At 38.5% G+C, this 144,179-nt stretch overlaps 2 protein-coding genes and 1 long non-coding RNA gene across 4 annotated transcripts; 2 read left to right on the top strand and 1 right to left on the bottom strand.

Annotated features, from left to right (window-relative positions):
* The first annotated feature begins 62,262 nt into the window (after positions 1-62,262).
* Positions 62,263-71,070, top strand: LOC149848485 (heat stress transcription factor A-2-like). Of its 2 annotated transcripts, XM_090011688.1 has the most exons (5): positions 62,263-62,641; positions 64,232-64,701; positions 66,231-66,315; positions 70,577-70,708; positions 70,819-71,070. In XM_090011688.1, exons 1-3 carry the CDS (start codon positions 62,339-62,341, stop codon positions 66,250-66,252), a joined length of 795 nt encoding a protein of 264 aa, XP_089867814.1. In that variant the 5' UTR covers positions 62,263-62,338; the 3' UTR covers positions 66,253-66,315; positions 70,577-70,708; positions 70,819-71,070. The 2 variants fall into 2 exon arrangements, with proteins under 2 accessions (XP_089867814.1, XP_089867805.1); XM_090011679.1 differs by having other exon boundaries at positions 70,577-71,070.
* Positions 71,071-73,775: 2,705 nt separating this feature from the next.
* Positions 73,776-121,303, top strand: LOC149848484 (uncharacterized). The gene is made up of 7 exons (XM_090004429.1): positions 73,776-74,554; positions 90,343-90,444; positions 90,884-91,141; positions 92,157-92,255; positions 92,919-93,542; positions 96,538-98,586; positions 120,791-121,303. Exons 1-7 carry the CDS (start codon positions 74,168-74,170, stop codon positions 120,806-120,808), a joined length of 3,537 nt encoding a protein of 1,178 aa, XP_089860555.1. The 5' UTR covers positions 73,776-74,167; the 3' UTR covers positions 120,809-121,303.
* Positions 121,304-125,610: 4,307 nt separating this feature from the next.
* On the bottom strand, positions 125,611-126,612 carry LOC149848483 (uncharacterized). The gene is made up of 3 exons (XR_016432816.1): positions 126,448-126,612; positions 126,262-126,335; positions 125,611-125,809 (listed from the first exon to the last, which is right to left on the bottom strand). It is a non-coding gene; the product is annotated as an uncharacterized LOC149848483 (long non-coding RNA).
* Between the last annotated feature and the right edge of the window lie 17,567 nt (positions 126,613-144,179).

Here is a 144,179-nt window from a genome sequence, read left to right as displayed (position 1 = left end):
CACGAAATAATTGGAGTCCCTGGGTCCTTAAGCTTTGGTGGGGTTTGGTGCTGCAACACCGCACTCACCTGCTCAGTCAAGTATATCTTCTTCGTCACTTGTGACTTCAACTTTCTTTTCTGCGTACAAAGCTCCTTTAGAAACTTTGCGTATGCAGGGACTTGCTGAATGGCATCAAGCAAGGAGAGGTTTATCTAAACGTGCTTGAATATCTCAAGCATCTCCTGCATATTCACTCCATGTTTGCCTAATGACTGCGGCCTCTCTAACGCCTCAGAAAAGGGGGCTTTGGGAATATAGGACTTTGAAGGCTCAGATGGTAGAGCCCTCTCGCTTTCCTGAGGTGGGACGGTAGGGACAGGCTGCTTCTCACTCGTTCTCTCTCTTTCTTCTGCAGCCTCCCTCGCTTGGTATTGCTTCCCATTCCTAAGGGTGATTACCGCTTGAGCCTGCTCTTGATGGGCAAGTGTCATATGCAGGCCATGCATCGGCTCCTTACCCCTAGGGTTCACCACCGGTTGGCTAGGTAAAGCTCCCTCACTCCGCCTGCTAAGCGCCTTGGCGAGTTGTCCCATTTGCGTCTCAAGCTTCGCAATAGAATGTGTATGGAAGCTCAGATTGGCCTTGATATCCGAGAAGGCTTGCAACATCTTGTCCTCAAAAGACTGGCTGGACGAAGGCTCCTGGGACTGAGGCTGACTATAAGTAGGCTGAGCTGAAGGGTAGCTGGTTCTCTGAAATCCAGGCGCATAACCGCCTTGCTTGGGTTGGCTTTGGGACGGGTTGGGAGGTTGGGCTTGTGGATTTCTCCATGAAAAATTGGGATGGTTCCGCCAGCCCGGGTTATATGTACTGGAATATGGATTGGGTGCGGGCCTAGCGAAACTCTGCGCCATCTGAGCTTGCTCCTGGACAAACTCAGGGTACTGTGGTGCAACGGGGCAATCAGCAACATGGTGTGCAGGGCTAGCACACAACGCACACACCTGTAGGACTGGAGAGGGACCCGACAACAACTGATCCAATTTCTGGGACAGTTGGTCGACCTTGTTTTGCAACTCAAGGTGCATCCCTATCTCGAATATACCAGCCTTCTTCGTGCCATCTTGCACATGTGTGGCCCTCTCAGATCGTGAAGCAGAAGCATGGTGCATGGAGTTCTCGCTCAAGGTCTCAAAAAGAGACCATGCTTCATCTTCACTTTTAAGCATAAAAGTGCCCCCACAGGCAGCGTCAACCATTTGACGGTTCTTCTCAGTGAGACCATCATAAAAATATTGCACCAGCTGCTAGCGGGGCATCTGGTGGTGGGGACACTTGCGGAGAAGATCTTTCATCATCTCCCACGTTTCATGAAACATTTCTCCCTTGATCTGTGAAAAGCTGGTGATGGCTTTTCGATACTGGTTCGTCTTACCAATTGGGAAGTATTTCTTTAAAAACTCCCTTTGCATATGTTCCCAAGTGGTAATTTGAACTGTATCGAGGGCCTTCAGCCAATGCTTGGCTTTATCCTTAAGGGAGAAGGGGAATAACGTCAACCTTAACGCGTCATGTCCAAAATTGTTGATCCGCACCGTAGAGCAGATCTCAAGAAATTCGTCGAGATGACGGTATGGGTCTTCGTTGCTAAGGCCATAAAAGGAGGGTAACATCTGGATGACACTGGCATTGATTTCAAAATGGTTCGCTCCCACATCAGGTCTTGTGATGCAGGAGGCAGGAGTGTATGTGTTGGGCATGAAGTACTCCCTAAGAGGATGGATCAACTGCTGATCTTCAGCCATGGGGCTGGATTGATGGGCTCTCCTAAAGAAAGATTCGGGATCCTCAACAAATTCGGCAAGCTCAGGTTCAAGCGAACGTTGCCTGTGCATGCACCAAAGGGTAGACCGGTGCAGCAACCGTCCTAAATTGGGTTTTTCTACCTAACTAACGTGCTAGCGGCCAAACCACACAAACCACAAAGCGAGTAACAAACACAATTACTGAAAACAAGAAATAAACAAGCACCACGCAGTTGCACTTAGTAGAGAATTTACAAAAATGAAATCTATGTGCACGGTACCAATTGTACACAATCACTTCTAAGGGGATCCTAATGGGTGAGCTGTGCAGAAAAGTAAGCTTGTCTCTACGGTATGCACACACGTGGTTATAAGCCTAAATGCGAAAAGCAAACTAAACAATCCTAATTAAAGAACTGAATTAAACTAACAACCTATAAATACGAGAACAAACACAAGGCAATAAAGTGAATACTAGTATTTCGCCGTTCCCCGGCAACGGCGCCAAAATTTGGTGTGAGTTTTAGGAAAACCCTTTTTCAAAACAATATTTTTAATGAAAATCTAGTGAAAGCCAGACACCAAAAATTTAAAAACCGGCTCGCACGAGTGGTGGAGTCCGGCTCGATCTCAGGGAACAGGAGATACTTGTATTCAACACACACAACTACGCTACTCTTTATTGCCCCAAAAAAATAATTAATTAAATAAATGTGTAACTAAAGAGTGTTTCCCTACACCGAGGGCTTAAATGAATAAAAGAATAAAATGGCCTTATTACAACCCAATGAATTGAATAAATAAAATCCCAGTCAAAAGAAAAAGGGAAAAATAGTCTTCAGTGTTGAGGTCTTCTTATCTCCTTTTGACACTTTGCTTTTCTTATTTGCATATCACTTTGTGGTCTATTGAGGGACCTTTCTGAGGGCCCCTTCTAAGGGTCCCTTGAGGGAACCTTTAAGAGACCTCAGAGAGCTCTACCGCACGTCTACCCGCTTCCCTGCAAAACAGAAGAACAAGACACACAACAGAAACAGAAAATCTACGAGAAAATGAAAGAAAAAATATGATGAAAAATCACCGAAATGCACATAAAGACAAACTGACAATCACCCATTAGTATGAAACGTAACAAAGAACCAAACAATTCAACTACGTAGACATGAACTCATGAAATAATTAATTAAGATACTCGCTAATGTACTCAACTAATGCAACTAATGTAACCGCTACTATATCAAATAACTAACATAATCAACATGTATTGCAGCCACTCATTTAGTTAACTAAACTAATATTGCAAAGGTTGACTCACAGGTTATATTAATCTATCCATCACACACTATAATACTAAATCAAACACTCAATCAATAGAACATTAAACATGCTAACACGGTAAAACAAAATACTATGAATTAAACATATGCAAGACCCTGACTCCTTGACGCCTATTGTGAATTAAACTATGAACAGTCAGCGTCAATCATGCTGGCTGTTGGATAGATGTTGAATGATATTAAATAAAAAATATAGGATCAGAACTATACCCAACACCAAGAAAACGGTGATGCTCAGGCCAGCACTCACGCTAATGCAAAACACTAACCTACTAATGATGAATGACTGTATTTAATGGTGAAAATGAATACTAACAGAACTAATCTTGCGGTTTTGAATCTACAGCAACAAAAAAAATTAGACTATGCAAATCAATCGAACACACGGGCTTATACACGTTAAGACTAACTAACATAAACACCACAAAACAAAAACAGAATGCAGATCAATCAAACACAGGCTAAAAACAACATCAAGACTAAACACGTTAAAGAAAAACAAAAACACAACTCATTGACAAACTATGACATGCTGAGATCGGGATGTAATGAAAACAATATCAAAACCGAATGGTGAAGGCAACCCAAACGACAGACCCACTTATCACAAAAACACATTAACCCTAGGATTAACAACAATTCTTAAGGAAGAACTCGACATATATGTGTATTTTTTTCATAAAGAAGACATGAAACTATGGGCAGTACGTTGAAACATGTAAAAAAAATGGGAAGAAGAAGATCACTCACTAAGCGCTTCCGACGGACTGGTTGGGAAGAGATACGGCTTTTCCACTTGTGTGACGCCTCCCGATGAAGAAGAAAGAAGGACCAACGATGGTAAAGGCAAGAATAAGAAAATAAAAAGGAAAAGAGAAACAAGAAAAAGAAGAGGAACCGATGTAGAAAGAGGGAGAGGAAAGGAAGAGGAGAGGGCAAGAATAGGGGGGTAGAGAGAGAGAGGCGTGAACTCCAACCAGGGAAAAACGCCGCCTCTTGAGCTTTAGTATCTTATTTATAATATAATATTATGTTAAAGCAAATTTTTCAACACAAGTCCAATATTTTCAATAATTTTCAAAAAGACCCACTTTAGTAAAACTTGTTTTATTGTCTAAACATTAAACTTCCTAAACTAATTAAAAATTATAAACTAGCTAATACAAACATAAGCTAACTAATCTACCATTAAGAAAATCTATATCTAATAAAAATACTAAAATCGTAGGGAACGCTTTGAAAACTTGATTTTCTGATAAGATTTAATTCAATGCGATTTCTCAGAACTAACAATAAAAATTGGTTTTTAGAGCGATTTTAACACAAATCATGCATAAATAATGATTAATAAAATGCAAATATTATGCATGATCAGTTGCGATTAACGTTTAGCGAGCATGGTTGTCAGACCTATCGATTAATTATTATGTATTTTTGTCATGATAGATGACTTGGAAGACCAGATGCAACAATATTATGGGCACTGTGAGCAACCTTGCAGAGGTTGTGCAACAACAAGTGGTTGCAATGCAACAGATGGGTGCGAACCTTCAACACGTAGCCCAAGGTGGGCAGAACATAAGTACGGTTACCTATAAGTGTTTCATGGAATTGGATCCTTCTACTTTTGAGGGTAAGACGGACCCTGAAGCTGCGGAGTCATGGATACGTGAGATAGAACATATTTTTCGTGTTTTGGATGTCCCAGAGGAACTTAAAGTGAATTTTGGTACTTATTGTTTGAAAGACCACGCTGAGAAGTGGTGGGACACGATCTCATCGGTTAAATTCAAAGACACGAATGTTACGTGGGATGAATTTGTCGAGGTTTTTAACTTAGCGTATTTTCCTAAGCATGAATGAAGTAAGAAAATGCAAGAATTCCTAGATTTGCAATAGGGGACGGCGACACTGTCCGACAATATCACTAAGTTTCATGGTTTGGAGCGATATTATCCAAATGTTTACGTTGTGGAAAATGATCGAGCAATGAAGTTCGCTCGTGGTTTGAGGCCTACTCTGAGAACCAAAGTGTTCACTAGCGGGCCAAAATCGCTCGAAGAGGCTATTGAGGTAGCTACTCTATTGGATGAAGACCAAGCCGAGCAGCAAACAAAGGTTTTTGCGATTACTAGTGAGAAGAATCTTAGTAAGAAGAAGTTCTCACCACCTGCTAGAGAGCGGAAGCGTCAGAAAGTGTATCAGAACCGTTAGAAAAGGCAATCCCAGCGATCGAATGTCCAGCGAAAGTGTCGACGATGCAACGAAGATCATGTTTTTGGAGCTTGTCCTCTCTATGATGGCAAGTGTTTTAAGTGTAAACAACTGGGGCATATTGCCAAGTTCTGTCCAAGGAAGTCTACTAGAGACTTAGTTGTTGCCGATTAGGCATTGTTAGATGTGATCTGACCATCTTGGTCGTTGTTTGATGTTTTGTGGTTTCGCGGACGAAATCCTTTTTAAGGAGGGTAGGATGTAAGACCCACGATTTTTTCTGAAGAATTCATTGTTTGCATAGAGTTGAAGGGTATACTTTTGTGTATTTATGATTGTAGCACGTAATTCGATATAATTTGATTATGCTTTGTATTTCAGCTCATTATGCGCGAGACCCGAAATCGCGTAAGTACAATATATGAGTTGGAAGAGCCCAATTCTGGATGAATTAACTTCTAAAAATTTAAGGGTAAGTTCATAATATATGCATTTAGTTTGTCCCCGAATTTGGGACCTATACGACGAAAAAAACTCATCAGTGCATGTGAATTATGAGAATCGCTTAACGATACTACGTGAGTCGTAACAAGTGCATTTCTCGCAAACGAAGGGAAATTTCTCTAAGGAGCTTTGAGCATTTTATGCCAATCAAGAATTTGAAAATGAATAAACGATGTGTTGAAGTCAATTTTTATTTTAAAAGCATTAAATGAGCATATGTTTTTATAATAATTAATTAGCGTTTTTGAATCTAGAGATGACCCAGACCCATGGGACGACCCAGACCCATTGGGCGACCTCCCATGTGGACATCTATGGCCATGAGGACCAGCTGGTCAAGGGTTGATCAGTTGGGCGGTGGCAGAGGTGTAATAACCCTAACTTTCTTTTGAATCCTACTCGTGGGTTGGCCAAGGGGGCGGCAGCCCATGGCATTTTCGTAAAGTCTTTAGTGCAGCCAAAAGGCTGCACATGCACTGGTTTTAGGGGGCGGCAACCCTAGGACAACCCCTGTAATTTAGCCAAAACATTAATGGCACTTTAAAACTGTAAGAAATGGTGTTTTTGAAAGAATTTTCAAAGATTTCAAAAAGAGGATTTTGTATGGAAGAGTGGGTGGCTATGGGGGGGGGGTGTGTGGAGCACCCCAACCCTCCATATTCTCTCAAATCATCCTAGCCACCCATTTGTTTTAACCTAGGTATTTAAAATATTGAAAAAAGAGAGAGAAAGCCCTAAGGGGCGATTTTCCCTCTCTCTCCTCTCTTGCTCTTCTCTCTCTCTCCTCTCTTCTCTCTCTAATCTCCCAACCGTGAGAGGCGTGGGTGCTAGGCACCATTCTTGTGGAGGCTCCTCTTCAATATTGAAAGCCTCGGATGTGAAGTTACAACCATCTCCCGTTTCACATATCTCTTTGTTTCCCTTTAAAAAGATGTGTATGCTTGTTCTTTCCACTTTGATAGCATGAAACCGAATTCCTAGTATGCATTGTTATGCATATAGGTTTTTCTTTTCGATGGATTAGATATATATTAACTCGTGTTGCATGTTTGGGTTACAATTTTGGAATGCTCCTCCTTTTCCCTTTCATCGTTTTGGAGTTTAGATTCTTCGTTTTCTTCATTTAACGTTTTGGGGTCTGGGTATGGTATGCTGAGTTGTAACCACCACTCTAGGTGAAAGGGCTGGCAGTGACCCTGCCCCTTTTCCTTTTTGTGAGTTCAAGTGATGGTTTGGGCTCGCACATAGCCGAAACCCGTCGTTCTCTCTCTCAGTATGTCTCAGTCTGAACCAAGTCCGTTCAGACTGGACATTGGCGCCCCAGGTCTGAGCACGAGCTCAGACTAGCTGGGGTGGCTTTCGGTGTGCCCAGGTCACGCCGAGTGCTGGAAGAGCTTTCGGGCGGTCTGGTGGCGCTGGCGCCTATGTGCCATGCGTTGGCGCTCATGCGCCACGCGCTGGCGCCCTTGTGGCACTTGCTGCAGCGCCCTGCCCCCTCTCGGTGGGTGCAACCAACACCCTTGCTGGTCTGGACACCTCTGTCTGGACCAGTGCTCAGGGCCCGAGCAAAGGCTCCGATCTGTACCAGACTTGGGCCAAGAGTTCCAGCACATGAACCAAGCCCGGTTCATGTGGCACATTGCGTGCATTAGTTACAGGCAAGTCTAGACCGAATGTCCAGACTTGCTGTCGGCTTTTTGAGGACCACCTGGTCGATTGGCTTGGGTTTGGACCTTTGTCCAGACCAGTGGGCTGTGTGACCTGCAGGGCAACAATACCCAGTGTGGATAGTGTATGGTGACTACAGTTGGATTGTGCGAATGTCGATTCGGGAGGTCTGGACCGAATGTCCAGACATGCCACCAAGTTTTTCGGGACCCCATGGTCCAGCTGCATGGGTCTGAACCTTTGTCCAGACCAGTGGGCCGCTAAGGTTTGCGTGGCTGCAACACTTTTTCGGAGCTTTTGGGAGCCCTCGCTCCCGAGTTGCACCTAGAGGTGCGGCTGCAGCTCTTTGACTGCAAATTGGGTTAGTGTGTGTTGCGGTTTTGGGGCCAAGGCGTGGCCTTAGTTGCAACTAGTATATGGGTTGTGGCAGCGAATAGGGGCAGCATGTTGTCGGACCCCATTCTCGCAATTTTATGAATTTTCACGTATCGTGGCCTAAATGACCGTTTTGATAGTAGCACGGCTCTAATGCACGACAATGGTTGTCTTATCACCCCTTAGCAAAAGATTCTCCTTGATGCCGCTATGTTAGCAAAAATATATCGTTATATGTGTGCTTTTCGATACGTATGATGGCATTTCACTTATGTCATTACGTGCATCATAGTTAGCACTTTACGCAAACATGTGGTTGGCAAAATATGTAAAGCAAATTAACATTTATAAAATGATATAACTCAATGAAAAACAAGGAACCACATGCTTAATTGCTCTTGCACCTTATCGGATTTATGTTGTATACATTGGTTCGATGGTTCGAACACTATGTCTCCCATTAAGTGTTCACGACACTTGTCACTTGCATATTTCTCGTCACGCATGGCTCTTGTTACGTAGTTATGGTAATTCTTGATGTGTGAGATAACTTGGGGATATCACATGTATGGATATCTAAGTCTTTTGAGACTTATGTGATAGTTGGAACTCCTTGGCAAGTTTTGGTGTGGGTGATGGCCCGACCTCGTGAGACGAGCTCATTTATGTTATTGATACATAGTTTTATATGTTTTTACACATCTCGTGTTTTGTTTCTAGAGACGCCTCACCGTGGCTATATGTTTCTAACAGTCTCATCATGATGTACCTTGCTTCGTAATGTTACTTTGCTTGTTCGCGTACTTGTCGCAGAATGCACACGTATGTTCACACACACTTGTGATTTACTTGAATAACTCATTTATTCGTATTGAATTATGAAGCATGTTATCACTCGATTGTTATCCATTATTGTTTCGTACGCACTCCTTACTGCCTTTTTCTTGCTTATAGTTATGATTGTTCAATTATTGTAAATGAATGATAATGCTATAATTGGCAAATGGATTGTTGTAGTTGATTTCTCACCAGCTCGCAAGAGTACTGACCCCGTTATATGGGGATATAGGTGTTTGCTTCTAAGTGTGCGATGGAACTCGATGTGCGGCAGAAGACATGAACCCACACTTCTAGGACCTTGAGATCTTGGCAGTGTTTTTGTAAAGGGAATGGTTGTACTATTTGTAAAATGTGATAAATAAAAGATGTTTCGTAATTGTTGTTGCTTCACCTTGTGATCCGTCCAGAGCTTTCCACTTGTTTTCCCTTTTTGGTACTTCTGCATTTGCACAATGTTTTCGAAAAAAAAAGTTTATCTTAAAATCTAAAGGATTTTCCGAGTCGAAAATTCTGCGGCGTCACACGCACCCGCTACCTTTTTGACCTTAATGAATAAGATCTTCTACTCAGACTTTGACAAGTTTGTCATCGTGTACCTGGACGACATAGTGGTGTACAACGACTCGATGGAGCAACATGTTTAGCACCTTCAAATTGTGTTTCAAACTCTGAAGGACCATGAGTTGTATGTCAAGTGGGAAAAGTGCCTATTTGGCCAGAAGGAAGTCCATTTTCTTGGGCATATTGTGGGAGGAGGCACTCTCAAAATGGACCATAAGAAGATTGAGGTTATTCAAGCATGAGAGCCGCCCTCTAAGGTTTCTGGATTGCGCTCCTTTTTGGGGCTTGCAAATTATTATCGACGCTTCATTAAGTGATACTCTCAGATTGCTATTACGCTCATATATCTGTTGAAGAAAGACAGACCATGACTATAGCCTGATACCTGTGAGAAGGCTTTTGATGGGCTGAAGCATGCCCTCACAGAGGAACCAGTGCTGAAGTTGCCTGACTGTCAGGAACCGTTTGAAGTGTAGACCAACGTGTCTGACTTTGCTATTAGAAGGGTGTTGCTCCAAGAAAGACATCCTATCGCATTTGAAAGCAGGAAGTTAAACGATGTTGAGCGTCGATATATTGTGCATGAGCGCGAGATGTTGGCGGTCGTGCATTGTCTCCCACTACAAGAAAAATGCTAATTAGCGCCGGAAATTTGTGACGGATTTTTCCGTCGCAAATTTGCGACGGATCAGCGAGCGAAAACTATTTGTCGCTAACATTTGAAATTTTTGCAAAATTAGCGACGGAAATATATCCGTTGCTAAATCCGTCGCTAATTAGCGAAGGATTAGCGACAATGTTTTTTTGTCTCCAAAACACTCCAAAACACAAGAAAAATGCTAATTTTCGATTTAAACCCGTCTCGCCTGAGGCGCAGAATTTTCCCTCCCCCCCCCCCCCCCCCCCCGTTCAAAAAATTTCTTCCCTCTGTTTTTCCCTCCTCCCGTTCGATTTAAACCATCCCCACCTTCCTCTGACGATGCACAACAACCTCTCACACCACGGAGGTCGTCCTTCTCAGGCACCTCTCGCACCACGCGCAGCTTCTGTAGCCGCTCTGCAGCGACCTTCCCTGTCTCATCGTCCAGCCCGATGGCACCTCTCGCACCACGCGCAACTTCTGCAGGCGCTCTACAGCGATCCCTTTGTCGCCGTCTCGTCGTCCAGCCCAACAGTACCTCCATCCTCCATTCTCAGGCACCTCTCGGTGGAGACTGCTCGGGCACCAATGGCACCTCCATCCTCCGCGTCGTCGTCCAGCCCGACGTCTCTTGCAAGTTCTCCCCCGTGAACCCTGGCTACGCCGCCTGCCTTGACCGCTCCTCCCGACGGTGCCCCTCGGCAGTCTCCACCGCCTGTTCTGCCTCTCTCTCGCCGGATCCCATCTCCACTACGACCCTCGCCGGATCCCGTCTCCAGCCGTGATTGGCTCACTGCGGAAGAGTGTTCCGACGCTGGTTCTATATAAAAAAAATTGCTGTCTGCCGGAGAATGCGCCGGCAGCGAGCAATTTTTTTTTTATTTTAAAATTTAACGACGGATTAGCGACGGATATTATCCATCGCTAATTTAAAATAGCGAAGGACTAGCAATGGATCATATCTGTCGCTAATCCGTCGCAAATTAGCGACGGAATTAGCGGCGGATAAGTTGTGGCACTACTTAGCGTCGAAAAATTCGCGATGAAAGTTATCCGTCGCTAATCCGACGTTAATCCGTCGCTAAACAGTTTAGCGACGGATTAGCGACGGAGTTAGGTTGTCGCTAATCCACAGGTTTCTTGTAGTGTCCGCACATGGAGACATTATCTTTTGGGGTCACAATTCGTTGTGTGCACTGACAACGTTGCGACAAACTACTTTCAAACTCAGAAGAAGATGAGTCTAAGGCAAGCACATTGGCAGGATTTCTTGGCAGAATTTGATATGGTCCTCTAGTATAAGCCAGGCAGGACCAATATTGCGGTTGATGCCTTGAGTCGAAAGGCGAAACCTGCAGCTTTGCTCACTTGGGACGGCAGTGTGAGCCAACCGACGAGCGATCATCTTGAACAAGTGTGAGAAGCTTCAAAAAGTGACTCAATGGCTCAACAATTGATCGCATTGGTGAAGGAATGAAAGACGCAGAGATTCCGGCTGGAGGACGATTTGCTCCATGCTGCGGGCGACCGTCTATATATTCCGCGACAGAATACCTTGAGGAGGTGCTTGATGCACGAGTGCCACAATACTACATGGGCGGGTCACCCAGGGCAATAGAGGACCTTGGCATTATTAGAACGAGCGTTCTACTGGCCGCTGATGCGTGATGATGTAAATGCTTATGTGCGGACGTGCTTGATTTGCCAACAAGACAAGCCCATCAATCAGAGACCCGATGGACTATTGGAGCCTCTACCTGTGCCAAGCCGTCCATGAGAGTGCATAACCATGGATTTCATCGTGAGCTTGCCGAAAGCACAAGGCTGCAGTTCGATTTATGTGGTTGTGGATAGGTTTTCAAAGTATGTTGTCTTCGTGCTTGCCCTTGCCACCTGCTCAACTGCAGATACTGCAAAGTTGTTCATACGTAACGTAATCAAGCATCAGAGAATTTTAGAGAGCATCGTCAGCGATCGTGATGCACTCTTCACTGGCAAGTTTTGGCGAGAAGTGTTTCACTTAATGGGGACAAACTTGTATTTCAGCACAAGTTTTCACCCCTAACCCGATGGACAAACAGAGTGAATAAATGGTATGCTGGATGAATACCTACGACACTTTGTCAGTGCCAACCAAAAGAATTGAGTTGATTTACTTGATGCAGCTCAATTCTGCTACAACCTTCAAAAGAGCGAGTCATCCAGTCACAGTCCATTCGAAGTCGCAACCGAACAACAGCCGCAGACTCCGCGCTCCCTTGTTGCGCGAGGACGTGGCAAAGCACCTTATGCATACCAGTTCGTCAGGAACTGGCAAGATCAGACAACGTTGACGAAGGCATATCTAAACAAAGCGACCAAGCGCATGAAAAAATGGGCAGATGAAAAGCGTCGTCTAACAAAATTTTGTGTTGAAGACAAAGTTTTGGCTAAGCTCTTTTCCGACCGCAAAGCTATCTTTCGGGGGCCACCACCGAAGCCTTATCCACAAGTATGATGGCCTCTTCACCATTATCAAACGCGTAGAAAACTTGGCATACCAGTTGGACTTGCCAGCAAACTTTCAAGTGCATCGGGTATTCCACATATGTAACCTGAAGTCGTTCCTTGAAGATGAAGAAGACCCTCAACGGAGCATGCTTCAACGTGCTTTGATCCCACAACGAGCACCCTCAATGGTCAGTGTACCAGGCAGAGAACCAGAAGTCATCATCAACTGTTCCAACAACTATTTAGGAAAAGTCAAAAAGTACTTAGTGCAGTGGAAGGGATTGCCAGAATGTGAAGCCACCTGATAGAAGGCCAGCAACATGTTTCAACATCGATAGCTTGTAGAAGACTATCATGAACAATTGGCATCAAGGATGACGCCAACTTAGGTAGGAGCGCGTGTTTCAGACTGCCATGCTTTTTACCTTTTTGCTTTGATGTATATACCTCTTTGGCACTTTTGAGTGCCCCACAAGGCCTTATGGCTTAAGAACCCCGTGTATTCGGACCCTCTCATCCTCTTTTGATGTACTTTGCTTTCAAGTATCTATAAAGAAGTTTTTTGCATCCTTATCTTTTTGCTCTCTTTGTGTTTGTGCATACACTTATTCTTGTTTTCGCTCGTGCGTATGTGTTGTGCGTTGCTTGTGCACTTAAAAGACTTGCCTTCGGTGTTTGTGATTGCCCGAAGCTATGTCGCGGGGGTCTCCGCTTCTAAACCCGTGACAACTGCTATTGTACACTTATTAAGTTATTTTACCTGTTCCCATGTGCTTAAGGTCCGAATTTCATACTACCCTGTGTGCGTGTGAGAGCGAGGAGTGAAAAGGGGCCTTTTCTTTTTTTTTTTTGAAGGCAAGCTGGGGTTAGGCAGACCCTACCAGTTATACAACTAACTATGCCATTCGGTTTTGAACCTGCAACGTTCCAACACAAGGTGACGTGCACTAGCTGCTCCTACCAGACAAGCGGAGCCCAGTTGATATGGGGCTTCTTTTTATGAAGGGTTCGCATGGTAGACTCTAGCCTCTAAGGGTATAGAAGAAACGTTGAAGAGACATGAGTCAGTCACACTTTCTTGTTTAAGGGTGCAGTAGGTTTTCCCGATGCGGAGTGACACACTATCCGGAAGAGAAGGAGGGCGGACTAGGCGGCTGTAATTTTTTTTTTCTTGAAGGGTGGCCAAAAGAGACCTTTACTCCTTGCATGCCAGTTTATTTCGGACCTGACCAGTCTGGTCCATATCCTAGCAGGATTCTGGGTCAAACTCATTACAATGGTCTGCAGATGTCCAGGTCAAGTCTCTGTCTGATTAGGACAGCGGGGTGAGGTAGCATAATGGCCTTCGGGTACTTTGCCGGGGCTCAGGTTGGTGGTTCAGAGGTTCGGACTTGGGTCTGGTCCAATTCTTTGCCCGAAAACTTAGCCAGGCCTGGGTCTGCCATTTTTTCTTTCCAATCTGCACAGAATACACCCGACCCAAACGGGTCTGCTGAAAGGACACCGTTTGTTCCGGTGTCCCATTCAAACCCGTACCCTTTACCTGTGCCCTTTTTCTTGTTTTTAGACTCACGTTAGTCATCTAGATGAAGTCGGTCAATTCCTATGTTTTTATTTATTTATTATTATTTTTTTTTATGACGAGGGAGCGAAGAAAAACCCCAGTTGGGGCCCCACGGCCACCCACCCGACGCTTCTGTCGTTGTTCTTATCTTTTGTAATTTCCGCCTTATTATGAGACGACGCTTTGTCTTCGCTTGAACCGTGTTCAACATCAAGGGGGTGCCACCGTCGTTATTGGCAAAGCTAGAGGGGGGGGGGGGGGAATCACACGATAAATCTAAAAAAAAATTGTTTTTTTTTATGAAAATAATGGCTTATGTTAAATCTGAAAAATACAATAATATTTTTCTGATGGGCACCAGTATAAAAATATATAAGAATAAGAATCATAAAAAGTAAAAAAAAAAAAGTTGAAAACTCTTGATATCATGAAAATATTGCATTAAAATAAGGATTTTTACGTTTACAAAAAACTTTGGCATAAAATGCAGCGCGGCTGCATCATGCATCGCCCACACAGCCACCCATCTAGGCATTTCTCGAGATGGGCGTGGTCTCCATCTCGAGAAGTGTTGAGATGGGTGGCAGTCGGTGGATGTCAGCACCGCTGCATAAAAAAATTTATATTTTTCAAAATATCGCTAATGTTTGTTATGGAACTTCAGCTTTAATTAGGTGTGTTAATGGGTCCAGACCTGGGTTTAATCAGACCCACCCTAAGATACCCAGATCTTATAAGGATTACATGAATTAGACCCAGTAAAATAAAAAAAATTATGCTTTTTATATGAGAAAATTAAAGACCTTAGGCAAAACCTGGGTCGAGTATGAAGTTTTATGCTGCCAGGACGGTGACTATAATAAGTATGGCAGGCAGAGCCAGCGCTGCTATGTCTCTGTTTCTCTGTATAAATATAAAAAAAAAGCATGATATTTTTATTTCATGATGCCTTATCATAATAGCGTTCCAAGACTTTCGACCTCTAGTTTGTCCCACATACAAAGCCTATCCTCATTAGGAGAGCTTTTTTGCTAGGGTTAGAGAACGAGATGAACCACTCGGTGGTTCCACTTGTACTCAGCTTGTAAAGTGCTCTGCTCGGCTCATATAGGAGGGAGGATCAGGTGCAATATTATTGCACACTTTTAATGTGCTACCATAACTGAGCACCCTTCATCATTGCTTGAGCCCCGCAACTGATTGGTTGTATCCCAAATATGCAGAGTATCTTGAGCAACAGGCTAACAGCACACTAATAAAAGTGTGCAATCACATTGTACCTGATCTTCATTGCTCCTGTAGGCTCGTTTAGCATAAAATAAACAATTGAAGTGCTAGATTGCAAGCAATATTAAGTTTTAGAGTTCAATCATATATATTGCTTTCAGCTTTAAAACAGTGTATTGGAACTTATAAACTCAGCAAGCTGAACATGAACAAGAGGTGTTTGGCTCTCTTGGCTCATATAGGCTTGTTTAGTAATCAAAACCTACCCAATGAAAACCCTTTCAAACCTACCCACCACACGTTTTATTGGACTTTTGGTGTTTTTTTCAAAATTTTGACCGTACAGATATGATCTATATGCTTGTTTTTATAGGAATGATCAGTTCTTGGAGCATTTGATTCCGATGCATGGATAGGTTTTTATAAGTTTCAAACATCAATGGTGCACAATTTTCATAAATTTTTGAAGCTCCAAATACCATTTTTTATCCAAAATTCATGATCCAAGTGTCAATTTTTAGTAAATCAATCATACTGAACACATCTGTATGGTCAGAATTTAAAAAAAAATGTCATTTTTTTTCCATTGATAGGTTTGGGACAGTTTTCATTGGGTAATAGTTTTCATTCCTCGTAACAAATATATTTTATGCAACATAAAATAAACAATTGAAGCGCCAGATTGCAAGCAATATTAAGTGTTTGCGTTCAATTTCTTTTATTTTCAGTTTTAAAACAATGTATTTCTTTTAGTAAATAAGCCAGCTCAAGCTTGCCTCATTTAGTTCGAACTCAGCTGACTCATCACAAAAACGAGCTGAGTTTGAACACCTCAATTTTTGTCCATTTGGCTTGTTTACCAGTGCTAGCCGGCCCATGTTCACCCATCAACAACATTGAGGGCCTGTTTGGAATCTGTAGTTGGGATGGGCGTTTATAAAGTTTATGCATTTGAAGAAGTGGCAGCTGCCAAATCCATGATTTAGTAGTGTAAATACAAAGCAGAAAGAGCCTCACTTCCCATCCCAAATGCATAAACACGCTCTCAGCGCCGAGATTCCAAACAGGACCACCAAGGTAGTTTGACCAAGATTTTACCTCAGGACCACCAAATGCATAAACGCCCATCCGCTTGCGGACCAGATTCCAAACAGGACCTGAAGGTGGTTGCAAAGTCATATGCATCCCACCTTTGGGAAGAAGGGAGATGGAGATAACTGAAAATTGAGGGAATTGGGAAAAGAATCCCTAGGCAGGTCCCTTCCAATGAGACCATTCTTGAGGCTATACTTGGTCCAATTGGCAACCATTTGGGGAAGAGAGTGCACATAAGATTGGAAACTTTCATGGGCATTCACATAAGTTTCTCATATGAAGCTTGAATATAATGAATACTGACAAACCATCAATACTGTTACTTGTTGGTCGAACGGATAGGGATCCAATAATAGATATCACCGTACATGGTTTAACAGTTTGAGATAGTTTGGTGGCTCTAATAATTGTTCTTACTCATGCTTGGGCTGGCCCACAGTAGGTCCACATTTCAAAGTGTACCAATCAAATAAAATTTTCCAGTTTAAAGGATCACATGATAAATTCATGACAATCGAATATAATAATATTTTGAAACTCCTCCAAAATCCAAGAATATGAACGTCATGTAATGGTATCTTGGAGAGTGATCAATATGGTGTTTGCAAAATGGCATGTCAAGGGCATCTTGAGCAAAGCAGACCCAGTGTTCAAGTCAGGACACCTTATATCCCCTATAAAAAAGAGGTGCCCCATACTAAAAAAAAAGGGGACCCAATGTATTGGCCTCCTGTATAAAACGGGCACCCCAAACATAGAACCACGCCTTCATCTTGAGCATCGGAAGCTCGTGGTCGTCAGATGCATAACTAAATCATGAACTTAGCCTTTTTGGTATGGACAAAATCTTCTTCAATCCCACACATGCCAAGATATATATTCGTAAGTGTTGTAAAAATTAATTTCAAAATAATTTTATAAAATGGTCTTGCTTTTACTTGAATCGAGATTCGATAATTTGTAAATTGTTTTTTAAATGTTGATTTGAAGTTATATATAATTTTTAAAAACTATTTGAAAAAACTTTTGTAGACACAAATGATATACCAACGTTAGGATCATTAAAATTTAGAAAAATACATCAAATCAATGAAATAAATATTAACATCGAACTTAGATAGCTCTTTCTATTGATGAGAGCACAGGCAACACTTGGGTTAGGCACGGGTATCACCGACAATATTTATCATCAGTTTTAATTAATATTGTCCACAATATTTATCATTGTATTTAATTAATATTGTTGATGATATTTATCATCATATTTAATTAATATTATCAATGGTATTTATCATCAGTTTTAATTAATATTACCGATGATATTTATCATCGTATTTAATTTATATTAAAGATGATATTTATCATCACTTTAAGGATGATATTACCGACGACCATTTTATAGCTATGATAATTATCATTGGGATTAAAGACAATGACATATAATTAGGGATGGCAGTGGACCGGGGGAAAGCGGGGCCCCGCCCCGCCTCGCCCCGTTTGGACCGGGGATGAAGGGTATGAAACGGGGATGGAGGCGGGGGTGGAGGATAAAATCCATCCCCGCCGCGGAGGCGGGGCGGGGGTGGAGGATAAAATTTTGAGGCGGGGCGGGAGTGGAAACCTTGTCCCCCGCCCCGCCCCGCCCCACTGCCATCCCTACATATAATTATCATCAAAAGTTGTCGACTATAAATTAGCTATTGCCAATAATAATTATTGTCTACAATGACCTGTTTTTTTGTAGTGGTCGGAGTTGCATCTTTTCCTAATCCTATCCAATTTTTGCATCAATTTATGTATGAACTCATTTAAAACCCTGTTTGGTTACACAAATTCTTTTCTTGTGAAGAACACCATCATGTCCTTTCTGTGATGGAAAATGCCTCCCTGATATTTCCTGCTAAACCAGTGCCTAACCGTAATAAAAACATTTTTTTTGCCATGTGTCTGTGCAATTCCAAATATTCTAGCATGTGATCTTCAAAACACTTAAATGTTTGGGCGACTCATCAACGACGACACAAAAAGTCACCGTTATTGATGGAGTTGAATTGCTGCAATAGCATTGATTTTATATATCACCATTATATGGATATATCTATAACCATGTTAAAGATGTCACTAATGACGATTAATAAATATCGTTGTTATAGGTGTCGCAATTATAGTTATCGTTGTTAATAGGTTTACTGTATAATATGTCACCGTTATATAGTTACACTTTAACGATAACAAAAAAAAGTCGCTGTTAAAAATCATGAAATAACGGTGACTTTTTTATCGCCATTACAGGTGTTGCCATTAATAAGTTTACTATATAACGGCGACATTGTATGTTGTTGTTATATGGTTACTCTTTAAAGGCGACAAAAAAAGTAGGTGTTGCTGTAAATAGGTTTACTATATATAACGTTATGTAGTAAACCTATAACGGTGACATTCAAAGTCATCGTTATAGAGCCCTTTTCATATTTCTCATAAATCAGCGACATGAGGTATATAACCAAAATTATTGCAGAAGACCAGGGGTAAGTTTGTAATTTCCCATTCAAAAGAATATAAAACTGAAAAAAATATGATTTTTTTTTTATTTTCTCTTGTTTGCATTCGGCTCTGCTGCTACTCCACCTCCTCTCTGCGCCTCCGACGTCCGCAAGACCGGCGGATCAGTGAAAGACCTTCTAGGTTTGAAAACAAACATCAAAGCCCCGTGAGAGAGAGAGAGAGTGGGAGGGCTCTCCAGTTTTCTTCCTCCTTTTTCTCTGTTTCTATGCATGTAGTCCCCTCTAGTTAGATTTTAGTCCATCTTGGGGTTTTTCTGCGAGGGAAATGGCAGAGGAGGAGGAGAAGATGGTGACGCTGAAGAGCTCCGACAAGGAGGTGTTCGAGGTGGAGGAGGTGGTGGAGAAGGAGTCACCAACAAGATCCTTGTTTGATGTGTTGTCCAATGTTTGGGTGGTTGTCCTTTTGATCTTCTCGTCAATTGTTGTGGAATAGGCGGCATACAATTTGCTTGTTGTCCAGCAATATTGACTTGTATCGCCCATTCTTTACTTTGTATAGGATATGGTGGGATCCTTGCCCAATCCGTGTCGAGTATGTAAAGAAACCGTATCCGATCTATGTCCTGGTCAAGTACTTGGCCGATTTTATCTGTTGGCTTTGGTATGAATTTTTATTTTTTTTATTTCATGTTCCAACTGTGAATTTTTCTTTGGTGTTTTTTTGCACGTCCTTGGGGTTGCATTGCATTTTCTTCTTTCTTATGATCTTAATAATGTTGGTCATTTGATTTCAGCTATTTGTCTATTAGCCATTTACAACAACAAAACAAGGTCTAAACATTGTTTTGCAAGAAATATGTTACTGGGGTTTATTTATTAGACATTTTAGGGAATTGTGTGCAAATCTTTGGCAGTTCATATGAAGCAACACATTTTATTGAATAATTTGTATTGTGATATGATAGGGCGATAAAATGTTATATATATATATATATTGCCACTACAACATATAGCGGCGACAAAAATGTCGGCACTATAGGCCAATAACGGTGACTTAAATTCGCCGCTATAAGCCAGTAACAATGAGTTAATTCTCACTATTATAAAATATAACAAAATTTAATTCTCACTGTTATCTTCTATAATGATAACTTAATTGTCACCATTATAAGCTAGTCGCTGTTATAGGAACCTCGTCATTATAGGGTAGGTCTTTGCTATTGAGGCATACCCTTTAACGGCGACCAGAAAATATCGTCGTCATTTATCAACAATGGCTAAAACTAGTTGGACACTTTTTGTCGTCATTGACTTGTATTCTTGTAGTGAGACAATGTTTAAGCATCTTAATTTTTTTAGCAATTTTAAGGTTCATCAAGTGTTACATTGGCATATCAATTTAGGCTTGGAAAGGTTATGCAAGCTGACTGGAATTGCAATGGTGGTGGTTGGCTCATTGTATCTCTAAGGTAAATGTCTAATCTCCTTGCACTCTCTGGAGGATGAAAAGTACCATAAAGAAAGTGATTGATGCAATACGTCTCATGCCAGTCTCACTATTGACAATTGAATCACCATAATTTCACCATTTTATACCTAAATTTATAAAAAGTTTAAGGTTGTTTTTGGATATGGCTACTGCTACCTTCTCAAAGCACATCTTTGACATCAACTTCTTGACCACAAAAAGCTCTTATTTAGATTGATGAATTTAAAGATTTCATACGTATTGAAGATTCATGCCCGATAGTGGTTTCCATTCCAACACTTCCTAATAAATTATGAAAAAATAAAAAAACTTAACTTTGATTATTTTTTAGTATGGGGTTGTCTTGAGAAAGTTTAAGGCTTAAGTTGAGACCCAAGTCTATTACAGGTGAATTCTTAGTACATGCTTTTGATAGCAATATATATTGACTTCTTAATTTTGAGACAAACACAATTTTTGAAACTTAAGATTTTTTTTTTAGAATATCATGCATTTTAAAACTAAAATAAATAATATACCAAGACTATGATATTTTTGTTTCACATAATACAAATATAGCTCATGAAGAATATGTCTAACCTAAAAAAAAGTAAGACAGCAACAAGATATTAATGATGAAATATAATCTATTGTGCAGAATAATAAATAAAAATTAATTGATTTACTTCTTCATATTAAACCTAAATAGATTTTTAAGAAGAAAATGAAATAGGACGGAACTATCTTGACCAAGTGAAAAAAAGAATGCCCCCTTCCCACGTTTTCAACCTGATTTATGGGGGAGGGGGGTTTCTAAACCCCAAGGCTACAAAATGTCTCCCTTGCCTCCACTTCCCTACCTACCCAGCCTGAGTTCGGACATCAACCGGAAAGTGGTCGAAATGATATCGTCCGACCATTTTCTGGCAGGTCACCGTATGGAAATGGCCAGAATGTATCTCCTTTTTTGTTTTTGAATACCATGGTTATCTGGCCATTTCGTGGCGGGGAAATGGCCGGGATGGTGTCACCCAGAGTTGGCGACACCATCCCGGCCATTTCCTGGCCGATAGTTGGCCGAAGCAAAATGTTTTTGTGTTTTTTTCAGTTTGTGTCATTTGGCCATTTTTTGGCCGGTCGGTGGCCGAAAAATGGCCAGACTTATTTTCTTTTTTTTTCAACATTCTGACTGGTGGTTGGCTGAAGCCATTTTTTTGTTTTTTTTTTAAGTTTGGGTGATTTGGCCATTTTTAGGCCACCCACTGGTCGGGAAGGTGTCACCAATGTCCGGCGACACCATCGCGGCCATTTTCCGGCTGGTGGGTGGCCGAAAATGGCCAGACTTATTTTCTTTTCTTTTTTAAAATTTGTAACATTCTGGCCATTTTCCGGCAGCCACCAGCCCAGAAATTGCCGGGATGGTGCTGCCCTTGCTGAGTGACACCATCCGATCATTTCTCGGCCAGTGGCTGGCCGAAAAATGGCCAGTCTGATTTTTGTTTTTTAAGTTTTTAATGTCCAAAACCAGGTTGGTCACCCAAAAACAGGGCTGGTTTTTGTCCAGCCTGGTTTGCCAATAACCTGATTTGAGGCAAAACCTGGCTTGCCAAACACCAGGTTTTGGCCCCTGTCATCCAAACAGCCCCTAAATGGGTCAGCTTACGGCATTCAAGTTGAAAGTGTCCAGAGTCCAATACCCGGGCTATATGTACCTTGCTGCAAGGATGAAGCGATAGGGAGGGGCACGGGGTGGGCAGGGGTTGCAAATGGGTCGGATCCAGAAAGAGGAATTTGCAAAATTTTGTTGTCCCGGATCCGAACCTACCCCTCAACAATGTATTTTGAGAGATCCAAAACCTGACCCGTTTGCATCCCAGGGGTCTCCTGATGGTTTTACACCCACCAGGAGTGACACAAAGGGACGGCTGAGGCCGTGAATCTTTTCCCAACCACCGTGAATCTCGAGTATTACTGCAAAAAAAGGTGGTGTCCAAATATCTGTAATCCACTTCCAGCCATTTTCTAGTATAGATCCAGAAATTCTTAGATGTACAGGAGGAGATCTGGTTGTGCTGTAGAAGACAACGTATCAAACATGAGTCTTCTCATTGGTGATAACGCAATAGATGACATTAGTTCAGAAGGCAACTTCATATTCAAAGAAAAGGTACCTATACAAAATAACAAATAATTCTACTTACGTCGTTATCTTTCATTTCTAACTTTAACTTTAGCTATGAAGCATTGAGATAAGTTCTAGTTTTCATGAGCAATTCATATCCTTAATTTACATCGACAACATAACAAAGTTACTACCATAATTAACAATAAAAGCAAGAATTATGGTAAGGTACGGTGAACGGAGAAAACTAAGCTCAATAATTGAGAAATTGAATCCCTTGCACCAATTCCAGGCACCTGCTCGATACTGTTTAACTCCTTAAAGTGCTTACACACCTATATGTGACCGATTCATTAATGTACTCTACTAGATCCGTAACAGTTCTGTTAGAAAGTTTACTAGTAGTTATTCTTGCTTCATGATTTCAGAAATCATGCTCACTAACTTTGGGCAACTACCATTGGGGGGGTAGATCTTGTTCGTGCTTGGTGCTTGATATGGAGGTTTGCATTGACAAATTTTGGTTCTTGCTTCTCCCACTCCCACCATTTCATATATGTTCTTGTTTAATATTTCATCTTCTTAACATTTTATTAGACTTACCCTGAGGATCTGTTTGTGGAAAGAAGTCGAGAAAAGATCCTATATTTTCAATGTATGCGTGAGCTCCTACTGCTTGTTTGGTAAATTCAAGTGGCTACTCTGTCAGGATATATCCTGTTCTATTTGGTCAAGCAAAATCAAGTGGCTACTCTATCAGGATATAGACAAAGTAGAACAGGTAAATTCGGTACACGTAAATTAGACTTTCAGTAACATCTACTTAATTTAGACATTACCATGACTTATGAAAAGGAGATTCGAAAGTACTAACCTTAAAACATGGAGGCACGAAGGCTACACTGTCCCCCTCACTATCATAACTTGGAGGCCTTGTCCTATTGCTTTCAGCAATAACACCAAATAAATCTGTCTTTTACAGTAAAATGGCATCACCAAAATCATCTATTCACGCAAGATTGATTATTTAAAGGGGTGGATGGGGCCAAACATCTGATGCTTGTTCTTATCTTATAGAGATACGTGCTGCATTATGTGGATGAAAAACAAAACTGACAGATATCTTGCTTGTTCCTGAGACCATGTTTGGCCCCCTGTTGCTACTTCTTCATAGAAAAGCTAAATTCAATGGCCCTAAGGGGGATTGGCATATATAGTGGGGTGGGGACTTGGCTGCTAGACGGACAGTAAAAGTTTGATTCTCATGGGCGTCACCCTTTGCGCAAGCCAATGCCTAGCATAGGCCCCGGGGGCAGGGATCCTAGCCTCGGAGTTTTACGCAGTATGGCAGGCTCAGCCAGCATGACCAGGTCTTTGTGCCGAGTGTGGTTTCTTTGGGTTATAAATTCAAAAAAAAAAAGTCACTCACCGATAAAATAAAAAAACTACGGTTCCTTTATGGCATTGCCATCGTCATTCTTCACTTATTGATGAGCCCCTGACTGTGAGTCATCAAGGGGTGCAAACGGATTGGATATGGGATTCGGATCTGAATCTGAAAGGCGAGCAGAAGACCCTAATTCAAGTCGGCATAAGTGCATACAAATCAGATTCGATGAGGTAGGGTTTAATCTAAGATTCAAAATACATGTGGTAATACTAGATCCAAAAAAGAAAAGAAAAAAAAAACTCTTTACATGTAACTGTCCACTCATCTAGTAAGACTAACTTGCCAATGTGACCAAGCTGATGGGACATCATGAATTCAAACCCATAAATCTGAGTTTGGACACCAAAAATGGTCCGATTTAACACATTCAAATATGACCCCAATGTACATTTTGATCTTATCACTACAAAAAAAACTCTAATTAGCGACGATAATTTACGACAGAAATAATCTGTCATAAATTAACGACGGATTAGCGAGAGAAAGATATTTGTCGCTAACCTTTACAAAATTAGCGACGAAAACTAATCTGTCGTTAATTCGTCGCTCATTAGCGATGGATAATCGATAGAATGCTTTCCATCGCAATATTCGTCGCAACTTAGCGACGGATCAGCGGCAGAACCTTTCTGTCGCTAGGTCATTGCCAAATAAGCGACGACCTAGCGACGATATTTGACCATCGCTAATCCATCGCTAATTTTCTCGTAAATCCCTAATCAAAACCCTTTTTTTCTCTTACCTGTTTCGTCTCTCCCGCCCGACGCAATTCTTCTTCGCCGCCCGACGCTCCTCGGTCTGCCGCCCGTCGACCATCGCCCCCGGTCCACCGCCCGTCGCCCTCTCGACCGCCGACCCACGACTGTCGCCCGATGCTCCCCCTTTGACGACCTCAGTCGCCCTTCTTAGCAAGCATCACCGACAGAATCCTACGAGTAGAGCCACCGCCGCTGTCGTTGACACACTGACGACGTCTCGGTCACGGTCTCCCGTGCCATCCCTGTCGCCGCTGTCTTTCCCGGCGTCTCTCAGGTAAACCCTGCGACCCCCTATCGTCTTTTCCCCCTTTCTTTCGGGATCGCCTGCAGGAGGGTGGCCCCCTACGTTGTTTGATTTCTCCGGCAAGGGGTGGCACCCACTGCCTCATTTTGTTTTCAGGCAGGGGGTGGCCCCCTGCCTTATTGTTTGTCCGGCAGGGGGTGGCACTCCCCTGCCTGGCTTGTTTTCTGGCAGAGGGGCACCCCCTACCTTACTTGTTTTCCGGCAGGGGGTGGCACCCCCTGCCTTGCTTCTTCTTTGGCAGGGGGTCGCCCCCCGTGCCTCATTTTGTTTTCAGGCAGGGGGTGCCCTCCCTGCCTTACTATTTCTCTGGCAGGGGGTGCTCCCCCTGCGTTGCTTGATTTCTCCGGCAGGGGGTGGCACTCCCCTGCCTGGCATGTTTTTTGGCAGGGGGGTGGCCCCCTGCCTTACTTGTTTTCCGGCAGAGGGTGGCACCCCCTGCCTTGCTTCTTCTTTGGCAGGGGGTCGCCCCCCCTGCCTTGATTGATTTCTGGCAGAGGGTGGCCCCCCTGCCTTGTGTTTTTCGATAGAGGTACTCCCCCTGCCTTATTGACTGATTATTTTTTTTCGGCAGTGGGTGCCCCCCTGCCTTACTGTTTCTCCGGCAGGGGGGTGACCCCCTGCCTTGCTTGATTTCTTCTGCAGAGGGTGGCACCCCTCTGCCTAGCTTGTTTTCTAGCAGATGGTGGCCCCCCTGCCTTGTGTTTTTCGACATGGGGTAGCGGGTGCCTTGTTGACTAATTTTTTTTCTTTTAGGCAAAGGGTGACTTCATTTTAACACAGTGTCTCTTGCAAATTTATCAACAAATCCCGCTTGTGCCCCGCCACCCATGGTAATAAGTGACAAAAATAATGCAAATCAGGTAAATACCCGTGGTGAGTAAGTGATGCAAGCGCATCACATGTTATTTAATTTATTGGATGCAACACTTTACTGTTCACACACTCACTTAGTTGTTGATATCTAGGACTGCTTTGATGAAGTTTGGAGATCATGTTGACCATGATTTTAATGTATAAGAATAGAAGTGTTCTTATTTTTGGAGTACGGATTTCATGCTAGGCATGGTAGTAGTTAGCGAGATATTGGAGTGTGTTTGTTGCAGGTACATGTTTGATATTGTTTTGATATGAATGATTTGAATGTATTGCAATGTTTGATGTGTCTATATCCATGCTTGCATGGAGTTATTTTCCATTTGATTATGCCTTCCATGTGAAATTGTATCATGATTTTTTTGTTCAAATGAATGTATCATTCTATGTAATTTGATTTCAAATTTGTAAATATCCTCGTGATGTGTATAAATATGATGTGATGGTGTATTGCACATGAAAGTTTAAACAAAAAATTACTCACAAACAATCACCAAATAAGAATCAATAGATAAATTAGATATTTGTTTCATCATAGCATTATTAAGATTTTATTTTAACTGGTGATGATAATATATGTAATATTATAGGATAAAATGACTGCAAACCATGAATGAATGTATCGTAGGATAGTTGATAATGAGGTGTCACATGAATATATGGATGGTGTAGACAGTTTTATTGAATTCGCAATGGCAGGTGTCAGTACAGTGGATCCCACTGGTCGGATCAGATGCCCCTGCACGATGTGTAAGAACAATCGATTTGTAGAACCTCATGGCGTTAGACATCACCTATACAGGAAGAGTTTTGTTAGTGGTTATCAAAATTGGATGCTTCATAGTGAAGAATTTTAGAATAATTATTACGCAAGGGTGGATGTGGTGCACGATAATCTATATGTGGACCTGATATTTGATGCCGCAGGACCGAAAATGGGTTCTGCTGTGGGACATAGTGATGAACCAACTAGGGTAGAAGAAGAAGCAACAAACGATGCAACTAGTATATTCTATGACTTAGAGATACTGATGAACCACTGTGAAATGGTTGCGAGAGTCACACTATCCTGTCTGCAGTTCTTCAACTATTGAATTTGAAGTGCAAGTTTAATTTGAGTCAATCATGTTTTGACCGTTTGAGCTCTACTGTGAAGAGTATGTTGCCCAAAGATGAGAAATTGCCATAAAATCTCTACCGTGTGAATGTTATGGTCAATGCTCTAGGTATGGAGTATCAAAAGATAGATGTTTGTACCAATCACTGCATGTTGTATTTTAAAGATCAAGAAAAAAGCAGATCATGTTCATCATGTGAACATCCTCGGTTCAAGCCAAAGACAAAAGGAAATGGTAGCACAAGGTCAAAAGAAGTATCATATAAGTCACTCTGCTACTTCTCTCTCACCTCTAAATTGCAACATTTTTATATGTCTTCGAGGACAGCTAAACAAATGATATGGCATGCAAATAAAGTTTGACATGATGAAGACAAGATCACACATTCTGTTGACACAGAAGCTTGGAGGCACTTTGATCGTACTCATCAGAAATTTGCTTTGGAAGTGAGAAATGTTAGGCTAGGTTTATGTACAGATGGATTTAATCCATTTTGGGGTAGATCAACTTCATACTCGTGTTGGCCGGTATTTGTCACCCCATACAACATTCCTCAAAGCTTGTGTATGAAGTGTCAAAATCTTTTCTTGTCTCTATTGATCCCTGGTCCGACGTCTCCCGGCCAAAATCTGGATGTCTATTTGAGACCATTGATTGATGAACTGAAAATATTGTGGGATGACGGTGTTCTCACGTACGATGCCCACAAAAAACAAAACTTCAATATGAAGGTTGTTGTTCTATGGACAATCGGTGACTTCCCTGCATATGGTATGTTATCTGGTTGGAGCACACATAGGAGGTTAGCATGTCCATACTGCATGGAGGATACAAAATCGTTTAGATTGACGTATAGAAGGAAGTCGTGCTGATTTGATTGTTACTGTCGATTTCTACCCAGCGATCATCCGTTTCGACAACAAAAGAATGTGTTTCGAGCAGTACAACTGAAATGGAAGGTCCACCAACAAGGTTGTCTGGCATAGAGATTTTAAGAAGATTGCATTACTTTCCATGTGGACTGATAGATGTTCGTAGGGAAATGCCCTTTATTGGATTTGGGAAGGATCATAATTGGACAAAAAATACTATATTTTGGGAACTACCATATTGGTCAACCTTATTGATACGACATAATTTGGATGTCATGCATGTGGAGAAAAATGTGTTCGATAATGTGTTCAATACAGTAATGAACGTGAAAGGAAAAATGAAGGATAATCTGAAGGCACGTATGAATTTAAAAGTGGTATATAAAAGACCAGAATTAGAACTCAAATAGTACAATGGAAAAGTACTGAAACCAAAGGCAAGGTATGTGCTTGGTCCAGATCAAGTAAAGCTGGTATGTCAATGGTTGAGACAGTTGAGATTTCCAGACGGCTACGTTTCTAACATTGCTCAGGCTGTGAAGATAGACGAGGAACAGTTATATGGGTTGAAGAGCCATGATTGTCATGTCATTATGCAATGGTTGATACCCCTAGCATTCCATGATATGTTAGGCAAACCTATATGGGGGGTATTGTCTGAGTTGAGTAGATTTTTTAGAATATTGTGCGCAACAGAAGTTGTAGTATCTGAGGTAAAGAATCTCGAGGAATCTGTTGTAACTATTATTTGTCAGTTAGAGAAGATATTTTCACCAGCATTTTTTGATGTTATTGAACATGTGATCATACATTTGCCATATGAACTTAGAGTTGGTGGACCTGTACAATATCGGTGGATGTACCCATTTGAAAGGTATATGTTTATTTAAATTTTTCTTTTCAATACTATTGAGAAATTTATTGTAATCCGAGATGTATATTGTTGACAGATGCATGTTTGATCTCAAAAAAAGGTTCGGAATAAAGCAAGAGTAGATGGCTCTATTTGTGAGGCGTACACCTTGGAAGAGATTTTAAATTTCTCATCTATGTACTTTGAACCTCACATTCCAACACGTTACACATGCCCACCTCGTAATGATAATGGAGAACAATTAACTGTAACTGACAAATTGTCTATATTTCAACCACTTGGACATGCATTTGGTAGTTGCCGGTCAAGACTCTTGAAAGATCGAGAGCAAGACGCAGCACAAATATATATCATTTTCAATTGCTCAGCAATCAACCCATACATTGAGTAAGTATACTTAATACGTAACATTAAGTTCTATACGTGTATACATGGTTCGGTAAAATAAGTTTATGTTAAGTGTAGACGATTTGATCTGGAGTTATAAAGAAAACTTCAACAACTCACTGATGCAGAAGTACAGAAAGAACGTGAAAATAAATTTGTGGCATGGTTGAAAGAGTTGGTAAGGATGATTGTATACATTCTTTCCCTTTATACAACAATAAGATACTTAATTTGTCGTGATCATAGTCCTTGATTGTGCTTATAGGTCTGCCATGGTGATGTTAAAGATCAAGGATTATGTGATTTATAAAATGGTTTGTCTAAAGTTGTGCAGTGTTACAACGGGTACATCATAAATGGTTATCGATTCCATACAAAAGACTACGGTGTCAACAAGTCAATGATGAATAGTGGCGTGTGCGCCAAGGGTAGCATCTATGGTGAAAATGAACATGACTACTACGATGTTATAGAAGAAATAATGGAGTTTACTTACTTAGGCACAAATAATAGCTTAACTTTATTCAAGTGTCAATGGTTTGATCTCACAACAACAAAAGTCGACAAAGTCTCAGGCATTGTGGAGGTGAATGGTAAGTCAAGGTTTGGAACATATGAACCATTCATATTTGCCTCGCAAGCTCAACAAGTGTACTATACTTCATATCCGAGTACAAGAAAGTCAGATAGAAATGAATGGTGAGCAGTTTGTAAGGTGAAGTCTAAACTATACCCCGAGTATGATCAGTTACAGGAAGACAAGATTGCTGAAGAGGGTGAATACTATCAATCAGATGATATGTATGACTTCTCTTATGGTCACGATGTCGCACATGGTATGCATGTCATATCTCCATTGGTTGATGACACATGCATGGAAGAATGTGATCCAAATAATATATAAAGTGAATGGGCGCTAAATGAAGAAGAAGAAGATGATGACGAAGAGGAGGAAGAAGAAGAGTATGAAAGTCAGACAAGTGATGATGAATCATTCACGAACTAGTACAATACAACTGGCAATGATTGTATTGTATTGATTTGAATATATTGAAATGTATTGTTGATGGGATGACTACTGACCATCGACACAAAAGACTCTTAAAATCAAGTCATGAATGCCCAGAGGGAGGGGTCTTAGTATCAGAGTTCTACGCTGCCGGCACAACAACCGTAGTCGTAGGTATCGCAGGCTGAGCCAGCATGATCAGGTCTTGGTGCCGTATGCGGTTTCTTCATGTTATAAATCCAAAAAAATAAAAGACTTAAGATCGCAAAATTGATATATGTTAAAATGATATGACGACTACAAAGCAGTTTGCAGAAATGTCAAGTTCCTTTAAAAAAAATGCTATCCAACTACCACTGGATTTCTAAGTTGTGCTTGATCAGTGATTAATTAAGATATCGAATTAGAGAGGAATAAAGTTGGTGGCAACTTTGGCATGAAGATTCTGATAACACAATTATACATGAACAAACCTTTTTAACCCCACAAGGCCCCTCATGTCCTCTAAATCTTCTCCTTCTTGCGTGGCAGTGAGAGGGCCAGGAAACACACAACTATTGCACAGAATAAAGAAAAGACCATCCAATAGGTTGCAAGAAGGCAACCATGAAAACAAGTCATATTTAACGAAAAATCTGTAGAGAAAGAGAGAGCTCTTAACTGTTTTTAGATTCTAAATCATGAGTCGGAATGAATTAGAATTCTAAAAGAATCAATGAACATGCATTTAGGCTCCCAAAAGGTCGTCCTCATGATCTCGAGTTGATGGATAGGAAGGTCTCCACATACTCCGAGTTCAAGTCCTCGTGTGGGCCTCTCTTCTGAAGGTGAAGGAGGAGACTCCCTGAGGGGCAATGGCACTGAGTTTTGCACTGCTGAGATGGTGATACATCATGCTAAGACCAACATGGCCGGAGATCTACGATCTCAGGTAAAGTTTTTTTGTCAAATAAATGGGAAACCAAAAGCAGAAATTGACCGTACTATATCGCAAAAATGACACGTTTTTCATAATACCTTACAAATTTTAAAATCTGCCTTATGTCTAAAATCACAAATGTTTGTCTTCTTTAAGACCTTTTTACCCTTCACATGAGCAATCCTCATGAAGTTCTCACGATATATCGGTATGCTCTCTGGTATCACAAACTCTCACTAAAAGCTAGATTTATACTTTTTTTTGTTGACCTCATGAAGTTTACATCATCAAATTCGTGAACTTTCTGTAACTGAAACATGTTATAACATCGTAAATATTTCACTAAATTCGCATATATAGTACAATGTTCGCATAACTAAATTTTCAAACTTTCTGTAACTGAAAATTGTCATAACATCACAAATATTTCACTAAATTTGCATATATAATTCAAAGTTTGCAGGACCAAATTCATGAACTTTTTGTAATTGCAACTTGTCATAATATTACAAATATTTTTCTAAATTCACATATATAATATGAATTTTGTATAACTAAATTCGTGAACTTGTAACTGAAACCTATCATAATATCATAAATGTTTTACTAAATTATCATATATATAATACAAAGTTAGCATAACTAAATTCACAAACTTTCTGTATTTGAAGCCTGATGTAACATTGCAAATATTTCATTAAATTCACATATATAGTATAAAGTTTGCATAACTAAATTTGTGAACTTTCTGTAAATGAATCTTGTCGTAACATTGCAAATATTTCACTGAATTTACACATATAATATGAAGTTCATATGACCAAATTCGAGAACTTTTTGTAACTGAAACTTGTCGTAACATCGCAAATATTTTTCTAAATTTGCATATATATTATGAAGTTCGCATAACTAAATTTATGAACTTTCTGTAACTGAAATCGCAACATCACAAATATTTTATTAAATTCGCATATTTAGTACAAAGTTTGTATAACCAAATTTGTGAACTTTTTGTAACTAAAATCGTAATATCTCAAACATTCTTCTAAATTTGAATATATTGTATGAGTTTCATGTTTGGATTGCGATTGTGCTCTCTATATGCAGAATTGCTTCCTAATTTGCGAACTTTGCAGAATTTCACAAATGTTAGGAGTAAGGACATTGCGTAATTCCTTTTCATATGCAAAATTTTGTGCAAGCATTAAATGTGATGCTTTTCATTTTTCCATCAACTAAGGTTTTGTTGTGCTTCTCAACATTCTTCCCCTCGGGAAAATTTGTAGCGACTATTTTCAGTGACTATTTTCAATGAATCATCGATGTTATTTTATCGACGACGATGAGTTTTTGAGAATCATCAATGAAGAAGTTTTTTGGTAAGCACATCTTTAATGACTAAATCAGTTATTTTTTAAAACACCATCATGAATCACCTGAGAAATATCAGGCTCAATTGAGGTGGCAGTAGCTCAAAATTACGAAATCATTCTAGTGACTCCCTCAATTTCTGTTGTTTTATTGCCATTGGAATTTTGGCGACTTCAAACGCCAATTCTGTAGCTGAGACGAGCTAGGTGATGTGCCTATAGCTGTTAAAAAACTTGGAGTGTACTCTAGCATGAGATTTTAGAAAGTAGTGGTGAATTCCTTCATTTTCTAGAGCAATCGGAGGTTTTCTGGCATTCTATTGAGCCTACTATTCCATTTTTGTCAATTGCAATACTTTTCAGACTTTGCATGCATATAATACATATGATTTAAGCGTGCATCCGATGAACATGTGTCTGGTGATAATGGGGGTGGTGTTGCAATTGATTTGACATTTTAGAGGCGCAAGTGGCGGGACCTGCCCAGGAGCACGTGGAATATACAAAGGCTCGTGTGTGCTTTGGTCCAAGCATACCAATGTGGAGCAGTAATCAAGCGATATGCCTGATTGGTCAAGTGTAGCCACAACCCGAGTTTGTGTTTGGGACCTCAGTGAACGTCTGCTAGTGGGTCCAGCCTCACAAAGCACGTCAAAACAAGGATACAAGGCCAGCAATGGGGGTGCAGCTAGCTCTAAAGCTAGGTTATATGGCTATATCAGAAAGTTTAGGCCTGAAAACCCTACTTATAGAAACTAGATCAAGCGTAAATTTGGACACATTTAAATACAGTGTTAGAAGCACATGTAGATCAAATTTTATCCCAAACGCACGCGTAGATTTTCCTGTAGAGCTCATGCAAGCTGATTTGTCAAATCTAGACGCATACAGGTTATGCGCCTATGCAGTGGCACGCCTGGTGTGTGTGTGTGTGTGCATGCGTATGACTGCACAACAAAGCTACTCCTCTAACTCCATTGCACACTCTCAGATGGTAAAGTGCACAACATTCCTTAACAAGGATCTCACAGCCTCCTCGAATAGATCTACTTCCAAAAGGTCTTCAGGCTAAGTGGAATTACTCACTCCACTGAACGCTTTGTGAAGATATTCAATCCAAGGTGTGTACAATAGGGCACACTCAACACTGTAGGGAATGGTGCATCCAAAGCCACTGCCGCGAGTGGCCACAACTTGGTTCAAACGCACACAGAAAGAGGACAGTGTGTTATGCTGTGTTCAATCTTAATATAGTTATTGCATATAAAAGTCCACAGTTTTCCAAAGGAGGTACCAATTGCAGATCGAGTTTGGAGGGGTGCCTAGTACCAGTCCATATGAAAGGTGCGGTTTGCTAGCAGAAATGGTCGCCGTGCTGGCAGACTCGCTAGAGGTTCTCCGAAACATGGCAACAAAGTCCCAAAAACGCTAACTGGGTGGCACGGGCCTGTGCAGTAACAGAACGTGCGTGTGTGCTTAGTACACGTTTTTCAAGTACGGTACAAACACATTCTCCATATGTGATTTGCTCACGAAGAACTTTAAATTGTTGGAAACACACTTGTAGATCGTTGGGAAACGACGATCAAAGATTCGACAATGCTTGGCCAGAATCTAGTGAGTGCTGAACTTCAAATGACAATTCCAACCTCAATTCTTCACCGTTTTGAGCACCCAGATAGTCAATTTTAGAGCTCTTGAATTGTAGAACACAGATCTGGGGTCAGATTCTATAATTGAATGGTGGATCATTCCAGATCTGACCTTCAATACTCGGATCTACAACCAGCTACCTTAGATCTTCCGGCAAACGGCTAGATCGAGTTATAAACACCTCAATTTCATAATTACATTGCTTAATTCACTCCAGATCATCAATTATACAATCATACATCATTTTTAAAGCATTGAGCACTCTAATTGAGGAGATCTACTCACCAATTACTCAAATCACCAAGAGAGATTGAAAGATGAACTTCACGCGATCTTCCTACATGGATTGAGTGATCAATCCGTTGTTCAGTCGTGGAGAGGTGTTGAGAGGCTGGGAGTCGCTCAATTCTTTCCGAAAATAGCTAAAACTTGCCAAATGTGCGCATACTGCCGATCTGTTGATGATCAAGCACCGAACCGAGCCAATGCAAGTCCGCGTACTACTCTTCAAATGCGATCAATTTGATCTTAATTGGCCTATGTGGGCTACTCACCCTCTACTCTAAGAAGAGCAGCCTAAGAGAACGAATTCCTCAAAGAAAGGAACTTCAATCTTTTCAAGATTCAAAAGACTCTTTACAATGACACCAAATGATGCCTTTTATAGACTTTTACAAAACTAAAACAACTAAAACCTGAGGCGGTAAGTGGTTTACCACAACAAATTGACCCAAGTGGGCCTTAGTGGAGATCCAAGTTGGCACTGATGTGGCTTAGCCTAACTGAATGTGCCAAGTCACGGTGCACATGTGCACTGAGCGCTTGAGCGGCGGCTGTGTGTGGCGCTCATGTGCGTGTGCTCATAGCTGCACTTATGGGGCTACGTGCATGTAAGCAAGTGTTTAGCATGCATAGGTTCTATCAATCCACCACGCTCCCTTGTCCTTGCCCTCAAGAATGTTAAGCTGCCCACTATTCATATATTCTTCATGTACCCTTAATAGTGCATCCACTACAAGAAAAATGCTAATTAGTGACGGAAATTTGTGACGGATTTTTTTCGTCTCAAATTTGCGACGGATTAACAAGAGAAAACTATTCGTCGCTAAAATGCGAAATATTTGTGAAATTAGCGACGGAAAATATTTTGTCGTGGATCCATTGCTAATTAGCGACGGATCCGCGACGGAATTGTTTCGTCGCTAACTCTGTCGCTACTTAGCGACGGATTATCGACAAAATTTTTTCGTCGCTATTTTTTGATAAAAACTACCCAACTAGGGCGTGAAATTCTTCATCACTGTCTTTTTCTCTCTCGGATTACCCCCAAATGACGCTTCCTCCCCTCCCCCATCCACAACCGACCGAAGTCGTGACGCCTCGCTGTAACCACCACCGACTCACAGGTGGTCGTCGCCCTCACCGAGCACCTCCGCACCGCCAAAATGTCCAACGTCCACCAGCTCTCCGCCATCCTTCTATGCAAGAAGATCACTGGCACTGGGCCAAGCTCTCCCCGCAGCTCAGGGACTCCGTCAAGTCCGCCCTGATCGCCAGCATCACCACCGAGCATAGGTCCTCCCCTCCTCTTTCTCCTACCGGCTCCGATTTGCTTTTTTCTTTCTTTCTTCTTCTTTACCTTTTTCCCTGTTGTTTCCTTCTCTTCCACGTATGCCTCTGTCTGCCACTCTTTCGTTGTCGAGGATTAGCGGACGTCGGGAGCAATGCCACGATGAAGGAGGACACACTACAAGAAAATTGCCAATTAGCGACGGATATTTGCGACAAATTTTTTTCGTCGCAACGTTGCAACAGATTAACGAGAGAAAATAATCTGTCGCTAAGATTTGTAATATTTACGAAACTAGCGACAGAAAAACTTCCGTCGCTAGTTAGCGACGACAGGTTTTTGTCACAACACACGCGACGATTAGAGACGGATTTGGCGACGAAAGTTTTTCCGTCGCTATGTAGCGACGACGTTAGCGACAGAAATATTATGTCGCTAACTGATCATCTAAATTTATGATGGAATTGCGATGAAATTAGGCCATCACCAAATCTGTCGCTAATTTTCCCGTAAATCCCTAATAAGAGCCCTTTTTTCTCTTTCCTGTTTCGTCTCTCTCGCCCGCTCGACGTACTCCTCCGTCGCCCGACGCACTCCTCCGCCGCCCGACACACTCCCCGGTCCGCCGCCCGTCGCTCCCCGGTCCGTCGCCCGACCCGTCGCCTCCCAGTCCGCCGCCGCCTGGCGTCTCCCAGGTAAATCCCTCTTTATTTTTTTTCGGCAGGGGGGGTGCCTGCCCCTTTTATTTTTTTTGGCAGGGGGTCGCCCCCCCTACCTCGTTTGTTTTTTTTGGCAGGGGGGCGACCCCCTGCCACGTTTAGTTTTTTCCGGCAGGGGGGCGACCCCCCTGCCTCATTGTTTTATTCAAACAGGGGGTCGCCCCTCTGCCTCGTTTGTTTTTTTCGGTAGGGGGGCGACCCCTCTGCCTCATTGTTTTATTTGAACAGGGGGTTGCCCCCTTGCTTTTCCGGCAGGGGGTCGCCCCCTGCCTCGTTGTTTTATTCGGGCAGGGGGTCGATCCCCTGCCACTTTTTTTTTCGGCAGGGGGGGGGCGACCCCCTGCCTCATTTTTTTTTCGACAGGGGGTCGCCCCCCTTCCTCATTTTTTTATTCGGGCAGGGGGTCGCCCCCGTGCCTCTTTTTTTTTTCCGGCAGGGGGGGCGACCCCTGCCTCGTTTGTTTTTTCCAGCAGGGGGTCGCCCCCCTGCCTCATTTTTTTATTCAGGCAGGGGGTCGCCACCCCTGCTTTTCCAACAGGAGGGGAGGAGGGCGACCCTGCCTCTCTTTTTTCGGCAGAGGGTCGCCCCTCCTGCCTCATTTTTTTTTTCGGCAGGGGGGCGACATGACGGGTGGTGTCCGACGATCGTCGGGTTCCTGAACCATGGCATCACCCCGTGCCTGCCGCTTTGGGGGACGATCACTGACTCCAGAGACCTCGTGTTGCTGTTGTACATCGTTGGCCTACTGACTGGCTGACCAAACTCGAGGGCGGTCGGGCCGAACGTAGAGGTGGTCGACGCCCAAGAGGTGTTTCGCCTCACCTAAATCCCGTCCGACTTTGATATTGCAATACTTGATTTGAATTATTTGAATGTATTGAAATGTATTGTATTGATGTGAATGATTTGAAACAATTTGAATGTATTGCATGCCATTTTTTATTTGTTAGAATATGGTTCGTGGAGCTTACAGTGGTCGTTCATCCAATAGTAGTTAGGCTCAGCCTTCATCTTCACGGGATCCTTTGATAGGTATATCATTTAACTAATTGAATGCTTGATTAGTTAAAATGCGCATTCTGAGAATTTCTAACATATTTTTTTACAAATGATGTTTCGCCTGTACATGACCCACCTATACCAGTTGATCATACAAGTCAGGAGCCAACACAGGATGCAAAGTCTTCTCAGTCTTGCACAAGAAGACTCATTCGAATAGTGTATATCGATAATCGATCGTAAGTATTTCGTTTTCACTTATTGCATATCTTATAAATATTGTATATTAATATTTAATGTGTACCAATTTATGTGCAGCACGAGGTTTGAGCCACAAGAAGTAGTACGTGATATTAGAAATTCACTACTTCAACATCTACCAGGACCGGTCGCTCAATGAAAAGAGTATCCAAAAGAGGTGATAGACAGATTGTGGTTCTCATTCACGGTATATAGTTGTTTGTCATAGTTAATGTGTTTCATATTTAATTTTTTTTTATAGTCATGTCTACTAACTTTCTGAAAATATATATAGGCTTCAAATCGCTTCGTGACTACGATGAAAGAACATGATGCAAGGAAGGTGTGGCAGAAGGTGGTTGTCAATCGATTTGCAGACATACTGCACAATATGAAAACTGCAGCAAAAAAAGCATTTGGCGAAATTGATGATCCACTACAGTTGAAGGGCCATGGCTCTATTACTATCAGGAGAGATTATTGGGAGAGAATGTGCGACAAGTGGGCGGTGAATGCATTTCAAAACCGCTCAACAAAGGTTGCACAAAATCGAGTGAAAATGCCCGAAGTCCATCTACACACAGGTGGATCTAGGACTTTTGGGATTCACCTGAAGAAAATGGTAACTCATCAATATATATTGTCAATTTTATAAGTATTGTTGCAAACCTGTTAACTAAATCTTTTATCATTTCACTTCGCAGAAAGCAGGAAAAGGAGGCATTGTGTCATACAAGGATGTGTTTGTTGAAACACATAAACGTAAGACCACGGGAGAGTTCGTATCAGAGAAGGCAAGAACGACAACGGTATATATTTATTATATTAATAATTATTGTAATATACAAGTTATCATAAATATTGTAATTCTTAATTATTAATGCATACTGTAAACATTATTTTGTAGGAGGCATATGAGCAACAGATGGTAGAGCGATATGGCAATGACTCTACTCAGCATCCATCATTTGATCCTGCAACATGAGTGACTGCAGCAGGTGAACCAAAAAAGGGTCATGTGTTCGGGTTTGAGAGTAATATGAACACCTCACCAGTCATTGCTTCCTCCAGTCACGGCTCACAGATTTCTCCCGTCAACATCAGCTTTAAGCATCCTATTTTTTTCGGTGATGATGTACGCCAAATCGTTAAGAACACAATGCGTGACTACATCCATGAAACAATTATCGACATTCTCCGAGATGAGTTCAACAGTTTTTTGCAGAACAGATGAACTTCGATTGCAGCTGCCTCCCAGGTATGAAAGTTTCATGTGATATATTGCATGTCATTAGATTTCATATAACTTTGATTGCCTTAACTTAGGTGCATTGGATATAATTTATTTCAGTATATTTTGTTTATCAATACTGACCTTTTATATAATATTTCAGTATAATATTTTTACTGCCTTTGAACACATATGAGCACGATAGAATCACATATATCATTTTTTTACTCCCATAGAACATATATGAGCATGATAGAATCACACATACAGTTTTTTTACTGCCTTTAAATACATATGAGCACAATAGAATCACATATACAGTTTTTTTACTGCCTTAGAACACATATGAGTATGATAGAATCACATATACAGTTTTTTGACTGCCTTAGAGCACATATGAGCATGGTAGAATCACATATACAGTTTTTTGACTGCCTTAGAGCACATATGAGCACGATAAAATCACATATACAGTGTTTTTCCTGTCTTAGAACACATATGAGCATGGTAGAATCACATATACAACTTTTTGATTGCCTTAGAGCATATATGAGCATGGTAGAATCACATATACAGTTTTTTGACTGTCTTAGAGCACATATGAGCATGATAGAATCACATATACAGTTTTTTGATTGCCTTAGAACACATATGAGCATGATAGAATCACAAAAACAGTTTTTTTACTGTTTTTAGAATACATATGAGCATGATTGAATCACATATAAAGTTTTTTAACAGCCTTAGAACACATATGAGCATGGTAGAATCACATATACATTTTTTTGACTACTTTAGAGCACATATGAGCATGGTAAAATCACATATACATTTTTTTGACTGCCTTAGGGCACATATGAGCAAGATAAAATCACATATATAGTTTTTTTACTGCCTTAGAACACATATGAGTATGATAGAATCACATATAATTTTTTTTTTACTACTATAGAGCACATATGAGCATGATATAATCACATGTACAGTTTTTTGCCTGCCTTGGAACACATATGAGCATGATAGAATCACATATACAGTTGTTTTACTGCCTTTGAACATATATGAGCACGATAGAATCACATATATAATTTTTTTACTGCCTTAGAACACATATGAGCATGGTAGAATCACATATACAGTTTTTTGATTGCCTTAGAGCATATATGAGCACGATAAAATCACATATACAGTTTTTTGCCTGCCTTAGAACATGTATGAGCATGGTAGAATTACATATACAGCTTTTTGACTGCCTTAGAGCACATATGAGCATGGTAGAATCACATACAATTTTTTTATTGCCTTAGAGCACATATGAGCTTGATAGAATCACATATAAAGTTTTTTTACTACCTTAGAGCACATATGAGCATGATAGAATCACAAAAACAGTTTTTTTACTGCCTTTAGAATACATATGAGCGTGATATAATCACATGTATAGTTTTTTGCCTGCCTTAGAACACATATGAGCATGATAGAATCACATATAAAGTTTTTTGACTGCCTTAGAGCATATATGAGCATGATAGAATCACATATAAAGTTTTTTTTACTGCCTTAGAACACATATGAGCACAATAGAATCACATATATATTTTTTTGACTGCCTTAGAGCACATATGAGCATGGTAGAATCACATATAGAGTTTTTTTTACTGCCTTAGAATACATATGAGCATGATATAATCACATATATAGTTTTTTATCTGCCTTAGAGCACATATGAGCATGATAGAATCACATATAAAGTTTTTTGACTGCCTTAGAGCATATATGAGCATGATAGAATCACATATACAACTTTTTTTACTGCCTTACAACACATATGAGCATGATACAATCACATATACAGTTTTTTGCCTGCCTTAGAACACATATGAGCATGATAGAATCACATATAAAGTTTTTTACTGCCTTAGAACACATATGAGCATGGTAGAATCACATTATAGAGTGTTTTTGACTGCCTTAGAATACATATGAGCATAATATAATCACATATATAGTTTTTTGTCTGCCTTAGAACACATATGAGCATGATAGAATCACATATAAAGTTTTTTGACCGCCTTAGAGCACATATGAGCATGATAGAATCACATATACAAATTTTTTTACTGCCTTAGAGCACATATGAGCATGATTGAAGCACATATATGTTTTTTTTACTGCCTTAAGAACACATGATCAAGATAGAATCACATATACAGTTTTTTTACTGCCTTAGAACACATATGAGCATGATTGAATCACATATAAAGTTTTTTTACTGCTTTAGAACACATATGAGCATGGTAGAATCACATATACATTTTTTTGACTGCCTTAGAGCACATATGAGCATGATTGAATCACATATAAGTTTTTTTACTGCTTTAAGAACATATATGAGCATGATAGAATCACATATACAGTTTTTTTACTGCCTTAGAACACATATGAGCATGATAGAATCACATATACAGTTTTTTTACTGCCTTAGAACACATATGAGCATGATAGAATCACATATATAATTTTTTTACTGCCTTAGAACACATATGAGCATGATAGAATCACATATAGAGTATAATTTATTTTAATATATTTTGTTTATCAATTCTGACCTTTCTTTTCTTGTGTAGGTTGCTGACGATAATCAGCGTAGTGGAGCTGAAGGGACAGATCAAAACAATGAACAAGAGGACTCACAAAATCTTGGCGATGATTAGATTCATGTGTTGAATTTGTTCTACCTTCTTTTTGTTTCAAAAATGTAAATGTTGAATTGTAAATAATTAGAACTTGCGAATTTTACAGTGGGTCGATTAATTGTTTTAGTTTCCTTTTATATGTATTTTGATGTGTACTTTGTTTTTTATTCACTGGAAATATAAATTGTACAGGAAATATAAATTGTATCACGAGAAATTTTTTCTCGATATTTAATTTTCAAATATTTTTTTTAAATTTTTTTCCTTGTTTGCGATGGATATATCTGTCGCTAATTACTATTAGCGTTGAATGTAGCGACGGATATATCCATCGCTAATTACTATTAGCGTTGAATGTAGCGACGGATATATCCATCGCTAATTACTATTAGCGTTGAATGTAGCAACAAATTAGCGACGACTATAAATCTGTCGCAAAACCAAAGTCGCCGTATAGTAACGACGACCTTGCGACGGATGTTGGCATTCGTTATTCCGTCGCAACTTAGCGGCAAAACTGGCGACAGATACATTCCGTCGCTACTTAGCGACAGAATGGGCGACAAATATATTCCGTCGTGAATTAACGTCGAAAAAATCGCGATGAAAGTTATCCGTCTCTAATCTGACACCAATCCGTCGCTAAGCTGTTTAGCGACGGATTAGCGGCGGATTAGTAACGGATTTAGGTTGTCGCTAATCCACAGGTTTCTTGTAGTGATTGCTTCATGGATATCATCGATGGAGCCCTAGAGAAGGGATTCGTAAAGAATGATCCGCCCGACGGTAACCGTGGATCCAATCTCCAACACAACTTTCGTTTTTGTAGAAATTGGGTGTTCAAGCTTAAAAAGAAATGGCTCAAATCTCGCTGCTAGAGGTAAATTTTCTAAGTAATTTTCACCACCCAACTTCGTTTTTTGGTTGATTAGTTCATTATTGAGTCTCTCTCAACCGATGACATCTAAAAAAATTCTGTTTCTATTTAGGTTGAGAAGATGAATAAAGATAGGAAAGACATGGTTAATTCTTGCTCTTTCTTTTCCCTTTTTTATTGTCTTTTTTTTTTCTGAATGATGGTTCGTGGTCTTCATGTTGGAAATTACATACTTTTATCTGATATTTTAGATGAGAATTTATGGGGGGTGTGATATTGGTTTTGATCTTGGATTTTGATTATTGTAGTTTCTGTCTCATATATGGATGCAGCGGCATAGAAGTAGCTATCATAGTTAGGACTTGGGAATTTTTTTTTATTGGAATTTTGCTATTTGTCCTTTAATAGAAGATGCCCTCATGATAATGGTTGGACCAATAATATGCTTTGATGATGGTCATGTTGTTGGTCAGTATGGAACTATTGACTGTTTCTCGATTTCATTTATTTTTATTTAATCTTTTTTTACTCTTTTCTTCACTCATTCTACCTTCTAATTGTGAATTATGTGTTGTTTTACTTTTGGGTTTTATCTGAGTGGGTCTGTTGTGTGTCGCTTCAGTTGGCGTCTTTTATAATTTTCCTTTTGGTTTGATTTTATGGTTGTTTTCATTTTTCACTTTTGATTGGGTGGTGGCATTGTTTATATTAGGGTTCTTTCAGTTCCAGATTCGTTTAATAGCTTTTGAAAAAGGAATAAGTTTCATTAGAAAAGAAGGTTCCTGGACAATGATAAGGTGCCAGCAAAGGCAGGATTTCCTTTTTTTCTTTAAATAAAGAATTCAGCCATAGAATTTATATTCCTAGAGAGGGGGCAGGGAACTATAAAGAATTTCTCATGGAAGGTAAATTCTTGGCTCCAACAAAGCAATGTGCACTGATCTGACTATATATATAAATGTACTGGAGAGATAAAATATAAAAATATGTACAAATAAATTATACTATGGTGCCCTTGGTCTTGCTGCTAACCTGCATGGTTGGCCAAGGTATTATTTTCCATTTCTTTTTCTTTTTTCTTTATTTTTCTTGAGTCTGTATGGGTTGGTTTCAGAATTAAGAAATGTTAACATGCATACAGACATAATTGGTTGTGCAATTTGTCTGCAGACTGATTGTTGTATTGTGGGACAAATCATACATCTATGATTCAAACAGTCTTTCAATTCTGGTTGATACGGTTCCAATTCTGGTTGATTGTATGTTTTCCAATTCTGGTTGATTGTTAATATGCCATCTTTTTTTTTTCAGAAAAACTTCCCAAGAACATTAGAAGTTCTTATTTTGCACATGCTTTCTCCTGCTGGAGCAGAAATTCTGACTCAAAAGTTTGAGAGATGGATTTGGATATGAATAAATATCCAAACTATTGTGTGCATTCTGACCAAACTGTATTTACTACAATCTGTATTATTCTTGTTGTATTGGTTTTACAGTTGTGAGGTGACTGATATTACAGGTTACTGCTGCTCATGCCTGCTACTTGATTGCGGAGACAAACTTCGAGTCATTTTTAGACACTTCTAGACTGTGTCTAGTTGGTGCAGATCACTGGAAGTTGCCAAGAACATTTGCTAGTCCTGATGCTATCCAGGTGAATGTCGTTTGCAGCTGCTATTAGTAGCATTTTGGAAGTTCATAGAGATTTTAGCTTTTTTTTGTTTTATCAGTGCATAATAGGCTTATGGTTTGTGTTATTTGTCTTTTCATCTTACTTTGTCTCAAATACCTCTGTATATAAAAAACATAATAGGTTTATGGTTTTGGAATCTTTGAGGTTGGTCTTGTCCTCTCACTAAGTTTCTTAGTGTTCTTCATCTTCCAGTGTCTTAGTGAACATTGATTAACCAGGTATTGTCAAGCTATACTGAAGTTATTGAAGAATGCTGGTCATACAGCTGATGTCGAGACATGGAAGCTTCTGACATCTTCCTTGGAAGAACGCCTTCGAACCCATCAGCAGGTGCCTTTCTGTTCTTATGTTTCTTATTTGTATTTTGATAATCTCGTGTTGACCTCTTTCATCTTTAGGGAGGATATACCTAAAATTTGGCACCTGCAAAGCTGGTGGGCGCAAGGTCCTGACCAGCATCGATATTCATGTTTCAATTTTTTTAATTTTTTTTTTAACATTGGCTACAGATTAGCGACGAATATATCCGTCGCTAATTTTAATCAGTCGATGCTTTGCAACGGAATTTAATCCGTCGCTGGATGTTTCGCGATGGAGTTTAATCCGTCGCTAAATTGGCGACCAAAAATTAGCAACGGATTATATCTGGATATAATCCATCACTAATCCATCGCTAAGTAGCGACGAAAATAGTTCGTCGCTACTTAGCGACGGATAAATTCTGTCGTATTTTAGCGACAAGGATTATGCGACAGACTCTTTTCGTCGCTACTGTGTCGCTAATCCATCGCTAAACACGTTAGTGACGGATTTTGCGATGGAGTAGCTACAGAAAGCGTTCGTCACTAATACGCATTTTTCTTGTAGTGATCAGCTACCCGATTATTGGTGCTTTATACTCTAACCCAAAATAACAACTTTGCAATTTGATGATCCATCATTGCTGGCTTGGAGTGGTTACACGTTGCTCTAAGAGATATTTTAAGCTTCTATGATTTGTCCATACTATGAATATTCTTCTCAACACATACGGTCACCATTTCTCAATATTGGCAAGAACAGTAGCTAACATCTCTCAATCATAAGCGCTTAGAGCATTTTATCTTTGGAATGACTTTGCTCATAAATGCTACAGGATGCTCCTTTTGCATGAGCATGGCTCCTATGCCAATGCCACTTGCGTCTGTTTCAATAACAAACTGATTAGAGAAATCAGGCAATGTCACTAGTCATTGCTCCTTTGAGTCTCACAAATGCTTTCCGAGACTTAGGTGTCCATGCAAATGATCCATTATTTAGTATAAGGGTACGTGGAGCTGCAATAATACCTTAAGTCTTGACAAATCATCTATAGTAGCCGATAGGGATGGCAGTGGACTGAGGCGGGGGCGGGGGACAAGGTCTCCACCTCCGCCCCGTCTCAAAAAGCTAACCTCCATCCCCGGTCCATCCCCATGGGGGAGGGGGGACTTTGGACCTCCACCCCCACCCCGGCTCAAACAAATTATCCCCGTCCTTGTCATTATCCCCATCCCCCGCCCCTGCTTTGTTCCCGTCCTGTCCCGTCCCATCTGTATTTCTGTTTTTAATATTAAAAAAAATAGAGATTACCCTTTTTTAGTTTCCCTTTTATCGAGTGCCAGTGGGTAGGATTTGCCGAGAGGTGTCGTCGCAGATGTCATCGAAGCAGGGTGATTTTTACTGGAGCTTGCATCGTCGGGCTACGATCAAAACGCCCAAGAACGAGTCTCTAGAATGGTGGCGCCCGTTTCAGAACATGGTGATTGGTGGCCATTGCCACCGTCGACGGATGGGGTGGAAGTCGGCAACTCCTCGTAGTCGCGATCGTCCTCTATCCTCAGAAGCAACGCCTTCTTGCTATCGTCCGACATCTCTTCCCCCATCCCTCGACAGACTTTGACGATCATGGTCGCCGATGGTGGAGAGAGAGAGAGGGCTGAGGGCAGACGAACGTGCTACTGCTGCACACGATTTAGGGTTAGTAACTTAGTAAGTTAGTAATTTTTTTAACCGGGATGGGGCGGGGATGAGGCAGGGCGGGGCGGGGAGGGGGAAAGTGTAAGTCCATCCCCACCTCCATCCCCGAACGGGGATGGATTTTAACTTTTGTCCCCGCCTCCATCCCCGTTTCATACCCTTCATCCCCGGTCCAAACGGGGCGGAGCCCCGCTTTCCCCCGGTCCACTGCCATCCCTAGTAGCCGGTTAGGCATAAGAATCATCATAAAGCCTTGAGTGTCTTAGGTAGAGGTCATTATATCATTTGCTTGACCTTATCTGGGTCCGCTTTCACCCCAGATTGAGTGACAATGTGCCCAAGGTAGGAGAATTGTTTATTCCCAAATGTACACTTTGATTTCTTGGCATAGAGAATGTTGTCCCTCAAAACCTTCAAAACTTCTCTCACATGCTCTAAATGTTCTTTTCACCCCAGACTATAGATGAGTATATCATCAAAAAATATCAACGCATGCTTCCCAAGGAGTGGTCAGACTATGTCATTTATTGCTCTTTGAAAAGTTGTCAGCGTATTGGTGAGGCAAAAGGGCATCATAAGAAACTCGTATTAAAAGACTATTTTGTAAAAGTCTTTTTAAGTTATGTGAATTTGATGATAACCCGCCCTTAAGTCAAGCTCGGTGAAATACTTCCCCCATTAAGCTCATCCAAGAGTTCTTCAATCACCAAAATAGGATGTTTATCCTTAATAGTTAAGGTGTTGAAAGCTCTATAGTCTATGCAAAACCTTCGTGAGTCATCTTTCTTCTTCACAAGTAAGATGGGTGAAGAAAAGGAACTTGAGCTTGCCCAGATTATCCCATTACTTAACATTTCCTTTACAAGTTCTTCTATGACATCTTTTTGGGAAACCACATACAGGTATGGGCTAACATTCACCAGTTTGGAGTTGGGTGAAACTCTATATGGTGATCACATGTGCGTGGAGGAGGAAGGCTCTTTGGCTCTTTGGCTCTTTGAACACATCTTCGAACTTTTCTAAAATTTGGGCTATGTCGAGAGGTATTGGCTGCTCCTCTTTTAGATGATCATCCACTACTTTTTAAACCATACACAAGGCGGCACATTGTGAGCTTAGAAATAGCTTCAAAGCTTTTTTCTCATCAACCTCAACTTTGTATTTCATGCCATAAGTTGAACTTCCTTTTCTCCCACTTGGAAAGATATTTTCATACATGTAAAGTCCCACAAAACTCTATCAAGGCTCTCAAGCCAAGTCATGCCTAGGATCATGTCCACTCCTTTGATTGGAAGGACATATAAGCCAACCTTGAAGTTGGTTTGTTGGAAGGAGATCAATGCTTCTTGGCACACATATAGACACTTGAGGTGACCACCATCCCCAATGATTGCCTCAAATTGTGGATGTTCTTTTATCACACATTCTGTCCTCAAAGCCATTTCATCTTGTTTGAAACTGTGAGTAGCACCCGTGTCAATGAAAACATTCACTTTATGTCCATTAAGCTTACCATCTAAGCACATAGAATGGGGACCCGAAATCCTCGATAAGTCATGGTATTCTTCACTTAGGGTATCTTATTCCTCACTATGAATCTCATCTTTTTCATTAGACTCATCACACTACAAGAAAATTGTTAATTAGCGACGGATTTTTTCCGTCGCTAATTAGCGACAGATTAGCTAGAGATAGAATCTGTCGCTAATTCACAACGGATTAGCGAAGAAACAACTTTTATCGCTAATCTGTCGCTACTTAGCGACGGATTAGCGACTGCATTTTTTGTCGCTACTTTTTATTACAAGAACACCATTTTAGCGATGGATTTAGAGAGGAAACTTTGTCGTCGCTAATCCGTCGCTAATTAGCGACGGCGTAGCGACAGAATATATTACGTTGCTTTTTTTGTATTTTGATTTAGCGAAGGAATATTTTCGTCGCTAAGTCGTCGCTAAATGTCGCGTAAATCCCTAATCCCATCCCTCTTTCTCTTTTTCCTGTTTCGCTGTATTGCTCCCGCCCGCCGCCCTCTCCCTCCTGCCGCCTGTCGACTCTCGCCACCGTCCGGCCGCCGCCGCTCGCCAGCTGCCGCTCCCCGTCAACCTCCCGCCACCACCCGGCGACGCGCAGGTAATCACTTGCATCTTCTTCTTCTTCTTCTTCTTCTTCTTCTTCTTCTTCTTCTTCTTCTTCTTCTTCTTCTTCTTCTTCTTCTTCTTCACGCTGTACGCCCCAGCGATGGCCGATGAGGTTGAGCCCGGGCTATCGGCGGCGAACCTCGCCTGAGTTTGCCTTGCCTCAAGCTCATGGCCTGAGGTGAGGCTTCGCCTGAGCCGGGCTTGCCTCAGGCTCATAGCCTGAGGTGAGTCCTCGCTTGAGCCAGCCTCATGCTCGAGCCATAAGGTGTGCTCGTTGAGGCCAGGGTCGAGCCCTCGCCTGGGCCAGGTTCACGTCTGAGCCTCCCCTGAGGTGAGCTCACCTCAGCCTAGCCTCCATTCCTCACTTCAGTCAGGCTTGAGGTCTTGCTCATCCACGCAACATCGCCAGCCTGTTCGCTATCCCTTGTGTGCACGTTTTCAAGATCCACAATCCTTCCATCGCCCTCACGTTGGTCCCTCAAACCTTCAAGTTGTGGGTCTTTTGCTTGGCTTGTTATTGGAATCATCAAAATCACATTTCTTCCTTAAGATTCCACATGCTTGTGTTAATTTTTTTTTTCTTTTTTCCACTTTGGTGATGATCATGAATGTGTGCATCAAGCATGAAAGAATCAGATTTCTTTTTTTTTCCTACTTTGGGCGAAAAGTTTTGTAACGTTGGTGCAATTTTGAATTATACTGAAAACATGGGAGCAATTTGAAAAATTAGCCTTTAGTTTTTTCATCGAGTTCTCACTACAATTTGATGTTCAAGCTTCAAAAACAAGGTTCGGAGTGCACTTATAATTTTTCTCCCTTTTTTTAGGGGAAGACGCTAGTTTAAAAAAATATATCATCAATGCTTCTTTTTCACTTTATTTCATTGCATTTCATCATTAGATATATCATCAACAGTTTAGTTGTTTTTTGCATTGCATAAGTGTTTGTGTTTCCCTAATTAACTTCAATATTCATTTTAACACAGTGTTTTTTGCAGATTTCTCAACGGAACTCGCTTGTGCCCCGCCACCCGTGGTAAGTAAGTGACAAAAACAATGCAAATCGGGTAAATACCCGTGGTGAGTAAGTGATGCAAGCGCATCGCATGTTATTTAATTTATTGAATGTAACACTTTATTGTTCACACACTCACTTAGTTGTTGATATCTAGGACTGCTTTGTTGGAGTTCGGAGATCATGCTGAGCATGTTTTTAATGTATGAGAATAGAAGTGTTCTTATTTTTGGAGTACGGAGTCCATGCTATGCATGGTAGTAGTTAGTGGGATATTGAAGTGTGTTTGTTGCAGGTACATGTTTGACATTTGTTTGATATGAATTATTTCGATGTATTGCAATGTTTGATGTGATTGTATCCATGCTTACATGTAGTTACTTTCAATTTGATTATGTCTTCCATGTGAAATTGTATACTGAAAGCATGCTTCAAATGAATGTATCGTGTCATGAATAGTTTGCACATGAAAATATTAAGTTATCAATGCATGCATCATAATTCTTGTGATTGTATGACATCATATATTGCATGATAAATTTGATATTTTCTTCATCATAGCATTCTGATGGTTCTCTTTTAACTGGTTAGGATACTATTCGTAACATCATACGACAGAATGACTGCAAACCGTGAATGGATGTACCGTAGGATAGTGGACAATGAGTTATCGCATGAATATATGGATGGTGTCGATAGTTTTATTGAATTTGCAACGGCAAGTGTCAGTACGGTAGATCCCACAGGTCGGATTAGGTGTCCCTGCAAGATTTGTAAGAATAATCGATTTGTAGAACCTCATGGCGTTAGACATCACCTATACAGGAAGGGTTTTGTGAGTGATTATCAGAACTGGACGTTTCATGGAGAAGAATTTAGAAACGATTTTGATGCACGGGTGAATGTGGTGCACGATAATCCATATACGAATTTGATATTTGATGCTGCAGGAACAGAACTGGGTTCTGCTATGAGTTCTAGTGATGTAAGAACTGCCGTAGATGAAGAATCACCAAACGATGCAGCTAGTAGATTTTATGATTTACTTAAAGATGCTGATGAGCCACTTTGGAACGGTTGTGAGAGTCACACTATCTTGTCTGCAGTTCTTCAACTAATGAATTTGAAGTCCGAGTATAATTTGAGTCAATCATGTTTTGACCGTTTGTGCATGATTGTGAAGAGTATGTTGCCTAAAGATGAGAAATTGTCACAAAATTTCTATCGTGCGAAAGTTATGGTCAACGCTCTAGGTATGGGTTACAAAAAGATTGATGTTTGTCCAAATCACTGCATGTTGTATTTCAAAGAGCAGGAAAACGACATATCATGCCCGTCATGTGGGCATCCTCGGTTCAAGCCAAAGACAAGAGGCAATGGTAGCACGAGATCAAAGGAAGTTTCATACAAGTCGCTCCGCTACTTTCCTATCACTCCTAGATTGCAGCGATTGTATATGTCTTCAAAGACAGCTAAACACATGAGATGGCATGCAAATAAAGTTCGACACGATGAAAACAAGATCACGCATCCTGTTGACGCTGAAGCTTGGAAGCACTTTGATCGTACTCATCAGAACTTCGCAATGGAAGTGCGAAATGTTAAACTCAGTCTATGTACAGATGGATTTAATCCATTTGAGGGTAGATCAACTCCATACTCATGCTGGCCAGTATTTGTAACTCCATACAACCTTCCACCAAGCTTGTGTATGAAACGTCCAAATCTTTTCTTGTCTCTGTTGATCCCTGGTCCGACCTCACTTGGCCAAAATCTTGATGTATATCTAAGGCCATTGATTGATGAATTAAAAGTACTGTGGGATGACGGTGTTACCACGTATGATGCCCACAAAAAACAAAATTTCAACATGAAGGCCGCTGTTCTATGGACAATCAGTGACTTCCCTGCATATGGTATGTTATCTGGTTGGAGCACACATGGGAGGTTGGCTTGTCCGTACTGCATGGAGGATTCCAAAGCTTTTAGATTAAGGCATGGAAGGAAGCCTTGCTGGTTTGATTGTCATCGTCGATTTCTACCCAGCGATCATCCGTTCTGACGTCAAAAGAATGCATTTAAAGCAGGCACAACTGAAACGGAAGGTCCATCCTCAAGATTGTCTGGCATAGAGATTCTAAGAAGATTGCGATACTTTCCAGATGTATTAACAGATGCCCGCAGTCCTACACCCTTCCATGGATTTGGGAAGGATCACAATTGGACGAAAAAATCTATTTTTTGGGAACTACCGTATTGGCCGACCCTATTGATACGACATAATTTGGATGTGATGCATGTAGAGAAAAATGTGTTTGATAATGTGTTCAATACAGTAATGAATATTAAAGGAAAAATGAAGGATAATCTGAAGGCCCGTATGGATTTAAAATTAATATGTAAAAGACCAGAATTGGAACTCAAAGAGTATAATGGCAAAGTACTGAAACCAAAGGCGAAGTACGTGCTCGGACCTGATCAAATAAGACATGTATGTCAATGGTTGAGACAACTGAGATTTCCAGATGGATATGTCTCTAACATTGCTCGGGCTGTGAAGATTGACGATGGACAGTTATATGGGTTGAAGAGCCATGATTGTCACATCTTTATGCAACGATTGATACCCCTAGCATTCCATGATATGTTAGACAAACCTATATGGGGGGTATTGTCTGAGTTGAGCGGATTTTTCAGAACATTGTGTGCACGGGAGGTCGTTGTATCAGATGTAAAGAATCTCGAGGACTCTGTCATCACCACTGTTTGTCTGTTAGAAAAGATATTTCCGCCAGCATTTTTTGATGTTATGGAACATTTGATCATACATCTTCCATATGAACTAAGGGTTGGTGGCCCTGTGCAATATCGATGGATGTACCCATTTGAAAGGTATATGTTTTTTTATATTTGTCTCTTTAGTGACAGATATTTAAAATTTGAAATGTATATTCTTGTCAGATGCATGTTCGACCTAAAAAAAAAGATTCGTAATAAAGCAAGAGTAGAAGGCTCTATTTGTGAGGCGTACACTTTAGAAGAGATTTCAAATTTCTCATCTATATACTTCGAACCTCATATTCCAACACGTTACACATGCCCGCCCTGTAACGATGATGGAGAACAAGTAACTGTAGCTGACAAGCTGTCGATATTTCAACCACTTGGGCATGCATTTGGTAGTTGTCGATCAAGGCTATTGACAGATCGAGAGCAAGATGCAGCACACATCTATATTCTTTTTAATTGCTCAGCGATCGACCCATACATCGAGTAAGTATATGTATATGCAACTCAATTATAAATCCTTTTATGTTCTATATGTGGATACATGGCTCAGTAATATAAGTATTTGTGGTTTGCAGACGATTTGATCTGGAGTTGCAAAACAAAGTTTCACATCTCACTGATGCAGAAGTACAAAAAGAACGTGAAACTAAGTTTGTGGAGTGGTTGAAACAGTTGGTAAAGAAGCTAACATAAATTTTGTACTTATAAACAACACTAAGTTACTTAATTGATCGTGATCACAATCATTGTTTATGTTTGTGCGTAGGTTCGCAATGGTGATGTTAAAGATCAAGGAATATGTGATTTAGAAAATGGTCCGACCAAAGTTGTGCAATGCTACAATGGGTATATCGTAAATGGTTATCGATTCCATACAAAAGACTACGGTATAAACAAATCAACGATAAATAGTGGCGTGTGTGTCAAGGGTAGCAGCTACGGTGAAAATGAACATGATTACTATGGTGTTATAGAGGAAATAATGGAGTTGACTTACTTAGGCATGAATAACAGGGTTACGATATTCAAGTGTCATTGGTTTGATCCAACTGCAACAAGACTCGACAAAGCTTCAGGCATTGTGGAGGTGAATCATAAATCCAGGTTTGGAACATATGAACCATTCATATTAGCCTCGCAAGCTCAACAAGTTTATTATACTTCATATCCGAGTATAAAAAAGTCAGATAGAAATGAATGGTGGGCAGTTTGCAAGGTGAAATCCAAATTATACCCCGAGTATGATCAGTTACAGGAAGATGAGTTAGCTGAAGACAGTGATTACTATCAATCAGATGATGTCTATGACTTCGCTTATGGTCACGATGTTGCGCATGATATGCATGTCATATCTCCATTGGCCGATGAAACATTCATAGAGGAATGTGATCCAAATGATGTACCAAGTGGATGGGCAAACAATGAAGAAGAAGAAGAAGAAGAAGAAGAAGAAGAAGAAGAAGAAGAAGAAAGTCAAACTAGTGACGAGGAAGAATTCTCAAGCTAGTGAGCAAAATCTTATACTACAAACCTCTATTTAAATGCATTGTAATACTTGATGTGAGTTGTATTGCAATACTTGGTGTGAATGATCATAAATTTTATTTAAATGTATTGTAATACTTGATACGAATGATTCGAATGCATTATAATACTTGATGTGAATGATTTCAATTATCTGAATGTGTTATAATTTATGCAATTAACGAATGATTTGAATTAGTGCAATACTTGATGCCAATGATTTGAATTATTTGAATGCATTGCAATGCTTGATGTGAATGACTTGATTGCATTGTAATACTTGATGTGAATGATTTCAATTATCTGAATGTATTATAATTTATGCAATTAACGAATGATTTGAATTAGTGCAATACTTGATGCCAATGATTTGAATTATTTGAATGCATTGCAATGCTTGATGTGAATGACTTGATTGCATTGTAATACTTGATGTGAATGATTTCAATTATCTGAATGTATTATAATTTATGCAATTAACGAATGATTTGAATTAGTGCAATACTTGATGCTAATGATTTGAATTATTTGAATGCATTGCAATGCTTGATGTGAATGACTTGATTGCATTGTAATACTTGATGTGAATTATTTGAATTATCTGAATGTATTATAATTTATGCAATTAACGAATGATTTGAATTAGTGCAATACTTGATGCTAATGATTTGAATTATTTGAATGCATTGCAATGCTTGATGTGAATGACTTGATTGCATTGTAATACTTGATGTGAATTATTTGAATGTATTGTATGACATATGTTATTTGTTAGAATATGGTTCGTGGAGGTTATAGTGGTCGCTCATCCAGTAGTAGCCAGGCTCAGCCTTCATCTTCACGGGCTCTTGTGATAGGTATATCATATAACTAATTAGATGCTTGATTAGTTCAAATGCACATTCTGAGAATTTCTAATGTATTTTTTTACAGATGATGTTGCGCCTGTACACGACCCACCTACACCAGTTGATCACACAAGTCAAGAGCCAACACAGCAAACAGGGTCTTCTCAGGCTGGCACAAGAAGACTCATTCGAATAGTGTATATCGATAATCGACCGTAAGTATTTTGTTTTAAATTATTGCATATCTTTTAAATATTTTATATTGATATTTACTGTGTAACAATTCATGTGCAGCACGAGGTTTGAGCCACAAGAAGTAGTACGGGAGATTAGGAATTCACTTCTTCAACATCTACCAGGACCAATTGCTCAATGGAAAGAGTACCCAAAGGAGGTGTTAGACAGATTGTGGTCCTCATTCATGGTATACAGTTGTTTCTCATAGTTAATGTGTTTCATATTTAATTTATTTAAGCAATGTCTACTAACTTTCTGAAAATATTTGTAGGCTTCGAATCGCTTCGCAACTACGGTGGAAGAAAATGATGCAAGGAAGGTGTGGCAGAAGGTGGCTGTCAATCGATTTGCAGACATGCTGCACACTATGAAGACTGCAGCAAAAAAAGCATCTGGCGTAGTAGATGATCCATTACTGTGGAAGGGCCATGGTCCTATTACTATCAGGAGAGATTACTGGGATGAAATGTGCGATATGTGGGCGGGAGATGCATTTAAAAATCGCTCTGCGAAGGCTTCACAAAATCGATCGAAGATGCCTGAAGCCCATCTACACACAGGTGGATCTAAGACATTTGGGAGCCACCTAAAGAAAATAGTAACTCATCAATATATAATATTAATTTTATAAGTATTGTTGCAAATTTGTGTACTAAATCTTTTGTCATTTAACTTCGCAGGAAGCAGAAAAAGGAGGCAGTGTACCATATAAGGATGTGTTTGTAGAAACACATAAACGGAAGACCACGGGAGTCTTCGTATCAGAGAAGGCGAGAACGACAATGGTATGTATTAATTCTATTAATAATCATTGCAATATATATGCAAGTTATCATAATGTTATCATTAATTATTAATGAATACTTTAAACATTATTTTGTAGGAGGCATATGAGCAACAGATGGTAGAGCGATATGGCGAAGACGCTACTCAGCATTCATCATTTGATCCTACAGCATGGGTGACTGCAGCAGGTGAACCAAAAAAAGGTCGCGTGTTCGGGTTTGGGAGTAATATGAACACTTCACCAGTTATTCGTTCTTCCAGTTACGGCTCACCGACTTCTTGCGCCGACATAAGCTCCAAGCAGCCGACTATTCTTTCTGGTGATGATGTACGCGAGATCATTAATGAATCACTGAATAACTACTTTCAATACACCGTTGCCCCCTTTCTCCGAAATGAGATCAAGGCCGCTGTTCAGGATAGGGGATCTTCGATTCCAGGTCCCTCTCAGGTATAATCACATATTCAGTTTTTTGACTGCCTTAGAGCACATATGAGCATGCTATATTCACATATTCAATTTTTTGACTGCCTTAGCACACATACGAGCATGATCGAATCACATATATAGTTTTTTGCCTGCCTTAAAGCACATCTGAGCATGGTAGAATCACATATAGAGTTTTTTTAGATGCCTTAGAACACATATGAACATGCTATAATCACATATTCAATTTTTTGACTGCCTTAGAACACATATGAACATGTTATATATCATTTATGATAGAATCACATATAAATTTTTTTGTTTTGCCTGCCTTAGAGCACATATGAGCATGCTATATTCACATATTCAATTTTTTTACTGCCTTAGCACACATATGAGCATGATAGAATCACATATATATATATATATATATATATATATATATATATATATATATATATATATATATATATATATAACTTTTTGTCTGCCTTAGAACACATATGAGCATGATAGAATCACATATAAAGTTTTTTTGACTGCATTATAACACATATGAGCATGCTATAATCACATATTCAGTTTTTTGACTGCCTAAGAACACATATGAGTATATTATAATCACATATTCAGTTTTTTGACTGCCTTAGCACACATATGAGCATGCTATAATAACATATAGAGTTTTTTTACTGCCTTAGAACATATATGAACATGTTATATATCATTTATGATAGAATCACATATAAAAATTTTGGCTTTGCCTGCCTTAGAGCACATATGAGCATGCTATATTCACATATTCAATTTTTTGACTGCCTTAGCACACATACGAGCATGATCGAATCACATATATAGTTTTTTGCCTGCCTTAAAGCACATCTGAGCATGGTAGAATCACATATAGAGTTTTTTTAGATGCCTTAGAACACATATGAACATGCTATAATCACATATTCAATTTTTTGACTGCCTTAGAGCACATATGAGCATGATAGAATCACATATAGAGTTTTTTTATTGCCTTAGATCACACATGAGCACATGATAGAATCACATATAGTGTGTAATTTATTTCATTATATTTTGTTTATCAATACTGACTGTTCTTTTCTTGTGTAGGCTGCTAGCGATAATCAGGGTAGTGGAGCTGAAGGGACAGATAAAGACAATGAACAAGAAGACGCACAAAATCTTGGCGATGATTAGAGGACTGTGTTGAAGAAGTTCTATTTTTTTTATTTTTCCTAATTATAATTGTTGAATTGTAAATAATTAAACTTCTTAATTTTAAGGTGGAACGATTAATTGTTGTAGATTCTTGTTATATGAATTTTTTTGTGTGGTTTGTTTTTTATTTACAGGAAATATAAATTGTACAGGAAATAGAAATTGTACAGTTCTCGGTAATTAATTTTCAAATAAATTTTTTTTAATTTTTTTTTGTGTTTGCGACGGAACCATCCGTCGCTATTCATATTAATATAGCGACGGCATAGCGACGAAAGTAAATCCGTCGCCAAGCGGTGGTCGACGTTGAGTACCGACGGATTGGCGACGAAATATAGCGTTCGTTATTCCGTCGCAATTAGCGACGGACCTGGCGATGGAATAATTCCGTCGCCAGTTAGCGTCGAAATATTCGCGACGTAAGCATACTGTCGCCTCGTTGTCGCTAATCCGTCGCTAACCATGTTAGCGACGGAATGTGGTCGTCGCTAATCTACTGCTTTGTTGTAGTGTCATCCAAGTATGTGATTTAGAGAACTCTTATGGCTTTTCACTTGTGGCCCGAATGTCACTTATCACCATATTTAAAACACCCACCCTTCTTTCCCTTTTCCTCAATTTGGCTTTGGGTGCTAGTGTTCGCTTTAGACTTTTGAAAGCAAGTCTTATTCTCAACTTTGGGATAGGGAGTGATCTTAGAAGTCGCTTTGAACCAGTGACTCTTGTGTAGGATACTCATGAGTTTAATTTTTTTTCATAGAGTTTAGCCATTCTATAAGATCCTTCGGAGGTATGAACATTTGAAGTAAGGACTTTAATTCTCAAATCTTCATGAAAACCCCCAACATAAGACCCAAACAAGGTTTGTTGGTCCACATGTGATAACATAAAGCACAAATCCTCAAATACGGCTTAATAGTCCTCAAGTCCTCCTTTTTGTTTTAGTTGCGTAAGAACAACATCATAGTTGACAAGTGTGGTTGGTCTAAAACGAGCCAATAGACCCTCTTGGAATTAGTACCATGCAGACATGCCTTTCAACAACTCAAGCCAATGATACCATCTCATTGCGTTTCCATCTAATTTTGCCACAACTTCATCAACTCTCGCATTCATGGGGATTTGGTAACATGTAAAATAGTGTTGAGCTCACTTTTCTCCCATAAGGACGCCAATAACCCCTCTCTTCATCTCTTTCTCAAGGTGACTCATCATGCATGGAAAACTCATCCTCATGCTGATTTTGCCTATTCCTTGGCTCTTGCCTGTATCTTGGGGTTCCTCTCTCATGAGTCATTTTCATTATAGACCGAGTAAGGTCTTGGATAGAAGACTCTAAACTTGTAAACCATTGGTTAATGGTTTGCTCCAATAAAGCCACATGCTCAAGCATTTTGGAGTTGGCTTCCTCAAATAATTCTTGTGTAGCCTTCTCATAGGTCGTGAGCATGTTAGAGCTATGATTGACTCTAATACCAACTAGTGGGACCTTCACAGAAGCATATGAAATATCCATAGGCTCATTGTGCTTTGGTCTAATTACACTACAATGTGGAGCGATAATCAAGCAGTATGTCCGATTGGGCAAGTATAGCCACGACCCGAGTTTGTGGCTGAGGACCCCGGGGAAAGTCTACTAGTGCATCCAGACTCACAAACCACACCAAAATAAGGATACAAGGCCAGCAATGAGGGTGCAGCTAGCTCTAAATTAAGCTAGGTTACAAAGCCATATCAGAAAGTTCAAGCCTGAAATTCTACTTACAAAAATCAGATCAAGCTCAAATTTGAACACATTTAAATACAATGTCCTAAGCACATGTAAATCAAATTTTAGCCCAAACACGAGTAGCTTTTTCTGTATAGCTCATGCAAGCTGATCTGTCAAATCTGGATGTGCACAGGCTGTACCCTTATGCACAACAAGTGAAACTACGCTAACTCCGTTGCACACTCTGATATGGTAAGTGCACAACCTTCCTTAAAAAGGATCTCACTGATACTAGCCGCCTGGGATAAATCTACTTTTAAAGGGTCTTTGGACCAAGGAGAATCACTCACTCTACTCAATGCTATGTGAGGATATTCAACCCAAGGTGTGTGTAATAGGGCGCATTCAACACGATAGGAAAAGGTGCCTCCAAAGCCACTATTGCAGGCGACCGCAACTTTATTCAACACACATAAATAGAACAATGTGTTTTATTGTATTTAGTCTGAATATAGTTATTGCACAAAAGTTTCAGATTTTCCAAAGGAGGTACCAACTTCAGATCAAGTTTGGAGGGGTGCCTAGTACCAGTGTGTATGGAAGGTACGCTTTGCTGAAAGAAATGGCCAAAGCGCTTGCAGACTCGCTAGAGGTTCGCCTAAAAATGACAACAAAGTCCCCAAAATGCCAACTGGGTGGCACATGCCTGTGCAGTGACAGAATGTGTGTGTGTGTGCTCAGTGCATGTTTTTCAAGTACTTCAAATCAACTAGCGCACGGTACAGATGTTGGGTCGCTGGTCCGGCAAATGCATCGCCTCCCCTGAAAGGCGGTGGCCCTGCATAAAGACATGAAACACAACACCACACTGTTAAACATAACAAAAATACAGGGGAGGACTGCATACCTGAGGCAGCCATTGGCGGGCTGCTGTGGGTGGTGGAGGTCGGCTAGAGCAGAAGAAGCCGCACAGGTGGTGGTGGTTGATAAAGGAAGGGAAGGGCTTCTCCTCAGTCGGACTGCGGCCCTCCACGAGCGCAGGCTGCCGGATGCAGTCAGTGAGCAGGATCGATTCCCTCTTGATGAAAATCGATTGTATGGAGAGGTAAGAACCTAAAACCCTCTCTCATGATTTTCTTGTATTTCACCTTAATTAGGGTTGCTCATGAAACCCCCTTTTTATAGGCACAAAATGGGAACGGTTGTGTAACCGTTCCCCTTGATTTTGTGCAGGTTTAATGGAAGGAGCACATTCATGGGGGAGCGTTACCCACATCGTGGGTAACCACCACCAACGTGGTGGTTTATCCCAACAACAGACACATTTTCCATATGTGATTTAAACACGAAAAACTTTAAATCGTCAGAAATGCACGAGTAGATAATTGGGAAACGACGATCAAAGATCCGACAATGCTTGGCCAGAATCTGGTGAGTGCTGAACTTCAAATGACAATTCTGACCTCAATTCTTCACCGTTTTGAGCATCCAGATAGCCAATTTTAGAGCTCTCAAACTGTAGAAGACAAATCTGGGGCCTGATTCCCCAATTGAATGGTGGATCGTTTCATATCTGAGCTTCAATACTCGGATCTACCACCAGCCACCTTAGATCTTCTGACAAATGGCTAGATCGAGTTATAAACACCTCAATTTCATAATTACATTGCTTAATTCACTCCAGATCCCTTCCAAATCATCAATTATACAATCATACATCATTTCTAGAGCACTGAGCACTCGAAATGAGGAGATCTACTCACCAATTACTCAAAATCACCAAGAGAGGTTGAAAGATGAGCTTCATGCGATCTTCCTCCTTGGATTGAATGATCAATCCGTTGTTCAGCCGTGGAGAGGTGTTGAGAGGCTGGGAGTCTCCCAATTATTGCCGGAAATAGCTAGAACTCGCCAAATGTTTGCATACTCCAGATCCGTTGATTATCAAGCACCGAACCGAGCCAATGCTAGCTCACGTATGAGCTAGACTTTCCAAATGAGATCAATTTGATCTCAATTGGCCTATGTGGGTTACTCGCCCTCTACTTTAAGAAGAGCAGCCTAAGAGAACGAACTCTCCAAAGAAAGGAACTTCAATTTTAAAAGATTCAAAGATTCTTTACAATGGCGCCAAATGAGGCCTTTTATAGAGTTTTACAAAACCAAAACAGCTAAAACTAAAACGAGAGGTGGTAAGTGGAAAATGACCCAAGTGGGCCTTGGTGGAGATCCAAGTTGGCGCTGATGTGGCTCAGCCTAACTGAATGTGCCAAGTCACGACACACGTGCGCTCAGCGCTTGTGCGGCGCAGGTTCTTATCACAAGCACCATTTTTTCGGCGACCCGGCAGTAGTATTCTGTTTTCTGCAGAAAATACGTAGTGTCGACTTTGAAGAAGTATATCTCGAAATTTCCATGTGCATTTTGCTTCATTTTTTGGTGTGTGGCTTATTTGCAATACATCAAATATTGTACCAAATTGCAGCTTGAGATGTGTTATATTCCAGGAGTTGCAGGGGTGTAAAGTTTGGGTGGTGTGGGAACTGTATGTATCGTTTGTTTTGTTTGTGAAGTGTTTGTAATTGTGTTTAAAGTTACTGTAATCGAATCCATTGTGGCTCAAATTTCTCAGAGGGTTTGTATTTGTGAGGTTTCGGCCTATTTGGTGCTCAAAAACACTAAGGAGCACACAAATTGCAGAAAGAATCGGGGTGAGAAGCTTGGGACTAGAGGCTACCTACAAGCTGTCCAAGGACTTGGTCGTATTTTTGGGGGGAATGATTCAGAATTACCTAGTTGGGCTGCACCAGGGACAACTCTGAAAAAGCATCTCTACCTAGTGGAACACGAGAGGACAGGACACCTGGAACACTTTTAAAAAGAAAAAAACAACAAAGCATTATTGGGTGTCCTTGTTCAAGGTTGTCAGCAGACCAATGTTGTCAGTGTTGGTATCGGCCCTGAATCGTTTGGCTTACGATTCAAGTGAATCGGCCGATACTGATACTGCAGCCAAAAAATATTATGTGCCAATGACACATATTAAAATAATATTAAGAATTAATTTTAAGTGTTTTTTACATTTATTAAAAAATAACGAATTCAATGGTGAAGCGTGTCCATTTTCTGCCGATACTGACAACATTGTATCAGACAGGACAGGACAGGACTGAACATGGTGTCCTTGTCTTAGCAGATCCATTTCTGATCAACGCGTGCTATACCATGAAGACTTTATTTCATGAGAGAGAGAGAGAGAGAGATCTGGGCATGGGTCTAGATCCGACCCGCCTAAGTGGCGGCAGACGTCCTTATTCCTTGCACATCAAGTTAAAGCGACGGGGCCCCTCTGAGACACGTCGGAGGCGCCTCTGACCTGATACCCAGCCCTGTTCTGTTCATAAGTCGGTTTAGGGAAGAAAAAAAAAAAAAAAACTACTCTTTGCAGCGTTACGCAATAGTGACCTCCGTGTAATAAACGAGAATTCGAGATCCTTTTTGACAACTCCCACAGAATGGCGGCAAGCGGCGCGCAAATAGAAATTCTTTCCTCCGCCACTCGTGCGTTCAAAAAATTATCTCCCTGAGAGACCCCTTTTTTCCGTCGTATTTGCCGAAAGAGGGATGGAACCTGCTCTCTCTTCCCCGGCATCGCGGAACCCGCCGGAATCCGCCGTATCGCCGGACGGAGAGAGCCCCGACCTCATCCCTCGACCCCTCGAGTCCCTGCAAGCGGTTTCCGTCCCTCCGTTCCTCACGAAGGCGTACGATCTCGTGGAGGATCGATCCCTCGACCCGGTCATTTCGTGGAACCCGAACGGCGATGGCTTCGTGGTTTGGGACCCCGCCGAGTTCTCGAGAAGCGTCCTCCCTCGACACTTCAAGCACGGCAATTTCTCGAGCTTCGTTCGCCAACTCAATACCTATGTGTGTATATTCTTTACGCTCTTTCTGTTTTTGGGTTTCTGCATGTAAATGCTGGGAATTGTGGTCGAGTGTTGTTGTTGTTCTTCTTCTTTTTTGGGTTTTATTGTTGCTTTCTGTTGGTTGATGTATCTCGGGGACCCTTTTTTCCCATTGTGGGTGTAGATGGTATTTGGCTCTTCATGTAATATATTGCGTTTTTCTTTTGTAAATTGGTTTGCTCTTCTTGGTGGTTGTGATGGATGTGGCTCGTTTGCTACGGTTGACGATTGAAGGGTCGTTGGTTTTGGAAATGGAACATGGCGGAAGATGTTTGTGAGTTCAGGAATGTGAGAAGGAACTTTATTATGTATCGTTTTTTGTCGAGAAATATTTGGTGAGTGTGTGAGATTGGTGGAGAATTTATGCCCTGGTTTGGGAAAATGCATGGAGTTTTTTTTTCTATTAGGAGTGATGGTGAATGCAGCATTTTATGTTTGGTTAAAGATTGGAGTCCCACCATTTTTTATGTTGTTGTAGGAGCAGTGTTTCAGATCGTTTCTTGCAGTCTATTAAGATGCAAAAGAAACACGAGGAAAGAAGAGATAAAATCGAAAAGAGAAGCAGAACACAGGACATTGGTTTCATCTACATGTGGGGAAATAAGAAAATGAAAAAGAACGTATTGCGATTGCATGATGGTAAGTATTCAAGCGTCCTCGTGGTTTTGTGTAGGGATTGGTAGCCTTTCTAATAAGAGATGAATGGAGAATGATATCTTAGGGAAAGAAGGGAGATGAGCTTTTCTTACACGTTTTGGCCAATTTCCTGCATGGTTATTCAGGAACTTCTTATCCTTTGCATTGGCCATCATAAATTTTAGTATACTTCTTCTAAAAGCGTACCCTGCATGAGAGTGAACCGGTGCTTCTGATACAGATTGACCATTTAGAAGTTGTAGGCATCTGGGCGTTTATTTCCTTTTATGCAAGTGGACCATCTCATGTTTTGGAGATCATAATAGGAGATGTAAAAGTGTAGTTATTCTAGATAGTCTTGAGGGTCCGCATTTTTTAACAGATAAAAACCAGACTATTGATATTATACTCCTTCTGTAACAATATTTTTTGCTCTCTCGTCCCACTTTTCTTTCATTTCAAATTCCGTAGTGTCCATTTGATTTTGCCCTGTCATTACTTAAATCACCATATTTTTTTCAATTTCGCCATCCTAAAAGACACAGTGTCTTTATTTTTCTTGTGCCCTGTTCAATTCATAAACAAGAAGCTTGCTGCATCAGGGCCATTCTAAAAATTTGCATTTTGATGTGGCTGGTTTTGATTTGTATCACATGCAGGACCCTGAGTTCTCAGTTTGATGCTGGATAGCAGTAGTTGTATTTTCCTTTTTGTTATCCTATAGTGGCAGTCTTTATTTGCAGATTTGATTTGAAGTGCTTCTGGAATTATCATGGTCGTTGTAGTGAGGAAATTCAGCTTACTTTTTTTCTTCCTCTTTTAACTGTTTGTTTGTGTATTCTGTTGAACATATAAATCTTGGGGGGGGGTTCATCTTTCTCTGTTTACATGATTTACTTGGGGAGTTTATCATCAGGGATTTCGTAAAATTGATGCCGAACGTTGGGAGTTTGCTAATGAAGGTTTCCTTCAAGGCCAGAGACATCTGTTGAAGAACATCCGCAGGCGCAGGTCATCTCAGGCTCACCAACCCAGGCATTCAGGGGCATGTGCAGAACCAGGAAAGGCTGAGATGGAAGCTCAGGTTGAACATTTAAGAAGAGACAAACATGTTTTGATGCAGGAGGTCATGAAACTAAGGCAGGCACAGCAGCTGACTAGATCCCATATGAATGCCTTGAGCCAACGACTTCAAGTGACAGAGGAGCGACAGAAACATATGCTCTCTTTCCTGGCCAAGGCATTGATGAACCCAAACTTCTTAACCCGTTTGTTTTTGCATCAGAAAGAGGGAAAGCTTCTCTCAAGGAGGAACAAACAGCCCCTCATTCAACAAACGGACCAAACAACTTATTCAGGTCCGACCATGGAAGGGCAAATTGTGAGGTACAAATCTGATGATTCTTCTTCATCTCTGGGGCTATCTGAATTAGAGCTAAATGCTGGTGCAGAATTTTCCAATTCTGTTTCACCAGATATGGTTTCCAAGAATGGACTCCATGCTGATGAAGAAACTAGACAGGACAATATTGCTTCAGGCAATAATCCCTTGTCTGAGAAAGAAGTGTGTCAAAAGAGATCTGACTTTTCTGTTTTGCCAACTCTTGAATCCAAAATAGCTGCCTTTGAGGGAAAGAGTGTAATGAGTACTGATATAGATGGAAGCACCTATGGGGCTGAGTATCTTATGTCCTTTCCTGAGCATGTACCGGAAGAGGCGATCTGTTCAAGCATGACACAAGATTCCAATGATATCATTTTTAAGCAGGATGCGATGTTGAATGCTTCTGTTATTGCTGGTGAAGGCCTTGTTACTTGTGATGATATTCTCTGGGAAAGTATTTTTGATCTTCAGGCCCAAGAAGAGGATTTTGCAGGTGGATTATCCGAGCCTTGGGAAATGGAAGTGCAGCAGCCTTTGGACGTTTCTCCAATTGATCAGTGGCCCAGTGATTTAGATGGTCTCCAAAATCAAATTCCATTTCATAATAAATATCAACATAGGAGTGCAGGACTCTAAGGGCTCAGAATATTCTCCTTTGGTGCCCTTACTGATTCCCTTTCTCATTAGTGGTTTAAGAGTCAGACTTTATAATATATAAAATTGAAAATTACTCTTTTTTGGCAGCTGCTTATGTTTTTGCTGAATCAGGCAGATGTTTGATTTTCAAGGGGACTAGTGTCATAGAAACTTTGCATTCATTCAATCTGTTCCATGTTACCTAGATGCTTCTACTAGCTAGCTATGTCCTTGCCCGATTCTTGGTGACACAGACACTTCACTACTTCAGATACTCGAGTGTACAACTTTTCCTTGTTAATTGAGCTTTAGGCTTCCATCTTTCAGATTTGAGCACATGTTTGTCGGTTGTTTTTGTTAAGTTTGCCTAAAATTACAGGCATCTTTCTAAATTGCACATCAAACCCATGTCTTTGTGATTTGATTGAATCCAAGCAAAAAGAAAGAAGGGGGGACAAAATATATATTAATTTATGTCTCATATATTACATTATTAGTTTATGTTTTGCCCTCTTTGTTTGTAGTTTGAAGTTTGAACATCTTACTCATGTGCGCATAACACACACACACACATAACCATCCCTTGTCTAGTTTGTAGGCCCTCAAATGTCTGACACTCTGTACTGGTGTCTGGCACCAACTCCCTTATCTGTGTCTAGATAACATAGGAGTTGTTTGGCTCACTGCAAGTTGAAATCAATCATGCAGGGGCTTGGAAGTTTGGAACTCATCTATGATAGAGTCCTCAGTTTCTTGAGTCCTTGAGCTGCTCAGTCCAAGTGGGTTAGGGTTGTCAAGAGCCTTTGTGTTTCTAGACACTCTTGGACCCGGAATTGTTTTATTCCTATAGCCAAGTTTTCATTCACTGATGTATATTGGATGCTGAACTCTGCAGGTTAGCAAATGCAAGTAACTGACTTATTCAAAGTTGGGGGAAGAGGCTGCTGGTTAATCATTGTATCATCATTATGTTCATTCTTGTAAGATTTTTCAACTTTACAATTATTAGTTTTGGAAACAACTGATAATACTGTGAGATTCACATTATCTGTTATTGCAGGATCCTTTTCGGTCTTATTGTTACTATTCCAATATCTTTCTTTGTTCCTTCTCTGAAATTGTGAATGATGACTCACAGCTTAGCATGATCCTTCTCTGTAGTTGTGCATGATAGCGCACAGGGTAATGTGCTTGCAAATTATGTGCATTTGTACTTGGCTAGTGTCATTTGCAGTTGGTCATCCTACCATGTCTGTTTTGTGGTATATCGTATATTTTCTCCTTTCATCCTTCTGTATATGTTTGCTAAATTTAATATGCTTCGGTATTATGTGAGCCTTATCATTTGAATTAAAGTTCCCATAGGCTTGAAGCATGTCCACTATGAAAACATGTAGATGCAAGTTTGCTGAACAAGAAGTTTTTATACTCCCCAATATTATTGAGAAATAAACCGCAGCTTTGAATGACCGGAAGGATCAGAAGTTAGTCATTTCCTCTTGTTCATACTTTGATGCGGGGTTTAAAATTGTGTGGGTAGATGAGTGGACACTAGACAGAGCTAATATAATTCCCTATATTATAAAGGTTTGGAAAATGCACCAACGTATATGGAAAAACACATTTTGGTACATACATTAAAAGAATGTAGGAAATGATATAAGGAAAATTGGGAAACGTTTATTTATATGCCTGCTGATACACTACATATATCGTTTGCCATCAAGCTTTGAGCGTGATGTGATTGTTCCTACTATGATTATAGTGCGACCATCATCTTTAATAATTTTTTCTAGGTTGCATTTTTGTTCAACTCATACAACAACAACAACAACTACGCCTTCATCCCAAAACAATTGGGGTCAGCGATATGAACCAAAAAAGAAATTCATTTTGGGTCTTCCACATGAATCCTTTTCCTCCAATCATTTCTATCCAACGCCATGTCCTCGGTGAGGTTCAAAGCATTCATATCCTTTCCTATCATCTCCATCCAAGTCTTCCTAGGCCTACCCCGACCTCTTTTAACTAATATATTTTCCCATTTCTCCAACCTTCTAACTGGAGCATCATTAGGCCTTCGCCGAATATGTCCAAACCACCGTAAACGATTCTCTCGCATCTTATTTTCAATGGGTGCAACACCTACCTTCTTACGTATCTCTTCGTTCCGAATCTTATCTTTTATTGTATTTCCACACATCCATCTAAGCATCCGCATCTCAGCTACACTCATTTTTTGAATATGATGTCTCTTGGCAGCCCAACATTCCGTACCATATAGTAAAGCGGGTCTAATAGTCGTCCTATAAAACTTTCCCTTCAACCGCAATGGCATTCTACGATCGCACAGCACTCCAGTAGCACTATTCCATTTCATCCACCCAACCTTTATCCTATGATTTACATCTCCATCAATTTCTCCATACTTTTGAATGATGGATCCCAAATATTTGAAATAATCATTCACCGGTATATCTTGCTCACCAAGCTTCACTACACTCCCATCACTACTTCGTTGCTTACTAAACCGACATTCCATATATTCAGTCTTACTCTTACTCAACTTAAAACCTCTAGCTTCCAATGTCTGTCTCCATAATTCTAACTTAGCATTAACCCCAGCTCTAGACTCATCAATCAAAATAATATCATCAGCAAACAACATACACCACGGTACATTTTCTTAAATTGATCTCGTAAGCTCATCCATCACTATCGCAAATAGGAAAGGGCTTAAAGCAGATCCTTGATGTAACCCAACCGTTATCGGAAAATTGGTTGTCACCCCTCCACAAGTGCGGACATTGGTTACTACTCCTTCATACATATCTTTAATTATACTAATGTACTTGAGAGAAACACCTTTCTTCATCATTGTCCACCAGAGAACGTCCCTAGGTACTCTATCGTATGCCTTCTCTAAATCAATAAAAACCATATGCAAATCTTTGTTCCTCTCTCTATATCTTTCAATAAGTTGTCTAAGAAGATGTATAGCTTCCATAGTTGATCTTCCAGGCATAAAACCAAATTGATTCTCCGATATCATGACAACCTTCCTCAACCTAGACTCAATCACCCTCTCTCAAAGTTTCATAGTATGACTCATGAGTTTTATACCACGATAGTTTGTGCAATCTTGTATATCACCCTTATTCTTATATAAAGGCACCAAAGTACTCTTCCTCCACTCATTAGGCATCTTATTTGTTCGCCAAATCAAGTTAAAAAGATTTGTCAACCATTCTAAACCTTTCTCTCCCAAGCATTTCCAAGCCTCGATAGGTATACCATCTGGGCCAACTGCCCTTCTTGATTTCATTTTCTTCAAAGCCTCTGCAATTTCTTTCTTTTGAATCTTGCGCATGAAGTCACGATTTATCTCATGAAAAGGAATGGAGAAGTCTCCAAGATCTTGAGCATGACTATCATTAAATAGCTTATCAAAATAATCTTTCCATCTCTCCTTAATCTCCTCATCTTTGACTAAAACCCTTTGCGTTTCATCTTTGATACATCTAACCATACCCAAATCCTTCGATTTCCTATCTCTCATCTTTGCAAGCCTATAAATATCCTTCTCGCCTTCTTTGGTATCCAACTTGTCATAAACCTCCTTATATACCTTAGCCCTCGCGTTTCGAACAACTTTTTTAGCTTCCTTCTTTGCTATCATATACTTCTCCAAATTCTCATTATCACGACTCTTACTTAGATTTCTATAACACTCTCTTTTAACCTTAATAGCTAATTTGACATCCTCGTTCCACCATGATGTATCCTTACCTAGTGGTGCACCGCCTTTAGACTCACCCAATACCTCCTTAGCTACTTTTCTCATACCACCCGCTATCTTATTCCACATTGATTCTGAATCCTCCTCGAGACACCAATCAACTTCCTTAACTACCTGCTCTACAAACATTCCTTGTTTAACTCCTTTCAGTGCCCACCACTTAATTCTAGGATCTATCCTATGTCTATCCCTTTTGCGGCATTGTCTAATTCTAAGATCTAAAATTAAGACTCTATGTTGTGTAGCTACACTTTCTCCTGGTATAACCTTACAATCGATGCAACAACCCCTATCTCTCTTTCTAAGTAGGAAAAAATCTATCTGACTCGTATTAACCCCACTTTTAAATGTTACTAGGTGAGACTCCCTCTTCCTAAACCAAGTGTTTGCTAAGATCATATCATAGGACAAACAAAAATCTAAAATCCTTTCTCCACTTTCATTTCTTTCTCCTATACCATAGCCTCCATGGATATTCTCAAATCCATCCCTACTAATGCCTACATGTCCATTAAGGTCACCGCCGATGAAAAGCTTTTCTCCATAAGATGTCTCTTGTATTACTCCATCTAAATCTTCTCAAAATTGATGCTTAATGGAATCATCTAAACCTACTTGAGGTGCATAAACACTAATAATATTAATAATATCCGTACCTAATACTAATTTAATAAGTAAAATTCTATCACCCTTCCTACGGACCTCAACTACATTATCTATAAACTGACGACTCATAACAATCCCTACTCCATTCCTATTCCTATTTATTCCTGTATACCAAATCTTATATCCCCAAGGTTCTATCACTTTAGCTTTCTCACCTACCCATTTGGTCTCTTGAAGACATAAAATATCAATCTTTCTCCTACACATAACATCTACTAACTCTACCAACTTACCAGTTAAAGACCCTATGTTCCAAGTGGCTAACCTAATTTTATGGTCTTGGACTAACTTCTTTACCCCCACCCGTCCAACAAAGTGAGGGAACCCTTGCCTATTTGACACCACACCCGGGCGCCGGTGTGACGCGTCGCTTCTGGGCGACGACCTAGCAACCCTTGCACATTTATCACTGCCTCCGGGCCTAGAGAGTACAACGCGTCGCTCAGTAGGGAACGCCCCAACAAAATTCTCATATTGGTTCATTTTCATAGGATATGACAAAGTTTTTATGCTGGCTGTCACAGGCCTACCGCAACCCTCCTCCTTTGTTCAACTCATAATACAATAATATTGCAGTCCTTACTTGCAGTAGGAGCTGTTCATTGTGTTCAAACATTTTGTTTATCCATAATTATACAGGCTTTTGTGCACCTGAACCGTAAAATCTTTGTTTGATATTCCTTAGAACCTGTTCTTATTGTTTTTTCTCAATATGAAACTCTCGTTGTTTTTTCTTCTATTTTATAAATTTGCTTATGATGGATTTTGTTTTGCAGGAATGGCTAAAGTTTGCATTGGGGCGAATATTTTATGGGCTTGAATTTGGTAGAGAGAGAGATTCATACATTTTATGTATTTTTGTAGCAAAACATTTGGAGCTGTAAATTTAAGTTTATATTTTCTACAAAGTAAGTTTTCCTGAAAAAGTGAATAGCAGAAAAAGCTGATATGCTTTTATCTATTTTTCAGCAATTGTTTGGCACTGTAATTTTAATATGCCTCCTCAACAAAATCTCAGGTTTCGAAGATAGCTTCTATCTGATGAGGCTTTGAAAAAAGATCACTTTTGCCTACTAAGATTTGATAGAGGTGTTGATTGAACTAGGATTGACATTGTCATATAAAGAAGTCTCTTTTGGACTCTTTGTTTAAAATTTTATATAGATAAAAAATAATCATATAAGGCTTCTTGATGAATAATGACTACTTTTAAGAATTATAAAGAGAGTTTTTTTAAGGTAGAAAAATACTTCTTGAGCGAGAAAGGAAAAAAAAAATACGATCTCTCTCTTTTTTATGTTGAAAGATGGTGGTTTTGCTCTCTTGGGTGGGAGTTTTCTTGGATTTTGAGAGAAGAGAAGATGGATACACCGATTTCTTCTTGGTAAGTGAGATTAAGTCTTGGGTTGCATGCATTGATCTTCTTGGTGAGTTGAACGACAGGTACGATTGTTCTCTTTTATATGTTTTGTATTAATGATTGATTATATTAATAAATGCTCTTGGTACTCTTAGTATTTATATAAGTGATTTTGATGAACTATATAAATCCTCTTGTCTTGTGATTATTTGCATATTTGTTTTTATTATAATTGTTTGGGTTCTTTATTCGCATCAATATCATATCCGACCTAGTGTGAACCTGGGAACGAGCCCAAAAAAGCACAACAAGAGGATACTATAGCTTGTAATAAGATCCTATCGGATTTCATGTATTCTTACTTGGATTGCTAAGAATAAATCCTCCTTAAATTGTAATTACTCATACTAAAGGACCATGAAAACTTTTAACTTTTTTCATTCTATTACTTGAAGAAATCACGTTTGGGATCGGAGACCTGGTCGAGTTGGCTCAGCCTGCCATACTATTGGTCATCCTCCTAGAAGCATAAAACTTCGTGGCTAGGACCCTCACCCCGGGGCCCATGCTGGGCGTTGGCTTACACAAGGTGAATCAAACCTTGACTGCCTGTTTGACAACCGAGGCTCGACCCTACTATCTCAAGTTGCCAACCCCAACCCCCTTGGAGATTGTGAACTTATCTTGATGGAGGAAGAAAAAGAGACAATATCAGGTCAGAGTATGCTTCCGTCAGAACACCTTTGGATGCTGTTGATATCAAGATGAACGACATCCAAAACCTGTACGAATGGAATGCAGTTTGTTCATTGTTTTGATGAACTTTTATCGATTCTATTATTGTAGTTTCAGATTCTTGCTGTCCATATTTCGTATGTTCTAAGAGGGGTAGGCACTATTTCGAGCCTGGTAGTTGAGATGAGAATTGTGGATTTGGGTTGATGTTTGTAAAACTACTATCATGGCTCCTGTTTGGAAAAATAGCATTGATAGGTAGTTTGTGAATATGCAAAACGAAGTGACATCTTCTCATTTGTATCTGCATGCAAAACACCAAGGGGGGAGGGGGGAAACGGGGCCCTGCCCCGCTCGCTCTATTTAGACCGGGGATGGAGGCGGGGATGATGGTTAAAATCAAAACCCGTGCGAGGATTGAGGCAAAGATGGACTTATGCTTTCTCCTGCCCCGCCTTGCTCTGTCCCGCCCTGTTCCTCATCTCTGTTAGTAAACTTTCCTCTCCTTTAGGAATGGCAGTGGACTGAGAGGAAACAGGGCCCCGCTCTGCCTCGCCCCGTTTGGACTGGAGATGGAGAACATGAAGCAGGAATGAAGGCGAGGATGGAGGTTAAAATCAGAACCCGTACAGGTATGGAGGGCAGAGTTTTGAGATGGGGCGGGGATGGAGTCCTTGTCCCCTGCCCCCACCCCAGTCCACTGTCATCCCTGAAAACACTTCATAGAGGTGGTAACTGCAATTTCTGAAACTGATGGCTTTTACTTTTTCAAATCTCTCTCTCTCTCTCTCTCTCTCTCTCCAAATTGGGAGCAATATGAGCACAAATAATTCAAGTTGGATGGGTTCAAATAGTTGCCAATTGGGTTGAATTCCAACCCAAACAAGTCGAGTTGACTAGGGAACTTCTTGAGCTTGTGTGATATGGAAATGTCCTAGCTTAGGTCATTTAAAAATACAATCAAGAATATTTATTTATAAAGTGTGCTTGAAATCAGCTCGGATATGAATTGTATTGCAGCTAGCCTATTAAACAAATCTACATTTGGAACCAAACCCAAACAAGCAGTTAAAAGACCAGGAAAGCCAGGTCCAAGTTGTCCAGTTTCTTGATTTGGATCTATACATACCCTTAAAATTTACACAGGTCCCTGAACGGCTTTCAACTGAACTGGCTGACGGTAATTGGAAACAGGGATTAAAAGGGGTTAGATATGTCACATTCTTTTCTTGATCCAATACTTGATCAGATCTTAAAGAATGAGTCCGGTCCTCGATCCATATCAAACTCTGCTCTCCCAGTAAAGTTCTGGGTACAGTTACGATCTGAACCCATGTAGTGCTGGATATGCTGAAAACAGGTAAAAACAGGCAAGTAGGTGGGAAAAAAAATAACAGTCTAGTAGGTGGGGGCTTGGCTGCTAGGCGTGCAGTCAAGGTTCTATTTTCATGAGTGTCACTTCTCTGTGCAAGTCAATGCGTAGCATATGCCCGGGGGGCAGGGGCCTTAGCATTGGAGTTTTACGTTGATGGCACGATGACCGTAGATATGGTCAGGTTCGGGTTATAAATTAAAAAAAAAAGTACAGACCCAATAAAAACCCAGGGACAATTCATTCATGTTCATTCGGTTGTGGTAGAACTGACCATATTTGTGCCGAATCCGACACGTATTAAAAAATATACTATCCAGAACCGGTGAGTAGCGGCGGATTTGGGTCATAGTGCAGCGGTTGGGGTCTGAGTGTGCATTCCTCACAGATCCGGTTCGAATCCGAGTTGAAAATCCAACCCGTTCAAGGGCAAACAAATAGGACGAGTAACCAAAGCGAGAGATGAAAATATAAAAGGCGGAGCCGGCGAGCTCGAGCATCTGTGCCCTCTCCCGTCCCTTCCCTTCTCCTTCTCCTCTGGCGGTTGCTATCTGGAACCTCTGCAACTCATTATCCCTTCCTCTCGTTCTGTTTATCCTTCCTCTCTTCCCCTCTAACCTCCAGGGAGGTCTCTTACGGACACCCAATTCCTCTCGAGCCCGCGGCCCCGCCGGTGCCGCCCCTTCCTCCCTGAAGGATGCGACTCCCCCTCTCTGGATCCGTATTTCGTGAAGAATTAAGGTTTTTGATTGCCGGAGCCACCCCCGTCGGACTTCTCTGCGGGGATATGGATCCTCTGCCTACCGAAGCGAGTTCGGTGGTGAGTTTTGTATGGATTAGGGATAGGTTTTAGGGTTTCTTTTCCTTTTGTCTTTTTGTTTTTTGCCTCCGTTTTCGGAGATGGAGACGGAGAGTTCTCGGAGATCGATTGACAAAATGAGGGAGCTCGGATTGAAGAAGCCTAGATTGGCTGAGGAGGCCGAGAAAGCAGGCCCTCCACGGGCTTCCGCCGGCAGTGGCGGCGCATTCCTTGCTAGGTTTAGGGAGAACGACAGGGTGAGAGACAGCAGGAGAGTGAGGATCGCCGTCGATGAAGATACGGAAAGAGAGGAATCGGGTAGGGGCCCTTACCACGAGCAGCAGGAGCTCTTGAATCAGTACAAGACAGCTCTCGGGGAGCTCACGTTTAACTCGAAACCGATCATCACGAACCTCACGATCATTGCCGGGGAGAACACCCATGCGGCCAAGGGAATTGCCGCCACTGTCTGTGCAAATATCCTAGAGGTGATAATTCGCTGTCATTGATCTCTTATATGCGAAGGAAAACAGAAATTTGATTGAAATTTGGCTTTTTAGTGCCGGTCATAGTCAGATTTGGGGTGTCCTGTTTTATAGCGTTATTGTACTCTCAAAGTTGTTGCGTTCAAATGATGAAATTAGTCAAGTACTCTCTTCTTCTTCATCTTCGTCTTCTTCTTTTCTCTTTTGTTTCCTGGGTGATGAATGAACGCCATTTTGAGTTCTTTTTTTTTTTTTTAATTTGGTGTGAATGTCTATGTACGATAGTTGGATTGGTCGTTGCCATGGAATTTATCCGTAACGGACTGTGAAACAAGAATTACCAAGAAATTACCCATTACCAAGTTTATCTGGTTCCTGAGCTTGTGCACTGAAGCATACGAGACAAATTGATGTTTTCAGTCACTAGAATCTTAGAACTGTATTTAAAAGGCATTTCCTGTTTTTTTTTTATAATATTGAATGGTATATATTATATAAACAAGTTCACGTGGCTTCCATATGGGTTCCAAAACAGTTCATACTTCAAGATCAGCCTTATTGAAGGAATATCAATGTTCATATTTGTGACGAGGAAGCAATTTATTCTACTATCGATTGGCCAAGCTTCAGTCGGGAAAGATGTGATGATGAAGCAACTGGTTTCAAGCACCACTAACTTTATGTATTGGTTAAGCTTCAACCGTAAAGATGACAGGAGAGTTCTGTTGCTTCTATCGTTCTGTAGTTAGTTGCATTCAGAATCCAGAGGGGATGTCTTCAATTGCCATAACTTACATCAGACTCTACTGCAGTGAATGTCCTGTAGTGCATTTTGCATTTTTTAATTGTACTAATGGAATCCAGGAGGAACAAGTGCTGAGTTTGACAAACACTTTCTGCGAATGTTGTTGAAGAAATTCCAAGGACATGCATTTTGCTTTTGACAGGATGCACAATTTGAAGCAAATGCCCCCATTCTACTTGGAGTTAAGTGTTGTAATGGTGTTCTGCACTTTCCAATAGCAAGTATTCATGTTTTTTTATTATTCTCCATTTATTAGTGGCTTGTTTTTGTTAATGTGTATTTGCTGGTTACTATGTGTCATGCTCTACTATACCAAAGGCCAGCTGTTACTATTTACATATTTTGCATGGTGTATTCTCTTGGAATATCAGGTTTTGGAATGGAGAGCTAAGATCTTGATTTAATGGAAGGGCTTGTGTTGTGAGTTGTTGCACTTCAATATTCATTGATATAAGCTTGTTAACCCTCACAAGCGCCAAGAAAGTTGAAAGTTCACTTTCTAATGCACATAATTCAAAGTTACTGGATGATGGACAATTCCCTATTGGCATCTAAAGTTTCTTTTTTTTTGGCTTCTAATATGAAAGATGAATATCCTTGTTGTAGAACGTGTGTAGTGCACTTGTGGGAAACTCATTCAACATATAAGTCCAGTGTAGTTCCTATTGGAATGTGGCAGATATGAGTTAATCTCTGGATCCCATAATAAACTTTTGTAACTGTTACTTTATATTGTTCAAGTTGTGTTCTACAAATGCTCAACATTGATAGCCAGCAATAGCCATTCAGCTTGATCATATTTCCTTGTCAACGAAAACTATTTGATATTCTAGACCTTGGAAACTCAAGTCTAACAATTGCAAATTAAGGATCATATGCTGCCATTCCTGCAATTTGCATAATCTGATGCAACTTTGTGAGCAGTACTGTAAGCCTTCAAGCTAGTAAATTTTCTTGTATTTTAAGTTGATGTTGGCATGTCTTGCCCTTCTCTTTCCACTGCAAGCATAAGCAATCTTTTTTTTTTTTGTGTGTGGGCATATCCTTGTGCAAATGTGTGTGTGTGTTTTCTTGTTTGTTTGTTTTTGGGTTTATATATGCGGTCACAGGTCATTCATGTACATGTTTCTCTTGTGTGCAAATGATTGTGTATTCTAGATAGAGGGCAAGGCAGTGGCATGTCATTTGTGTGATTAATGGAGCAACTAGGTGATGCTGGTTTGTTGCTGTATGGTTAATGAAGCAATTAACTGAAGGCTCAATGTGCATTTGCCTCTTTAGATTGTAATCCAAAAATTACTGAAGAGAACAAACCTTGAGGCAAGGCATATTTAATTCTGAAGAGAACAAACTTCGAGGCATTGCAAATGAAAATCTTTGTAAATATCCGCAGGCATATTTAATTACTGAAGAGAACAAACTTTGAGGCATTACAAATGAAAATCCTTGTAAATAGCAGAAGGCATATCTATGCTTTGTTATAAGAAATAATGAGATAGGCTTGCTTGCTGTCCATGTGCTGCCAAGCTATCTTAATCTTGAGAAGGATTTTCATATCTTTTGAAGTCTGCTGGTAAATGCCATTGGCAACTCTATTATGTTTGATAATTAAGATCTTGTTGGTCAAATGACAATGGCTTGCAGGGAAGAAAGATCTTTGGGGTATCCGTGATGAAGAACATTTCCATGGATTTATATCTCTTGCCAAAGAATATACTAACATGAAGCAGCTGTGGTAGGACTACTAGTTGCTTCTAAAGTTTGATGCATGCATGCTGGTTATAAAATGTTCTAAGTTATTCTCTAATCGATAATATGTTTAGCACTGTTCTCTTTAACTTTAACTGTAGGTTAACTATGCCAAACCATGGCAAAGTATGTGGCTGTTAGGTCAATGGCCATCTCTCTACCTTACCTGTATATTGAATGACATCAATGATTATTTGTTACTTTACACAAACCATTTGTATGAGAATCAGCTGGTTGCCGATTGATCATGGTAGCAAACCTTTTGGACACATGGATGTTAGGTGGGTCTATAGCACAACTTGGCTGAAAATGTGAAGCTATAATTTCTTTTCCAGAAACTAGTCGACAAGTTACCTTCCTCACATAACCAGTGATTAATAAAACTTGAATTTTCTCTATCTAAGCTGCAGATATGTTTATGTAACTGGAACTCCGACGGAGAGGTTTAGCTTCAGGAATGCAGTGCAAAACTATTTTCAAGCGCTTTCTTTCATGTAAAATGAAATGGAGGAAAAAACGTGTAGAGGAATCTGCATGGGTTTGTCAAGATCTGCAAATAGAAAAAAAAATGTCACTGGTTTTTATTACACAGCTGATGCATGAACATGAATTGTCGCCCTTTGGACCTATTATTTTTTCATTTACCCAAGTGCTATAGTAGGGATCTCATTTTGGAAATGGAGATGCAAACTGATGAAATGTCCAAAAATATGGATACCGTGATTACCTTCAGCAGGGTGGTGTATTTTAATGGAGAGAAGCACAGGCAGATTTTATATTTGAGTGTCCTCTATTGCTACTGTTGTATACTCATTATGATCAATATTAGGCTATGGATCATTCAGAATGAACTAACAATGACCTAGTATGTGTTAAAAATGTAAATGTATATGTGTACATATACATATGTGTGTATATACGTATATATGTATATATGTTAGGTTAGTGCCTAACTAGTAAATAGTAATTAGGTTAGTGTCTAACTAGGTTAGTTTCTTTTTGCTTTTTTCCTTTCTACTTTTTCAGCCACCTTTTAGCTGGAGGCATTGGAGAGAGAGCCCAACGGCTCTATAGGAGCCATTGGGACCTCTCTCGGGAAGCGGGAGCAGAAAGCGAGGCACTTTCAAAATTTTAGGAAGCGGGAAGTGTGAGACCACTTAGGAGCGAATCAGGAATCGTCTCGGAAGCAACCTAGGAAGCGAACCAGAAGCGACCTAGGAAGCGAGGGGGAAGCGAACAAAAAGCAAAAAAAAATTAAAAAAATGAGGGAAGCGAGGGGGAGCACAGGGAAGCGTGCTTTCCATTAAAAAATGGCGCTTCCCCACGTGTTTTGGAAGCACGACATTTCGCGCTTCCCCACTTACCTAGGCGCTTCCGGTAACTCTGGTATAAATAGGGGTGAAACCCCCTCTCAAATGTAAGCCTTCTTGCATAGATTGATCAATAAAATATTATTTTATTACTTGTGTTTTGCCCCTTTAGTGGGTTGGTGGTGGAGTGCTCGTGTGTTCGTGCTCTTCATTGGAGGTACTCTCTTGGTGGTGGAATGCTCGTGTGTTCGTGTTTTTCATTAGAGATGCTCTCTTGGTGGAGAAGTGCTTGTGATACTTTTGATTATTTCCTCTCTTTCTTCTTCTATCTTTTATTTTTTTTCTAACCCTTGTAAATATAGATGACAATGATAATGTCACCCTAAACCCATCAAACTTAACGACACAAATTTTGTAACACAGGCTTCAATCATGAAGCATTTCATATGGGGAAAATGGTTGTGGGGATTATTGGATGGGTCAAATTTGGAACCCAAACTAATCCTTACTAAGATAGAAGGAGAAAAATAGATACCTCTTATGGAAGCAAAAAAGACAGGCTATGGCCATATATGAGAAAAAATGAAAAGAATGAAGAATGGGGCATGCCAAGATTGTGTCTTGGCTCATTAGTAGTGTTGATATCAAGAAGTGCTCGTCTAGCTAAGTTTGAACATGCAAATAAAGCATAAAAATATCTCAAAAAAATGTACTCTTAAAGATATTGTCCACATTTGCAACTTACAAGACAAAGTACGCACTATAACTCAAGGAGGAAAAAGTATTAGAGAATACTTTAGTGAGTTGTCCGACCTTTGGAATGAATTGACTCTTCTTGAGCCATAATGGCATTGTCTCGAAGACATAAAACTCCATAAAAAACAAATTAATGCAGAGCATTTCTATCAATTCATCAATAGTCTAAGACCGGAGTTTGAGTCTACCAAACCGGCTCTTCTTCGTAGAGTAAAAGTTCTCTCTATTGAAGATACTATTGAAGAGCTAATTATGGAGAAAAAAAGACTAAAAAAAAGACATCTATACAAGTTGATTCGATTTTAGCCATGTCTAGACCAGGAAACCATATCCATGCTTACAAACCACCACATTATGGGAGACCAAACAATGATAACTATGGAAAACAATGCAATGAGTTTGAGAAGAAAAAAATTATTTGTTATTATTGTCGTGAACAGAGACATATCAAGACATTGTTCTAAACTAAAGAGGCTCTATGAGAAGAAGGTAGCATCAGTTGCACAAGATTCAAGTGAGCTCAAAGGTAAAAAAAATCAAACATTGGGAGCAATTCTTTTACTCAACTTGTAGAAGCTCTTCAACCTCTACTCAAATTATCTTCATTAACTGGAGTCGCGGTCTCTTCTGTTGGCATCTCTGACCCCGGTAAGACTCTTTGGCTTCTTGACTCAGTTGTCTCATTTCATATAATATCAAATAGTGATACCTTATCTGAATGTTGTAACTCAAGCGGATCAAATGTTTTTACTGCTCATGGAACATCCCTCGAGATAAAGGAAATAAGAAATTTCGAAAATATTTCAAAAGGTTTTTCTACTCCAAAAATTAGATGTATTCTCAAGTTTAACCTAAATATTTTGTTTCTCTCAATTATCTAACCATGGGTATAATATTTCTTTCTCTTCTATTAGTTTTCGAGTGCAGGATCACTAGTCATGGAAGCTGATTGGGGAAGGCCATAGGGAAAGAGGTTTATACTACATGAATTTTTTGAAAATACTCAAAAATACCTTTTGTTATAATGTTTAGAAACTGAATTTGGATTTATGACATAAAAGACTTAGCCATCCTAATGTATCCAAAATCCAACACTTTCCAAATTTGAAAAGATTTTACATGTGAAGATTGTATTCTTGGCAAGATGAAAAGATTGTCATTTCAAGAAATAACTTTTGTCTCTACACAATCGCTTGAGTTAATGCATTCAGATGTTTGGGGCTCAACTCCTGTTGTATCTAAGGGTGGGTTTGCATATTATGTAATTTTTGTTGATGATTTTACTGGACACATATGGATTTATTTTCTCAAACATAAATTTGAAGTTTTTTCATACTTTCACAAATTTCACAAATTGGTCAAAAATAAATTTCAAAAGGATATTTATATCTTTCACACTGATTCAGGGGAAAATTTCTATTAAAAGATTACTTGGAATCAAATGGTATTACACATCAAAAATCTTATCCTTACACTTCATAACAAAATGCCCTGACCGAAAGAAAACATAGGCATATAATAGAAACCACAAGAACATTGCTTATCTCAAATCAAGTACCTAAAGAATTTTACGTTGAAGCTACTTTGACTGCAGTTTATCTTATTAACAGAATGCCATTTGTTATCTTGAAAAATATATGACCAGTAGAAAACTTTTTAAACTTACTCCTGATTATTCTAGACTTAAGGTTTTTGGATGCAATTTTTTTTGTATTCATTGATAAAAATGATCAATTTTTATCTTGTGCCATTTCTTGTGCCTTTTTGGGATATGCAACAACAACAACAACAACAACAACAACAACTACGCCTTCATCCCTAAACAATTGGGGTCGGCGATATGAACCAAAAAAGAAAATCATTCTGGGTCTTCCACATGAATCCTTCTCCTCCAATCATTTCTATCCAATGCCATGTCCTCGGTGAGGTTCAAAGCATTCATATCCTTTCCTATCACCTCCATCCATGTCTTCCTAGGCCTACCCCGACCTCTTTTAACTAATATATTTTTCCATTTCTCCATCCTTCTAACTGGAGCATCATTAGGCCTTCGCCGAATATGTCCAAACCACCGTAAACGATTCTCTCTCATCTTATTTTCAATGGGTGCAACACCTACCTTCTTACGTATCTCCTCGTTCCGAATCTTATCTTTTATTGTATTTCCACACATCCATCTCAGCATACGCATCTCAGCTACACTCATTTTTTGAATATGATGTCTCTTGGCAGCCCAACATTCTGTACCATATAGTAAAGTGGGCCTAATAGTCGTCCTATAAAACTTTCCCTTCAACCGCAATGGCATTCTACGATCACACAACACTCCAGTTGCACTTTTCCATTTCATCCACCCAACCTTTATCCTATGATTTACATCTCCATCAATTTCTCCATACTTTTGAATGATAGATCCCAAATATTTGAAACAATCATCCTCCGAATATGCAAATAATAAAAATAAAAATGCTATAGATGATTTGATTTTAAAAATAAAAAATTATATGTTTTAAGAAATGTCTTAGAAAAAGATTTTTTTTTTTTGATTTGAAAATCCTAAGGACATAACTGAGTATTCTTTTTTGTTAGATCTAATTCCAAAGATTGGTGATTGTGATGCCGATGTTGACGAAGATCATGATATCAAAAATGATATGGTGAGTGAAAAAGAATCTCATGACAATGAGATAAGTGAAGAACAATCTCAAAATCAGAACTATATTCAATATTCTAGTCCTAGTAGTTCTGAACATCCATGTACCCTTGAAAAATATACTAATGAAAATCATGTAGAAACACAAACTAAAAGGTCATTGAGAGTATCAAACCCCCTGGGAAATTTGTGTCCTATGAGTCCTTTTCACCTAAGTATCAAGCTTATATTTCTTTGATACATTCCTACATAGAACTCTCAAACTATGTTGAAGAAAAGAAACATTCTGAATGAGTAGAAGCCATGAAGGTAGAATTAGATGCTTTAGAAAAGGCGAATACTTGGACTATCCAAGATATTCTCCTAGGAAAAAAACTCATAAGTTGTTGATGAGTATATAAGATAAAAACCAAGAGTGATGGAACCCTTGAAAGGTGCAAAGCTAGGTTAATTGCTAAGGGATACTCTCGAGAGTATGAAATAGATTATGAGGAAACCTTTGCACATGTTGCTAAGATGACCACAGTTAGAATCATAGTAGCCCTTGCCTATGTAAAGAAATGGCCTATATACCAAATGAATGTTAAGAATGTATTTCTTAATGGTAAATTAGAGGTAACGCCTGATATAGTTATTCATAAAGGAAATGCTCTTTGTTTAAATAAGGCTCTGTATGGCCTTATACAAGGTCCAAAGGCTTGATATGACAAGTTTAGTCAAGTTATACTTGATGTTGGATTTCAATGTTGTTTAATTGGTACAACATTGTTTATTAAGATTTCTTATACATGTATTATTATTTTTCTTCTTTACGTGGACGATATGAAGCGACAAATAGAGAGTTTAAACCTTAAAAGACTTCTCAAAACACATTTTGAAATGACTGATTTGGGGGTTTTTAAAGTATTTTCTTGATATAAAGGTTGATTATTCTTCTAGAGGTTATTTACTGACTCAATATAAATTTGTGTTGTATATTGTAGCCAAGTTTGGTATCTCAGATGATAAGAAGGTTGATACTCCTAAAGTTGTAAATGTTAAAATAAAGATTGATGATGGGGAACCACTTGAAAATCCAACACCATACAAACAACTTGTCAGGGCTCTATCATATCTCTCAATTACGAGACTTGACATTGCACATGCAGTTCACACAACGAGTCAGTTTCAGCATGCTCCCACCACTATTCATATGTGAATAGTTTTGCATATTATTAAAGATATCAAAACTTTTATTTTTTGAATACTTTTCGTGTCTGCTTCTTCCTCCTTAGACTTGCTTGCTTATACTGATGCTGATTAGGAAAGTCATCCAAATAACCGACACTCAACCACTGGTTTTTGTGTGTTTTTTAGGTGACTCGTTGATCTTTTGGAGATGCAAGAAGCAACATAAAGTTTATCTCTCGTCAACCGAAGCAGAATATCAAGCCATGGCTACAACCACTATAGATGTGGTTTGACTAAGGAGATTGCTGACTAACATAGGCGTTCCAAGCACAGGAGCATCATGATTGCACTGTGACAACAAAAGTTACATATACATTGCCAGCAACTGGACCTTCCACGAATGAACCAAGCACATTGAGATAGACTGTCACTATGTACGAGAATAATATCTACATGGCACTATTGATCTTTCCTACGCTACTTCAGAATATCAATTGACAGACTTCTTTACCAAACCTCTCATTGCTCCTAGATTCTACTTTATTTTAGACCAACTTTTAGTTATTCAATCATAAGTTTGAGGGGGTGGTAAAAATGTAAATGTATATGTGTGTTTATATATATATATATATATATATATATATATATATATATATATATATATGTGTGTGTGTGTGTGTGTGTGTGTGTGTGTTAGGTTAGTGCCTAACCTAAGTCACACGAACTCGGCTAGGGAGGCGATGCACCCGCATCGACACGTCCGGACACGAGTGCAGCTTCGAACATGGGCTAGACTCGGTCAACGAAGAGTCGGACTCGGTCAATGCACCGAGTCCGTCCTTGTTTTGGACTCGATCAACGTTGATCGAGTCCAAAAATGTCCATTTTGAAATACGTTTTGGATTCGGACCCGACCCAGATCCAAACTTCATTTGCATCGTCGGGGCCGAACCCTAAAAGGGGTTTACGACAAGGGGAGGGGCTTACCTTGTCGATTTTGCCTCCCCCTGCAGCTTCTTCCTACACTCACGTCTGCGATCCAGACTCCGACGACACCAGCCACTGTCTCCCCCTTTCCTCCGTCAACAAGTATGCCCCTCATTCCCACTCTCTCCTCTTCGTCCGGCAGGGGGCTCCCCCTTCCTCCTTATTTTCCAGCAGGTGGCAGAGCCCCCTGTCTCGTTCTTTTTTTTCGGCAGGGCGCAGAGCCTCTGCCGAAAAATAAAGTATGGCAGGGGCCTCTGCCCCGTGCCGGAAAAAAAGAACGAGGCAAGGTGCTTCGCCCCTGCCTCGTTCTTATTTTCCGGCAGCGCCGCCCCCCCCCCCCCCCCCGCCCCTCCCTGCACCCTCTGCTCGAAGAAGAGAGGCTCGGCGCCTCCCTGTGCCTCCGATTCACAGAGGAGGGGCTCGACCCCTCCTTGTTTCCCTTCTGTCTGACGGCCAAGTCTAGGATTGGCCTGTCAGCCGAGCCCCTTCCTTCTCCCACTCCTCCCCTCTTCGTCCTCTCCTTCACTGCCGACAAGCAGGGCCTGCCGACCCTCCTTTTTGCAGGACAGACAATTTATTTTAATATATATATAGTCGAGTCCTCGTGTTCGAATTTTTTAAAATTGCACCGCACCGATGTCGCACCTGCACCCATGTGACATAGTGCCTAACTAGTAAATAGTAACTAGGTTATGTTTTTTTGCTTTTTACTTTTTTAGTCACCTTTTAGCTAGAGGCATTGGAGAGAGAGCCCAATGGCTGTATTAGAGCCGTAGAGACCTCTTCCAATGTCTCTCTTAGGAGACCCTTGTGTGTGTATAAATGTTAAGATATATATATATATATATATATATATATATATATATATATATATATATACCCTTTAGGTGTATTTTGGTTATTTCAGTTGTAATAGCTGTCAGCCCATTAGGGGTTGACTATGCCTTTTTGTTTATTTTATTTTTTGTACTTTTTACCTTTTTGTAAAGTGATGGGGCAACTCCAACTAGTTGTTAGATGTGACCGTTGGGAGCAGCCCAACAACTAGTTGGGTTGCGCCCTTGTGGCCTCTTATGTTATAAATAGGCCTCTAAGGCCCGTGTAATTCCAACTCTTTGAGAGAGTATTTTCTATGCAGTAACAAGTATATTTTTTACCCTTGTATGGGTGGTGTGGCTTAATCAATCAAGTGTTTTTCTTGATTGATTGTGTTCTTGCAAGTCCATAAGTGGTGTATCTTTGTGTTTGTTCCATTTCATTACATGGTCCTAGAGCTTTGGTGCTCTTGAAGTATTATTCATTCGGATAATATCAACTGGAGGATTGTGAGCTTGGTGGAGCATCGGATTGTGGATTGTTGCATCGAGAAGCGAACTATCAAAGGGCTTCTCAACAGATCTTGTATTATCTTTCGTTATCTCTCTCTCCTCTCCTTATTGTAAAACATGGAGAATAAAAGAGAAGTAATCATCTTCATTCTCGTGCGACTCAATGATATGAACTATGTGATGTGAACATCCATAGTGAAGCACAAAATATGAGAAAATGGTCTATGGGGTTTGGTTGATGGTACCGAAAGAGAGCTTAAACTCATTTTTACCGAAATTAAGAATAGAAAGGAAGTAGCTCTTCAAGGAGAAGAGATGTCTAAGGCCATCTCCGATTATAAAAAGAAATGGAAAGAGTAGAGGATGGGTCATTCCAAGATAATTGGATGGCTCATCAATAATGTGGATATCCACAAGTGCTCTAGCTTAGCGAAATTTAATTTCACTAGTGATACATGAAAATATCTTAAAGATAAGTATAGTCTCAAGGATATTGCTCACATATGCAATCTGCAAAACAAAGTAAGAACTATGACCCAAGGAGAGATGAGCATTAGGGAATATTACAATACACTCTTTTTTGGGATGAATTGGCTCTTCTAGAGCCAAAATGACATTGTCTACAAGATGTAGAACTCCGTGAAAAGTAAATTAGAATGGAGCATTTCTACCAAATTGTTAATGGGCTTGGACCCGAATTTGAAGGGACCAAGTTAGCCCTCCTTAATAGAGGTGTACCTACCATAATTGAAACTCTTGAAGGGTTAACTATGGAAGAAAATATGTTGAAGAAACCATCCGCTTCAAAGGATGAAGAATTCATGCTTGGTATGTCAAAGCTCAGAAAACACACTAGGAGTTATAAACCTCCTCACTTTATGAAAAATGAGAATAAAAGAAATTTTAATCACTATGGAAGAAATCAAAGCGATAAAAGAAGTGATCATGAATACAAGAAGGGTGACAAAATCATATGTTACCATTGCTATGAACCGGGACACATCAAGCTATTTTCCCCAAAAGGAAGGAAAGAAAATCATAGAGATGATAAAAATGTTGCTTCGGTGGGGACATTTAAAAAAAATGATATAGACGACTCCAAATGCATCGGCTCATTGTCTTTGGCGCAACTAATGGAGGCACTGTAACCAATGTTCAAAACTCAAGCTTCTTCCTTCTCGAGGGTAGTCGTATCCACAAGTGATGATCGTGGTAATACTTCTTGGATCCTTGACTCTGGTGCCTTTTTTTATATGACTCTAAATGAGTCCATATTATCCGAATGTCATACTAACCCAAATAACTCTTATGTTTCAACCGCTGATTAAACTTTCTTAAAAATTAAAAGTTTTGGGGTTTTTCAAAAACAACAAACCTTTTATATACCAAATATTAGAGTAGTACTAAAATTAAATTTAAATCTTTTATTTGTTTCTCAAATTACGAATCATGGATGTAAAGTCTTATTTGCATTTAATGATTGTTTAATACAGGATCTCCACTCTAGGAAGCTGATTGGGCGAGGCCATAGAAGAGGGGATCTCTATGTTATGGACAATCTTGAGTTATCAAAACATATTTTTTGTAATTTTGTGAAAAAGTAAGATACAGAAAATTGGCACAAAAGACTAGGACATCTTAGTATGTCCAAATTACATTTGTTTTCATTTCTTACAAGTTATAAAGAAAGAGATTTTGTTTGTGAAGATTGCATTATTAGTTAAATGAAGTCTTTACCCTTTAGGTCAAGAGATTTTATATCTAAAAATCCATTTGAGTTAGTACATTCGGATGTATGGGGACCGGCTCCGGTTGTATCCAAATGAGGTGTATCTTATTATGTTGTGTTTGTGGATGATTATAGTAGACACTCTTGGATATTTTTTCTCAAAAAAAAATCAATGTATTTGATTGTTTTAAAAAATTTCATTGCTATACAAAGACTCAATTTAAAACCAATATTCAAATATTTAGAACCGATTCTGGGGGAGAATTTGTGTCAAAAGAGTTCAAAAATTACCTTGACCTACATGGGATTATTTATCAAAAATCTTTTTCGTACACTCCTCAACAAAATGAACTAGCTGAAAGGAAGCATAAACATATTGTTGAGACTACTAGAACACTTCTTATATCAAGAAATGTTCTAAAAATATTTTGGATCGAAGCCGCCCTTGCGGCAGTTTATTTGATAAATAGAATGCCTTAAAAAAATATTGAAAATATCTCTCCTATTGAAAAATTATTTAAAACATCCCCCGATTATAAAAGGTTAAGAGTCTTTGGTTGTAAATATTTTGTCTTTACCAATAAGAATGACAAACTTTCTCTAAAAGCAATTCCTTGTGTTTTTTTAGGTTATGCCGAAAATCAAAAGGGATATAAATGTTATGACATTGAGGAGAATAAATTATATGTTTCAAGAAATGTTACTTTTCTTGAAAACAAAAATGGGTTTAGCAAAGAGAAAGTCCAAGAGAATTTGTGATTATTCATTTCTTTTTTACCTTGTCAATGAAAATGAAAGATGTGAAAACATTCATGATGTGCATGAAAGTGACAACGAGGATACTCATGATGCACATGGGAATGTCAATGAGGGTCTTGATAATATAGACCTATCTCATAGTGACATTCAAACCTATACTCGACATACCGAAGACCATCCATCATGTGCTTTAGAAAAATATTCTTAGAAAAATATTCTCAAAATCAATATGTAGATTCTTCTAGTATTAGAAAATCTATGAGAATTTGAAAAGCTCCTAGTAGATTTGTATCTTATGATTCTTTTAAACCTAGGTATAGATCGTGTCTAATGACCATACACTCATATATAGAACCAACTTCCTAACATGATAATAAAAATCATGAAGAATGGATTAAGGTGATGAATGATGAATTGAAAGCTATAGAAAAGACTAAAACTTAAAAAATCCAAACATTGCCTAAAGAAAGAAAAATTATAAGATGTAGATGAGTAAACTAAATGGGATGAGACATTAGAAATATATAAAAAATGACCAATATTTCAAATGAATGTAAAAAATGCCTTTTTGAATGGTAATCTCAATGAGAAAGTTTACATGGATCCTCCACCAAGTTTAAGTTTAGCACATGAAAAAATCTTTCAGTTACGAAAAGTTTTGTATGGTTTAAAACAAGCTTGATATGATAGGTTCAGTAGTGTGACGATGCAATTTCGTTTTAAATTTTGTTATACTAACACTGTGTTGTTTGTTAAGTCTTCTAATGTAGGAATGATAATATTACTCTTTTACGTAAATGATATGATTGTCATAGGAGGTGACAAGCAGGGAGTTAATCATATCAAATATGTGCTAAAAAACAACTTTGATATGACAGATCTTGGTTTTGTACGATACTTTCTTGGAATGGAAGTGACTTACTCACCTCGTGGTTATTTTTTGTCACAAACTAAATATGCAGAAGAGATCATAGAATGATTAAGACTTTCGGATGAAAAACGAGTTGATACTCCAGAGTTCATAAATGCAAAAATAAAGAAAGATGATGGAGAACCTCTGAAGGATTCAACTCCATATAGACAAATGATTTGAGCTTTGTCTTATCTATCTATTACTTGTCCTGATATTTCTCATGCTATTCATTCTGTTAATCAATTTTAGCATGCTCTCACTATAGTACATATGAGTGTTTGAATGAGAATTATTAGATATATTAAAAATTCTATCAATTATAGATTATTTCTATCATCCTCTTAGAAGTTATTGCATATTCTGATTCTGAATGGGGTGTGGGAGCGTGAATAATAGACGCTCAACCACTGGTTCCTGTGTTTTTGTAGGTGATTCTCTAATTTCATGACGATGCAAGAAGCAACAAAAGGTGTCACTCTCTTTCACTGAAGTAGAGTATCGTGCCATGACAACAATTACGTCTGAGTTAGTATGGTTGAGACAATTATTAGAAGATTTGGGAGTTCACATTGGAGAACCCTCAAAATTATGTTGTGACAACAAGAGCGTTGTATACATTATAAGCAATCATACATTCCATGAGAGGACAAAACATATTTAAATGGATTGCCACTACATTCGTGAATAATCCTTGAGGAAGACCATCACATTGCCTTACGTTCCATCTGAATATCAACTAATAGATTTCTTCACTAAAGCGCTCCGTCACCTAAATTTCACTTCCTACTTGACAAACTCTCGGTTGTTACACCATGAGTTTGAGAGGGGGTGTTAAGATCAAACATATTTAAATGGATTGCCACTACGTTCGTGAAGAATTCTTGAGGAAGACCATCACATTGCCTTACGTTCCATCTGAATATCAACTAGCAGATTTCTTCACTAAAGCGGTCACGCCACCTAAATTTCACTTCCTACTTGACAAACTCTCGGTTGTTACACCATGAGTTTGAGAGGGGGTGTTAATATATATATATATATATATATATATATATATATATATATATATATACCAAAATACCCTTAGGGGTATTTCGGTCATTTCAGCTATAATAGGCATCAGCCCATTAGGGGCTGACCATGCCTTTTTGTTTATTTTATTTTTGTACTTTTTACCTTTTTGTAAAGTGATGGGGCAGCTCCAACTAGCTGTTGGAGCTGCTCCCAACAGTCACAAATGTATAAGCCCATTTTGTGGCTTGTGTATTCCTTTGGTCCTTTGGTGGAACTATTTGAGTGTCCACTCTTGTTGTTTCGGTGAATATATTTTGGAGGACCTTGTTTCCTTACAGTATGGATTGGCTTCAATTCAACAAGTTATGGATTATGTGATAATTTATTTACTGTGAGCAGTATACTGTTGTCTCCTTTGTTTCGTGTGCTGGACGCATGATCAGATATGACCTCATTTGCCAAGTTATGGCATAGCTAGAAGCATTGTCAATAAATACATAAAGTAAATTCTTGGTAGAACTCCCTTCATTTGTTATTTCTAGATCAAAAAGATTGATGTACCTTTTTCTATGAATTTGTTCATTGTCCCACAGCTGATATTTCCATTATAACTTGCAGGTTCCTAGTGAGCAGAAGTTGCCTTCTCTGTATCTCCTGGACAGTATTGTAAAGAATATTGGAGGAGACTATGTCAATTACTTCGCTTCACGGCTTCCTGAGGTGAGATTTTTTCTAAAGTTTTTTTTTCTCTAAGTTGTTAAAATGTGGCCATCTGTTTATGCGGATTCTGCATTTACTTCTCTTCTCGTATAGGTAGCTCATTGTCATCTATTGAAGGAACATTGAAGTTATCGTGGAAAATTTCCATAGGTTCCTGTCACTTGAATTTAATTATCTTTAAAAGTCTAATGCCAAGTTTTCTTGGTTAGTCATCTGCTTATGAATCATTTTCTTGTTTTTGGAGTGATTAATTAATTTTAGTTTTAACGTATAGTTTCATTATCATGGTTATTTTCAATGTCTTTAGTAGTCAAGGACTCAAATATTTGTTATTCTGTAAGGCTTACAGATAAGTTGATTATTTAATTTCAGTTTATAATTTCATTATCATGGTTATATTCAGTTTCCATAATCTTAATCAAAATATTTGTTCATCTAGGTATTCTGTAAGGCCTACAAACTGGTTGATCCATCTACACATCCCAGTATGCAGCATCTCTTCAGGACATGGAAGAGTGTATTCCCTTCTCCATCACTTCGTGCCATTGAGCAAGAACTTAATTTTCCTTCTGCGAATGGTTCATCTTCTGGAGCCCCTGCATCTAGATCTGATCCTCAGTCTCAGCTCCCAGCACATAGCATTCATGTAAATCCCAAATACTTGGAAGAAAGGCAGCGTCTTCAGCAGTCAAGCAGGGTAATTACTACATCTAGATGTGGATAAAAATAAATATTTGAAAGTATTTTCTAACTATTACTCTGATCTCAAACGTGTTTCTGTATTTTGTTTGAAATGTGAAATAAATCTTGCTGCAACATGTTCTTTTCATTTTTTAATAAAAAGAAACTCTCATGTGTCTGCACTTTTATATGCTTCCCTTTTCTCTAATTATTGAGAAAACCACATTGGCATTAAATAGTGAATTGAAGTGGCTTGTTGGTATATGTGAGGTATAATGTAAAATTACACATTTTCTGGTCAGCGTTCTGGTGTATCTCGTGTTACACTTCTTCAACACTTGATTGCAGTTCTCTTTATTTGATCTTAGTGCACATTTGCAAGCCTGCGAAACACTTCCTCACCTGAGAAAGTAGGCCACATTTTCTCAGGTGAGAGCGTTTCATAATTTTACAAGTGTGCAGTTTATTTTCTCATGGCAAAATGACCCAAATGAACATGTAATTTTCACAGGTGAGAGAATCTGTCTGTGAAACTTTTCTCTATCCTTCACCCTGAGTAAGCAAATTTTAGCAACTTTCTCAGGGATAGCAGTATACTTTCTCACTTGCAGACGTGCCCTTAATTTGACATGCATGCAGCAGCTTTAAAGACCATCAAATGATGGAAACCATAGGAATGTCAAGGTTTCCAGAGCAGTGGATATCTAAGCTGGACAGTGGAAAATGACCATCCTTAGATAGCCTGAGATTTTATCTTATTATAATTTTGGAGTGAATATTGCAGTGATGGGTGACTTTCAGTTTCTTTAATGCTTGACTGTAAGTTGCCTATAGATATGGATCTTTTACATTGATGTGGCCAGATAATTATAAAGTTTTGCCTACTGGAACTTTGTATTTGGTTCCATACCTGCAGTCTTTAAGATTAGTACAGTTCAACTTTCTTTCTTATCAAAATTTTGAAATTTATTGCGTTAGGTAAATGGTAACAATATTGGCTTGCTTTATTTTATTCAACTATTTGTTTGCAGTCTAAGGGAATTGAAACTGAAAACAGTAGAAACACATTGAAGGAGGATGTAGTGAGGACTGCACAAACAGCTCTTTCCGGGGGTCCAAAACCATTAACAGTAAGTCCCTGTTAAAATTGCTGTATGTCATTTGTTATCTACTCTTTTTTCTTTTATGCGATCCTCAAGTGTGTGCATTAAGGTCTTGCAGAACATTCCAATGCTTTTATGCTACATAAGTTTTCCACCCTTCCACCTTGAATATCATTTACCTCATGCACATTAAGCACTTTCGTGTTTACCGTGAATTCATTCAGACAAATGATGCAATTTGCTTATCAAGTTATTATGGGTCTAAGTTATATTTCTTATGTATATATGGATATACATACATACATAAATACATGCATATGTGCATATATACAATTTGTTCTTAAAAAAATTCCATATGCATATATAGTAGTGGTAACCCGTACCCATGCTTTTGACAATTTATGTCTCGTCGTCTCTATGTACCCGCACCCATACCCATACCTATGTGAGATAGGTTTGCCCTAATGCTACATTTTCTTGTAAGGTGGTTATGTTGTTGTTTGAGTTTTTTTTTTTAATTTATGCTTTTCTCATTACCTGCCTTACCTTGCAATTGTACTTTGTGATGCTGCTCTTTTGTTATCCACATTGGTGGATCTTCTTTGTTTAATAACAGTACTGTCTAGACCCTCAAAACAAAAAAAAGTGCTGATTATCCTCTTTATGTTGGATGCTAATTATATTTTGCAGAATCTACAGCGATCTCAGAGGGAAGAAGAGCCTTTGAATGAGCCAGTATATGGTAAAAGACCTGGATCAGGACCTGTAGACTATGAGTTTGGCTCTGGTCCTGCAAGCCGTCGAGAGATGGGAATTAAAAGACTTGGTGAGAGGATAATTGAGGTTAATGAAGGAGCAGATCAGGCCTGGTATGGAGGAGATGAAAGCAACAAAGCAAGCACAACACTTGGTAAAAGGAATGGTCTTTACATGGCACCCATACCTCCACGTGATTTAGTAGGTTCATATGGAAACTACAGAGCTTCTAGATCTGGACAAACTTTGCCTCAGCTAAATCCAGCCCCAAATATTGCAAGTTCAGGCACAAGAGGCACTTTGAGAAACTGGAAGATCTCTGAGGAAGAAGAATTTGTCTGGGACAACATGAACTCTAAAACATCGGATCATGCAGAGGCAGATGGATTTAAAAAAGGTGGTTGGAATCATGATTATTTGGAAAAGCCTCCAAGTGCACAGTTGCGCAAATGGGTGCCTGCAGATTCTGAGCAACTGGATTTGAACTGGAATCAGGCTGATGCTGTGTCTCAATCAGTGAAGCCTGTACAAGGCGATGATAAATTTCCTGCTCAAAGAGTATTCTCCAATCCTGTTCTTTGCTTGTTATGTTGATTTTTTATGGTTGAATCAGTGTTGTGAAAAGCATTGAGGCGTAGCGAGGCGCTCCACCAAAAACCGAGGCGACGTAAAGCGTAAGCCTCAAAAAAAAAATTGAAAACTTTAAAAAAAATTATAAAAAAATATCTAAAAATACAAATAAATAAAGAAATGCTTTATTGATGAAATAACAACCAATAAAAAATAGAAAATCTCAAATAAGTACTAAAAAATATGAGATTAACATATAAAAGTAACTAAAAACTGATTATATAACTGGAAAATATATGAGATTAACCAAAAAAAGCTAAAATTTACTAAGAAACTGATTACATAACTGAAATAACTGGAAAATATATGAGATTATTCTAAAAAATATGAGATTAACATATAAAAGTAACTAAAAAAATGATTACATAACTGGAAAATATATGAGATTAACCAACAAAAGATAAAATATACTAAGAAACCAATTACATAACTGGAAAATATATGAGATTAACCAACAAAAGTTAAAATATATGAGATTATTCTAAAAAATATGAGATTAACATATAAAAGTAACTAAAAAACTGATTACATAACTGGAAAATATATGAGATTAACCAAAAAAAGTTAAAATATACTAAGAAACTGATTAAATAACTAAAATAACTGGAAAATATATAAGATTAACCTACAACAGTTAAAATATATGAGATTATTCTAAAAAATGTGAGATTAACATATAAAAGTAACTAAAAACTGATTACATAACTGGAAAATATATGAGATTAACCAACAAAAGTTAAAATATACTAAAAAACTGATTACATAACTGAAATAACTGAAAAATATATGAGATTAACCTACAATAGTTAAAATATATGAGATTATTCTAAAAAATATGAGATTAACATATAAAATTAACTAAAAAACTGATTACATAACTGAAAAATATATGAGATTAACCCACAAAAGTTAAAATATATTAAGAAACTAATTACATGACTGAAATAACTGAAAAATATATGAGATTAACCAACAAAAGTTAAAATATAGTAATATACTAATAAACTTATTACATAACTGAAATAACTGGAAAATATATGAGATTAACCTACAAAAACTTTGTTGATTATGTCTCTGAAATCTTGTTGTAAAAAAATATATATATATTTTGTGCCTCCGGCTTGTGCCTTGAGACGTGCCTTTTGCGCCTCAAGGCGCGTTTTTGATAACACTGGGTTGAATAATTGTTTTGAAGTTTTTTTGTTCCCTCTGGACAACAAACAAACTTCCCTTCGTTTTTAACCATACTGAAAATGTATTTGTTGTATGTCATACCGCATTACCTGCATGCTCCTACCAAACGTCCTTGTCAGTTTTTTAACATCTGCCAAACAACAAGATTCCTTGAAGGCTTCTGCATATTATAAGGGTGCGGGTGCGGCGATGTGGCACTTTAAAAAAACTTGGGGGGGTGCGGGAGGGTATATATATATATATATATATAATATAATTTTTTAATATTTTAATATATGTATATATAAAACTTATCCATAAAGCAAGCTCCCAATGAAGACATTTCTTAAAACAATAAAAAATTCAAAAGTATTGCTTAATCAGGTTTGGATTTATATACATTTAATACAAAAGTTCATTCCAATGCAGTTTTCACTTTTTTTATTAATGCATTTAATACAGAAATCCGACCTATTCAGTTCTTTCCATTTAATACAAAAGTACATTTAATACAAAATCCGACATACTCGGTTCTCCCCATTTAATATAGAAATCCATTCTAATGCAGTTTTTACTTTTTTTTATTAATGCATTTATGACAAAGCTCTGTAAAAAGTATAAAAGAATGTACATGACTCAGCTTTTTATGACAAAACTTTTTAAAAACAGTAAAAGAATGTACATGGCTCATAACATTTAATGCACAATGTTTCAAACTTTTAAAGCTTTGTAGATGGGACAAAACTTTAAATATTTTAAATTTTTTTAATGTACTAAAATGGACTAAGTCAATGTTGACTGAGTCCATTTTGGACAAAAATAACCTTGGGTGTGGGTTGACCGCACCTAGGGTCACATTGACGGTACCCGCATCGCGTCGACGCGGATGCGGCGACCTCTATGCCGAGTCCTTGTGACATAGGTTATAAGCATTTTCAACATCTAAAAATGTTTCTCTTTGTATTCCTCTCTTTTTTTGTTAAAGTGTATCTTTTATGGTTAATATGGTACTTTTTTTGATAATTACATTATGTTCTTATGTAAATTAGAAACAAAAATTAGAGATGTAGACTTTCTTGGCTTTAATTCATTACGTAGCTAGTTTCTAACCTCTTTATTTTTGTAATTCGAGGTTCAAATATGTCTTGCTATTTTTTTCGTGTGTGTGAATGTGACATACTGATGTGTGTGTGTTGATGTCCACAGCTTTATGTGACTTATATATATATATATATATATAGAAAGAGAGAGAGAGAGAGAGTAATGTGTAGCTTCTAGACCGTCCCAGACCTCTTTAAGAAACATACTTGTATGTGTTTTTTGCTTAATCCAAACCTGTAAATGTGTTTATCATTGTTTATTCACTAAAAACTATGCTTTGGATTGAATCAATTTAACAAGAATTCTTGACTTTTAGTTAATCAAGTTTTTGGTGCAATATGAACTGTTAATTTTTTTTTGTTGAGCTAAAAACGTATCTGAATATGAAAAATGTTTAAGCTAATATATATTTTTTACTAAATAAAGTAAAGAGATCACATCTATGGGTTTAGATTAAGCAAAAACCACATGCAAGTATGCTTTCTAAAGGGGTCCGGGACAGACTAGGAGATAAATGGTCTGGAAACTACACATTACTCTCTCTCTCTGTCTCTCTCTCTATATATATATATGAGAGAGAGAGAGCACTATAGCTGTGTGAAGGTAGTAGATTATTGTCTGCAGGCTGAGTTTTTAGTATCATTTACAGGGGCTTGATGATCAACAATCTCATGGCCAGAAGGATGCAGGCTCTAGGGATAAGAGAGAAACTTCGGTGGATTCATTGTCTATGGGGGAAGGATTAGAAGCTGCATTTGGTCATCAAAGAGGATGGGTTCCTCAAGACCAAGTGAACCAGCCTCATTTAACATCCAGGTTACACTCTGCTGGTGCACTAAACCGTCCAACAACAGCTTCCATTGGTACAGGTCAACTAGAGGGCTATTCTGTTGCTTTAGGTGGTACTTTAAGTTCAGATATGGTTCTGCCATCCTTAGGCAGAATAGGAGTTGGAGCACAGGTTGGACCAGTTTCTAGTTCAAGATTTGGATCTTTCCAGCATACTGTCCCAGGATTCAGTGGAACACTTGGGCACCAGCAGCAGCAATCTCAAAGACCTCCATCACCTTCTGCTCATGCATCTATGCATCATCACCCACACTCACCTTCATCTTCAACTCCTTATCAGCTACCATTTCGGTTTCAACCGCACAATTTATCTGAGCATGAACATCCACAAGCTATGTCCTTTCCCACAGGTCAAAATGCTTCTCTTATTGTTGGGCAGGCTAACGCACCACCAGAAATCCAGGACAACCAAAAACTTCCTCGTGTACCTCAAAGTCAAGCTCAAGCTAGCACCTTGCTGCACTCACGCGTGCCCCTGCAGACGCAGCCTCTTCAACATTTTAATAGTGCATCATCTTCTCTAGCACAACAAAGGATTCACCTTCCTATTCTGCATCCAGAACCATCTCAGCCACAGACACAACCTCAAAGTTCTGGACTCCAAACTATATCATCCTCAAGTTTAGGTCTCCCTAAAAATCCTTCCAAGGGCCTTCCAGATCAGACAAGCACAAATAGTTTATTGGCTTCTATTATGAATAGTGGCTTGTTACCTCTACAATCTACTGCATCAATCGATGTGCCTAAAACCACTAGCAGTTTCTCAAACATGAGTTATCCTGAGCCTGGCCATTCACAATCAACTTTAGGAATACAGCCCCCTTTGCCCAGTGGACCACCACCCATGCAAATCTCAGCATCCTCACATACTATGTCTACCTCATCTACATCTTTGTTAGGCCCAAGTCCACAGAATTCGTTATCAGTTGTGTCCTTGCCACTTCTCAGAAATCCTCAGCCTCCACTACCACCTGGCCCCCCACCTGCATCATCAATGATAGGTACCTCATCACAGAGTTCAAGCTCTGGAAATGTCATGACAAATCCGCTTTCAAGTTTGTTGAGCTCCCTAGTTGCTAAAGGTTTGATTTCAACATCGGCACCAGAAGCATCAAAATCTACCCCAGGTCAGATGCCAATTCTGATTCAGAACCAGAGTGAATGCCTTGTTACCAAAAGCTCTAATCTGGGTACGTCAAATTTTGTTTCAACAACTTCCCCTCTTACCTCTCCAGATGGTGAGCTGACTGTTTCTGAGTCTAGTTCAATGCCTTCTGGCTGTTCAAATGCATCAATTGAAATCAAGAACCGGATAGGCATTGAGTTTAAGCCTGAGGTTGTCCGGGAGTTTCACCTGTCTGTCATCAATGGTTTGTTTGATTACCTTCCACATCAATGCAGCATATGTGGCCTTCGGCTCAAATTTGAAGACAATCTCCACAGGCACCTAGACTGGCATGCTTCAAGGAAGCTTGAACCTAACAATTTCAAGAGAATATCAAGGAAGTGGTATGTTAGTTGGAGAGATTGGGTTGAAGGGGAGGCTGGTCCATCCTCTGGCCCAATCCACAGCCCAGCAAGTGAAACAACTTTGCCTGCTCAGAAATCTGAACAAATGGTCCCTGCTGATGAAAGCCAGTGTACATGTGCATTATGTGGTGAGCTGTTTGAAGATTTTTACTGTCACAATAGGGATGAGTGGATGTTTAAAGGGGCAGCATATATGAGTATTCCTACCCATGGTGCTGTAAGCATGGATAATGACTCTTCGCCAAAAGTAATAGTCCATGTTAACTGTTTGTCAAAGAGCGATTTTGGTGGCTTGGAAGAGCTTCAATGTAGTCACATGGTAACGTTCTTTACCTTGTCATGCCAGTCTTTGGTAATTGGTCTTAATGGATTAAGATTGTTTAGTATGAAAAACTATTTAATTTCTTATGCTCATGCCCTAACCAAGTCACAAAATTGAGTCAGGGTTGAGTTAAATGCCTGATAGCATCTTTATTTTTTTCCTTAAATATTTTATTGTAATTTTTCGTTTTACTTGGTACTGTTTCATAGTGAAGTTTGTCCTGCTGCACTAGTCACTTTGGGGATAAATGTTAGAAAGGCAGTTTGCTGTAATGAAATACAAAAAAACACAAACAAATGCCTCTTATGGGCAAGTACAACACACACAAACAAAAACCACTTATGGGTCAAGATACAAACACAATCACAATGCCACTTATGGGTAAGAGAGAAACATAAAGAACATAGAATTTGTTATTGAAAAAATGCTTGAGAACAAGCTTACCAACAAGGGATTCATCCCCTATTTATACACAAAAGGGACCACCAAGAGCCATTGGGAATTCTCCCAACAGCTACAAATATAGCCGTTGGGAGCACTCCCAACAGCTCTATTTCAAGGACATTATAAAGTCTATAATGCCCTTGATAAAAAGGGTAAAAATTCAAAAAATAAAAAAGCTTTAAAGTGCCCCTCGTGAACACAACTAATTTGATAAAGTGAAAAGACTAAAATATCCCTAATGTATTATTTATTACATCAATAAATATATATAGTAACACACACACACACACACACATATATATATATATATATATATATATACTTTAACACTCTCCCTCAAACTTACGGTGTAATCATTGAAAGTTTGTCAAGCAAAAAGTGAAACCGAGGAGAAGGAAGAGCTTTCGTAAAGAAGTCGGCCAACTAAAATTTCGATGCTATATATGGCAGGATGATGGTCTTCTTTAGGTACTCTTCATGAACATAGTGGCAATCCATCTCAATATATTTTGGTGCGTTCATGAAATACGTAATTGTAGTATAACCTTGATGATGATTGTATATGCATCTTTATGTCTTCCAATAATCTTTTCAACCACACAATTGCAGATATTGTGATGGTCATGACCCGGTACTCAACTTCGGTTGACGATAATGACACCTTTTATTGCTTCTTGCATTTTCAAGACACTAGTGAGTCACCTACAAAGACACAAAAACCTGTAATTGAGCGTCTATCATTAACGATCTCTTTAAAAATAATTAATTCGAGTAGGGAGGATAAAGACAAAACAATCTCTTTAGAAACAAAATTTTGTAAATATCTAATGATACAGATAACGACACTCATGTGCATAGTTGTAAGAGGTTGTTAGAATTGATTGGTTGTATGGACGACATGTGAGATATCAAGCAGAGTTACCGGAAACGCCTATAGAATAGGGGAAGCGCGCTTCCCCGGGACGCGTTTCGGAAGCGCGAAACGCAGCGCTTCCGAAACGCGAGGGGAAGCGCAGGTTCAATTGAGGAAGTGCAGGTTCAATTGAAAGGGAAGCGCGTCCCCCTTTAAAGGGGTACGAGTACCCCTTTAAAGGGGGGCGCTATTATGGAAAGGTCGAGTTTGCCCTTAATTTTTTTTTTTACACATGAATATATATTTTTTACCGAGGTTAAAATGGGTATTTTATAAAACCCGTGAAAAAATAAAATCAAAAGGGGCTTAGGGTTTTGTTTTTTCACGCGTTCTGACTCCTCTCTCTCTCTCTCTCTCTCGAGTTTTCGGCGAGCTCCGAGTTCCGGCGACCTCAAAAAATTCCGGTGGCCTCCACCGACTTCCGAAGATGAAGATGTTCACCTTCAGGTACGCTATCCCCCTCTCTCACGCTCTGTCACTCTCTCTGTCGTGCGAGCTCCCCTCCAGTCAGCAACATCAGTGGGATCCAATAGGGTAGTTTTGGGGAAAGTGATCAAGGGTTTTTTCTTTCTCGGTGTAGATCTATCGCAGGGTTTTTTTTTCAGGGTGTATATCAGGGTTCCTCTGTCTCCACCCGGCACCAGCACCAGCACCATGAAGAAGAAGTGCGAGACATGGGGGGTGCCCTTGCCTCAGCCACCAGCAGCCATGAGAGAGGAAGAGAGAGTCCACGGACAGAGGTCATGACCTTTGTCTTAGCCATTTAAAGACCACTGACCAACTTTGTGTGGGTCTGAACCAGACTGAGTCGACCAAGGCCACTCAGTCCAGGTCTGGCGGGTTTGCACCCAGACCAACTTGATCTGGGTGTGACCCAAACCGAGTGTGGTCAAAAGAAAAAAATAATAAAAATAAAAACAAAAAAATATGGAAAATTGAGGCAATGACTATTTTCTTCATGGTGCTGGTGCTGGTGCTGGTACTGGTGCTGGTGCTGGTGCCGGGTGGAGACAGAGGAACACCCTCTATCTTCCGCCCCCTCTTTTCCTCACAGTGGGCGATAGGGACAGAGGGTGGCCCTATGTCCTCCCCCCTTTCTCCCTTTTTTCAGACGATGTTGACAACCACTGTGGTTTTTGACTCGTCTATTTCTCATAACTATCAAGGGTTTTTTTGTTCCTGTAGATCAAGGGTTTGTTTGTAGTTTTTTTAGTTTCTGATTCATTATCGCAGCCGTTTTTTTTATTCATTCTGCATGAAGCAGTGGGTTGTTTTTTATTGTCTCCATGATACTAGTCTATTGATAGTGTAAGCAATGTAATATTAACTTCTTATCTAAACAAATGGTATGCATTCGTCACAAAACTTTTCTGATATAGCTGGATTGTTAATTTGCATTGGCCATTATGTGTTGTAGCTTCTTATTTAACTCTTCAGTTGTTTATGATATGATGGTGATAGTGTATGTGGAAGTTCATTTTATACTTCATCAGTTGGCAAAGAAAATCAGTGCACCGGATGGGGTGGAAGTATCATTAGAGATAACATGATATTGTTGATGGTTTTAATGATCTTAACTATTCTACACTGATGAATATTTTTTTTGCTAATTGGTGTATAACGGGTATAATATGCAATATTATTGTTTTATTGGAGAGCATTTGAGTGTGTTGTTCCCACATTTTAAAAGCTATTTCTTCAGTCCGATGTACAGTGAGAGGCTGAGAGCTGCTGGAGGATGTGAGCTGGTACAAATAGTAAATGAACATTATCATGAAGAAGATAACCGTAATGATTTAGAACCTCAGTTCTAAGTCTATTGTCTCAGAGATCAATGTTTGCCAAGGCTGGTAGCACTTTAATGTTCTCCATTTGTGCAAAATTAAGTTGATGGGTACTTGGAGAATTTCCCAATGAGTCGGGTATTGAACTTTAGTGGAGTCCTGAAAGAAAACTGGATTTATATGTTCTTGATCTGATTTAGCAGTTCAATCAAACTATTCTCTCTCTCTATATTCTCAGTTATTTATGTTGCTTGTTTCTTATTAGAACTTGAAGTGCCTGTTTGAGTATTTAGTTCAGTGATAGTCAGATTGCACGTAATTTCCCCCCCTTTTTTAGCTTAGTCTTTTGTTTACATCCCCATGCTTTGTGTTCTTCACTCTCCATTATTTACTGTTAATAATAGCTTTTTTTAAGTGTTTTAGGTTGATTCTGATACTTTTATGATGCAGATATATTTGCATGTTCTTTGCTTCATTAATGACCATCTCAAGCTATGATCACGATAATTCTGATGACGATGACGATTCTTTGTACAATTTGGAGCATGAATCATCTAGTGGTGTTGGGAAGGGCAAGAAGAGGTCTTCTGCTTGTCCATATCAGTTTGAGGACCGAAACGAAAATTGTTTTGATGAGGAAGATGAAGAAGAATATAACTTGGATGACTACTATTCTGAAGATGACCAAGATGATGAACCACCTAGCATGCATAAAACAACAGTGTTATGGCGCCATGTATTGAAACAAAAGAAGAGTGGGCAAGGAAAGCAAGGTGGAACCCAAGTTTTTATGTGCTGGCACTGCAAAAATATTTATCATGGGTCATATACTCGAGTTTTTGCACATCTCATGGGATCTCCAAAGGGACAAAGTGTTGGGATTGCCTTTTGCCCTGAAGTTGCAAAAAATGCAGAATTGGCAAAAAAAAATTAAGAGGCAAGTTCGTCGAGTGGAGGTTTCATCAAGTGCATTTGAGTTGAGGAGATCAAGAATTGATACTCCGAAGAAGCCTATTAGTATGACTACATCATCTAGTGGAAGCCGAAAAACAGTTGATATTCGTGATACCTTTAAAAAGGTAGAAAGAGATGATGTAGATCACAAAATTATCAGATTTTTGTGTGCAAATGGCATACCTTTCAATGTGCTTCGATCACCATATTGGGAAGAGATGATATCTGCAGTTAGTAAAGTGCCCGGATATAAACCCCCATCATATGAAAAAGCGCGAACAACGTTGCTTGACAGTGAGAAAGAGTGTGTTCACAGGGAGTTAAATGAATTTCGAGAAAAGTTTGAGGAGTTTGGAGTTTCCATTGTCTAAGACGGTTGGACAAATATCAAGAACAAACACTTGATAAATATACTTGTCTCAAACTGTTTTGGCTCGATGTTCTTATATGCAAGCGATTTTTCTAATGTGCAACAGTCAGCTGCAAACATTGCCGAGTTTTTGAAGACGGGATTTAAACTTGTGGGGCCTTCTAATGTAGTGCAAGTGATTACAGACAATGCAGCAAATTGCAAGTTAGCAGGTGAAGAATTAAAACAAACGTACAAGTATATTTTTTGGTCACCTTGTGTTGTGCACACACTTAATTTGATCTTCAAGGATTTGGCACATGAGTTTCATTGGTTGGGAGAAACATATTTGCAGAGTAAAGAAATTGTGAAGTATATCACAAATCATTCAAAAGCACTAGCAATCTTTAGAAGCAATGAAAAATTAGAATTAATAAAGATTGCAAAAACAAGGTTTGCTTCACATTATACTACTTTGAAACGCTTGCTTGATGTGAGAGAGAGCTTAAGGCTCACAGTAATTTCAGATAGATGGAGTGATTGGAAGCAATCATGCACGGATGAAATTATGAAAAAAAGGGTTGTTACAACAGAAACAAATGTTCTTGATGAAGAATATTGGGATTCTGTACGTTTAGCATTATTGATTACAAAACCCATCTATAAGATGATTAAATTTTGTGATCAGGAAGGCCCTATAATTGGTGAAGTGTATGAAGGCATGGACAACATGTTGGGGGAAATCAAAGACAATCTAAAAGGACAACCAGATTTATATGAAAAGATTCATAAGATTGTCTCAAATAGATGGGACAGAATGAATGTGCCTCTCCATAGTCTAGCCCACATGCTTACTCCAAAATATTACGAGTCGGAGTATCTCAAAATCCCAGCAGCAGGAGGGGTCAAACGAGTTTCTCCTGGTAAAAAATTAATTCTATCTATTTAATAAAGTTTAAAGTTAAATGATTTAATTATTTTATTATTTCATTTGCATTTCTCTTGTTATAGTTACTAAACATTTTTTTTTGCAGAAAAGGATAATGATATCTTAGACGGTGCAATGTTTGCGCTTGAAGTCATATCTTCTGGAAATGAAGAGTTATCTACACTTTATAGGTCACAACTTGTGGCTTTTGCATCAAGAAGTGGAAGATTTAGCCGAAATGCAACACGAATAGATACACTGAATCCTACAATGTCAGTGCTTAATTGGTGGCGTTTTTATGGTGGTAATACACCGGAGTTGAGAGCATTAGCCATTAAGGTTTTATCTCAACCTATTAGCACATCTTCTGCAGAAAGAGTGTGGAGCAGAGTTGTCAGTCGAGGAAGCGGGAGCGGGAAGCGGGAAGCGATACGGGAAGCGGAAGCGGGAAGCGAGGCACTTTCAAAAATTTAGGAAGCGGGAAGCGTGGGACCACTTAGGAGCGAACCGGGAAGCGTCTCGGAAGCGACATAGGAAGCGTCTCGGAAGCGACATAGGAAGCGAACCGGAAGCGACTTAAGAAGCTATAAATTTCTAAATTGTAAATTATAAGCTACAATGTTCTAAACTCTAAGTCTAACCTTAAAATTAACATAATCCACTACTTCACTTCATTATGCAAGATTCAAAATAAAAGTATACCAAAAAAATATTATAAGACCATGATAAAAATGTAACATAAAAGTTTTTAAGTTGGACAACTCCAACTACATCATAAAAAAAAAATAATAATTCAAGAGTTCATTAATATGTCATCTTTCTCTTCCCCTTCAAGTCAGCAATAGATCGCGAACTTTCTGCATCATCACGTGCATCTTGTCCTCCACGACCATGTCTTCTGCTCCTTCCTTCATTTCCTATAATGAATACGTTAAAAAGTTAAAATGTTCAAAAACCATAATTTAAAATATAAAAAACACAATATCAACATACCTTGCCTAGGTCTCCGGCTAAAGAAACGATCAATCCGACCATAAGGAACTGATGGTCGCTCTTGTATATCTGCAGTTCTACTAGCTCTGATGGATTGATTTGTATCCTCTTGAACTTCATTTGTACGTATAATTATTGGAGGTAATGGAGCTCTTGGTTGTGCATCTTTATGTTTGGATTTGGAAATAGTGCTTGATTGTTGTGCACTATCATCCAAATCTCTCCATCGCATATCCTCTAATCTCAACGTATTTTCTTCTATAATAGGAAGTTAAGGCTTAAAGGGAAGCGCGTCCCCCTTTAAAGGATATGCGATGGAGAGATTTCCTATTGTAGAAGAAAATACGTTGAGATTAGAGGATATGCGATGGAGAGATTTGGATGATAGTGCACAACAATCAAGCACTATTTCCAAATCCAAACATAAAGATGCACAACCAAGAGCTCCATTACCTCCAATAATTATACGTACAAATGAAGTTCAAGAGGATACAAATCAATCCATCAGAGCTAGTAGAACTGCAGATATACAAGAGCGACCATCAGTTCATTATGGTCGGATTGATCGTTTCTTTAGCCGGAGACCTAGGCAAGGTATGTTGATATTGTGTTTTTTATATTTTAAATTATGGTTTTTGAACATTTTAACTTTTTAACGTATTCATTATAGGAAATGAAGGAAGGAGCAGAAGACATGGTCGTGGAGGACAAGATGCACGTGATGATGCAGAAAGTTCGCGATCTATTGCTGACTTGAAGGGGAAGAGAAAGATGACATATTAATGAACTCTTGAATTATTATTTTTTTTTTATGATGTAGTTGGAGTTGTCCAACTTAAAAACTTTTATGTTACTTTTTTCTCATGGTCTTATAATATTTTTTTGGTATACTTTTATTTTGAATCTTGCATGATGAAGTGAAGTAGTGGATTATGTTAATTTTAAGGTTAGACTTAGAGTTTAGAACATTGTAGCTTATAATTTACAATTTAGAAATTTATAGCTTCTTAGGTCGCTTCCTATGTCGCTTCCGAGACGCTTCCTATGTCGCTTCCGAGACGCTTCCCGGTTCGCTCCTAAGTGGTCCCACGCTTCCCGCTTCCTAAATTTTTGAAAGTGCCTCGCTTCCCGCTTCCGCTTCCTGTATCGCTTCCCGCTCCCGCTTCCTCGACTGGCAACTCTGATATCAAGTCTGGTGATGGTCAAATATGTGAGTCTCAATCATTTGGCGGTAAGGAGTAGGATCGTCTAGAGGTGTGCCATCATCTATCTTCATTTTTGCATTTATCACTTCAAGAGTGTCTTACCCTTTTCTCATATGTAATTTCAGACTTGTCTATGATGCCAAAAGCAAACTTGGATTGTGTTAAAAAATAGTCATGAGCAGAATATGCAACCTCAATCCCTAAAAAGTATCTAAGAAAACTTAAATCAATCATTTCAAAGCTTTGTTTTAAAACATTCTTAATAAAACTAACTTTCTATTTGTCTCCTCCAGTGATTATCATGTTGTCAACGTAGAGAAGAAAAATAACAATACCTGTATCAGATATCTTAATAAGCATATCAGTGTCATTATAATAGGAAGTAAAACCTAGTTTAAGCATAACAAAACTAAAACGATCATACCAAACTTTAGGCGTATGTTTCAAACTATAAAGTTCTTTCCTTAAATGAAGCACCTTTCCAACAAGAACCTCATATCCAGGTGGTGGATTCATATAAACTTATTTCTTCAATTTACCATTAAGGAATGCTTTCTTGACATCCATTTGATAAATATGCCAACCTTTAATGGCAGCTATAGTTATATGAGTTCTAACGGAAGTCATTCTTGCTATTGGAGAAAAAGTTTCATCATAATTTATTTCATACTCATGAGTAAAACCCTTGGCCACTAATTTAGCCTTATGTCTCTCTAAAGTTCCATCACTCTTGGTTTTAATTTTAAACACCTATCTATAACCTATCTATAGGTCGTCGCCCAGAAGCGACGCGTCACACCGGCGCCCGGGTGTGGTGTCAAATAGGCAAGGGTTCCCTCACTTTGTTGGACGGGTGGGGGTAAAGAAGTTAGTCCAAGACCATAAAATTAGGTTAGCCACTTGGAACATAGGGTCTTTAACTGGTAAGTTGGTAGAGTTAGTAGATGTTATGTGTAGGAGAAAGATTGATATTTTATGTCTTCAAGAGACCAAATGGGTAGGTGAGAAAGCTAAAGTGATAGAACCTTGGGGATATAAGATTTGGTATACAGGAATAAATAGGAATAGGAATGGAGTAGGGATTGTTATGAGTCGTCAGTTTATAGATAATGTAGTTGAGGTCCGTAGGAAGGGTGATAGAATTTTACTTATTAAATTAGTATTAGGTACGGATATTATTAATATTATTAGTGTTTATGCACCTCAAGTAGGTTTAGATGATTCCATTAAGCATCAATTTTGGGAAGATTTAGATGGAGTAGTACAAGAGACATCCTATGGAGAAAAGCTTTTCATCGGCGGTGACCTTAATGGACATGTAGGCATTAGTAGGGATGGATTTGAGAATATCCATGGAGGCTATGGTATAGGAGAAAGAAATGAAAGTGGAGAAAGGATTTTAGATTTTTGTTTGTCCTATGATATGATCTTAGCAAACACTTGGTTTAGGAAGAGGGAGTCTCACCTAGTAACATTTAAAAGTGGGGTTAATACGAGTCAGATAGATTTTTTCCTACTTAGAAAGAGAGATAGGGGTTGTTGCATCGATTGTAAGGTTATACCAGGAGAAAGTGTAGCTACACAACATAGAGTCTTAATTTTAGATCTTAGAATTAGACAATGCCGCAAAAGGGATAGACATAGGATAGATCCTAGAATTAAGTGGTGGGCACTGAAAGGAGCTAAACAAGGAATGTTTGTAGAGCAGGTAGTTAAGGAAGTTGATTGGTGTCTCGAGGAGGATTCAGAATCAATGTGGAATAAGATAGCGGGTGGTATGAGAAAAGTAGCTAATGAGGTATTGGGTGAGTCTAAAGGCGGTGCACCACTAGGTAAGGATACATCATGGTGGAACGAGGATGTCAAATTAGCTATTAAGGTTAAAAGAGAGTGTTATAGAAATCTAAGTAAGAGTCGTGATAATGAGAATTTGGAGAAGTATATGATAGCAAAGAAGGAAGCTAAAAAAGTTGTTCGAAACGCGAGGGCTAAGGTATATAAGGAGGTTTATGACAAGTTGGATACCAAAGAAGGCGAGAAGGATATTTATAGGCTTGCAAAGATGAGAGATAGGAAATCGAAGGATTTGGGTATGGTTAGATGTATCAAAGATGAAACGCAAAGGGTTTTAGTCAAAGATGAGGAGATTAAGGAGAGATGGAAAGATTATTTTGATAAGCTATTTAATGATAGTCATGCTCAAGATCTTGGAGACTTCTCCATTCCTTTTCATGAGATAAATCGTGACTTCATGCGCAAGATTCAAAAGAAAGAAATTGCAGAGGCTTTGAAGAAAATGAAATCAAGAAGGGCAGTTGGCCCAGATGGTATACCTATCGAGGCTTGGAAATGCTTGGGAGAGAAAGGTTTAGAATGGTTGACAAATCTTTTTAACTTGATTTGGCGAACAAATAAGATGCCTAATGAGTGGAGGAAGAGTACTTTGGTGCCTTTATATAAGAATAAGGGTGATATACAAGATTGCACAAACTATCGTGGTATAAAACTCATGAGTCATACTATGAAACTTTGGGAGAGGGTGATTGAGTCTAGGTTGAGGAAGGTTGTCATGATATCGGAGAATCAATTTGGTTTTATGCCTGGAAGATCAACTATGGAAGCTATACATCTTCTTAGACAACTTATTGAAAGATATAGAGAGAGGAACAAAGATTTGCATATGGTTTTTATTGATTTAGAGAAGGCATACGATAGAGTACCTAGGGACGTTCTCTGGTGGACAATGATGAAGAAAGGTGTTTCTCTCAAGTACATTAGTATAATTAAAGATATGTATGAAGGAGTAGTAACCAATGTCCGCACTTGTGGAGGGGTGACAACCAATTTTCCGATAACGGTTGGGTTACATCAAGGATCTGCTTTAAGCCATTTCCTATTTGCGATAGTGATGGATGAGCTTACGAGATCAATTCAAGAAAATGTACCGTGGTGTATGTTGTTTGCTGATGATATTGTTTTGATTGATGAGTCTAGAGCTGGGGTTAATGCTAAGTTAGAATTATGGAGACAGACATTGGAAGCTAGAGGTTTTAAGTTGAGTAAGAGTAAGACTGAATATATGGAATGTCGGTTTAGTAAGCAACGAAGTAGGGATGGGAGTGTAGTGAAGCTTGGTGAGCAAGAAATACCGGTGAATGATTATTTCAAATATTTGGGATCCATCATTCAAAAGTATGGAGAAATTGATGGAGATGTAAATCATAGGATAAAGGTTGGGTGGATGAAATGGAAAAGTGCTACTGGAGTGTTGTGCGATCGTAGAATGTCATTGCGGTTGAAGGAAAAGTTTTATAGGACGACTATTAGACCCGCTTTACTATATGGTACGGAATGTTGGGCTGCCAAGAGACATCATATTCAAAAAATGAGTGTAGCTGAGATGCGGATGCTTAGATGGATGTGTGGAAATACAATAAAAGATAAGATTCGGAACGAAGAGATACGTAAGAAGGTAGGTGTTGCACCCATTGAGAATAAGATGCGAGAGAATCGTTTACGGTGGTTTGGACATATTCGGCGAAGGCCTAATGATGCTCCAGTTAGAAGGTTGGAGAAATGGGAAAATATATTAGTTAAAAGAGGTCGGGGTAGGCCTAGGAAGACTTGGATGGAGATGATAGGAAAGGATATGAATGCTTTGAACCTCACCGAGGACATGGCGTTGGATAGAAATGATTGGAGGAAAGGAATTCATGTGGAAGACCCAAAATGAATTTCTTTTTTGGTTCATATCGCTGACCCCAATTGTTTTGGGATGAAGGCGTAGTTGTTGTTGTTGTTGTTGTTGTATCTATAACCTATCATTTTCTTTTTATGAGGAAGAATTTTTATATCTCAGGTTTTGGATTTTTCTAAGGCTCGTATTTGATCATTCATAGCACTCATCCATTCAGGATTATTCTTGGCCTGGTTGTATGAGGTGGGTTTAAAGTAAAAAAATATCTTCTCTATACCAGCTCTATATTGAAGAGTAAAATTTTCGTAGGATGCAAATCTATCTGGAGGCCTATGTGTTCTTTCTTATTTCCTAAGAGTACTTTGTTCTTGATTTTCTACGCTAGAATGTTGTTCTAAGGCATTGGGATGTCTATCATCAATTCTTCTTCTATACTAGATAATTAAAGGTCCACCATCAATGTCATAAAACTCACCACACTGGATATTGTATTGAGGTTCATCATTAACAACATCATTGTTGTTTAACACTTCATCATTACACTTAGGAAATAATTTTAAAAGGAAGTAATCATCATTTTCTTTGATAGGCACATTTAAATCAATGAAACTTTCTTGCTCTATAAAGGTAACATTCCCTGATATATAGAGTTTATCATGTTTAAGATCATAACATCTAAACTGTCACTGGGGTACGGGTATGGAGGGTACGACACACCAATTTTAAAAAATGTGGATACGAGGACACGGCTACACACACACACACACACACACACACACACACACACACACACACATATATATATATATATATATATATATATATATATATATATATAATGAGTTTGGACTTGTAGGCTAGACCCGGGGTCCAGAGAGTTTGGGTCTGGACCAGGTTTGGACTTGTCAAAAACCTTTTTCTTAGCTTCATTGACCAAGTTTGGACTTGTCCAAACCTGGTCAACAAAGCCATGTGTTATAAAAGGGGAAGGGGCGTAGCCGCTCCCCTTTTTGTTTTCTCTCTCTCCTCTTGCTCTCCCCCCCCCCCCCCTCTCTCTTTCGGTCCCTTATACAGCAAGAAGAAGAGGAGGAGGTACGCTCTCTTTCTCTCTCTCTCTCTCTCTCTATCCCTTTCCTATTTTCTCTCTCATGCCCTTTCCCCTCTAGACAAAGAGCCGAGGGTTTTGGGAGAAGAGAGAGAGGGGGGGGTATCGGGTGGGGAGGGACCAAAATGGCTCTGCCCCTTTGACCAAGGCAAAATTAAAAAAAAAAGGTCGAGATCACACCCGACCTGCGATGTACTGATTCTGCGTCTGGTACCCGTGTCGTTGCATGTCGATATAGGTACGCCGAACAATATGTCGTGTCGCGGTGACATAGCATCTAAATCCTTTTTGGCTTTCCTTATGACCAAGGAAAACACAAGGAATAACTCTGGGAAAACGTTTGTCATTTTATTTGTAAGAATAAAACATTTAAATTCAAAGGTTCTTAGTTTGAAATAGTCAGGGATAGTTTTATAAAGTTTTTCGTAAGGAGAAAGATTTTGAAGTTTGGTTAAAAGAAATATGTTTAAAGGTATACTGAAGTAAGCATTTTGGAACATGTTTAGAAATAAGCAAGGTTTTAGTAGTTTCTACTATATGATGTGTTTATTTTCAACCAAACCATTTTGTTAAGGCGTGTTTGCAGTAGAGAGAGGGATAAAGATTTGCATATGGTTTTTATTGATTTGGAGAAGGCATATGATAGAGTACCTAGGGACGTTCTCTGGTGGACAATGATGAAGAAAAGTGTTTCTCTCAAGTACATTAGAATAATTAAAGATATGTATGAAGGAGTAGTAACCAATGTCCGCACTTGTGGAGGGGTGACAACCAATTTTCCTATAACGGTTGGGTTACATCAAGGAGCTGCTTTAAGCCCTTTCCTATTTGCTATAGTGATAGATGAGCTTACGAGATCAATTTAAGAAAATGTGTCGTGGTGTATGTTGTTTGTTGATGATATTGTTTTGATTGATGAGTCTAGAGCTGGGGTTAATGCTAAGTTAGAATTATGGAGACAGACATTGGAAGCAAGAGGTTTTAAGTTGAGTAAGAGTAAGACAGAATACATGGAATGTCGGTTTAGTAAGCAACGAAGTAGTGATGGGAGTGTAGTGAAGCTTGGTGAGCAAGAAATACCGGTGGATGATTGTTTCAAATATTTGGGATCTATCATTCAAAAGTATGGAGAAATTGATGGAGATGTAAATCATAGGATAAAGGTTGGGTGGATGAAATGGAAAAGTGCAACTGGAGTGTTATGCGATCGTAGAATGCCATTGCGGTTAAAAGGAAAGTTTTATAGGACGACTATTAGGCCTACTTTACTATATGGTACGGAATGTTGGGCTGCCAAGAGACATCATATTCAAAAAATGAGTGTAGCTGAGATGCGTATGCTGAGATGGATGTGTGGAAATACAATAAAAGATAAGATTCGGAACGAGGAGATACGTAAGAAGGTAGGCGTTGCACCCATTGAAAATAAGATGAGAGAGAATCGTTTACGGTGGTTTGGACATATTCGGCGAAGGTCTAATGATGCTCCAGTTAGAAGGATGGAGAAATGGGAAAATATATTAGTTAAAAGAAGTCGGGGTAGGCCTAGGAAGACATGGATGGAGGTGATAGGAAAGGATATGAATGAATGCTTTGAACCTCACCGAGGACATGGCATTGGATAGAAATGATTGGAGGAGAAGGATTCATGTGGAAGACCCATAATGATTTCCTTTTTTGGTTCATATCGCTGACCCCAATTATTTTGGAATGAAGGCGTAGTAGTTGTTGTTGTGTTTGCACAAGATCTTTGATTCAAAATGTCGTGATTTTCTAAATAATTTTTAAAGTCATTTGGCATATATTCTCCCCTTGAATCAGAACGAAATATATAAATATTGGTTTTAAAGCGATTTCTAACAAGGTTATGAAAAGTTTTGAAAGTCTAAAAAACTTCATATTTGTGCCTAAGAAATTAAATTCAAGTAAAGCGAGAATAATCATCCAAAAAAATCACATAATAAGTAAATCCTCCTTTAGAGTGTATTAATTCATGTGGTTTAGAAGCAAACTAAATTCTCTCTTGATAAGGTATGACTTTCATTTTCTCAATAATACAATCAGTACATTGGATTTTTTTAAAATTAATTTTTGTACATTAAAACAAAAATTATCTTTGAGAATGATCAATTGGTCCATGTAGTAGGGGTCTTCTTCTCTTTGACCTTCTTCAATTTACTTGTCAGACTGGAGATCTTGTATTAAACATCGGTCAGAAGTGAAGGAGATACTACCATGGTCAATAATTTGGAAAACTGAAAGGAAATTTAAATTAAGTTTTGGAACAATTCTGACTTTTGGAATAAAAAAGTTTGAAGAGTTTATAAAATTTCCAATTCCTTTAATTTCAAGAGAGGATTGATCTGCACTAAAGACATTAGATCTACTTGAATTAATACTACAATCGGAGAGTATAGTATTATTAGGGGTCATATAAAATGAAGCACCGGAATCTAGGAGCCAAGAAATCTGATCAGGAGGTAAGGAAGAGGCGACCACGACCCCGGTTCGGGAGGATGAGCCTTTAAGTGGTTGTAGAGCTTCTGCGAGTTGGGACAAAAACATGTTTTTGTAACCGGAGTTGTTAGTATCTTTGTCTTCCTAAGGAACTTCTAAGGTAGCTACACTTTTCTCATCCTTTTTGAATTCAAGACAATATGGTTTGATGTGCTTCGGTTCTTCGCAATTATGACAAATATTTTTTCCTTTTCTATTATCATTTCTCCTGTCATATCTCTCATCATTTCTCCTTGGTCTCCAAGAATTATTCTTGTTGAAATGAGAAGGCTTATATGAATAAGTATTGGCACCGAGTCTAGATACTACCAATACATTGTCCTTGGTCTCCTTAGATTTAGTCATTGATTTTAGCCTTGTTTCTTCCATGCATACTTGGGCTAAAATCTCATGCAACGAAGGAAGCTCCTCTTGCTTTCAGTTTTTGTAGATGATTGAAACCCGAACATGTTCAAATTCGAGCCTATGCCCTCTCATAAATTGAAAAAATTGCTCACTAAGGATTTGATTTTTTTATGGCGAGCATCATCAAGGGTATCCCAAATAGGCTCCATTTTAGCTATTTAGTCTCATAGTCTTTTGAGAGTTTTGTAGTACTCTCTAACACTTTTATCTCTTTGCTTGCAATTCCCATTTATGGGCGACATCATTTTGGGTGTAAGTTTGTTTGATAAAAACCCATGCTTCATCGGCCTTCTCAAATTCCAATATATTTTTGCAAGGTTCCTCGTACATACTTCCTATAAATAGGGATAAAATCTTGGTATGTCCAACATGTCATTCTTTAACGACCTTTTTATAGTCTAAAAGAGTATTTTTTCTCTTTGTCTTTAAGAGATTCCTCTTTAATTACTCGATCTTCCCCACGAATAGATTTAGTGAGAATAGGTTGAGGTTTCGGTATGGAACCATCAATATAGTCCCACAAATCTTCGCCAACCAAGATTTTTTTCGTAGCGATGACCCACATATTATTGTTTTTTCCATCGAACTTGACGGGAACAACCGTAACTACTTTTTCGGCCATTGTATCAAGAGAAGGAAGAGTATGAGAAGAGAAGAGATAGAGAGAGAAAAAATGTCAAAAACATGTTGAAGACGGTTGATGGCGAGTTTCCCGAAGCAATGAACCAACGCTCCACCGATCTCACGAGCATCCTCTTCGCGTAAAAGTTACAATTCAAGAGCACCAAGGCTCAAATACCATGTAATGAAATACAAACACAAATAAATGCCTCTTACGGGAAAGTGCAACACACAAATAAAGACCACTTATGGGTCAGGATACAAGCACAATCGTGATGCCACTTTGTAATAAAACAAGATGTGCACAATCACAATGCCAACAAAGGGCTACACAAGTGCACAAATACAATATGGTCTCTTATTGACCCATAACAATCTCATAAAAGAAATATACAAAAACATGAATTCCACAAGAACACAATGACACACAACTTCCACGCAATCACAATGTAAAAAACTAAATTTTATATATTGGCAAATAAGCTTACAAAAGCTTAATATACATAGAGTAGAGCCTCATATATAGTAAGAGGGAGGCAGTCCAAGAGTCGTTGGACTACCATCCCAACAGTCATATTTGACCTTTCAATAAAAACAGAAAATAAAAAAACAAAAATAAAAAGCAAAAAGACTCAATAAGTCTCTATTGGACTGTACTATATTACATGCCTTTTAAATGACCAAAATACTCCTTATATACGTATATTGTATATATATATATATATATATATATATATATATATCAGTTAGGTATACAAATATATACACAATATTTTAACACTCTCCCTCAAACTTACAGTGAGATCATCGAAAGTTTGCTAAGAAGATACAAAAATCTTTGTAGAGAAAGAGATTTGGTAAAAAAGTCCGCAATCTGAAACTCGCACTAAACATATGGTAAAGTAATCGTCTCATTCAAGTATTCTTTTCGAACATAGTGGCAATCCATCTCAATATGGTTTGTGCGTTCATGAAATGTATGATTGTTGGATATATATGGCACTTTTGTTATCACAATATAGTTTTGAAGGTTCTAAAACATCAACACCCATATCTAAAAGTAATGATATCATCCACACAACCTTAGTTGTTGTTGTATCCATCACCCTATATTCAACTTTCGTGGAAGATAAAAACACTTTCTATTGTTTTTTGCATCTCCAAGAAATGAGGGAATCACCTATAAACACATAAAAACCTATAGTTGAGTGACGGTTATTGGGATCTCCTCCCCAATTAGAATTAGTATAAGTAATAAGATTTATAGATGATGAAGAGGATAAGAATAACTCTTTAGATATAGTTTTTTTGATGTATCAAACTATCCTTAACACGACACTCATGTGAACTGATGTAGGTACATGTTAAAACTAACTTGCAGTATGTACTGCATGCGCAATGTCTGGCGTGATAATAGATAAGTACATTAATGATCCGATGAGTTGCCTATAAGGAGTTGGATCATCTAATAAAACTTTATCTTCAACTCTCATTTTAGCATTTATCACTTCAAGAGTATCAGCATATTTTGTGTCTGTGATTCTCGATTGTGCAACAGTATCAACTACTAACTTTATCCGAGACAAAATGTACCCTCTTGGCGAATATGTTGCTTCAATTCTTAAAAAATATCTAAAAAAACCAAGGTCAATCATATCAAAAGATTTCTTAAGCATAATCTTAATTGCTTCAATTTCCTTCTGATCATTCCTAGTGATGATTATATCATCAACGTACAAAAGCAGAATGATAAGGGAGGTATCTGTAGACCTTACAAAAAGAGCAGTGTCAGTATAACAAGATTTAAATCCAAGATTCAACACAGTTGCACTAAATTGATCATACTATACTTTAGGAGCTTGTTTAAGCCCATATAAACCTTTTTGAAGACGAAGAACCATTCTATTTTCAATAGTCAGACCAGGGGGAGGATCCATGTAAACTTCTTCATTTAAATTTTCATTTAAAAAAACATTCTTAACATCTAACTGATATATAGGTCATTTTCTAATGAATGTTACTCAATTGGAACCCTAACTGTAGTCATGCGAGCTGTTGGAGCAAATGTTTTCTCATACTCTATTCTATATTTTTGGAAATATACTTTTGCAAATAATCTTGTTTTATATCTTTCTAGGAACCCGCACTCTTTGTTTTGACTTTAAATACCCATCTACATCCTATTGTCTTCTTTTCCTTAGGAAAATGTTGGACTTCCTAAGTATGGGCCTTCTGTAATGCATCTAATTCTATTTTTATAGCTTCTACCAAATTTTTTATGTTTATAGCTTCTTTATAGTTAGATGGTTTATGATATGAATGAATTGCTAGAAGGCATGCCCTATAGTTTAGAGAGAATGATTCATAGGAGACAAACCTATTTGGAGGCTTATATATCCGTTCAGATCTCCACTCTACAACATTTGTTGGTTGACTATATTTTTCAAAAGCACATGGATGTTCCTCATTATCTCGTCTAGAGTATTGCAAGAGATTATGAGTTGGTTTTCTTTCTTCACTTGGTCCATTATTTGACTCAAAATCATCAATATCATTATTATCAATAATTTCATTATTTGATTTAGGTAACAAATCAAATAAGAAGGCATATTTGGATTCTTCCTTAGGTTTTTCAAGATCAAATCCATTTTCATTTTCAAGAAATGTTACATTTCTAGAGACATAAAGTTTATCATTTTTTGGATCATAGCATCGATAGCCTTTTTTTATTTTTTGCATATCCAAGAAAAACACATTTTATAGCTTTAGAAGCGAGTTTGTTATATTTTTCAAGAAGTACAAAGCATTTACATCCGAAGACCCTTAGTCTTTTCAAATCGGGAGAAATTTTAAGGAGTTTTTCAATTAGAGATTTGTTTTCCAAAAATTGAGAAGGCATTTTATTTATTAGATATACCGCAGTGAGAGCGGCTTTGACCCAAATATTTTTTGAATTTTCTTTTGAAATGAGTAGGGTCCTAGTAGTTTCAATAATATAATGATGCTTTCTTTTGAAAATACCATTTTGTTGGGGGGTCTTAGGACAAGATCTTTGATGTAAAAAAACATGAGTTTTTAGATATGATTAAAATTCATTTGAAAGAAACTCCCCCCCTGAGTCGGAACGAAAGATTTAAATATTTGTTTTAAATTAGTTTTTAACAAGATTATAAAAAAATTTAAAGCATGAAAAAACTTCGGATTTGAGTTTAAGAAAATAGATCCAAGTATGTCTACTAAAATCATCTATGAATGTAACATAATATGAATAACCACCTTTTGACATAACGGGAACGAGACTCCATACATCCGAATAAACTAATTCAAAGATTTCATTAGTCAAGGAAGTTCTAGATCCAAAAGGCATCATTTGCATTTTTTCAAGTATGCAATCTTCACCTACAAATTCTTTATTCTTACAATTTTTTTCTAAAAATGAGATAATTTAGATATACTTGGGTGTCCTAATCTTTTATGCCAAAAATCTAAACTAATTTCTTTGATATGATTACAAAAAGAGTTTTTAGGTAAATATAAGAAATCCATATAATAAAGATCTCCTTTTCTGTGGCCTTACCCAAACAGCTTCCCTGACTAGAGATCCTGCACCCAACAAGTCTTAAATGATAAGAATACTTTACACCTATAATCAAAAAATTGAGATACCGAAAAGGGGTTTAAATATAATTTTGGAATAACCCTCACATTTGGAACAATTTTTTTTTTTGAAATATTGTTGAGGTTTCCTATATTTTTAACTTTTATAGAAGTACCATCGGCGGTTGACATATGAAAAATATAAATTAGTGCAATTGGATAAAAAAGACTCATTATGAGTAATGTGAAAAGAGGCTCTCGAATCCAAAATCCAAAAAAACTTACCTGAAGGAGAAAAAAAGGAGATGAGGACACCGGATGTAGGAGTAACTTTTAGAATTTATGAGACGGCCTCCGCTATTTTGGAAATTGTTAAATCATTGAAGTTGCCCCCTTTCTTTGATTCTTAAGGTTCTTCACTTAGGGTGATAACTTTCTTGAGCTTGAGACAATCCGGTTTTATATGCCCCGCTATTTACAATGATGACAATTAATTTTACTCTTGTATCCTTCTCCATTATGTCTTTCTCCTTTGAATTTTCTTTCAAAATGAGGTGATTTATAAGTCTTTACAAAATTTTCATGTCTTGATAAGACAAGAACCTCGTTATTAAACTTGTGCATTCCAAGTCTTGTTTCTTCTTGACAAATTTGAGCAAGAGCCTCACTTATAGAAGGAACCGAAGTCCTATGAAGCAAGGAGGACCTAACTTAAATTTCAGTCGAAGACCATATAGAAAAGAAAAAAGGTTTTCTCTTTTCAATAGTCGAACCTTCCCATTTTTGTTCTAATATAGCTAGTTTATTTCAAATATGAAACAAGATATCATAAAAGTATCTTACACTTTTATCTCCTTGTTTGGTGTTACGTACCTTGTCTTGAATATAATATAGCTTAGCCATATCTTTTTGAATGAATGTGCTCTTAAGAAAGATCTATGCATCACATGCCTTTTTAAATTTGATATGTTGGTGGTGATCTTGAACTCTATGGTATTCATGAACCATAAGAGTATTTGAGCATTGCTAGCTTCCCAATCCTCTAATTTGTTTTGGTATTCTTGCAAAGCTTTCTCTTTTTCTTCTTTGGATAGAGCTTTGACTTGATCTCCTTCTCTTTTTGTTAATTTAAGTTGAGGTTCATTAGTGGTTCTACTAACAAACCTCCAAAGCTTTTTACCTTTAATATGATTTTTCATTGCGGTAGCCCACATCAAATAATTGCTTTTGTTGAGCTTGTAGGATAAGCTCTGATACCATGCAATGAAACAAGATGTGCACAATCACAATGCCAACAAAGGGCTACACAAGTGCACAAATATAATATGGTCTCTAATGGACCGATAACAATCTCATAAAAGAGATATACAAAAACACGAATTTCACAAGAGCACAATGGCACAACTTCCACACAATCACAATGTAAAAAACTGATTTTTTTATATTGGCAAATAAGCTTAGAAAAGCTTAATGAGAGGGAGGCAGTCCAACGACTAGTTAGACTGTCATCCCAACAGTTATATTTGATTGGTAATAAAAATAGAAAATAAAAAAACAAAAATAAAAAGCAAAAAGACTCAACAGTCCCTATTGGACTGTACTATATTACATTCTATTTAAATGACCAAAATACTCTTAATATATGTATATTGTACAAATATACGTATATCAGTTAGGTATACAAATATATACACAGTATTTTAACACATTTATGGTCAAGAGAGACATAAAAAATATGGAATTTGTTATTGAGAAAAATGCTTGAGAACAAGCTTACCAACAAGAGGGGATTCATCCCCTATTTATACACAAAAGGGACCACCGACGGCTAGAAATATTGTCATTGGGAGCATTCCCAACAGCTCTATTTCAAGGGCATTTAAAGTCTATAATGCCCTTGATAAAAAGGGTAAAAATACAAAAATAAAACAGCCCTAAAGTGCCCCTAATGAATACAACTAATTACAGGAAGTGAAAAGACTAAAATATCCCTAATGGGTATTACCTATTACATCTCTCTCTCTCTCTCTCTCTCTCTCTCTCTCTCTCTCTCTCTCTCTCTCTCTATATATATATATATATATATATATATATATATATATATATATATATATATATATATACCTTAACATCTGCATCATAGGTTTTCATGTTATAAGTGATAATTCTTATGATTTTTTTTATAGTAAACATATGTAACAATTGGACACTTGTAGTTTGTTTCCAAGCGTGAGCTTGGCCTAGCTCTTTCACAGAAATGCCTTTTTTATTAAATAAATAATCTTTTAATTCTTGTTTTGATTGCTTATTTGAACCTCCATTGTCATATAAGCGGAATCCATAAAATCTGGTCCTTAAGTGCTTGCCTTTCAACTGCTCAATTTGGTTGTTTCAAATCTCCAAGTATACCTGGTCTTCTAGCTTTCATTCAAATTACATGAAACCAGCTATGGTCTTTTGCATCTTCCACCAACTTGACTTGTATCAGAGTAGAGCAGTCCAGTACTTGAGGTACAGAATCAATATCAACCAACCTGATGAGTACTGAACTGAGTGTTAGGCAGAGCCTAGACCATGCTGGATTAACCCCTGGTCCTATTTATCATCACCTGGGTTTGTGATTTTAATCATCTCTTCAGAAATAGAACGTGCCACTTATTCATGTTTGTTTGGTTGTTTCTGCATGCAGGGCCAGACAAGTGGTTGATATATGTATACAGGAAAAAAGTCAGGTTTATTCTTTCTATTGCGGGTGCAAGTGCGGGCAAGGAGCTGATCCTTCCGTATTTTTGTAGGTTAGATGTAGATGGTACCACTCTTAGTTAATTATCTTGTGCCTGGAAAAAGGAAGCCAGTCTCCCATTCATCTGTCATTTTTTGTATCTGCTGAAAGAAATAGATTCATCGATAGGTTTTTGTTTATCTTTTTCTGCTTGTGTCTTTTCCTCATGTTTTGATTTAGTTTGCATCATGGCCATTTTAAGGTAGCTGCTATTCGGTTAATGGTTTTTTCAGTCCACACGGTAAAATGAAAGGACACATGCATTTCATCACCTGCACTGGCAAGCCAAAGATTTTCAGCAATCAATGATAACGAGAAGAACCTAGCTTTATTTGTTTGTTGCTCTCTAAGAATCAATACTATGCTGTAAAAGTTTTTTTGTCATATGCACTACACCTGTTTTAATGAATTGAGTTCCAAGATACGATATGGAAGGAACTTCAGTATTCTGCTTTTTGTTATATATTTTGTCTGTGGTTGATTCTGTTTGTGTGATATCTTTTCTGGGTTGGTATGGAGTTTACTGCCTTTCAACTCGAAGCATAAGCCAGACTTTTACAGTTTCAATATGGTTACAATGTCCTAGTGAGTTCAGGATGAGATCATACTGGAACCTGCCAGTGCTATGCTTCTACTCAAACTGTAGCATAGCCCCTCCTACACTGGAATCAAAACTATTTAACATGATGCAGCCATGTGTTCAAGATAGTGGTGTTTCGGCGTAGACGGGAGAATTTTTTCCTTGTAGCATGGCGTTGGATCAATAATAAGAGAAGAACCGTTGGAAGGCCAATCCCCTGATGGAGAATCCCTATTGATTTTTTACGGCTAACGATCCATTTTTCCTTTCGCTTTTTTCTCCCAATCAATTGGAGGGTTAGAGAAGTGCCAGAATCGATCTAAACATGCAGAAGGAAGGCCCGAGGATCACAGAAAAATCTCTATCGTCTGTATATGGTAATTTTAAAGAAAAGGGGAAAGACGAACGAAAATGAACAAATAGCAACATGTTAGCCTGGAATTTCTGCAATATCTAGCATTTTTCTCAGTCAGGCTTCTACATTTGCTGCGTAGAGTCTTGCTTATTGTGTTTGGCCTACTTTATGTTTATCGTCCAGATGGTTACTGATGGTCACAAATCTTGTTCTCAGGAGTTTTCTTTTCTCTGCAAGAGATCCTGAAAGGTTGAAACTTTATGTTTTTCGACGAAAATATCTGGAAAATTGCGGTATTTTATAAAGTAAAAATATGAAAGAATCAAAGCATTAAGATATTAAATACCACAAATATAGGGTTATTATTGTCATGATATACTGAAAAGCGGCCAGGTTTTGAAAATCTCCCAACAGTATCAGGATTTTCATGGGCCACAAAATCTGCCAAATCTTGTGCAAGGGGATATTTGTGATGCCGAGTTACCGCATGAGTGGCTTTAAAGGCTAAAGCAGTCCACTCTAAGGCAAGTTTGTTTCGGTCATATGTTGGATGAACCATCACACTTTAGAAAGTTCAAGCCATGATCATTGCTCACAAAGTCAGTCAGGTCACCAACTTTCTCAAGCTTCAACAGAGGAGCATTTTCAAGTGAGAGTCACAGTCACAAGTTGCACCTTCTCATGTTTCACTATACTTTGTTTCGATTGTGATTTGCAAATTCTGAATCGTGTGAAAAACCAACTTTCAAGTGTTGAAATGCCCTAGGTGTTACGATGTTAAGCATCAGAAGTCCGGAGTTCAAGTACTCTTATGATTAGTGCCCTTCAGTTAACCGGCTGCACATAGTGTGTCTGAGAGAGAGAGGGATTGCACGTTCACTGGCCTCATGTTGGTAAAACCCATGAAATTACCCACACCAACCAGACAGTACACTCAGCTTGGAACTTGCTGCAAGGGACGCCACCTGTAGGTTTTGAACTTATAACATCCTGTCAACTTGGTGACATTCACAAGTTGCCTCTACCATATGAACATAACTCCTGTGGGCATCCCTAATTGATGTCTATGTCACCAACGTATGATAAACCTAGATTCTAGGGTCTAGTTTTGACCTTGCCAAAAGGTATGCCACTTGTGATGTCCCGTCAACACGGTGATATTCACAAGTTGCCCCTACCAGAGATTAGCCGAACCCTTGTGGGAGTCCCTGGTTGATGTCCATGTCACCAATATATATGATAAACCTACCGTAAGAAGGAGAAAAGGATAAGGTTGTAGAGAAATTGATTTGAAGTGTGGACAAGGTCCTGGTGTTCAATCGTCTAGGTCCATCGAATTTTGATCCGATGAGCATCATTGAATAAATGCGTTGGATATGTGAATTAAGATAGTGCAGTGCTCACACAATCTTTGATGTTGATCATTACCATCATGCAGAATCTCACCTACTCATGCATTATGATCAAGTCAATCAAACTGAACGAATGGGCCAAGTATGGCTTATTTAGTGGAAATCGTGCTTTCCATCTAGTAATTTGGATAATACAAGTTTTTGTTTTTGTTTTGTTTTGTTTTTTTCAATCAAACGGAAACAATGGGCTAAGTATGGCTTATTTAGTTGAAATCATGCTTTCTGTCTGGCAATTTCGATAATGTTTTTTTTTTTGCCAATCAAACTGAAACAATGGGCTAAGTGTGGCTTATTTAGTTGAAATCATGGTTTCCATCTACCAATTTGGATAATTAAGAGTTTTTTCAATCACATTTTGATGCAATTCGGATCAATCTTTTTTTCTTCTACATCATGGTGCCTACATCTGTACCAAAGAGTTGTGCTTAAATGTTTTATTTATTACGTGAAGTGGTTTGGATTAAATATATACAATGTAAAAAAACCAACTTCTTTAAACCATCCCTGAGGGTTCTGCTCAACTGGTAGGGGCAATTAGCGAATATAAAGTTGTAGGGACTACAAGTTCAAAACCATAGGTGCACGTGGTGGGCAACGAGGACCTGGGCTTTTTACACCAATGAGCTTGTGGGTGAACGAGCCGGGTTATCATTAAGAGAGAGAGAGATTGTGAAATTATAAACAACCAATTCCTCAATATGGCCATTATGAAGATGTCTTCTGCCATACCACCGCCGTGGTTGCCCATGTGGTCAGTAGGGTCCTGTGTCAAGCTGAAGCCCAGGATCGAATCCTGCTGGCACATGGGGCTGCTGTAGCTTTATCATGGTTGGGTCTCGTAAGGTGTCCTCAACCCGGATTTTTCCTTGCATGGAGGCAGGCCCATTAAGTGACTTGGTTCTCGGTGAGGATTCCTTCGCCTTTAAAAAAAAAGATGTCTTATGCCATGTCTGATCCATGAGATGTTTAGGAGAATTTTAAACATTAATGAAACCTAGTAGACACGGATATTATTACCAAACATCTTATGAAAATCAGATTCTTGAATCAGCTTTTGTGCTCAACATGCTCGATGGATTGGGTTGTGTTAAACAGACTTCAGTGGTTAAAGAATTTCTAATACACAACCTCCTGTAGCTATACTCAAACAAGAAACGAGTTGGATGGAAAAAGAGAGGGATCTGGATAGGCAAAGATTGGTCACAATTGGTTATGGTTCCAGTCGCTGTATGTATGTCGAAGTCAGGTTCAGATCTATCCAATTTATACCAAATACAGCTATAGATTTACACAATGTGGTCCTACGACCAGATGCAGAGAAGTTTGGTGTTAGGTTGCAAACCATCTATGTTAAACCATAGTCACAAATATCCCCAGTATTTTGAAAAATATGATGATTTTCATTGTCATATTTTGAGAAACCCATAAAATATCATGTTTTTTAAGCTAATGCTAACATAAAATATCATGTTTTTTTTTTATTATTATTTTTACTCAGAGAAACCACCCCAGGCGCAAAGACCTAGCAGCGCTGGCTCAGCCTGCCGTACTACAGTCTCTGTTCATGTCAGCGTAAAACTCCCAAGACATGAAACTGGACACCGGACACCAGACACAGCTCATTCGGGCCAGGTTTAAACTGGCATTTTAGGTGGGCTTAGGCTCGAGCCCATTGAAAAACTGGCTCAATAGGGATGGGCAAGGGGACTGGCCTGGTTTCTGTGTTGGCAGCAAGGGCCAAGGGCATAGTGGGGTGGTACCTTGGCCAGAGAATAGTGTGACCTAAAAGGGGGGTTGGCATAGTGGGGTGGGGCCTTGGCCGCTAGACAGGTGGTCAAGGTTCCATTCCCATGGGCATCTCCGCTCTGTGCAAGCCGATGCCCAGCATAGGTTTCGGGGGCAGGGATCTTAATATCAGAGTTTTACGCTGCCAATATGACTATCGTAGGTATGATAGGCTGAGCCAGTGTGATCAGGTGCAATTTTTTTGGATCATAAATAAAAAAAAAGGGGCCAAAAGTATAAATCCAGGCCCCATAGAGATGTGGTTGTGTGAGCGGCCAAACACCTTATAGGTGCTCGGCCTGATCATTGAATCTGCTATTGGTGGATGTGGGATCGCTGCTCATGGCCAAGGCAATTGCTGAAACACCCTCCAGAATTCAGTCAAAGACTGCAACTTCCAGAGCCTTTTAAGACACTTCATTAGTGACGCCAACAGTCTCAAGAAACAAGGAAACAGAGAGAGAGAGAGAGAACCCACTTATTTGTGACAAAAAAACAAAGGAAAGAAGGAAACCAACATTGGAGAAAGAAGACAACAAAGTATATAACAAAATCGCCAACTAAGTTAGTAATTGAGATACTAGTCATGCGATATTTAGAGAAGAACATAAAATTAAAGGAAAAAAAAAAGAAGTCGCCTTCAGCGAGTAATCTAGTCTCAGAGGGTAATTTACACATGATAACTATGGTTTAACCTCCTGTGTATAAATATAATCCAAGTGAGCTTCACTCATCATCCTTCGCTTCAAGCACTCTTCTACATCGCCACCATCGTCACACTTTTCATCAACCAACTAAACCAAAAATAAGAATAAAATCATTAATAAACCTTAAAAAGACCACAAACCCTATATTATATATATATATAGTCACTAGAATATGAGAACTAATGTGTGAACCGTGATTTTCATGAATTTTTTGTTCTTTTTTCTTTAATTTAACTGTACGGAAGTGATCTACATGCTTGGTTTTATAAGTACCAGATTTTGATGCATAAACGAAATTTTTTAAAGTTTTTAAAATCAATGGCTCATAATCTTCATAAATATTTAAACGTTCAAAAATCATATTTTAATCAAAAATACTGGATCCAATGGTTGATTCCTATCAAATAAATCATGCCAAGCATATCCACATGGTTGGATTTAAAAAGAAAGTTGAAATGGCCATATTTCTAGTTCTCATATTTCAGTTCTCTATATATATATATATAAAAAGAGAGAGAGAGAGAGAGAGAGAGAGATACATCAAAAAAATATTCTTCTTGACTTGTAGAGTCTCCAAGTTGAGTGCCCAACTTCTGTGGGCTTTCTTTCTTTCCTGGATCACACAGATATATCAGAAGCAATGACACCAGGAAGGCCATCAAGAAGACAATGGTAAGAGGATAACACAAGCTAGAAGGAGAAAGAAGATAATATGATGCACATACCTTCATGAGTTGAAAGGCGAATGGTCCTAGTCATGGGCACAGCATGTGTATAGTCTGAAATCAGGAGGGCAATTAATAGCAGGACCCAAAAGAGAAGTGGTCTCTTTGACTGCATGTTTTTCAAGATACTAGGGCAGGGTTGTTGGGCTAGTGCTTGTGAGGTATGGAGAAACCTGACTGAGAAGGAAGAGGAGAAGTTTGGAACTGGGGAAGCCTGATTTGTGGGATTTAAATAAGTGTGGGTTGAGGGTGGTGGTAGAGAGAGAGAGAGAGCTTTGGCTCTTTTGGCTATCATGCCTGGCTAGCACATGGAAACCCTAAAGCCAGCAGTTACAGAGCGTCAGCATCATCTGGTAGGGACCACAATTATTATTCCATCTGCTCTCTCTCTCTCTCTCTCTCTCTCTCTCTCTCTCTCTATATATATATATATATATATATATATATATATATATATATATATATATATATATCAATTGCATTTATCTTATAATAAAAACCAAATTCTGAGTTGAGTTTTGAGCATGTTGGGTTTGGTATTTGACCCTCTTAGACGACCAAAATGCCCCAATCACTACCTCTAGGTGTGAATACCGACTTATGAACCCCATTGAGTCTAGATTGGAAGTGACTTGACTGCCAACTTAAATTGAAGACTACCAAGTCAGTTTGAGTAAATCAGGGGGGGAGGGGATAAGCTTCCAAGTTAGACCAGCATGACTTTTCATGTCTTTCGACTTAAGTTAGGTGCAGCCCTTAGTTATAGGGTAGACCCCAAAGAGATGGAAGTTTTGAGCTTACAATGTTGACAAAGGGAAAACTTCAAGTCTACATTGTGGGTTCAATGCCAAGAAGGGTACACTGTGACACGTAAAAACACACTTTTGATCAAGCCTTCAAAACGTACAAGAAGCCCTATCGACTATGGTGAGAGTGAGCCTAACATGGCCCAGACCATGTGATTCTGTCCCTAGAGTCAAAGAGCATGAATGAAGTGACCCTAACCCATTGAAGCAACCAAGCTAGTCAAGTTTGGCTGGTGTGGTACGTTCACCGACTTGTGATTGGTTTGACCACTAGATCAAATTAAGACAATGAAAACCCTCCCCCACATTAGCTGGTTAATTAGGGACCACTGAACTGAATGATGGGTTTTTTATTATTTTGACAGACTGCGACAAGATCACCTGCACCTGCGAGTGAGTTGCATGGGAATCCAAACACGCACACGCTAGAAGTGGTAAGCTGCCAAATTCATCCTTTAGTGTAAATACAAAGGAGAAAGGGCCTCACTTCCCATCCTAAATGCATAAACGCCCATCCTAGCGCCAAGATTCCAAACGGGACACCAAATGCATAAACGCCCATCCCAGCACCGAGATTCCAAACAGGCCCTAAAAATGGTTGTCTCTTGTGTGGTGTTCCGTCGACCAACGCATCCCCAGCGACACGTACACGCGTCAATACATATGTTGGACTGCTGGTTGTGACAAAATGTTCCGGTTGTGGTGTTCCAGCGAGGATTGCAGTATGTGGCAGGAGGCTTAGGGAGAAGGTGCTGACTAGGGGTGTCAATGGGTTAATTTTGGTTCAGACTTGGACTCGATTTTTGGGCATGCACTACAAGAAAAATGCCAATTAGCGACGGAAATTTACGACGGATTTTTTTCGTCGCAAATTTGCGATGGAGTAGCAAGAGAAAATCTTTGTCGCTAACATTCGAAATATTTGCGAAATTAGCGATGGGAAAAATTTTTATCGTAAATTCGTCGCTAATTAATGACAAATTCACGACGGAAAAATTATGTCTCAAACTCTGTCGCAACTTAGCGACAGAAAGTTTTTTGTCGCTATTCCCGTCAGCTAAGTCGCGACAGATTAACGACGATATTTTTTTTGTCACCAAACATTACAAGAAAAAATGCTAATTAGCGAGAGAATTTTTTTGTCGCTAATTAGCGAGAGAATTTTTCCGTCCCTAATTAGCAACAGATTAGCGACAAAAAAATTCTCTCGCTAATTCATCGCTATTTTTCAATTTAAACCGACCCATCTAGGGTGTGAAATTTTTCCTCTCTCCCCGTGCGAAATTTAAACTGACCCAGTCGTTCGATTAAAGCGCTCGACGACATGCTTCTCTTTCAGATCGTCTGGCTTCCCCAAGAAGCCTCGCAGGTGACGGCCGAAATGTGACTTCGTGGGGGAGGAACGCGAAGAAGAAGAGGAGTCGGAGTAGCTGGTGCTGGTTGGATTGAGGAGCTCCTCATCCCCTTCCTCGTCTCTCTGCATCGATCTGTGCCCTAACATCTTCATCTCCAACTGAAGCCTCAGAGTCTTAACCACGCTTTCCTCTCCGCCGCCCTCGTCATCCACTAGGCAGGATGAGAAATCGATCGAGAACCGGCCTAGCCTCCTCCGCTCATACTTTCCAACCGGCTATTGAACGGTCGCAGGTTAGAGAACTCAAAACCGTGGTGAGATTTGATCGAATCATGTTTCTTGAACGCTCATTTATTTTTTTGTCGCGTCTAGGGGTTCTCGGTTTGGTTGTCATCTACGTCTTTGTTGATTTATGTGTTTAAAGTTTCTTCTGATCGCATTGACGCGTAACTACAGTGCTTGCTTTGTTAACTGAATTTCTTTTGTTGTTTCTTGATGGAATTAGGATTACTAGGCATCGGGTGAGTGTGTTATAATGCAATCTTTGAAAGTCCCGTTGTAAAAAGGATTATGTGTGCCTCGGCTTGAGGAGCGCCTCGCCTCGAGGCAGGGCTCTTTTTTTTCTTTTTTCTTTTAAATTTTGCGACGGATTAGCGACAGATTATATCCGTTGCTAAGCCATCGCCAATTTCAATCAGGTAATATTTTGCGACGGCCTTTAATCCATCGCTAATCTGTTGCTAACTTGTCGACCAAAAGGTAGAGATGGTTAATTATATCCGGATATAATCCGTCTCTAATTAGCGACGGATCAGCGACGAGCATAAGTCGTCGCTAATCCATCGCTAAGTAGCGACATATAAAGTCTGACGCAATTTAGCGATTAGGATTATGCGACGGACGCTATCTATCGCTAAACACGTTAGTGGCGGATTAGCGACGGATAACGTCCATCGCTAATACGCATTTTTCTTGTAGTGATGGTATCGGGTTTGAAACTGGGTCTAATCGGTTCCATTATAAGAAAAACCATACCCAAGCTCGATAAGAACTACATGAACCAGACCCGGTAAAATAATATTTTTTATCATTTTTATATTAAAAGTTTGTGGGTCTTAATCAAAACTCAGGTCGGGCCTGGGTCTGTTATAAAATTTCATAAACTATACTTGAATCCATGTATTAATCAGACTTTTGGGTCTGGACCCGGATCTTAATCTGGTCTTCTTATTTATTATCATACCCGAATTAATCCTATAGGGTTTGGTCTGAGTAACCCAACCCATTGACACCCTTAGTGCTGATCCCTTAGTCTGAGGTTCAACTGCCACCAAGTGTGTGAGTGCCTTTAACTGGTGGGCTCCTTAAGGTCTTGGGTGTTGGCGACCTGAGCAGAGTTTACTTCACAAGGGGCAGGCCCATTAAGTAATCCTGGTTCTCATCGAGGGTTCCTCGTCATTAAAAAAAAATGAACTAGCGAGGGATCGGGTTGGGTCTGAACTTCAGGAACCCATAGGATTCCATGCCCGAATTGATTTGGGTATGATCCATTTTGAACCTACATGTAGAAATGTCTGATCATTGGATTTTTTCAGTAGGACAAAAACTGTTCAATCTAGGACCTTCGGATCAGCATGCTGCCCACAGGTGGGTCCAGATACACTTTCTTCACTTTCCATAGGATGAAAATCTTGATTTATAACCTTTTCAGTTTGTTGGATCTTGGACAGCTTTATGTGAAACCCCATTACACGATCAGTGGGTTTCATTTGAATTGGCACCAAGCTTATAACAAGCTCCACTCTGATGAACACCTCGACCAAGCCTACATCAAATCCCAATCAATTATTTCATTTATGAGATCGGCTTAGAGTTTCTTTATTAATATGACATTCACAAGCACTTTTGAGACTTTGAAGACGTTAAAGATATTAATACCTTCTATGTTTCCTGCATTATCATGGTAAAAGGGCATATATAGGACATTCTATTTTTGTGGACAGTTTTTCATTATGAAAAATGAGTACGGGTAGCTGCCTATTCCGATCCGTGACTATTTCGATCCATGCTTACTCCGAGTCTACTGAGCTTTGAAAGGTTTTTTTTTTTCTTCATGTTTTTATCAAATCTAACCAATGTATAGATGTCTTCTATATGCTTGATTTTAATTAGGGAAATGGACTTTTGAATTGGGTAGGTTTTCATAATGTTTAAAAATAGACGGTCTACAATATTGATAAATATTCAAGCTGAAAAATTCATATTTTTCATCAAAAAAACACAATTCAAGTATCATTTTTAAGTAAATCGGCCATGCCAAATGCATTTGAATTTTGAGGGATCAAATTTGCAAAAAGCAAACCAAAAATCTTCCGTTGGCTAGTGGTAGGCTCCTAACATTGGTAGACACCTACTCTCCTCTCGATTAATAATAGTACATAAGGAAACATGATTGGGGAGTAGACTGGAGCATCCCTCTGAGGGGCACAGGCCTTAAGCTTATCACTTTTTTTATTTTTATTTTTGGCTTTGTTTTTTTAGTAAGAACTCCATGTATGATTTTTAAGATAATCATTATGTACTCATGACACTGGTTTGGGTAGAATCATCTCACAACCATAATTACAAAACTGCAGTTTCTTAAGTTACCTGTTAATGAAAGGTTTCAATGATTATTAATTTCAGAAGTTTGCTTTCACTAAAAATACATATAATTAAACACTCAGATGGTGGGTCAGATATCCGGCAAAAAAAAAAAAACGGTCTGATTGAGTACTCGCCAAAAATTATAACCCAAACCTGATTAGCATATTACTCAAGTTGGGTTCAGGTCCACCAGAATATTATTCGGGTTCAGATCGGATTGGGTACCGTCCGATACAAACCCAACACATTGGCAACCCTGAGTCAGCCCATAGGTCATGGGCAGCCTGGCCCCTTTGAACCGGCGGTTGGCTGGGTTTTAAGCTATTGGCCGGGTTCGGACTCGGGTTAGGCTCAGCTCACCCCTACAGCTGCCTTTTCTCGGAGAGGGAATCCAAAGATGCACAAGTGCCAATAATGATAGCAAGTGTAGACTTAACAAAAGATTCTCCACCTACACTTTATATTCATCTTTCCCGTACACAAACAAAGAAGAGGTGGGGAAAGTGAGGAAGGAAAAGGTCAATTTCCCTACGATTTCTGTGGGAGACTTGGTTGCCAAAAGCCAAAAAAGATTATAAAACAAAAAACTTGCATTTTGACGGTCATGTGAAATGGGAGCTACTACTCTTTTTGTTTTTTACCATGTGCCCCATGTCCAATCAGTGTCCCTTGTTCAGGACGATGGCTTTGTGCAGACGTGTGTCTTTTGCCCTCTATTCAACATTTCCCTTGTGAAAAGCACTTCTGTCCATATGAATAAAAAATATATATCTTTAAAAGTGCGTTTGATACAAGGGACCCACTTCAGCGGGGACAGACTGATCACAGCACTGCCACCGTTCCATGTTTGATACGTGCGGATAACACACATCGGACAGGATACAATGCGTCCTTTGTAGTGTATTTTCAACACTAGTCTGTGGGTCGTGCTGAACCCTTCATGAGTTAAGACTGGTGAGTCCATGACAAACACTGCGTGTCCTGTCCGTGCAGTGTTTGTCCTACAGCACAAAGGGTGTGTGTTTTTGTACGAAGGGTTTGTTATATATATATATATATATATATATATATATATATATATATATATATATATATATATATATATATATATATAGTCTCATGCAATAGAAGCCACTTTTCCTTGTAAGGGATGCTTGGGAGGAAAAGTGTTTTTTCACCGAGAAATATGTGAACTCATTTGACACGAAAAGAGTTTTAATTTTTTAATTTATTATGGAAGCCCTATCACATATTTTCTCATGAAAATGTTTGTATCGTCCTATTTAAGAAAGAAATAATGGCTCAAAGAGGGCCTTTTTCATAAGAAAGAGCATAAAACTTTCATAAATGCATCACTAAAACTATTTTAGTCCTTAGGGTAACGAACAACAAAGAAATTTTGAATTACATTTTTTAAAGAATTGAGTTACAAAAAAGAAAGGGGATTATGCTATGGTGCATGATATTTCAGGAAAAAAATTTAAAGGAGCTTTCATTCACAAAAAGAAAGGCTCAAGCCATAAACATCCAAAAACATCAATTTATTTGATAATACTCTTTATTCATGCTCGAAATACATAACATAACCTATAGGTATATAGAGTTAGGTACTTTCTACACACTATGAACGTCACTTTTAGCCTTTCTTTCATGAGTCACATCTTTAAGTATTAATTTTTATCTTAATGATCATTAATGACTATTAATGATATGCACCAGTATGGCCATTACTTGCATATTTTAACTCACGTAACCGGTGACTTCTAGACTCTTCACATGTCATAGCAATGGCTCTATACTTAAGACATGTCTCGTTAAATGATCCATTATATGTCACAATGTGCATGGGTAACCTAAGTAATAAACTCACATTAATACTTTTTTCATGTTCATGTTGCTCATATTACATTATGCAAATATCAATTGGTAGAAGCAGCTAGTGCACGTCCTCTAGTTTTGGGAGGTTGTAGGTTCAAAACCAAATGGTATAGTTGTATGGTATAGTTGTATAACTGATAGGGGTCTGCCTAACCTCAGCTTGACTTTCAATATATATATATAATATCAAATTTTCCAATGAAATCTCTTCACACCACTTTGACAAAACTACCCACAACTCTTAATTCTATGACAAATTCAATACTTTAACTTTGACTAAACCCAAAATGGATTTACACTTCCAACAATTTCTACTCTAGTTGTTGTCCAAACATTTTTTAAAAAATGACATGCACCAAGTCTCTGTCATCCTCCACGGTGAACAACAAATGCCTCGGGATGGCCATCTCTCCTTGTCTACATTAGAAAGCAACAACTATAACCTGTTCAGTTGCATAATCCATAAACAGACATATGCATTAAAATAACCTTGAAATACACCAAATTCTCATCTATGTAATACACTTCATATGCAAGAGTTCTTTTTTAACATTATTCTTATTGTGGAGTTTAGAAGTGGCGTGAAAGGTTACTTGGACGGATTTGTCACTCTTTCAACATAATGGAGGAAAGAATTGGACATCAATTGAATAATAAAAACATGGATATGCTGGTGGCTTGATTTGCTTCCAGTAGGGGTTCTACTTAAGATTAGAGTCATTTGAACCCGTTTAGTTTTGCACCCGAACCTATTGACCCATATGGCTATAAATTTTAGTCATACTCATATCCACACTTGGGCCCAAACTCAAATTGGCTCAGGTCTAATTTTCAAACCTGATTAAATAGTGGATCCATTTATGACCCAACCCATTTAGACCTGATCCGGTTTGCACTTGAATCGGTTAACACATATGTGTCTATGATTTTTAGTCATACTGAAACTTGGAACCAGACCCAAACCCAAACCCAATTTCGGTTTGGTTTGGGTTTAATTTTCAGACTTTTTTTTTTTTTGAAAGGCAAGCTGGGTTTTGGTGAACCCCTACCAGAACAGCCGCCTCATGTGAAAGAGGGATTCCATCCTGGGCCTTCAGCTTGACACAGGACCCCGCTTACCACATGGGATACCACCTTGGTGGTTTAATTTGGTTAAAAACAAGTCTGAGAAGATTCGACCTGATCTCTAAAATCGGACCGCCCCCACTGCACTAGTGTGAGTTTGTTGGCAGAGAGAGAGAAGGAGAGATTTATGTATCGTACAAATGAATAGGATATCATTATCAAGGAGTGCCAAAAAAAGTGAAGTTTTTGGGCTTTGAAAAGCCATAACTTTATCTTGCCTGGTGGCAGCTTTGAGCCAGCTCAACCGGCTTAACGTCAAAAAAGTCATCAAAGCTGAGCATCTTTATAGATGAAACAAGAACAGCCGTTGGATCATCCTCGATCCAACGGCCAAGGATACTGAACCACTATATATATATATATATATATATATATATATATATATATATATATATATATATATATATATATATATATATATATATAGGTAGTTGCTAAATGATAGGTGTTAAATGAGTTTTTCAGAATTTTTTCATTTTATTTTTAAATTCTGACGGTACAGATGTGATCCATTTTCTCTATTTTATAGGGAACAGCTCTTGAAGTGTTTGATTCCAACACATTGGTGGGTTTTTATAAGGTTTGAAACATCAAGGGTCCAAAATTTATGTAAATTTTTTAGGCTCCAAATATCATTTTTTGATAGAAAACAGTTGATCCAGGTATGTATTCCTCGATCATGCCCAACACATTTATAGGTTTGAACTGCCAAAATAACACCAGAAGAATAGAAAACCCCATTTATCATATTTCTTTTAGTATATATATATGAAAATATATATATATATATATGTATATATGAAAATATTTACTCTTAATGAAAGTAAGGAACTAATGAGCTAGAAATCATATAGGTGCAGTTGTATTGACTCAATCTAACCACATAGATTCTCCAATTCGAGATGATGGGGGCCATGAAATTTGCCCTTGTTAATCAAGTAAAGTATGAAAGAGGACATGTACCTACCGCATGGGACTGAGTTTTTAGAGCAGAGAATTGGCCCAACCCAATGGACGCTCACATGATCATGTGGCACTTTATTTCTAAAATATGTTATCTTTTGTAAACTATCATGTCCCTAAAGTTTATTTTTTTCAGTCTTACAAAGCTGTTTAACTCATTTAAAAGAATACACAAGTCAATTTCGGTCTTCCTTTCACGGAAAAGTTGAGATTGTGAAAAGGAGTCAAGCATAAAATTATAGAGATCAATGCCGTATCAAAGTTGGATGAATCCCACTATGAGCGGCAATCATGGGCCAACCACTCACAACAAAGGGTGTCAACGGGTCGGGTTTGGTTCGAACCCAGGTAAAACCAGACTTGGACCAGATCTTTTGGTATGGTATCGGGTCCATAATAAGAAAAACCATACTCGGACCCAATAAAAACTACATAAACCAAACCCGGAAAACCATTTTTTTTTTAACATTTTTACATTAAAAAATTGTGGGTCTTAATTGGAACTTGGGTTGGGTCCGGGTCGGGTATAAAATTTCACAAACTATACCAGGGTCCACGTATTAATCGGACCTTAAGACCCGTTCTTAATCGGGTCTTCTTATTTATCACCATACCTGGACCCTATAAGGTTTGGTTCTGGTTGGGTCCTGCTAAACCAGGCTCGTTGACACCCTTACTCACAGCACTTTACAGTGAATGATGAGTCGTTCATTTAAACGATAAAGTTTCAAGACTATAATAATTAGCCTTTTGAGTGCAAGCCTATCAGGTTGATTTTTTAAAGTTATGGGATTGAAGCAAGAGACTCCTTAAAATGCATGGATCTACTCCAGCAATATTCCTATCAGGCTGATTTTTTTTATGTTATTATTATCGTAAGAGCAAAACACGTATAAAAGGGTAAAAGCCCAATTGACTGGATCGTCATTCCCTACATAAATAAATTCATTTTCGTTAAGGGAATATATGTTCAATATCTTGTTAAGACAATATTGACAGCAAAGATCAATGGAAGGCCTATACTTATTTGCTAAGTTGAGAAAATAAAGTCTAGCTCCAAATTTTTTTTACATTTCTGCATGGATGAAAACTGTCATAGCCCTCGTGACACGTTTGGACACGATGACATGCATACTGACACATATGGATATTATTCCAATACCTTTAATGATTTTAAATAATATTTCGTCAAAGATGTATGGATTAGAATATAAAACTTAATTAAATAGTTTTTTATTTATTAAAATATTAAAAATCCATGCCCTCTTGTCTTTTTTTTTTTAAGTTTTCGAATTTTGTCTTTGTGACATAGGATGAAAATTTGTATTCTTGCAATGGAAACAATAGAAATTTACTCTTTTTTAAATTATCAAAAAGATCATTATGATTGGGATATGCTTAAACGAATCCTCCAAAGATCATACTTTTCCCTATATCAGTTTGAACATCGTGGACTAAGGGGCGTTGCACCACATATCCCATATGAGTAGACAAGATTTATTATGATAAGCATTGAAAGAAAGAAAATGGCTACTTTATAAACGAACGATCTGAGAACAAGAATACCGAATCTCCAAAACTCATTCCGGGGTAGAAAACTAACATATTCTCAACCTTTTCCCTGTCTTTAGACATTTGTTAAAGCTCTGTAAGACAGTGAAGGTGCATTTTCTATTTGGACAAACCATAAGAAAGGTTGGTAAATCAAGAACTACGCTGGCCAAAATATGCTTGTAAGTTACTTTCTTCTATTTCTCAATAATACCCACCGAAGTCTCCCGAGTGGCAATGGTCTTGGGGAGAAAGGGCTGACCCCTTCGTTCTTAGGGATGACTCTCAGCAGTTGTGCGGGTGCCCTTAACTTGTGGGATTCCTAAGGACTTGGGTGTCATTCACTTCTATTAAGTGACCCGGTTCTCAACGAGGGTTCTTGTATAAAAAATAAAAAGATGATTGTAAGGGCATATATAGTGCAAAAATTCTCTAAAAAAAAAAAATAGGAAAGGGGGCAGAGTGTAAAAAGGTGAGCGTGCCTATGGGTAGTCATCCTTTCCAGGTGACAATTTATTGTAGTGTGTGCAAAGAAGAGGACTGGATCACGTTTCTTGTAAAGGACCACTGCTTGCTTGTATATGGTGGCGTCCACATGCAAGCAGTAAACTTGGCTCTATTTGCATTAGACCCACAATTTTTGGTTTAGTATGGTGTTTATGCACCTCTTTTTCCTTGTAAATACAATTTGACTGAAGCAATTCTTTTGCCTTTTATGATAATATAAGTAATTACTGTTCTTGTCATCGTCATCATCGTTATCAACATCACTGTCATCATTATATCGCTTTTTTCATTCATATGAGAAAGTGGTTGAGTGAAAAAGATAAAACAAGTGCTCACTATTGCCAAGACAAGATGCTCTTTTATTTGAGAGAGAGAGAGAGAGAGAGTTAAACGTGAGAGTAAAGCTGCAAATTAAAAGAAAACACTCGTAGTTTTCGCAGCAATTGGTATGTTTAATTTTTTTACGTACGATTCGATGCTTTTGGCACTTTGAGTGAGAAAATTAGTAACCAATCAGTTTTGACATACGAAATTGTACTTACTTCGATATATGAAGACACATTTGCTCGAGTAGCATAATTTTCAACCTACATGAACCCTTCAACATTGGAAGTGTTTAGTTCTTCAGCTGTTGGAAAGCACTAACATCCTACTCCATGAGTATTACAAAACTCCGTTATTCAATATATTTTGTTTCTTCATATTGGATTTTTGTTGGACTTTTAGCATTTCTTTTTTAGCTTGGTTTATTAAGTTCAGACACTTTCATATGAGGCTTTTTTATGCAAATCCAATCTCGGGTTTACAGGAAAATTCTACCAAAACTACGGTTATCTAGGAGAAAGCAATAAATAACAAGAAACTGTGAAAATTAACTGAAAAGACAGGAAATTAACTAAAAACAGAAAATAATAAACTGAAAAAAATAACAGTTCTAAAATAAACTCCACTTTGAATTAACAATTAGAACTCCCCTCCGTTCGAAGAAGAAGATTTTCTTAATCTAATCAAAACAACATACATTCTAAGACTTTTTTTTTCTTTAAAAAAAAAAAGCATGTCTTCTAATTAGATAACCTTCTAAAAAAGATAAAATACATCCTAAAATTATAGTTTGGATACAATAATCCAAATATCCATTACGATGATTCAAAAAACAAAAACTTAAACTAAATATAGATGAATCCAAAATGATCCAATAGATCCAGGTCACTTGGGTTATGTTTGTGCATCATTCTCTCCATGTTGGAGATGACTTGCCCTGAAGTCTGGATTCCGCTTACACGTCTTTCAATTCTGCTCGGCTTTTGGGATCCATGAAAATGATGCAATCTTGAACGGATGTGGATTTGCTAGACACTGATATAGAATAACTACTGGTGGTAGGATCCATTTTTCAGACACTGCGAGTAGGGAGAATATTTGGACCTTGCTCCTTAATGGCAGGTGTCTAATGAGTCCAAATGGGTCTAATTTTAATATATGGGTCAAGCTAGAAAGATCCAAATAAGGATGCTCAAGGATCCAAGTATCACTAATTGGATCCATGTTAATTTTCATTGGATCTAAATTGGCTTGGGTAGTTCTTGGGTCAAATGGGTAGGATAGTCGTTCAATACAAGTTGGTTTCAAAGTCAGTTTAGAAGTAGGTGGGATTAAATGGGTTTAGTTGGGTTTTCCTAATTATGATTCAAATGAAAGAAAATGGAGCTAAAGATCTCGTATCAACAATTAACATATTTCACTAATTAATTGTGAAGTTATAATAATATCAACTTAATATTTAAATTGATTTTAAAAAAGTCACACTAACCTACAATAATTAATATTTTCAAAACATTAAGAGTATGTTTGACTTATATATTAATCGTTCACAATAGATAGATTGGTGGATTCATGGTAGTGGATATATGATAAATATCTCAAAGAGTAAGACATGTAATTAGGTAAAGTAGAACTCGACACTCATGTTGCCAACATTTGGCTCTACAATAGTCTACATAAAACACTATATTGTCTAACCCCAATGATTTAGTGTAATTTTACATATATAAGAATGAATCAAACATTCAAACCCATGATCCACTCTTTATTTGAATGAAAAAACTTCTTCACCAATTTCTATTACTAGCATGTCATCAAGTATAATTGCTTTAGTGTCATGAAAATACAATCTGAATTGGCACACTCAAGCAACACTACTCCGCTAACTAGAAAATGAGAGCAAAACATGAAACATGATAAAATATCTTTTTCTTTATCCTTGATACAAATTGAAATTGTATCATGCATAATTAAATCTTCTTATGTTTCAATACATGCATATGTTATATGAAAACTAACCGCATTATGCAAGAAAAATGACGTTTCCCAAAATAACCTATAATTTTAGAAATCAGCCTCATGTCCAAATTTGCAAATGCCTTACTTTTTTAAGACATTTTAACCCTTCACACTAGTGAACCTCTTGAGGTTTACACGGTACCATGCACATCAATTTTAAGTAATTGATCATCTTGGAGGTCCATAAATATGTGTTAACATTCACATATATATAGAACGACATTCGCAAGCTACCATGTGAATCGCTTTTAAGTAACAAATCGTCAAAGAGGTCTGCAATATATATATATATATATATATATATATATATATATATATATATATATTATGACATTCAGTTGTCAAGAAGATTCACAAATGTATGGAGACATTCGCATATATATAATACGACATTCACAAGCTACCATGCAAATCTCCTTTAAGTGATTTGCATTGTAGCTCATGAATGTCATACTATATATATATATGTGTGTGTGTGTGTGAATGTCACCAAACATTTGCGGACCTTATTGACAATCAATTACTTAAAGAAAATTTGCATGGTAGCTCACAAATGTCGTACTATTTTCATATATATATATATATATATATATATATATATGAAAATATCATCAAACATTTATGGACCACTTTGGTGATATGTTACTCAAAGAAAATTCACATGGTAGCTAAACATTTATGGACCACTTTGGTGATATGTTACTCAAAGGAGATTCACATGCTAGCTCATGAATGTTATGATATATATATATATATGTGTGTGTGTGTGTGTGTGTGTGTGTGTGTGTGTGTGTGTGTGCATGTGTGTGTGTGTGTGTGAATTTTACTACATATTTACAGACCTCCTTGACGATCAGTTACTTAAAGGAGATTCATATGCTAGCTCATGAATGTCATACTATATGTGTGTGTGTGTGTGTGTGTGTGTGAATGTCCCTACACATTTGCAAACTCCTTGAAGATCAGTTACTTAAATAATATTTACATGGTAGCTCGTGAATGTCATACTATATATATAAGAATGTTTATACACATTTACAGACCACCTTGACAAATAGTTACTTATTCACATGGTAGCTTGCAAATGTTATCCTATATATATGCAAATGTCATCATATATTTGCGACCTCCTTGATGGTCAGTTACTTAAAGGAGATTCACATGCTAGGGTACGAATATCAAGAGGTTCACTAGTCCGAAGGGTAAAAATGTTCTAAGAAAGTCGAGCATTTGTGAATTTAGACATGAGGTGAATTTATGAAATTGTGGGGCATTTTGAAAAATGTGTCATTTTTTTATGCACATATGTTATATGTGTTTGTCAAACAATTTTAATAGGCCAAAAAATTATCTTAGACAAATGAGAAAGTTTTCAAGTTATAGATAATTTGCAACACAAAGAACATCAAAATTCATATTCTCAAGACTAGGATAAAGAGTCAAAGTTAAAACATAATACTTGAGCTAAAAACCACTTCTCAAAAAAAAACACATATGAGAGTCTCATTCAGATCCATATAGGTGGGTTAAATAAAAAGTCATTATATCATTCAAAAGAGACTTTGGATATTCACATCAAAGAGCTCTTGAGATTCAAAATAAAGGTCATTCTCAATTATAATAAAGGTATTATCTTTACACAAAAAAGATGAGAGCATTCATATATCCATATCCAAATCAACTGCATATGGCATTTATTTATCAATCAAGATACATGCAGATCAAAATTATTATAATGAATAAACATGTTTTATTTAATTTACAAATATAGATTTGAAATCATACTTGGATCCAAAAAATTAAAATATGGGTCAAAATCCAGAAAACAACTAAAAGGGAGTCTAAACCTAAAACGATTTAGTAAGGGTTTGAACCACCTCTAGTGCACTTTTAGGAAAACCAGCAATAATATGATCTAGAGAAGTGAATCAAATGAATATGGGTCTGAATCCAAATACATTACTCGACAAATATAAAATAGGCAAAATGCAAGGCTTAATTTTATTTATAACAGCATATAATCACATAAAATCAGCTCCCATGGTTATAAATAGCAAATAAATAAATATTAATCTCAAATGAATCCAAAACAATAAAAGTGAATATGGATTCAAAAACCAAGATCATGAGAAGCATGCTACATTTAAAAAAGACTATATACAAGACCTTAAGTGAACACTAAAATTCAGCTCACAAGTATAAAATAACTAAATATATCTAATTTAAAGCAAAAATCTTAAAGTGGATTAGGATAAGAAATTAGATCTTGAATATATCCAAAAATTCAAATTCATATCCAAAATATGACTCAAAAACAAAAGCATACATGCATCAATTTTCTATGTTCTAATGATGAAAAATACTAATATAATTCATCTATATAATAATAGATTTAAGAGATTAGGAAAAACTCACTAAAAAACCCATAGATCCTCTATAGTTAGGCTCGAGAATGCATGAATATATAGCCACCTTATCCAAAAAATATATACTACAGCGTCTTGCCAAAAGAACAAAACAAAAAAGAATGTATATGATTAATAGTGTATTTTACTCCATTCTATTTCCTATGATCGATCAAGCATCTCTTTACACAGTAGTCATAGAGCATAATGTCGATTTTAAATTGTTGAAATTTTTATGCAATAGGTGAGACCAAAAGCTTGAAAACACGCAATAATGGTGTTTTCTTAAAAGCGATGGTTGCCTTACCAAGGTTGAACCCAGGTGCAGTACAGTTGAACATAATCTCGCTTCTAAGATACAACTAAACTTACATGTCACGTGTAATAGCAACCACTCCTAACACTGAAAAGATTGGCACCAATAACACGACTACCTTGAAAAGCTTTAAGAAAAAATGATATAGCATGAAGAATATTCATTGATGGAATGACCTAAGGCAGGTAGAGTTTATATAGACCCCTCAGCCTGAGGCAACTAGAGGAATGTTCACATAAGTTCATAAAGGCTAAACAGGTGCATGCACTCATTTAAGGTCCAAACGGGTAGCATGCACCCATTTAATGTCAAAACGGCCACTCACAACGGGTTGCATGTGCTCACTCGCCATCCCAATGTGCCAAAGATGTTGAGGTTAGCAGTTAAGTCTTGGTGTCGCTCTCCAAGTAAGTCAAAAATGACCTTGGATTGCCTCACTCGAGGTTTTATGAGGTACAAAATTGTTCAAAATTAAGTGATAAAAAGATTGGTCAAAGTCAAACCAAAGACCAATGCTGGACCAAACCGAGCCGAGCCAAATTTGAATCCAGATTCAAGTCCAAAGTTTAATTGATAAGCCGCTTGAGGGCTTTGCCCTCTAAATCAACTCTACACATTTTAAATTTAATGTGTTTCTAAAAAATATTCAATGTAAGAGGCAACAAGGTTAGTTCTTCATGTATGTAGCACCAAAAAAGATTGTTTAAAATCATTAGAAGGCAATGTGAAGTTACAGATATACCTATTATTAGTTCCTCAGATTTGTAAGCATTTCTATATTGCTGACGTATTAAACAGGTACATCAACCTTTGCACTTGCTGTATCTGAAAACTCATCTGCCAAGAAGAAAGCATAAAGGTGTCCATTGCCCATGAGTAGACAATTCTGTTTATGTATTGTTGATGAAAACAATTTCATGATGGCCAATCTGGCTAATAAAATTGCATTTTCTAGTTGTTAGAATTGATAGGTGCTCAATCGTTCATTTGAATAAATCGAAACCTTTTTTATTGGATGATCATGATATTTGCCAAAGGTTGAAATTCTTGATCAATGGAGGAACAATATCAGCATTTTTGTTCAATAAGATACCACCAAAGTGGATGACTGATTCACTCTATACTAGGAATAATCACAGGAAATTCTTTGATAACACCGATTCTTATTTCTCAGCCATATCCCACAATCGGTACAATTGACTGAATCCGTGAAACCATTTTATAGAATTTCATTGATATATTCTTTTTATAAAGAAAATCTACTTTGATTAACACACATCACTTTGGCTTCTATTCTAACAAAAGATTCCCTTTTTTATGCCGAAAGGACCCGTATCGGAAACACACATTTTAACAATATGTTAAACTTCTCCAGAAATAGGACAATATAATGATGACAAAACACCATTGGAAGTAAGACATGTGAGGTTAGTACAGGAGAAGAAGCATATACAAAGAGAACATGTTCCTTGACTCTTGATGCAAAATTTGTCAAGTGTTAAAAGCTACAAGCAAAACTTTCTAACTCCTTAACCTTAAGAACCTACATTCAGTGTAAACTTGCAGAGCCCATGCCCAAATCTAGTCCGTGAAAGCAATAGGCAGAAATTCATCTACCAGCTCAAAAAATGTGTTAACAGAGATGCATGTGAAAATGCATAGGTAAACCAGCATTTCTGAAGATATTTATATTTTTTCAGTGACATAATCATACAAAGCATTAGTTGCAATATGCAGCAGGCCTCTGTTATTGTGCCATGAAACTTACTCAATGTAGAGGAAACATTTGGTTCATAAAGGTTAGTTCACATATGATCATAACGATATTACTCTCTGAG

The sequence above is a fragment of the Nuphar pumila genome, chromosome 1 (genome assembly GCF_984573655.1).
Source record: "Nuphar pumila chromosome 1, dmNupPumi1.hap1.1, whole genome shotgun sequence".
NCBI lineage: Eukaryota > Viridiplantae > Streptophyta > Magnoliopsida > Nymphaeales > Nymphaeaceae > Nuphar > Nuphar pumila.
Note: the sequence above shows the minus strand (reverse complement) of the source record. Positions and strands in the feature narration are given on the sequence as shown.

Excerpts from the sequence above, each read along its gene's own strand:
- LOC149848485 (XM_090011688.1), top strand. The coding sequence starts at position 62,339 with ATGGAACCTGCTCTCTCTTCCCCGGCATCGCGGAACCCGCCGGAATCC. Across the intron at positions 62,642-64,231 it reads TTCGCCAACTCAATACCTAT|GGATTTCGTAAAATTGATGC; the intron begins GTGTGTATATTC and ends GTTTATCATCAG. Across the intron at positions 64,702-66,230 it reads ATGGAAGGGCAAATTGTGAG|GTTAGCAAATGCAAGTAACT; the intron begins GTACAAATCTGA and ends TGAACTCTGCAG.
- LOC149848484 (XM_090004429.1), top strand. The coding sequence starts at position 74,168 with ATGGAGACGGAGAGTTCTCGGAGATCGATTGACAAAATGAGGGAGCTC. Across the intron at positions 90,445-90,883 it reads TCGCTTCACGGCTTCCTGAG|GTATTCTGTAAGGCCTACAA; the intron begins GTGAGATTTTTT and ends TTGTTCATCTAG. Across the intron at positions 93,543-96,537 it reads ATAAATTTCCTGCTCAAAGA|GGGCTTGATGATCAACAATC; the intron begins GTATTCTCCAAT and ends TATCATTTACAG.